Source organism: Podarcis bocagei (genome assembly GCF_964188305.1).
Source record: "Podarcis bocagei genome assembly, chromosome: 7".
In the NCBI taxonomy this organism is placed as follows: domain Eukaryota; kingdom Metazoa; phylum Chordata; class Lepidosauria; order Squamata; family Lacertidae; genus Podarcis; species Podarcis bocagei.
In genome coordinates this window covers 79648415-79792593 of record NC_138132.1, presented here as the reverse complement: position 1 = coordinate 79792593, position 144179 = coordinate 79648415, and the positions used below count along the sequence as shown (strand labels likewise).

General features: G+C 46.5%; 1 protein-coding gene and 1 long non-coding RNA gene across 5 annotated transcripts; both read right to left on the bottom strand.

Moving 5' to 3' along the window:
- Nucleotides 1-45320: 45320 nt before the first annotated feature.
- LOC308592074 lies at nt 45321-49708 on the bottom strand. Its single transcript, XR_014010348.1, has 2 exons — nt 48673-49708; nt 45321-48185 (listed from the first exon to the last, which is right to left on the bottom strand). It is a non-coding gene; the product is annotated as an uncharacterized lncRNA (long non-coding RNA).
- A 358-nt stretch (nt 49709-50066) lies between these two features.
- On the bottom strand, nt 50067-138091 carry DISP3 (dispatched RND transporter family member 3). 4 transcript variants are annotated; one of them, XM_081202925.1, is made up of 21 exons: nt 137828-138091; nt 97894-98836; nt 95943-96162; nt 91609-91745; nt 90310-90444; nt 89379-89539; nt 87857-87996; nt 85544-85689; nt 80824-80985; nt 78022-78183; nt 75972-76097; nt 74355-74494; nt 72320-72501; nt 70919-71049; nt 63593-63768; nt 61889-62015; nt 60086-60231; nt 58164-58323; nt 57353-57466; nt 56996-57162; nt 50067-55501 (listed from the first exon to the last, which is right to left on the bottom strand). In XM_081202925.1, the coding sequence occupies exons 1-21, from the start codon at nt 137870-137872 to the stop codon at nt 55139-55141; spliced, it is 4083 nt and encodes a 1360-aa protein (XP_081059051.1). In that variant the 5' UTR covers nt 137873-138091; the 3' UTR covers nt 50067-55138. The 4 variants fall into 4 exon arrangements, with proteins under 4 accessions (XP_081059051.1, XP_081059052.1, XP_081059049.1 ...); XM_081202926.1 differs by lacking the exon at nt 137828-138091 and adding an exon at nt 136880-137819; XM_081202923.1 differs by lacking the exon at nt 137828-138091 and adding an exon at nt 119184-119414.
- Between the last annotated feature and the right edge of the window lie 6088 nt (nt 138092-144179).

Genomic DNA, 144179 nt, shown 5'->3' with positions numbered 1-144179 from the left:
TCTTATGCCTAGTCAAATCATTGTGTCCACCCAGTTCAATTCTAAGTACAGAATCGTAGAGTTGGAAGGGACCCTGAGGATCATCTAACCCAGCCTTTCTCAACCTGTGGGTTCCCAGTGTTGTAAACAAAAATCTGCCCTTTTCCCCTTATGGGGTATCCAATAGCCCATATAGAGTCCTTACGTAGGTTCCCTATTGGTAGGAGAAAATAACAGAGGCCAACCAGAGAATATTGAGAAGCAAAGCAGTTAGTAAGACTGATCTTTATTGATCTGTTGCAACAGGGTCCTCACCACATGCAGGAGGGAGGAAAAACCCAGAACAAAAGTTTGCCTGCTCTTATATAGACATTTCAAATTCCCTGCCTGGAGTCCAAGACCACCCCCAGAAACATCATACCTACATCACAGAAAGGGCGGTCTACAGCAGAAATTGAGTGCTTTGTTTACCTCCTGTCTGCCACGTTACCTGTTTAATGGTCACTTGATTGGATTGCTTGGGAAGCCTGGCCAGTCTTTTGTAATGATAAATACTTAGTTCCTGAGTCAGGTCACAGGCTCACACCCTATTCATGTGTTAAATGTGCCCTTAAGACAGGATTTGTGAAGGAAAAGACAATGGGGAGGCTTTTCCATTTTCCTTTGACTTTGCAGAGAAAACATTTGGTCAGTTTGGGAATCAAAAATGGTTTCAGGTCGGTCTTCCTGTGCTTATCTATGTACGTGCTTGGTTGGTACACTTATGAACATTTAACATATATCTAAGACCTCAAAATTCCTATCACAACAGATGTTGTTGAACTACAACTCCCATCACCCCTAGCTAGCAAGGCCAGAGCTCAGGGATGATGATGGGAGTTGTCCAACAATATCTGGGGACCCACAGATTGAGAACCGCTGAATTCTAACTCAACCCCCTGCGATGCAGGAATATGCAGCTGTCTCATACGGGAATCGAACCTGTGACCTTGGTGTTATCAGCACCATGCTCTAACCAGCTGAGATATTTAGCAGATGTTGCCATTGACAGACAGTGACTCTCCACGGTTTCAGGCAGGGAATATTTCCCAGCTCTGCCTGGAAATGCTGCTGGGGATTGAACCTGGGACCTTCTGCATGCAAAGCAGACCACTGAGCTACTGCTATTCCCTTAAGATGTAGGAATATGTTTGCTCCTGGAACATCCTGTTCTGGATGCTCTACCGAGAAGCTTGGCTTCTGTGACATCACGGACTGTTCACTCCGAATGTGTGGATGTGAGCAGAATGGCTTTTCTCCTGGAACACTCAGTTTTCATCTATTATTATTTTACTTATATATTGCATTTATATCCCACCTTTGCCTTCAAGGAACTCTGGATGGGGTACATGGCTGTGCATCTCACCATCCCATCCCCACAACAACCCTGTGAGGTAGGTTAGGCTGAGAGGCAGTCAGTGGTCCAATGGCACCCAGTGAATTTCATGGCTGAGTGGCCGTTCAAAAACTGGTTTGCCAGGTCTTAGTCGAACCTTCTTTCTGCTACACCACACCAGCTCCTTTCCCATTGGCTTGGCTTCTGTGATGTCATGGAATGTTCTGTTGGAACATTGGAATGTTCTGTTGGAACATTGGAATGTTCTGTTGGAACATGGAATGGCTCTGCTCCTGGAGACCAATCAGGTTGTGGACCCTGGACTCTGGACTCTGGACCCTGGACCCTGGACCCAGAACCTGTCCAGACAAAGGAGGAAAACTCATTCTCTCTCTTCCTCGGAGCCTCCCTCCTTAACTGGAAGCAGGCTGGCAATAACTCAGCCTAGGAAGCAGGAGTAATTTGATATTGCTGAGCCCAGTCAGGGCCCAACAGAAAATCAATGAGGCACGTTGGATTTGTGTCAGAGAAGCAGGGAGGAAAGAAAGTAAAAACTTAACCCACTAGAGGCTCCCCCCCAACTCCTCTTGGCCTCCTCCCCTCCTCTACTTGGAGGGCTGGAAAGATTCTGGCTGCTTTCCCACCGAGAAATAAGAGCCGAGATTGAATCCTAACGCCTGCCTTTCCCCAGCTCTCTTGCTCTCTCATTCCGGCGCCTGCCTGCCTGCCTGCTCATGGCCTCTGATGGCTTTCTTGTAACAAACTGGCTGTCTCCGCTGCTGTCGGTTCGGTCTCGGTCTGGATGATAAAATAGCAAATTCAAGGCCCTTGGGTGCCAACAGTGCAGAGGGCAGTGGGGAAATTGTGGGGAGGGAGTTGATTGCTGGCACAGCCATGGATTGCAGCAGAAAATTGAATTTCAGCCTCCCTGCTCCAGTCGGGGAAGGGGGTGGGGAAGAAGCTGTGTTCTTAGGGGCAAGGGGGATTGTTCGCATCCAAAGGGAAATCAGAGCCAGGCGACAGATTCAGAGAAACCAGGTGGTGTGAACTCCTGGGACTGCACCACTTCAGGTTGCAGGTGGCAGTAAGTGGGGGAATCGGGAAATTGCACATCTGAATGCTCCCCCAGGTGAAAAAATTAAATACACTCTTAGGCATAGAAAGCTAGCAAAGAACCTGGCTGCTGGAGTGGATCAAGGGCCCATCTAGTCAAGCATCCTGTTCTCAACTTGGCCAACCAAATGGGAAGCCCTCAAGGTGGATAGGAGCTTAATAGTTCTCTGTCCACTTATAATTCCCAATGTTGTCCAATGCTTGGATGTTGCCCTTGATGTGAATGGACATGACTAACTTGGGTTCCTTAATTTCACTGAGTCTACTCCTACTCCGTTGGAGACAACCCAGGATTTCTACGCTGAGTGCCATACCTTCAGGTCAAGGACAAAAGAGGAGCCGGCTGAATCAGGCCAATGGGCCATTGAGTCCACCCTCCTGTTCTCATGGTGACCAACCAGATGTCTCAATGAGGGAACATAAGAAGAGCCTGCTCAATCAAGCCAATGGCCCATTGAGTCCATTCTCCTGTTCTCATGGTGACCAACCAGATACCTCAATGAGGGAACATAAGAAAAGCTTACTCAATCAAGCCAATGGCCCATTGAGTCCATTCTCCTGTTCCCATGGTGACCAACCAGATGCCACAATGGGGGAACATAAGAAGAGTCTGCTCAATCAAGCCAATGGTCCATTGAGTCCATCCTCCTGTTCTCATGGTGGCCAGTCAGAGGCCCTGGTGGGAATCCCATAAGCAGGACCAGAGCACAACTTGTACCCCTCAGGGAGGTTGTCAAGGCAGCCCTCCCAAAGGGGGCACCTCAGGACAGTAATGCACTTTAATTTGTTACTGCTGGATTAGGGGGCCTCTTTGGGTTTGCCTTCCACTGCTGAAGGCAAGGAGATGCTTGGAACTGGGGGCTGCAGAGGCAGCAGCTGCTATTATCTTGATAGCTTTGATCACATAATCCCCTATTAAAGCCTGGATAATGCCAGCCATCTGGAGAGAAAGTGCTCCGGAGTGAAGGAGAATGGGGCGGGGGGGGGGGGAGAGAACAGGTCAGGGAATGAGCACCATGGATATTATTGAAGTTGAGCTTCGGCCTTATGCGTTTGGTAGGAGGCCACCAAGCGAGCAATGGCAGGGTTCAAGTTTACGGAATGATTAACCAGCATGGAGAGCAATGTTGGAGATTAATTAACACATTGGTAGCTTGGTTCTCAAGCGTAATCCGTTCTATAAGTCCGTTCCAAAACCAAAGTGTTCCAAAACCAAGGCGAGCTTTCCCATAAAAAGTAATGCAAAATGGATTAATCCGTTCCAGACTTTTAAAAACAACCCCTAAAACAGCAATTTAACATGAATTTTAGTATCTAACAAGACCATTGATGCATAAAATGAAACAACAATCAATGTACTGTACTGTAAAATACCTAAATAAGACAGTATTGTAGATGATTTTTTTTCTTACCTGCACTGATGATAGTCATTGTTTGGATGGGGGGGCTTTTATCCATTTCCGCAGTCACACAGTCAATCAATCCGTAACTGAACTGGGTTCCACACAGTCACAAAAACAAATGCACCAAAAAAGCCTCAAAAAATAAATAGCAAAAACAGAAGCGCCAAACTTAATCAATTCCGGAAGTCCGCTTGACTTCCGAAATGTTCAAAAACCAAGGCGCAGCTTCTGTTTGGCGCAGGTGCCCCAGAAACAATATCTGAAAGCCACATTGGATGTTTGGCTTCCAAAAAATGTTCGGAAACTGGAACACTTACTTCCGGGTTTTCGGCGTTTGGGAACCAAGGTGTGTGAGTACCAAGGTGTTTGAGAACCAAGGTACAGTCATACCTCATGTTACGTCCACTTCATGTTACGTTCTTTCAGGTTACGTCCCGTGGTGACCCGGAAGTACCGGAAAGGGTTACTTCCAGATTTCGCCACTCGCGCATGCACAGAGGTGCAAAAGGACGTCACGTGCATGTGCAGAAGCGGCGAATCGCAACCTGCACATGCACAGACGCACCACTGCATGTTGTGATCTTTTCATGTTGCAAACGGGCCTCCAGAACGGATCCCATTCACAACCAGAGGTACCACTGTACCACTGTAGATTAATAGAGGAAAGCTTTTCTTCCTCTTTCATAGTACTAGAATTCATGGACTTCCAATGAAGTTGAAGGTTCTCCTTTTCTCTGCTGCCACAGGAGACAGTGATGGCCACCTACTTGGATGGCTTCAACAGAGGATTGGAGAAACTCATGGAGGAGAAAGCTATCAGTAGCTACTAGCCAGGATGGGTATTGCCTGCATCCATGGTCAGAGGCAGTAATGCTTATGAATACCAGCTGCTGGAAACCACAAGATAAGTGAGTGCTCTTGTGCTCAGGTCCTACTTATGGGCTTCCCATAATGGGCATCTGGTTGACTACTACGAGAACAGGATGTTGGACTCGATGGACCACTGTCAGGCACCAGGGAATCCGATCCCTTCCATGGTAGGAAGCCAGGAATAGGTAAGCAAGGAGAGCTCTTACCAAGTCTTTTATTCAATATTCACAGAGAGAGGCTTAGAAAAGCTGCCCCTTTGTGGTCATGGCATTGCTCCGAGTGAAGCCCCACCCCCTCCGTCTCTCCTATTATACGTCATCCCTACGTTGGCTGATCTGTGCTTCCTGCCTCTGAGCTTTCTGCTCTCCTACTTTGAATGCCCACCAGGTTCTGGGAGGGTGGGGTCTGGCATGCTTGCTAAAGACACTGTCAGCTGTCTCTCCCCTTGTCCTTATTATTCCTGCTCCTCTCCCAATATTTCCCAGCTTCTCCCCTCTGCAGCCTCTGAGCTGTGACCTTCCTCAAACCACTGTTTCAAATCTATACTGTCTCCCTCTTCCCTAGAAGGTTCAGGCTGAGGAGGCGGTATCCACCATTCCTCCCCCTGTTCTGCCCAGTCCCTGACGGCCACTGGTCTGATCCAGCAGAGATCTCTTTATGGGTCCTTCATTCCATTTCCCCCTTGACTCATTTTCCATTTCCTCCCATGATCAATCTGCATTCCATGGTGACTGAACCTGCTGAATGTGCTATTGGGGGACAGGGCAGAAAACCATTCCAATTGGGTTACGTTCCCCCCTCCCCATATTTTCTTTTTTGCATTTACACTAACCTTGAGAGCCCTCTGAGCCTAGTAATGCCTAATGCCTCTGTCTTGTAAGTGGCTGCTGCTATTTTGGCTATTTAATGAATGGAGGACACACACTGTGTACATTGGAAATAGAAGGAATTACTCCCACCATTCTGCAATGAATTGGCATGAGAGTCATGACCTGAAGGGCTGCTGTTCAGTTCCTCTGAAGTTCAGCATGATGGTGAAAGATCAAGTTCTGGAAAAGCCTGTTTCGCTCAATGTTGTTGTGTCAAAGAATAGCTCTGTGTGCGCGCGCGCGCAAGTGTGATGTGTGTTATAATTTATAGCCTAAATCCCCAGGCTTACAAAGAGATTGCCCTCAAAATCCAATCCGGCAGCCCCATCCCTCATGAGTTCATTACTGTTTAATTTAATCACCTACTGTCACCCCAGCGCCATTTATCCTGCCTGGTCACCGGAGAGATTTACCTATTTATTTTACATTTCAAATGAACAACTCATTATTCTGTCATTCAGCCGGTTCGTTCAGTAATTCATTTCGCCAATCCTGACAAGTTGAAAATGAAAACTCGTCTCCCCTCCTCCTCTCCCTGCCACCCCCTCCCCCCACTCACCCGTCGCCTTGCATGTTAATATGACTCGTTCTTTGGATGACCACCACCACCTCCCCTTTTTCTCCAAGACAGGCAGTTCATCATCTTAGGAGGGGGGGGGGACCCAGAGATGGCCCTCAACACAATCTCTTGCTTATGCCCCTGTTGGCAGGACCTCATTCCCAGTGGCAAGATGTTAGAAGGGGAACTGATTCCAGGTGATGACCCTAAGCTCTAAGGGAGTGAGCCATGCTGTAAATAATCTGTTGTTACAAATATCCATAGTCCAGTTCATAATGGAGATTGCTTTCCGGAGGACAACAAATATATGTCTTTCCCCATCACAGGAAGGGGGAAAAAGTGTGCAGTGGCAGATTAAGATTAAGTTTTCTATTGTTTCCCTCCCAGCCACAAAAGTTTAGAAGATATAACATCATAGAGCTCCCTGTTTGTGACTATCTAGCAGTCATGCAGTTATGATTTGGCTGCAGATTGTCCCATACTCCTCAAGGAGCCCACGGTGGCAAACAGATATACCATTTAAAAGCAAAACCAGAAATGCTCTAAAACAAATTGTCTAAAAACAATTCTAAATGAAAATATTCTAAAATGTTACAGTTTTAAAAAAGAAATCTAAAAGCAGTTAAAAATCTTCTTCCACCCAATGATCATAGGGTCCTCAAGAATGTGGAACCCTTTTGAGTTCTGAATTCTGAGTTTTGAGGGCCAGGTTCCCTGCTAAGCAACCTTCCATGACTATAACAACAACAGCAACAATTTATTAGTCGTACCCCATCCATTTGACTGGGTTGCCCCAGCCACTCATATAAAAGAATACATGAAGGAATTGATTTATTTTGGTCAATGACCAGAATGAATGTGTTCTTTTTAAAAAGAACACATGATACATCAGACTTAAAAAGTTTCATGGTACATGGCTGCCTTCAGATGTCTATGGAAGGTTGTATAATTGGTCATCTCTTTGACATCTGATGGGAAGGTGTTCCACAGTGCAGGTGCCACTTCTGAGAAGGCCTCTGCCTGGTTCCCTGTAACCTCACTTCTTGCAATGAGGGAACCACCAGAAGGCCCTCTGAACTGGACCTGACCTCAGGGTCCAGGCTGAATGATGGGGATGGAGACGCTCCTTCAGGTATTCAGAGCCAAAGCTGTTTAGGGCTTTAAAGGTCAGCACCAAAACTTTGAAGTGTGCTCAGAAGCATACTGGAAGCCAATGTAGGTCTGATGTAAGACCAGGGTTAGCAGCAGTGTAGCTAGCTGCTCGGGTGCCCGGTGCGGTGCACACATCCTGCAGCCAGGGAAGGGGTGTGCCACCCATGGGGGAGGGGTGAGCCACCCATGGGGGTGGGGCAAGCAGCCCATGGGGGCAGGGCATGCTGCGTGGAGCCTCTCCGCCACCTCCCCTTCAGCTGTAGGGTGACTGAGGGGGAGGCGGTGGACAGACGCAAGTCTCACCCAGGCAGCGTGGAATCTGCAGGTGCCCAAACCACCACGTCACTCCCAGGAGAGATGCGTGGCTCAGGCACGATGCCGGCCCCGTGGTAAGTGCCAATCCCCATGGTGTGGTGCACAGTGGCAGATGCATCTCTTTACATTTGTTGACTGAACTAAAAAGTTTCATGAGCCCATTTTTATTTTTTTAAAAAAACTCATATTTTTGTCATTTTGTCCCCCCCCCCCCTCAGTGATGATACCCGGGGCAGACCGCACCCCCCCCCACACCCCCTTCCTCCACCACTGGGTGTTATATAGTCCCAGCAGCCTCTCTCAGTCACCAGTCTGGCAGCTGCATTCTAGTTTAATTGTAGTTTCCGAGTCACCTTCAAAGGTAGCCCCATGTACAGCAGGTTGCAGTAGTGCAAGCGGGATATAGCTACAGCGTGTCACAGGTGGTTGGGCCCAGAAACAAAAGTTAGTGGAGCAATTAATACAAATGTTTCCTTTGCATCTGAGACTAGCTCCTTCACACAAACCGCTCCAGCCTCTATCCACAACAGCATGGAGTATTATCGGAGTTCAAGGTTTCAGGTGTGGCGATGTTCCCATTCCCAGATTCTTCCAGAGAGCAACATCTGTGAGCTCTGAGGTTTAATTGTTTAAAGAATTCAAGAGCTTTTTTTAAAAAAAACAACAACAACGCAGAATACCGAACTCGACATCTGAATGAACATCTTGTGAGGCAGAGAAAGTTAACTGAAAATGTCACCTGCAATTTGAAATGTCAACAAGAAAGCTCCCTGCTGCTTAAAGCCGTCAGATGGAAATTTTGGGGCAGCCCAGGACAGGAGTCAAAGAACAGCACCTGTCTGGGTTCCACAGATCAGTACTGGTTGGAAATGAGCTGATGTGATGGCTTGGAATGTTGATGGACATTCCAACTCAGTGGTTTTCAAAGTGTGGTTCGTGGACCACCGGTAGTTTGTGAGCGTCATTCAGAAGCTACATGTATAGGAAAAGGCGGTGTTGGACCTGACTCCTTTTCTGAACCTTCTCACCCTGTGAAGAGCAGACTGGGCCCCCGAGCCCATGGGTACAGAAAAGCAGGGTTTGGGTCTCCTGCTTTATCAGTAGCGTCAGTTATGTCTACAACTGGTGGGGCATCATCTCCCACTTGTAGTCTTCTTTCTTAGGTGCCTCTTCCACCCAGTCTGAATCGGAGTCCTCTAAATCATGACAAATCCACTCACTGCTTTCTTTTGTCATTGTCTGCTGCTGCTGTCGTCTGTGCCAAGCTAAGCAGGTGTACACTGATTACACCATCAATTTGTGCCAGGCTTGGGAGATGGTGAGTTGGGTTAGTCTTGTTTGCCCCACAGGCAGGTGGGATCTTGGAAGCTGGTGGAGAAGGTAGGGCAAAAGGCAGGGAGTAGAACCAGAGCCAATGACAGACAGAACTAGCTAATCCTAGCTTTTGTCCCAGTTTTCCTCTCTGCTGCATTTTACAAGGGCAGCACTTTCCCAAGATTCAAAGGGTCCTTGTCAGGAGGGGACACTGAAAAGCACTGGTGCCTGGTATCCACTGGTAGGGTAGAAGGCAGGGAGCCCAACAGTAGAGGGCGCTACAGCCAATGGCAGGCAGAGCAGAGTAACTCTCATTGCGTTCTGCTTTCTCCCTGCTGACTTTTACCCTGGCAAAATTGAGACTAGGGAGGAGGATGTTGACAGGCAGGGGCCACCACCTGGACTTGTTGTATGTAAGAAGGCAGGCAGGTCGGGGCAGACAGACATTGGTGGGGCAGGGCTCCTCCCCCCTGAGGAGTAGCACCCACTGAATATTAGGGGTCTCATGAAGAATGGCAGCTGAAATTGACAGAATGTGTAGAACTGACCAGTTTGATCAGAAAGATCAGAAAGAGATTGATTTGAAAGAAGATTGGGAAATGTTTGCAGAATGCTTAAAAACTCATTGTAAAAATGCAAGAATGCAAACTGGATTTGAGTAAGAACAGCAGCGGGGGGGGGGGGGGCTTTTTGTTTTTATTGTGAGATAAGGTGAAGGTATATAATACGCAGCATAAATTGAAATTTTGGGGGAACCATAGAGTAAGGAAGGGGAAGTCATAGGTGGAATGATTGATGGCTAAATCTGAAATGTTGTTTATTTGTTGAAAAACTATAAATATAATTATATATATATATATGAATATTAGGGCTCTCATCCACAATTCCTCTTGTCCTGCTGCTTCCCTGTTGTTAGGTTTAGTACATCTCTCACATACAACATAGCAAGCTGGCAGTTTAACTCCTTAGCTTTATTTGGGCAATTACAGGCTTACAGCAAACAGAGCCTCCCACAGCTCATTCTTCACTTTCAAAGTCTGTTGACTTGACTGGCCTCCAACCCCTTCCAAGGCCAGATATATGCCGAACCTGCCCCCGCTTCCAGCTGGTCTTCCTTTGCTGTAATCTCTTGCTCCGCCTCCTACTTCTGGGAGACTCTGGTGCAGCCTTCTGTTTTCCTCTCCTTCTTCCGCCCCCTCTGCCGATTCCTCTCTGCAGGCCATGTCTCCGACATCCATAGGGAAAACTGCTCTTTAGCGCACAATAGGAGCAAATGGCAATTTGGGCTTCCTCCAGAATGCATTTGCTCCAATTTAGCACCAAAGAGCGGATTTCCCCCGGGAAAGGAGTGTGGAGTGTGAATGAGTCCCTAGTCTCAGAAAGTCAAAACAGGCCCATCTCGAGGCACTCGGAATAGCTAGTTAAGGCTCTGTGCCCTGAAATTTGGAAACATTGTGTCTCAGGTACCCATGAGGACTAGAAGCTCCGCTTTTTGAATTCAAAAGGTGAAGTTGTTCAGAAACACACACACACACACACACACACACACACACACACAGCACAAGGCAACACATAAGAAGGCAGGCAGGTGAGGGCTGGTTGAGGACAGCCTGAAATTGGTGGAGCAGTGACCCCAGTCACCTTAACAGAGCAGCCTTTGCTAAATCTGGACCTGATTGCATGGCCTTGCAGGTGTAGTAGACACGCCAGCCTCTCAACCCATGAGGTCAGTGACAGCTGTGATTCATGCCCTGCAGGGGGTCAGACCAGATGACCTTTGGTGGATCCCTTCCATCGCTAGAGTTGTATGATTCTATGATTCTAAAAAGCCAAGAAAGGGGAGCAAATGTCAGGCCTCCAGAGGTTTTCATTTATTTGCCAGCATTCTCCTCCTGCTGCTGCTTAGACAGAGAAGCGGGGGTTTATCTCCCTGCTGTCAAAGCAGATCAGACCCATTTCCCATTCAGAATATTGATAGCAATTACTTGAAACCTTTCTGGTGTTTGAGCTTGATAGGCTCCTCTTACAGGTTGTTGTTGTTTTTTATGCTGAAAGTGTTTGGCATTTGTTATTTTGGGGAGGGCGGGGGAGCTGAAAGAGTGCTTTGTCCTGACCTTTGATTAGCACTGTCGAAAACAGCCCTCCAATTTCTTGCAAGTTTTTCGCCCCTCTGACAGAGGCTCCCACTTTCCTGCCCTGTTCACAGGGTGCTCTTGCAATTTCACTGGGTGCGGGGCTGAGCTTCCTTTGGCTGCATTTACACAACAGTTTGTTCCATTTCCCTGATACCCCCCTAACTGTTAATTTCTGCATCATGTCATCAACATACATTGAAAGCACTAGGAGACCACTTTCAACAGTCAAGGTTCCTCCCCCCCACCCCCAAAAAAGAGAAAGCCTGGAACTGTAGTTTGCTAAGGGTGCTGAGAGTTCTTAGGAGACCCCCCCATTCCCCCATCCCAGAGCTACAGTTCCCATAGAGCAGTAGTATCCAAACTTTTTTCAAAGAGGGCCAAATTTGATGAAGTGGACTTTGGACATACCCTTCATAGAGTTTTAACAATCAATCATTTCCCCCAAGGAACTTTTAGTTCTGCAAGAGGCATGGCCTGTGGAGAGTGTCAAGGGCCAAACAAAAGCCTGCCCGCCCCCACAGGCCTTATAGCGAGTTGGGAAACTGTGTACGTGCAGCTACTCACACAGAGTCAATTAAGGTTTGGCAGACAGCCAGAAGGCAATCTGAAGGTGTAAGTCTGCCTGGTGATAACAGAGACACGGAGACCGCTCCCTGATTGGTCAAGCTCTCTCAAGGGAGTGATAATTAATGGCCTACTAACTGGAATGTGTTCATTCAGAGTTCGTAGGTTCAGAGTTCTGTGTCAGTGTAGGAGTTGTGAGTCGTATCAGAGAGAGCTAGCATAAGATCCATGTTCTGTTCCTGTAAATAGTCCACTGTATATAATAAACATCTAACTACAAGTTCCTGGTTCCTGCTTCGTCTATCGTGTCTGCAGCCAAGTTGCCAATTGCTCCCTTGGATTCTGCGTTTACTCTCCTAGGTCTGGCTAAGGTCTTGCAACTAGTCAGAAAGTTGTGAAACACTAAATAGGTTTTACCAACAGCCCCCCCCTTTTTAAAAAAGTACCTTTTCTCACCACACACTTTAACCACCCCCACCCCCGCTCCTGCTCAGCATTCCTGCAAAGCAGCAGAAAACGTAGCAGCTGCTAAATAAACAGTAAATCACTGGGCCACCGGCAACCTTCCCCGCAGTTGATAATGTGGAATAAATTTGTGCCGGCTCAGCACAAGTGGCAGAGGCTCCCATTATTCAAATGCGTGCATGTCAACCCATTTAACTTCCTGAAAGGTGTGGCCGACTCCATCCACGGAGCGGAGATGTGCTCTCTTGGTAGCATCGAGGCATTCTCGAGAGATCCGCTTCTGCTGCCTTGAGATGCTTAGTGCTGGATCGTGGATGATCAGGAAACAGCCCATGGACAAATCCCCCCCCCCCAATCCTATGTAATATGGAGAACTACCGTGGTTGCAGCATGCGGTGTTGAAAAGACTGCGCGCTCATCCAGCCTTAGTTTGTACGTGTTTGTACCATGTTTCTAAGCACAAGTCTGCGATTTGAAGCTCCGTGCCCAGGCGGTTTTTTTGTTTTGTTTAGTGCCTGCGTTTTACCGCCCAATCGGAGCAAAACGGCAATTGGTTTTCCGCAGATTGGTTTTCCGCAGGATCAGCGGTAAAACGCAGGTTTCCCCGGGGAACTGCTGGTACAAACAGCAACAACAATACACGGGGTTTGAAATCGTGGAATTGTGCCTGGGAAAGCCCAGTGCAATACCTAGGGTAAAATTTTACCACTACAGTTGCTGTCCACGCTGCCGTGGTGCTGAAAACACATTGCTGCTTCAATCTCTCTGGCTGCATTCACGCCAGACATTTAAAGCATCTTTATATCACTTTAACAAGCATGGCTTCCCTCAAGGATTTCTGGGAACTGTAGTTCGCCCCTCCCAGAGCTACAGTTCCCAACATCATTCACAAATTACAGTTGCCAGAATTATCTCAGGCAAACCATCTGCTCTCGCTCTCTTTTGCATTAATTTTTATTTATATCCCTATTCTCCCAGGAGCTCAAGGCGGCATATGTGGTTCTCCCCCTCCTTCAATCTCCACAACAACCCTGTGATGTAGGTTAGGCTGAGAGGCAGTGAGCTTCATGGCTGAGTGGGGATTGAACCCTGGCCTCTCCCAGTCTTGGTTTGACACTCTAACCTCTGCACTACTCTGACTTTCTCCATTGCACACACGTAGTTATAGTTATTTATTACATCCCCTCCCAACCCTACTGAGTTAATGCGTACTAAAAAAACCAACTGAATTAAAACACAATAAATCATCTTAAAAGCCACCCACATTAAAATTCAGCAGAGAAGCGAACAACAGTGGGGCTGGAAGGGAGACCCAGGAAGTCCAATTAGAGGCAGAGGTGGGAGCTAATAAACACTATCAAGAAGTCCATCATTATGGTTGGTTTGTCTCTCTCTCTCTCTCTGTATGTTTATGTGCATGAGGGGGAGGGCACAGAGGTGGGCAGCTGACGGAAGTGCAAAGGTACAAGATATTGCTCTGCACATTAGTATGGATGCATGACCCTTTGGGACCTCTGGCCATCTGGACACTAACACACTACAGAATCTGTGCCAAATATCTAAGGGATCTACTACTCCCTGCCCATTGCAGAGCCTTTATGCTTGCAAGATTAAATGCTTTTCCTTCTGCAGCGACCAAGGCAGATTCTCACATACTCCATATCAAGCCCGTTTGTGTGCCTGCAACCAAGGAGTACAGTGGTACCTCGGGTTAAGTACTTAATTCGTTCCAGAGGTCCGTACTTAACCTGAAACTGTTCTTAACCTGAAGCACCACTTTAGCTAATGGGGCCTCCTGCTGCTGCTGCGCTGCCCGAGCTTGATTTCTGTTCTCATCCTGAAGCAAAGTTCTTAACCTGAAGCACTATTTCTGGGTTAGCAGAGTCTGTAACCTGAAGCGTATGTAACCTGAGGTACCACTGTACCTGATTCAATGGACTACATCCTCTTAGATTGCTCTTTACACAGCAAACCTCATCAGCTGATGCTGAGCAAAATGTTGGGCTTCTGGCCTATATCTCTGAGAAGAAGTCGAATGAGGTTTCTCCTGGCAGATCGGGACAAAGATATCACTGCCTTAGTTGCCTCCTTTTTAGCCACAATCTTACCCAAAAAGGTTTTCCAGCGATCCATCCTTTTGGGAAACAGACAGGGCGTAGCAGAATATCTAAGTGCACATGATCACAGTGTGACCTTATGACCGTTGACAGCTTCACCCTTGTCCTTTTAATTATCCCAATGACTTGAAATGCTGTTTTATACTGTGATGTCAATAAAGGTATTTGATTTGACACTAACTTTCATCCTCCTTGACAATTAGTCACTTTAGCTGAGACTGATGGGAGCTGGACTCTAACAATATATAAAGGACATCATGTTCCCTGTCTCTGAATCACTTGGCTTTACTGACCTCTAAAGGTAAAGGGTACCCCTGACCATTAGGTCCAGTCGTGGCCAACTCTGGGGTTGTGGCGCTCATCTCGCTTTATTGGCTGAGGGAGCCGGTGTACAGCTTCCGGGTCATGTGGCCAGCATGACTAAGCCGCTTCTGGTGAACCAGAGCAGCGCACGGAAATGCCGTTTACCTTCCCGCTGGAGCGGTACCTATTTATCTACTTGCACTTTGAAGTGCTTTTGAACTCCTAGGTTGACACGAGCAGGGACCGAGCAACGGGAGCTCACCCCTTTGTGGGGATTTGAACTGCTGACCTTCTGATCGGCAAGTCCTGGGCTCTGTGGTTTAACCCACAGCGCCACCCGCATCCCTTTCTAGTTACCTTTTAATACAAGGATGGGGACCACTGGTCATGTTGGCTGGGGCCAATGAGTCCAGCAACCTCTGAAGATCCACATCAATGCATTCAAAGATGGACAAATAGCCTGGTGAATGACAGCGCCAGCTTCTGAGCTCCCTCCCTTTGGAGGTTAGATTTGAGTAGATGCTACCCAGTGCCGAAGTCTGCCTGCTTCATCACAACCCAATTTGCAAAAGCAGCTGCCTCGGGTCTGGTGCAATCAGATGGGACAGCTTCTCCCTTGCTCTCAGAATCCCTCCTGGGAGACAGCATTGACCTGAGCGATGCAACTCAGATGTTTCAGGCGACCTTGAGCTGCCAGCTGCACCCAACTCCTCACCCTCCATCTCCAGCTGTGCCTATGCTATGCCATCAAAAGAGAACCAGCAGGCCTTATGAGTACTTACAATGACTTCTGTTTATTAGTTTTATTTTTTAAAAAAGGAGAACATCAACTCCATAAAACAACAATTAGCCGCTCTCTCCAATTTACGAGCTTAATTTCCACCGCCATTAAGGCCTGCCGTCTCTCCAGCTTTTGTGCAAGGGTAATTGTTTGTGCCTTTCTAGTGAGCTGGCATGGTGAGCGCCACGGGTTCTTTTGCCATTTCGCAGGGATGAGGGTGTGATGGCTGTCAGTTTTGCCTTGCAGGAAACCATTGGCGGTAGTCATTTGGCCTTGCCTGCAGAGGGCAGACCCTGAAGATCCTAGGATTTGCAATGCTGCAGCAGCAGACACTCTGGGAAACACAAGTGGGGAACCATTTCTCATCCGAGGGCCACATTCCCCTCAGAGCAGCCTTCTGGGGGCCTGAGGCAAAAGTGGGCAGGTCAATGAATATGCGTATGATTACCTGAGGAACATTTGCAGAGTTTGGGACTTTTCAGTTTAGAGGGTAGCCAAGGAAGAGGTTTGCAAAATCATCTCCACTGTGGGAGGCAACAGGCCAATTCCTGCCTTGCCAATACAATCTTTTCGGTCTCCTCCTATTGCTGTTGTCTCTCCAGCCTGCGAAGGGCACCACCCGCATCCGAGAGAGAAAGGGGAGAACAAAGTGGCAAATCTGGTAATGAGTTGCTGTCCCTCTTCTCTGAAGGAGACCAGCTGGCGGGCTGGCATTTTTGGATTAGAAAAACTCTCATTTTCAGGAAGTCATCCATCAGGTTTTATGGCCAGCTCTGAAACTTACTCTGCCCTTGCTCAAGGTTTTATTTTTATTTTGCTATGGAGCAATCGACTTGTGAAGCGTTAGCCATGTGCACTCTGAGCTGGTTCTCTTCTCCCACATATCTCAATCTTTGCAAGTCAGCAGATGTATTTCTCCCTTGCGTTAAAATAAATTTCTCTCTCTCTATAAACAGCTGCAAAACAGCTAGAGCTGCAGCTTAAGCCAGGGTTTCTCAGTCTTTTTGTAACTGCCCCCTCAAAAAACAAAACAAAACAAAAAAAACCCTGCTAAATTGGACCAAAAGTCCATCTAACCCAGGCATAGGCAAACTCAGCCCTCCAGATGTTTTGGGACTACACCTCCCATCATCCCTGACCACTGGTCCTGTTAGCTAGGGATGATGGGAGTTGTAGTCCCAAAACATCTGGAGGGCTGAGTTTGCCTATGCCTAATCCAACCCAGTGTCCTGCTCCCAACAGTGGACGGCTAAATGCTGCTTTTGTTGTGACATGAAGTGACACAGAGCAACATAGAGGAACCCAGAGCACTATGGAGACGCAGCATGATGGAGTGTGTCTCATAGATAAATTTGAAGTCTATGGAGAGGGAGAGAAGAGAGAGAGAGAGAGAGAGAGAGAGAGAGAGAGAGAGAGAGAGAGAGAGAGAGAGAGAGAGAGAGAAGGCACTTAATAAATGGAATAATGTTTGGACAAAACTCATCCTAGAATCCTCTTGAACGTGCTAATGAGATGGACCATAATTATTGGCCGCATGAAGTGCCAACAATGACAGAATTTCTCAAGAGTCCTTCAAGCTCAACTAACATATTGTGAGGAGATCTTTTCTCAGCAGTCAATCTGTACTCAGTCCTTTTCCATACTGTCTATGAGGGATGCGGGCAGATTTGAGAATGGCTCCCCCTATACCCTACCGCCCGCAGTTCTACACTTTCATATTTATTTATTTGGGAATTTATAATTCCACCCTATAACAAGGCAGACGATGACATACAGAATGCAATAAAGACAATAAATATATAATTTTAAACATCAGTAAAACATTAGTAGGTAGTGACTGGATTTTTCTTCTTTTAAATCACATTGTGAAGACCTGTCCCAAAAGCAGTTTTCAGGAGGCATTTGAAAGAAGGCAGAGAGGGTTCCTCCTGAATCTCTACTGGCAGGGAGTTCCACAGGACAGGGCCGGCCACACTAAAGACTCAGTCCCTAAGGTAAAAGGTAAAGGACCCCTGGACGGTTAAGTCCAATCAAAGACGACTATGGGGTTGCAGCGCTCATCTTGCTTTCAGGCCGAGGGAACTGGTGTTTGTCCACAGACAGCTTTCCAGGTCATGTGGCCAGCAGGACTAAACCACTTCTGGCACAACGGAACACCATGATGGAAGCCAGAGAGCACGGAAATGCTGTTTACCTTCCCACTACAGCGGTACCCATTTATCTACTTGCACTGGCATGCTTTCGAACTGCTAGGTTGGCAGGAGCTGGGACAGAGCAATGGGAGCTCAACTGGTCATGGGGATTTGAACCGCCAACCTTCCGATCAGCAAGCCCAAGCAGCTCAGTTGTTTAAACCAGTGTTTCCCAACCTTTTTTGGGCAAAGGCACACTTGTTTGATGAAAAAAATATCGAGGCACACCACCATTACAGCCCCGTGACGTCAGCGCGCAGCATCACGCCGGGAGGGACGCACGAAAGTGTAAGTTTCAATTTTTTCCCCTCCCCCTTGCCGGGGAACCTCCAAGCTTTGGGGGTGGGGGGGGAGGAGGCAGCAAAGCGAGGGACTGAGGGACTCCTCCAACGACAAGGGTTGGGGAAGAAAAGAAAGGGCTATTCCGCTCCAGTCCTTTCTGAAGGAGCTGAGGGTGGGGGTCCTCCGGCGCCTTCGGCGAAACGGCGCCGGCCCAGAGCGCTTCTAGGAGGCTGCCTTTGTGCGCGACGTAAAGCCCTCTTTCCCTCCCTCCAGCCCCGTGTCACCTGTGAAAAAGGGGGCTGGATCCAGTGACGCAACTCGGAAAACTGTTAGGGAAGCCAGAGCAGGAAAGTGAGTGGGGGGCGGCGTCGCCGCTTTAACCCACGTTTCCTTTTTGAAAGAGAAACTTAAGACTAGATGACCCTTGGGACCCCTGCCAACTCTACAGTTCTATGGCCCTTTGTGGAGGGGGGGCAGCACCTGGAAAGACGGGCTAGGGGATAATTGGGGCGGCCGCCTTAGGCACACCAGAAGCGAAGCACGTCCTGAGCTACAAAAACAAACCCAATTCCTGCCTCGTTTTTTGCAGTTTCTGCAAAGCGAGGGAGTCTCCCCCGCCTCCATTCCTCGGTGCCTCCTCCTCCCCCTGCTCCCCACTACGGGTCTCCCCTGCACTTGGCCAGGCCGCCTCGCCCTCCTTCCTTTCCCAGAGCAGTGGCTCAGAGCGCCTCCTTGCACCGCAGGTACACTCCGTGGGGAGGGGAGGGAGCGGAAGCCCAGACCAGCCCCCAACCCGCTTAGTCCGACCCCTCAAACCTTCCCAAAATAAGAACTCTGCGTTCTACAACGTCACCCCCCAGCGGGGCCCCCTTTATTCCCGGTGAGAGGGGGGCGGCGGAGGGAAAAAGCTGCTTCCCACACTTACCCGCCGCCATCTTGACTTCCCGCAATGAGCCGGATGCGGCGCCTAAGCTCCCTGCCGTCGCTTCTCCGCCTCCTCTACTTTGCACAAGGCTTCAGGGTCGCCGGCCGATTCATCCATCGGCCGCTCTTTCAAGCCCACTCAGAGGAGGAATGAGTCGAAAGAGCCAGAGCCGCAGCCGCAGTGGAAGCCCCGCCCCTCCCTTCCAGTCTCGGGGCGGGGCAGAGGCCACCAGGCTGGCAAGCAGAGCGCCGAGAGCGAGGAAGCTGATGCAACGCGGAGGCAGACCCCGGCTGGCGTGTGTTAGAACAGTGTTTCCCAACCTTTTTTGGACTCGCCCGCCTCCCTCCAGGCAACATCTCGCGGCACACCAGGCAACATCTCGCGGCACACTAGTGTGCCGCGGAACACCGGTTGGGAAACACTGGTTTAAACAACAACACCATTCCATAGACACCTTGCTCTTGTTCTATAGCAGCTAGGATTTCAGTACCTGGAACAGCTCCTACTACTAATTCTTCTACTTGTACTAATTCACGAAGCTCTAAACCAGGCATAGGCAAATTCAGCCCTCCAGATATTTTGGGACTGCAACTCCAGTCATCCCTAGCTAACAGGATCAGTAGGAGGCCCTTCTCTCAGTCCCGCTACCCTCACGGGCACATGTGCTGAGGACAAGGGACAGGGCCTTCTCAGTGGTTGGGCTGCTTTGGGTCCAAAGTACCTTAAGGAACATCTTATCTGTTCACTGCTGGTGAAGCACTTTTGGTGGTTCCTCATGCCCTGGTGGTTCAGTTGGGCTCCTCTAGGGACACGGGTGGCGCTGTGGTCTAAACGACTTAGGTTCGGTCATTTTAATGGGATCTACCTTGAGTAAGAACAGCACTGGCGGCTTCTCACATGGGCTAAACACCACCAATGTTATTCAGGAATATATAAGCTAACATCAAACTTCCTTTTTGCTGACATTTTTTTTTTAATATGCTGCACTGAATATTGTTCAAGGACTTCGCTTTTCCTGCTTCGCTTCTGCCTCCCCCACCAACCTACCCACCCAAGCACTTCTTCCCACACTCACTAACATCTCTTGACACTCCAGAGCTGTGAACTGTCAGATCTGGGTGCTTTGCTTTTTGCGAAGGCCAGGGTTGCATTGTCTACACCTCAAGGCGAGCACCTCAGTGCGATGAATAAACTTTTAATGCTGTCATAAATCGCAAGGTTATTTAACAATAGCGAATCAATTTGGCCGCATTAAAGCGCATTTACTAGGAGTTCACGGGGAAAACGGAGAAAAGGAAGCTATTTAAAAAAGAAAAAAAAATGCAGACGCAGCGAGATTTTTCTTTCTCCCACTTTCGTTCCCTCAGAGATGATGGCAAGTCAGCAGGTTTAACTCCCCGCACACATACACTTTTTATGTAGATCAATAATACATCCACCAAGTGTGACCAAACCAGTCCAATTATGAGTTTGGTTCTAGGACAAAACAGCTTTTTAATGGACACCCTTTATGAAAGAATGCACCCTTCTCTGTATTGTCCATTTTGGAAATGACAGCCCAGAGGTGGGGAGAATCATTAATCCACTAATTTGAAATCAATTTAAAGTCAATTTGCTTAATGGCATGAGCCTTGTCAATTATCCAGAAATTGTTTAATTCAAGAGCACCATGCACAAAAACATTAAAAAGAGGGGCTGTTTTGGTTGTATTCACCCCCATATCTCTCTCTCTCTCTCTCTCTCTCTCTCTCTCTCTCTCTCTCTCTCTCTCTCTCTCTCTCTCCGTCTGTTATTAACTGGCTTTTCCCAGATGTGTGTTGTTTATTAGGAAATTTCATTAGCACGCTGCCTCCTAATCTGCAAGAAAATGTTCCCACTTCTTAACAAGGTGTTTCTTCAGCCAAGAAGAGAAATGCAAATCAGCCAGAGACGTTAGTGGCGCAATGGCAAGCTACAAGTTTTAAATAAGGGCTGCAACTGTATTCATAGATTCATGGAATTGTACAGTTGCAAGGTGTCCCCTGCAATTCAGAAATCACATCTAAAGAATTTCTGATAGGTGGCCAGCCAACCTCTGTTTATTCATGTGAAAGGTCCTATAATGAAAGGATTAGACAAATTCAGGGAGGAGGGTAAGGATGTCAAAGGCTACCAGCAATGATGGTGATGTTTGACCACTACTGCTGGAGTCAGTAATGTGACTGAATACCGGGTGCAGGGAATCTCAGATGAGGAGAGTGCTGTTGTACTCAGGTCCTGCTTGAGGGCTTTGCAAAAGAGGCATCTGATTGGCCACCCCGAGAACAAAATGCTGAACTAGATGGACCACTGGCCTGACCCTGCAAGACTCATGTTTTTATGTTCTGCAATGCAATGATGGCCTACCAACTTGGAACATGCAAATTCATGGAGGACTGGGCTATCCGTGGCTGTGTTCTGCCTCCACTGTTAGAGACTGCATGCCTCTTTTGCTGGGAATCAAAAGAGGGGAATAATAGAATCACAGAATTGGTGAGTTGGAAGGGACCACGAGGGTCATTTAGTCCAAACCCCTGCGATGCAGGAATCTTTTGCCCAGCGTGGGGCTCTGTCAGGCTTTGGGGAATCGGATCCCTCCCCTGGTGGCAGTAATTAAGCAGATCAAACGAAAGGAGCATTCTTACCAGATAAGTTATTTAATAATCATGGCAAATGACAAAGGAATTGCATATCTCTCTAAAATATGGCGTTGCTCCCAGTAAAGGTTTACCCCCTCCGTCCCCATTAATCTACGCCACTCCTACTTTGAGTAATTGTTGCCATTGCAATTTCTGTTCCATCACTTTCCAAGCCCGTCTAGTCTTAGGCAAAGGGGAGTCAGGAATGCTGTCCAAGGACACTGAGTCTGCCAGCTGTCTCTTTCCTGGTGTTTCCTCTTCTAGCTGTTCCTCACCCAGTATTTCTCAGCTTTCCCCCTCTAGACTATGCCTTTCTGCAAACCACTGTTCTAAATCAATACTGTCCTCCTGACCTTGGGAAGGTTCAGAAAAGGGAGGGGGGGCTATCACCATTCCTTCTCAGGTCTGTCCCTGACAGGCTCAAACCCATGACCGTGAGATTAAGAGTGTAATGTGCTACTGACTGAGCTATCCTCAGGGCCTGCTTGTTGGACTTCCAGCTAGCAACTGTGAGAACAGAATGCTGGATTAGATGGGCCAGCAGCAGGAGACCTTCCCAGCCATACCTGGAGATGCCATTTGGGAGTTGAAACTGGAACATACTGCATACGCTTCACTGCAGAGCGATGGGCAGTCATTCTCAGTTGTGCGAGTGCATGTCCCACCACGGACATGACATGATAAGGAGAGCATACCTATTTACATGCAGCCGCTGGGAGAGATCATCAGGAGGTTTGGGCTGGGTGTTCATCAGTATGCCGATGATACCCATCTCTACCTCTCTTTTAAATCAGAACCAGTGAAGGCGGTGAAGGTCCTGCATGAGTGTCTGGAGGTGGTTGGAGGATGGATGGCGGCTAACAGATTGAGGTTGAATCCTGACAAGACAGAAGTACTGTTTTTGGGGGACAGGAGGCGGGCAGGTGTGGAGGATTCCCTGGTCCTGAATGGGGTAACTGTGCCCCTGAAGGACCAGGTGCGCAGCCTGGGAGTCATTTTGGACTCACAGCTGTCCATGGAGGCACAGGTCAAATCTGTGTCCAGGGCAGCTGTTTACCAGCTCCATCTGGTACGTAGGCTGAGACCCTATCTGCCTGCAGACTGTCTCGCCAGAGTGGTGCATGCTCTGGTTATCTCCCGCTTGGACTACTGCAATGCACTTTACGTGGGGCTACCTTTGAAGGTGACTCGGAAACTACAACTAATCCAGAATGCGGCAGCTAGACTGGTGACTGGGGGCGGCCACCGAGACCATATAACACTGGTCTTGAAAGACCTACATTAGCTCCCAGTACGTTTCCGAGCACAATTCAAAGTGTTGGTGCTGACCTTTAAACCCTAAACAGCTTCGGTCCAGTATACTTGAAGGAGCGTCTCCACCCCCATCATTCTGCCCGGACGCTGAGGTCCAGCGCCGAGGGCCTTCTGGCGGTTCCCTCATTGCGAGAAGCAAAGCTACAGGGAACCAGGCAGAGGGCCTTCTCGGCAGTGGCATCCACCCTGTGGAACACCCTCCCACCAGATGTCAAAGACAACAGCAACTACAAGACTTTTAGAAGACATCTGAAGGCAGCCCTGTTTAGGGAAGCTTTTAATGTTTGATGCATTACTGTATTTTAACATTTTGTTGGAAGCCGCCCAGAGTGGCTGGGGAAGCCCAGCCAGATGGCGGGGTATAAATAAATTATTATTATTGTTACTATTATTATTATTATTAATAATACTTTCATGTGAATTGAACAATGTCGTTTCTGGTTAAAACTTGAAGCTGTGTATTAGGGCGCCAAGGGAATCATTTTGTGGGGCGCTGTGAAATGTGTTGTTTTAACTGCCAAACATTACAGTGGGACTCGTGTCGATGTTTGCAGACACTCTGGAGTGAATTGGATGGTGTCAGAGTTATATGAAAACTGATCAGAGACAGTTACAGTTGCAAATGGCAACAAAACATCTGTGCAAGGATAATGAGCAGGTTTGCTCAAGTTTGTTGCAAGTAGTTAACTTGCCCCAATAAAAAGACAGTTTGCTGAGTGCGCCAACCCTGACCAAGCATGGTTTTAATGTAAATTTGAATCACAACAAATGTGCAGTTGCCAAAGATGGTGTTTTGTATGCACAAGATTTTGAAAATAATGGATCTGTTGTGGGGCGGGGGCTTGTGTGCTTTGCTCTGGAATCAGGATTATAGCAGACCTGCTAAAAAAGGGTTTGGTGAGAGGAAAGAAATTGAAACCTTGTAAAGTTGACCTGAATAGTGAATTAGCCCAGGTGGGGCTCGATGGCTTGGGAAGTAGGTGTGTGGTGCCTCAGCTGGAGTAGGCTCAGGTGAGGGTCAGATGCCTCATAAAGCTTGTAACTGGAAGACCATCCTGGCCTGCGTCCTGGCCGTGCAAATACCACATTTCCAGAATGAGCCCTCGGCGCCCTGTCCCACGGGGTCACTGCTTTCGCCAAAATCCCGACATCTTCCAATTCACTCAAAAATGGTGCAAAACATGTGTAAAATGCCCCCTGCAACGTTTGGTAGTGTAAACCCCATGTTTATCGGTAGGCCATAAAATGAGCCTTTGCACCTTAACCCAGAAGCATTATTTCCTCCAACTGGAGGGTGGTCAGAGCATATCTCTCAAGGCTATTGGCCCATAAGAAGGGTTCGGATTCTCATGAGACCCTACAGAACAGGCCCTCTCTTGAGAATTCAAATATTCCTACTCTGCCCACACATGACAAGCTGGACCCAGACTGCACTGCAGAGGTGTATATGTTGTTGTTTAGTCGTTTAGTCGTGTCCGACTCTTCATGACCCCATGGACCAGAGAACGCCAGGCACTCCTGTCTTCCACTGCCTCCCGCAGTTTGGTCAAACTCATGCTGGTAGCTTCGAGAACACTATCCAACCATCTCGTCCTCTGTCGTCCCCTTCTCCTTGTGCCCTCCATCTTTCCCAACACCAGGATCTTTTCCAGGGAGTCTTCTCTTCTCATGAGGTGGCCAAAGTATTGGAGCCTCAGCTTCAGGATCTGTCCTTCCAGTGAGCACTCAGGGCTGATTTCCTTCAGAATGGATAGGTTTGATCTTCTTGCAGTCCATGGGACTCTCAAGAGTCTCCTCCAGCACCATAATTCAAAAGAGGTGTATATAAGACAACTCTAAAAAAAGATTGACTTGGGAGGTGGCAGTAGTTTGGGGTTAAACACCCTGTATCTGGCTTAGCTTCCTTGTGGCTCATCCTCCTCTGGGGTTGGACAGAATTAGAAGCAGTCTCAGTTTTTACTTATTGTTATTTGTTTGTTTTGCAGCGAGAGGGCTGCTTTGGCTGATGATGCTCTGGAAAGATGCAGATGGGAGCGTGTACTCCTTGGCAACGCCGAAATGTCAACCACCATACGAGTGAAACGCTGGAGCAGTTGGCAGCCAGACAATTGCAGAATTTGAAAGACCAGGAGCTCCTCTTTCTTCATCATCCAACGTCTGGGATCCTGATCTCCTCATTCCAACTCACTCCCCTGCTTCATGTCCTTCATCTGGCCAATAGATACACCATTCCTAGGCCCCCTATGTGAGCATCACCCCTCTCCACTCATATCGACCTTTCCCCTTCTCAGCGGAAACTGAAGCATTTGTCAACATTCCACTGCTGGCACCTCCCTGCCTCCTTTCTTAACAATAAATCAAAATCCTGTGTAACAAACAAACAAAGGAAATTACATATAGTGCCTCCACTTTCAGTTCATAGAGTTTTTCTTCACAGTTTGTTTGCATTTGGTTTGAGACACTGTTGTCATATACTGTACATTATGTGGTTGGGGGGAAAGAGAGATGGGGTAGAGAGAGATGGGGGGATAATAATCTCTATTTCTATAGTATGGTGATTGTGCAGGGTTTTTCTGTCATTACCACATAGGGAGGTCCTACACACACACACACACACACACACACACACACACACACACAGTGGGCATTGCGAGAGATTGGAGGGGGCACATTGGCAAGATTATTGTAATAACCCACAGTTTCATAAGAGTACAGTGGTACCTTGGATTAAGAACTTAATTCGTCCTGGAGGTCCATTCTTAACCTGAAACTGTTCTTAACCTGAGGTACCACTTTCGCTAATGGGGCCTCCCACTGCTGCCACGCCACCGCCACACGATTTCTTTTCTCATCCTGAAGCAAAGTTCTTAACCCGAGGTACTATTTCTGGGCTAGCGGAGTCTGTAACCTGAAGCATCTGTAACCTGAAGCGTCTGTAACCCGAGAGGTACCACTGTATTCTATTTCTATGCCGCTTTTTATTCAAATGAATCCCAAAGCGGCTTACAAACAAAAGATAAAAATAACATAATGGAATATCACAAATACAGCATAAAAGTCAGGAATGAGCCAGCTCAAAGTGAAGGGTTGCAGCCAAAGAGGTAGCAGGGCAGCAGTTGAAGAAGGAGCAAAAAGGGTTTTCTTGTGTCTGTGTGTTTCTTTGTGGCTGATTAGCTGTTCTCCCTGTGCAAAGGTCAGAGGGGGCAGGGTTTCTGTTGAGGAAGGTGATTAGCTGTGGGAGGAGCTTATCAGAGGTAGCAGGGCAGCAGTTGAAGAAGGAGCAAAAAGGGTTTTCTTGTGTCTGTGTGTTTCTTTGTGGCTGATTAGCTGTTCTCCCTGTGCAAAGGTCAGAGGGGGCAGGGTTTCTGTTGAGGAAGGTGATTGGCTGTGGGAGGAGCTTATCAGAGGTAGCAGGGCAGCAGTTGAAGAAGGAGCAAAAAGGGTTTTCTTGTGTCTGTGTGTTTCTTTGTGGCTGATTAGCTGTTCTCCCTGTGCAAAGGTCAGAGGGGGCAGGGTTTCTGTTGAGGAAGGTGATTAGCTGTGGGAGGAGCTTATCAGAGGTAGCAGGGCAGCAGTTGAAGAAGGAGCAAAAAGGGTTTTCTTGTGTCTGTGTGTTTCTTTGTGGCTGATTAGCTGTTCTCCCTGTGCAAAGGTCAGAGGGGGCAGGGTTTCTGTTGAGGAAGGTGATTAGCTGTGGGAGGAGCTTATCAGAGGTAGCAGGGCAGCGGCGCGTGCCTAGCGGCGCACGCAGTTTGATCCATCTTTTAGATTTAGGGGCGCTAGTCTCAAACGTTTGTTGGGGGAGACCTAGGTTTTTTTTGTGGGGGGAGTTATTTGTCCTGTCTTCACGCTTTTTATGATGGAGGACTGCTGTAGCCACCCCAACGACGTTCTCAAGATGGAGGGGGAGGGAACAGCTGCAGTCGCCTGCGGTTCCTGCACAATGTTTGCCATCTTGCCAAAGGTTGCAGGCAGCTTTACCTGCAGCAATTGCATGTTGATTGCCCTCTTAAAAGACAAAGTCCAGCAACTGGAGGAACGTGTAGCTACGCTCCAAAGAATTAGAGATCTGGAGCTCTTCTTGGAAGCAACAGAGCACACCGTCTCCACCAAGGAGGAGACAGGGGACTCCCCTGAGAAGGAGGCTAGTTCATCAACACAGGAGCCAGATATATGGAGAAACGTGACTCAAAGAAGTAGGAGGCCCAGGGTTCGTTCTGATAGTTTAGAAATACACAATCGCTTTGAGGTCCTCTCCCCTAGCATGGAAGACGAAGAGCAGACTCCATTTGAGGATCTCTCCCTCATTTCAGTCGATCAGGTATATGAAGACGAGCAGCAAAGTCAGTCCTCAGGGAATGTGCAGGCAACCTTGGAACGGACAGCTCATGGAAGAACCCCGACCATACCTAAGAGGAGGCGTGTAGTGGTGATAGGGGATTCCCTACTGAGGGGAACAGAAGCAGTGATCTGTGGGCCTGACAAGATGTCTCGGGAAGTGTGCTGTCTCCCTGGGGCTAAGATCCAAGATGTAACTGAACGACTGCAAGGAATCATAAAACCCACTGACAAATACCCCTTCCTCTTGGTTCATGTGGGAACCAATGACACTGCAAGCAATAGCCTCCAGAAGATCAAAAGAGACTACGAGGCTCTGGGCAGGAAATTGAAGCAATTAAATGCACAAATTGTCATCTCATCTGTCCTCCCAGTTGAACGACGTGGCCCAGGGAGAGAGGGAAAAATAGTGGAAGTGAACAGCTGGCTTCGCAAATGGTGTAAACAGGAACGGTTTGGATTCTTAGATCATGGACTGCAGTTTCTTGAAGATGGACTTCTGGCAAGCGATGGGCTGCACCTCACAACGGTTGGGAGAAATGTTTTTGCCAAAAATCTCAGAAACCTCATCAGGAGGGCTTTAAACTGACTAATGTGGGGGAGGGAGACAGTGCTCCTGAAGGTAGGAGTCTATCAATTGATGAAGATGATCATCCAAATGTCACAGACCAAATGGAGCAAACAGCACGCAGACCTAGTGGTGGGAGGAAAAAATCCTTAAATAAGAAACATGGGGGAATGATTAATGGACTTCAATGTCTGTACACTAATGCGCAAAGCATGGGAAATAAACAAGATGAGCTTGAGCTCTTGGTACAGCAAACTAAATATGACATAATAGTCATCACTGAAACCTGGTGGGATAAGTCCCACGATTGGAATGTAATAATGGGGGGATACAATCTATTTCGGAGAAACAGACCAGACAAGAAAGGAGGAGGAGTGGCGTTATATGTCAGGGATGTGTATACCTGTGAAGAGATCCAAGATTTAGAACCTCAAAGCCAAAGTGAGAGCATTTGGGTCAAAATTAAGGGAGAGAAGAATAACAGAGACCTCATTGTGGGAGTTTACTATAGATCCCCAAGCCAAACGGAGGACATAGATGATGCCTTCCTGGAACAGATGGCCAAGCATGCAAAAGGAAGGGAGATAGTAGTAATGGGGGACTTCAATTACCCGGATATTTGTTGGACGTCAAACTCAGCCAAGAGCATAAGGTCAAACAGATTCCTCACTGGCCTTGCAGACAACTTCATTGTCCAGAAAGTGGGAGAAGCAACAAGAGGAACAGCCATTTTAGATCTGGTCCTAACCAATGTTGATGACCTGGTTAGTGGGGTAGAAGTGGAAGGATCATTAGGCGCGAGTGATCATGCTCTTCTGAAGTTTACTATACAGCGGAAAGGAGCAGCCAAGCATACTAGGACTCAATTTCTTGACTTTAAGAAAGCCGACTTCATAAAACTTAGGGAAGTGCTGGGTGAGATCCCATGGACAGTAATACTAAAAGGAAAGGGAGTTCATGATGGCTGGGAGTTTGTTAAGAGGGAGATAGTAAAAGCACAACGTCAGGCAATACCAATGAGACGGAAACATGGAAGGTCCCTAAAGAAGCCAGGGTGGCTATCTAAAGAACTTTTAACTGAGTTAAGATTAAAAAAGGATGTGTACAAAAAATGGAAAAGGGGGGAAACCACCAAAGAGGAATTCAAACAAATAGCCAGCACGTGTAGACACAAAGTCAGAAAAGCTAAAGCACAGAATGAACTCAGGCTTGCTAGAGAGGTTAAAAGCAACAAAAAAGGCTTTTATGGGTATGTTCGTAGCAAAAGGAAGAACAAAGAAACAGTGGGGTCACTCAGAGGAGAAGATGGTGAAATGCAAACAGGGGACACAGAAAGGGCTGAACTCCTCAATGCCTTCTTTGCCTCAGTCTTCTCCGATAAAGAAAACAATGCCCAACCTGAAGAATTTGGAGCAAATGATTCAGCAAAGGAAACACACCCCAGAATAACTAAGGAGATAGTACAAGAATACTTGGCTAGTTTAGATGTATTCAAGTCTCCAGGGCCAGATGAACTGCATCCAAGAGTATTAAAAGAACTGGCAGATGTGCTCTCAGAACCACTGGCAGTCATCTTTGAGAATTCCTGGAGAACAGGCGAAGTCCCGGCAGACTGGAGGAGGGCAAATGTTGTCCCTATTTTCAAAAAGGGGGAAAGAGAGGACCCAAATAATTACTGCCCAGTCAGTCTGACATCAATACCAGGGAAAATTCTGAAGCAGATCATTAAGCAAACAGTCTGTGAGCACCTAGAAAGGAATGCTGTGATCACCAATAGTCAGCATGGATTTCTGAAAAATAAGTCATGTCAGACTAACCTGATCTCGTTTTTTGACAGAATTACAAGCCTGGTAGATGAAGGGAACTCAGTGGATATAGCCTACCTTGATTTCAGTAAGGCATTTGACAAGGTGCCCCATGATATTATTGTAAAGAATCTGGTAAAATGCGGTCTTGACTATGCTACCACTCAGTAGATTTGTAACTGGCTGACTGACCGAACCCAAAGGGTGCTCATCAATGGTTCCTCTTCATCCTGGAGAAGAGTGACTAGTGGGGTGCCACAGGGTTCTGTCTTGGGCCCAGTCTTATTCAACATCTTTATCAACGACTTGGATGATGGACTCAAGGGCATCCTGATCAAATTTGCAGATGACACCAAACTGGGAGGGGTGGCTAACACCCCAGAGGACAGGATCACACTTCAAAACGACCTTGACAGATTAGAGAACTGGGCCAAAACAAACAAGATGAATTTTAACAGGGAGAAATGTAAAGTATTGCACTTGGGCAAAAAAAATGAGAGGCACAAATACAAGATGGGTGACACCTGGCTTGAGAGCAGTAAATGTGAAAAGGATCTAGGAGTCTTGGTTGACCACAAACTTGACATGAGCCAACAGTGTGACGCGGCAGCTAAAAAAGCCAATGCAATTCTGGGCCTCATCAATAGGAGTATAGCATCTAGATTAAGGGAAGTAATAGTGCCACTGTATTCTGCTCTGGTCAGACCTCACCTGGAGTACTGTGTCCAGTTCTGGGCACCACAATTCAAGAAGGACACTGACAAACTGGAACATGTCCAGAGAAGGGCAACCAAAATGGTCAAAGGCCTGGAAACGATGCCTTATGAGGAACGGCTAAGGGAGCTGGGCATGTTTAGCCTGGAGAAGAGGAGGTTAAGGGGTGATATGATAGCCATGTTCAAATATATAAAAGGATGTCACATAGAGGAGGGAGAAAGGTTGTTTTCTGCTGCTCCAGAGAAGCGGACATGGAGCAATGGATCCAAACTACAAGAAAGAAGATTCCACCTAAACATTAGGAAGAACTTCCTGACAGTAAGAGCTGTTCGACAGTGGAATTTGCTGCCAAGGAGTGTGGTGGAGTCTCCTACTTTGGAGGTCTTTAAGCAGAGGCTTGACAACCATATGTCAGGAGTGCTCTGATGGTGTTTCCTGCTTGGCAGGGGGTTGGACTCGATGGCCCTTGTGGTCTCTTCCAACTCTAGGATTCTATGATTCTATGATTCTATGAAATGCAGAAAGCAGCCAGGAACAGGGAGGCTTTGATGTTAGTCAGACAGGGGAGAGCAGGCAGCTACAGACTTCAGCTCTTCCTGACGGGCAGGCTGATAAGACAGTAGCTGAGAGCAGGCTAGAACTCAGCCAAAGCTTGCTGGAAGCTCAAATGGGCGTGAATGGACAAGGAAGAGGTGGGCACTAATCAAATCTCTCCAAGGAATCATCAAATGGGAGGGCTTCTAGATAGGAATCAAAACAAAAGACGCAAGGGGCGTCATTTCAATATATTCTGTAAATACTGGAAGGAATCTTCAGAAGGGTCATCATGAGTAATGATGCCAGAGGCTGTGTTAGAGCCATCCAGAGCTATCTGTTTGTTTTTGCAATAAATTCTCCTTTTTAATTATCTACACTCCCTGTGTTATCAAGCTGGGAACCTGGACTCCTGACAATAAATCACACAGAACACTTAACAAATCAACAGCAAAACAATCACAAATAAAAACAAAACAATTGCCACCAATGTAACACAATTAACAAAACAACTGAAAAATAAGCTAAACATCACAGGTACACCAAAAATCATATTATAGGATTCACAGAATACTATAACATTCATATCCATAAAACAATATTAACATCATTAACAAGATAGCAACAAAACAAACAAACAAACAAACAAACAAACAAAGCCCTGTTGAATTTGTACACATGCTTGAATGTGGATATGCAGAAGATAGTAAAAAAATTAATGTAAGGAACCGCAGAAAGAGGGGGAAGGAAGTCAAACCTTGAAATGTTAAAATGATTGCAAAATTAATGAAATGTATAACTTTGAAAAGTTTAAATGAAATAAAATAAAATAGGGGCCAGGGCTTAGTTGGTTGTGGTCCGTTGTTTGCAGTGTGGTTTGTTTATATGTCTGAGGTATGTGTGTGTGCTAGTGTTGTTGAGTCAGATTAACCATATCAATTTGGGGATAGCTTATTGTCTTGTTGTGCAGCAGATGTGATAAAGGTGAGCCACACCCTGCAGCGAAGTTGTCCTCCTTTGCTTGTCCCTGAGCTCATTTGAATTGGTTGGTTGAAACATTCCATGATGTCACAGAAAGCCCACAGGCAGCAGCAGACTTATCAATTAATTAATTAATTAATTAATTAATTAAAAAGCTGTGCTGAAGCAGAGATGTACGCAATTTGTAAGGAAGGTCTAGTGACTTCAGAAGACAAGAATTGCCACCTTGGCAGCGATCCTGAGAGGGAAAGGCCGCAAACGGGTTGCTCGGCTTTACGTCTGGCAAAAGTGAAGAAGAATCTTTATTTGCTATGGCAAAAGAAAGAAAGAAAAAAGAAGAAAAAAGAAAAAAAATGTACTGAAGACAGAGGCAAAAATTTAACCATAGAAAATACATTTGGGGGGTTTACATCAATAATCCAATAGTAGATCTTATTCTAATTGCCCCCGCTAAGAACCGATTTGGCAAAAGTGCCGATCAAAGATGGATTGCGACGGAACGTTTGACTATTGCTTCAAATTCAGGAACATATTGCAGCTCTGTTTGGCTTTTGCTATGCAACCATGGGAGGGAAGGGGGTGGGGGGTGGGAAGACCTAACCTCATCCATCAAAGGGCTCCAGCAGATAGTGAAAAGATGTATTATGCCCTCACAGAAAAGCAACGTTCCATTTGGAAACCTCATTTGTTATAATCCAGCTGATTGGGACAGCTGTACACATCTGGTTGGAAAATATTCTATTTGGAGGCAAAATTACAAGCCTTAATTTATGCTGGGAAGGGTGGAGGGGTGCTGCTGTCTGAACCTCAGACTCTGTTTCCAAGGCCAGCTCCCAACCTTGGAATGAGGAAGGACCAATCTATTCATTTTGCATTGCATCCACCACTTCAAAACTTCTTCTTTTTTGGGAAATAATTTTTATTTGATTTTACAAGTGCAAAGTTATAACAATACAGAATAGATATCCATCTTTAGAGATTTCTCAAGTCTTCTCAAGACCCACCCTCCCCTCCATGGGTCCTACTGTCAACCTTTTCAAATGCATATTATTTCATAACCCATATTTTAAATCTCTCCATATTATCCATGTTATTTGTTATTTTACAAGTGCTATTAAAATCCTGCTAATGCTTTCATCTGCTTACAGTGGTCTCCTAAATAAACTGTACATTTTCCCCATTCTTTATTCAAGTTTTTGTCTTCTTGGTTCCTGAGCTTTTGGGCAAGTAACATTATTGCCGCTGTAGTTGCGTACATGAATACATTTTTATACAATTTAGGTAGTTCTGTCCCTATAATTCCCAGAAGAAAAGCTTCTGGTTGTTTTTTTTTTACAAGCGTTATTTTAAACATCCTGTTTATTTCATTATACAGTGGTACCTCGGGTTAAGTACTTAATTCGTTCCGGAGGTCCGTACTTAACCTAAAGCACCACTTTAGCTAATGGGGCCTCCTGCTGCTGCCGCGCCGCCAGAGCATAATTTCTGTTCTCATCCTGAAGCAAAGTTCTTAACCTGAAGCACTATTTCTGGGTTAGCGGAGTCAGTAACCTGAAGCGTATGTAACCCGAGGTACCACTGTATATCATTTCCCAGTAAACCTCAACCTTGCTACAAGACCACCACATATGATAAAAAGAACCAGGACTGCCTCATTGTACCCCTGTCCAATCACAGAGATCTTCAGGGGAGTCTCTGTTAGTGACACCACCCCTGGCGCCTCAGATGCACTGCTTGTATCCACCAGTTCATTCAATATAGGGGGTCTGACTCTCATAGAATCATAGAATGGTAGAGTTGGAAGGGACTCTGAGGGTCCTCTAGTCCAAATGCAGGAATCACAACTGAAATATCCACGACAGATGACCATCCACCCTCTGCTCAAAAACCTCCAAGGAAAGAGAACCCAAAGCCTCCCGAGGGAGATCGTTCTGCTATCGAACAGCTCTTACATCATTATTCCTGATATTTCGTTGGAATCCCCTTTCTTGTAGCTTGAATCCATTGGTCAAGGTCCTACCCTCTGGAGCAGGAGAAAACAAGCTTGCTCCATCCTCTATGTGACAGCCCTTTGAGAGGAGACATGATAAAGGTAAAGGTAAAGGTACCCCTGACCATTTGGTCCAGTCGCGGACAACTCTGGGGTTGTGGTGCTCAGCTTGCTCTATAGGCCAAGGGAGCTGGTATTTGTCCGCAGACAGCTTCTGGGTCATGTGGCCAGCATGACTAAGCCGCTTCTGGCGAACCAGAGCAGCGCACAGAAACGCTATTTGCCTTCCCGCCGGAGCGGTACCTATTTATCTACTTGCACTTTGATGTTCTTTTGAACTGCTAGGTGGGCAGGAGTTGGGACAGAACAACGGAAGCTCACCCCGTTGCGGGGATTCGAACTGCCAACCTCCTGATCGGCAAGCCCTAGGCTCATGATAGCCATCTTCAAATATCTAAAGGGCTGTCACCTCTTTTCCAGGCTAAACATACCTAAGTCCTTCAACTGTTTCCCACAAGGCTTGCTTTCCCTTGATCATCTCTCTTCACAACTGAGATAAGAAAGGCCCCCTCTCCCTATTAAACTTCAGGCACTTCATATGTGTTTGTTTTTAGGACCTATCTCATTTTGGCAAATTCAGCTTGCCTTATACTGTTTTAAATATTGTGTATTTATTGATGCAGCCCATCCTGGGACCTTAGGGTAAAGTGTGGATAATAAATTGTAATAATAATTATCCATTAGGAGAAAACAAAACAAATAAAAAACCCTTAGGAGAAACTCTTAGGAGGGGGAAAACGTCCTTAAAATGCCGTCTTGTCAACAAAAACAGCAATCAATATAGCATTTTAAGGAAGTTTTCTGTTTTTTACAATTCATTTTAATATATTTTGATCCATTTTGATGCTTTTTGAAGGGACGCGGGTGGCACTGTGGGTTAAACCACAGAGCCTAGGACTTGTAGAAGGTTGGCAGTTCAAATCCCTGCCTACTTCTGCCAACCTAGCAGTTCGAAAGCACGTCAAAGTGCAAGTAGATAAATAGGTACCGCTCCAGCAGGAAGGTAAACGGTGTTTCTGTGCGCTGCTCTGGTTCGCCAGAAGCAGCTTAGTCATGCTGGCCACATGACCCGGAAGTTGTACGCCGGCTCCCTTGGCCAATAAAGCAAGATGAGCACCGCAACCCCAGAGTCAACCACAACTGGACCTAATGGTCAGGGGTCCCTTTACCTTTACCTATGCTTTTTGAAATCTTCATGCACACAGCTTAGAAACTCCGGCAATGAAGCAGTATGCCAAGAGGTGAACATAAATAAATGTATAAGGGTTTCTCATTTTCCCATCATAAACTCAGCTTGCCTTGTTTCTGCATATAGGGTGGCATACAATGAAGGAGCGAGACAGAAATTGCAACAGCAAAAGCACATCCGTGCAGATAAACTCGATAGAGAGATTTTCCTGAAAAAAACCCGCCCTTAACCTGATCCATGTTTCTGCATCACAACTGGGGAGGGGCAGCCCCCCCCACACCGGCTTCTTTCGTAGGCTTGAAAATGTGCCAGCAGCAAAAAAGGGAAACAAAAGAAATAACTTGATTTATTGTTGCCAGTTGCACCATCCATTCAATAAAAACAACAGTGGGGTGGTTGTTGTTGAACAATGGGAAGAAAATTACATTGTTTTCTTTCATTTCTACTCCAGCCATTTTTAGCAGTGGAAGTAGGAAAGTCTCTCCCGCCCCCTTGACCCCCATCCACCACCACCACCCCATTCATTTAAAGGAGGGGTGGTTAAATCCTGATATATGGACCTGATCTGCACCCAGGCAAGATTTATGCCCCCCCCCCAAGATTCATGAGGTTAAGGCCCAAGACAAACTGCAGACCCTTCAAGTGTCCCTATTTTCCAGGGACAGTTCCTGATTTACAGAAGCCGTCACAGTTTCTGATTTGATCCAGAAATGTCCCGCTTTTCCTTAGGAGGTCTCTATTGTCACAGGAGAAAAGTTAGAGGGTATGGAGTTATCTGCCCCCACAAGCTGTCTTAAGGCAGCCCAGCATAGGGAAGGTTTTTTTAAAAAAAGTTTCATGTTTTATTGTGTTTTTATATATGTTGGAAGCTGCAACCCAGGTAGATGGGTTGGGTATAAATAGAAAAATTATTATTATGGAATGGGACATCCCTATTTTATTATCTTGGAAGTTGTTTAGTAAGGCCAGTTCTGGGGTGACTTCTAATACTTGCTTAGTTATTTTGCATATTTCTTGTATGATTGATGTCCAGAAGAGTTGGATTTTAGGACATCCCCACCACATGTGGAGGTATGTTCCTGTGGAGGTGTACCCTCTCCAGCAATTTGGTGAGGTTCCTCGGCGTATTAGCGTTAGTTTATGTGGTGTTAAGTACCACCTGTAAGTGTGTTTCATAGTGAGTTCTTTTCTTTTTGCTGATATGGATTTAAAGGGAGGGGGACACCCCTATTTTCATCAGAGAAATGTTGGAGGGTACGTAACAGAAGACGCAGTAGGAAGGAAGTAAATCCAGAAAGAGAGCAATTGTAGGTAGTTACTCAAGAGGGAATCAGCGAAGGGTGGCGTTTCTGTCTATTGCCACCTTCCCCAGGGTCAGGAAACTTATTGCAAGCATTGTTGCTTAGCTCCCAACATTTGCCCCCTTCTGCAAGCACATAATAACAATAACAATTATTATTTATTATTTATACCCTGCCCATCCAGCTGGGTTTCCCAGCCACTTTGGACAGCTTCCAACAAAAGATTAAAAATACATTAAGACATCAGTCATTAAAAACTTCCCTAAACAGGGCTGCCTTCAGATGTCTTCTAAACATCAGATAGTTGTTTATTTCTTTGACATCTGATGGGAGGGCTTTCCACAGGGCGGGCGCCACTACTAAGAAGGCCCTCTGCCTGGTTCCCTGTAACTTCACTTCTCACAGGAAGGGAACCGCCAGAAGGCCCTTGGCACTGGACCTCAGTGTTCGGGCTGAATGATGGGGGTGGAGACACTCCTTCAGCTATATTGGGCTGAGGCCGTTTAGGGCTTTAAAGGTCATCACCAACACTTTGAATTGTGCTCACAAATGTACTGGGAGCCAATGTAGGTCTTTCAAGATCAATCCAAGGTCTGTGGAGGAGCAAATTGGCAATCTTCATCAGGATGCTGACCCAACCATGGTGCTGCGTCTCCCATCATTAACTGTTTGGGAGAAGCCATCCATCATGTGGGGATGGCAAAACTTAGCGTGGGCTTTGCAAGCAACTGAGTAAAACCCAGGGCAACGTGGCTTCTCGCTTTTTGACTGCTGGGCTCATGCGCTGACTGGAGTGGCTCAGCTCTTTTTTTATAAAAAAATTCCTTCCAGTAGCACCTTAAAGACCAACTAAGTTAGTTCTTGGTATGAGCTTTCGTGTGCATGCACACTTCTTCAGATACTCTTTTTTATAGTCATTTCCCACACCCTGGGTGACACACCTCAGACACCCAGTGGCAACACTCCCACATGCCTCCTGGAGAGCTGGCAGGAGGCGAGAGATGGGTGCAGGATGAGGGCCAGGAGAAGAGAGAAGCACAGAGTGGAGAACATAAGGGAGAAATGATTTATAATGCATTTGGGGGGGAATTGTTGTTTGTTAAGTCCCTTTTGTTTCTGATTTGTTTGTTAATGTGTGCTAAGTCCCTACCTGTATTCATTGTATACATACGATTGTGTATCATCTGACCCGTCTACTGAAATTATTAAGTTTGCAGATGACACCACCATAATAGGTTTAATAACAGGTGGAGACGAATCAGCCTATAGAGGGGAGGTCCAAAAAATATCTACATGGTGCCTAGGGAACAACTTGCACCTTAATATCAGCAAGACAAAGGAGATGGTGTTGGACTTTCGGAGGAAGAGAGGAGAACTAGCCCCGCTGTACATCGGGGGGGGGGGGGGGCTGTGTGGAGAGAGTCTCTTCCTTTAAATTTCTAGGAAGACCTTACTTGGAAGACCTCAGTGAAGACCTTACTTGGAAAATAAATACAACCCAGGTGGTTAAGAAAGCCCAACAGAGACTCCATCTCCTCAGAGTATTGTGGAAGAACAATGTCAATCAACATCTGATGATCTCCTTCTACTGGTCAACAATAGAACAATAGAAAGTGTCCTTTCGTACGCTGGTTTGACATGATCTGATAGGAAGTGCCTACAGAGGGTGGTGAATACAGCACAAGATATTATGGGTTGTCCCGTGAATCCGCTGGATGAAATAGCAGAAGAACGTTGCCTCAGGAGAGTGAGGAAAATTCTCAGGGATTATTCACACCCTAGCTGGCACTTTCTTGATCTCCTGCCCTCAGGCAGAAGATATAGAAGCATGATTAGTTGCACCAACAGAACAGCTTCTATCCGTGGGCTGTTAGGCTGCTGAATGGCAGGGCAACTGACTTTCGGGTTTGGTGGGTGTGCGTCAGTAATCGAGGGGAATTAAGACTAAGAGAGCTGAGTGGGGGGTGCTCATGTAATCTCACTGTATACAAGTTGTACAAGTGACAATAAAGTATTTCAATTTCAATTCAATTCAGTTCAAATGTTTAAAACCAGCTAGGTGGGTTCTTCCTAGTAACCTGTGTCATAAGGGAGGAGACTTTAGCTGAGTGGTTAGAGCATCTGTTTTGTGTGCAGAACTCCCAATTTTCAGTCCCTAAGGGCATCCCCAGGGAGGGCTGGGAGAGCGGCTCCCCATTTGAAGAACTGGATGACACCTGCCAATCAGTGTAGACAATCCTGAGCTAAAGGTCACAATAAAGATTTTAAGCTCTAGGGAAAACTATGGAAAAGTGACTTGAAGTTCACAGCGTATTGTTCTTTGAAGGAGAACTATTTGAAAATGATTTACAGATGGTATTTAACTCTGAGTAGGCTTGCTAAGATGTATTAAGACTGATTCAGAGAAGTGCTGGAGATGAAAAGAGGTGGAGGGAACCTTCTTCCATATGTGGTGGACATGTAAAAAAGTAAAAGAGTATTGGGAAATGATTTATAATATTCAATAAACCATTTCCATTCTTTTATATAAAAAAGTTTGTTATCTTGATTTCTTATTCTTCCGGTAAGTTTCTCCATTTCTGCATACTCCATAAGTTTTTGAATCCATTCTTCCTTTGCTGGGACTTCTTCTCCTTTCCATTTTTGGGCAAGTAACATTCTTGCCACTGTAGCAGCATACATGAATACGTTTCTATACAGTTTAGGTAGTTCTACCCCTATAATTCCCAAAAGAAAAGCTTCTGTTTGGGGGTTGTAGTTGTTTTGTTTTTGTTTTTGTTTTTGTTAAAAGGTTATTTTAAACATCCTTTTCATTTCATTATATATCATTTCCCAGTAGGCCTTAACCTTACTACAAGACCACCACATATGATAAAAACACCTTCTTTCTCTCTTCATTGACAACACTTATTTGATTTAGTTTTATACATTTTTTGCCAGTTTACTTGGTGTTAGGTACCATCGATGTATCATTTTCATATAATTTTCTCTTAAACCCCTGACCATTAGGTCCAGTCGTGACCGACTCTGGGGTTGCGGCGCTCATCTCGCTTTATTGGCTGAGGGAGCCGGCGTACAATTTCCGGGTCATGTGGCCAGCATGACTAAGCCGCTTCTGGCGAACCAGAGCAGCGCACGGAAACGCCGTTTACCTTCCCGCTGGAGCAGTACCTATTTATCTACTTGCACTTTGATGTGCTTTCGAACTGCTAGGTTGGCAGGAGCAGGGACCAAGCAACGGGAGCTCACCCTGTTGCAGGGATTCGAACCGCCGAGCTTCAGATTGGCAAGTCCTAGGCTCTGTGGTTTAAATGTTATATCCCTATTCCACAATCGTTCCCATCCCATGCTTCCATGGGATCGATTAGATATACCTGATCAATTAGATATACCTGAGCAGCAGCAGAATATCTAATTATTTTTTCTCTCTCTCTCTCCTCAATAATAACGTTCACTGGAGAACCTAAGGCCCAGCCACCATCTCTCAGCATAGCCCACCTCAGAGGGTTGTTGGGAAGACAAAATAGGGGAACATAGGAACACAGAAAGCTGTGCCCATCTAGCTCTGGATTGCCCACACTGATGGGCAGGTGTCACCCAATTCTTCAGATGTGGAGCCTCTATCCCAGCTCTACCTTAGGGACTGAACATGGGGACTTCTGCACACAAAGGAGATGCTCTAACCACTATGCTAAGGTCCCGTCCCTTATGACACAGGTAACTAGGAAGAGCCCACCTAGCTGGTTCAGCCTCCAAGCTCAATTTGTCCAGCCTCTGGGAAGGCCTGCAGGGTGGTGGACCAGTTGGGTCACTGGCCTGATCCTACAGGACTCTTCTGATGCTCTTAAACAACCGTCTTGTGCACCGGGGCCATAATCAATTCCCAATACAGTCTTCTCCCCCCCCCCCCGCATGAGAGCCCTTTGAGCAGTTCAGAAGCTGTCCTTTTTGCCGGGCTGCTTTCTCTGTTCTCCCCTAGCAGGGCTCGCTGCAGATTTAGGGACCTGCGGAATTTCACAGGTACAGCGAGGGCTTTCTTGAGACAGGATCTCAGGAAACAAGTGCTGCCTCCCTTTGCCACCTGCTTCTGCAGAAGCCAGACGGGGTGAAGAAGACGAAAAAATCTATTAGCAGCTTTGAAATAGGAAAGAACCTTCCCTAGCTGTAAATAAATTATGACCTATTTCTCTCTCTCTCTCTCTCTCTCTCTCTCTCTCTCTCTCTCTCTCTCTCTCTCTCTCTCTCTCTCTCACACACACACACACACACACACACACACACACCCCTGCTTATTTGCAGATCTCCCAACACCCTCTTCTTCTTTGGCAATCACTCGCAGCCAAGTAAGATTGTTTTCCAAAAACACGGTTTTAACAGTGAGTCCTTAAGTGACTGTGGAGCCCAATTCTGGATCCACACGTCTTTCCACAGTCGTGACATAGGTTTCCTGGTGGTAGTTGATCACAATGAGGGTTTGCCAAGTGTGCCTTCCTCTTAGCATGTTTCTCCCTTTCATCCTGAGTTCGAGTGTCTTCAAAACCCACAGCACCTTTGGTAAAGGCTGTTCTCTAGTTGGAGCGCTTGCATGCAAGTGTTTCCCGGTTGTCGGTGTATATCCTACATTTTTTTTTTTTAGATTTGCCTTGAGAGGGTCTTTAAACCTCTTTTGTTGACCACCAGCATTACGCTTTCCTTTTTTAACTTCGGAATAGAGCAGCTGATTTGGAAGACAATAATCAGGCAACATGAACAACATAATCAGGCAACATGAACAACATGACCAGTCCAATGAAGTTGATGTTGAACTCCTGGAAGAATCCTTGAAAAGTGCCCGTTCTGCTTCATCTAACCCTCTATTGCTTCTATGGTGGTAGTTCTCCAGAATTTCAAACAGGGCTTACTGGGAGATGTTATAGATCAGATCCAGGACCTTCTGCATTCAAAGCAAGTGTCCTGCTACTGAGCCACAAACTTTTGCCACAGGGATGATGGAAACCAAGAGTGCTGTTAAATGTCTGTAGCTCTAGGTAGACCATCTGCATCCCATGCAGAAGGTGCCCCCTAAAATGCTGGGAAGCTGAGCTATTCGGAACACTGGTCAGTCTTGGTCTAAGGCAACTTCTTATCTTACAGTGTCTTAAGGGGAACAATGTAGCTCTGTGGTGGAACATCTGCTCTGCATGCATGCCAAAGGTCCCCAGTTCAGTCCCCAGCACCTGGGAAAAGACTTCTTGCTTGACAGCCTGGAGAGCTGCTGCCAGTCAGTGTTGACAATACTGAGCTAGATTAAGCGATGGTCTTGCTATGCTTCCACATTCCCCATCCTTGCAGCAAACTTCCTGCCGCACCTCTGACAAGCGTCAAAACTCTCAGAGGCTTCCTGCATCTGTAGCCCTCATTTCAAGGGGCTATTTTTCCTGCCGGATCTTGCTGCAACTCAGTTTCGGCACCTCTCATGTGGGTGCCATTGCCCTTATAAAAGAGTTATTGCCGACCCAGCAGTTCGAAAGCACACCAGTGCAAGTAGATAAATAGGTAACGCTGCAGTGGGAAGGTAAAAGGCATTTCTGTGAGCTTTGGTTTGTGGCAAAAGCAGTTTAGTCCTGCTGACCACATGACCCGGAAAGCTGTCTGTGGACAAACGCCGGCTCCCTTGGCCTAAAAGCAAGATGAGTGCCACAACCCCATAGTCGCCTTTGACTGGACTTAACATTCAGGGGTCCCTTACCTTTTTTACCTTTACCTTATAAAAGAACGGGAAGCAGGTGGCACTGTGGGTTAAACCACAGAGCCTAGGACTTGCCTATCAGAAGGTCGACGGTTCGAATCCCCGTGACAGGGTGAGCTCCCGTTGCTCGGTCCCTGCTCCTGTCAACCTAGCAGTTTGAAAGCATGTCAAAGTGCAAGTAGATAAATAGGTACCGCTTTGGCAGGAAGGTAAACGGTGTTTTCGTGCGCTGCTCTGGTTCACCAGAAGCGGCTTAGTCATGCTGGCCACATGACCCGGAAGCTGTATGCCGGCTCCCTTGGCCAATAAAGCGAGATGAGCGCCGCAACCCCAGAGTCGGCCACGACTGGACCTAATGGTCAGGGGTCCCTTTACCTTTATAAAAGAACAAGGGAAACATTCATGGTGAGTTCCGGCACTACTTTTTCTAGAAAAATAGCACGGTAGGGTGTGTGGAGGTAACCCAATGTCAGTATAAGCTTTGCTGTGTATGTGTGTGCGTGCGTGCAATTTCACCCATCAGAAATTCATGCACACCGACATCCATTGCTATCATGGCACACACAGAGAGAGAGAGAGAGAGAGGAGAGAAGAGCCTGCTAAATTGCAGACACGTTAAGATTTAAGGACTCTGCATTTCTCTGCATAAATTGCCCATTGAAGGGATAACCAGTGTGAAGGACTTGCAGATGAGTTTTTCAAAGTTAAGTGGAGCGGGTGGGTGTGCATGTTTGAGTGAGAGAAAGACACAGAGAGGCCATATGTGCGATAGAGTCAGCCTGAGAGTGTATAAATTTACTCATCAGTAGGTAAAGGTAACTCCTGCCAACCTAGCAGTTCGAAAGCACGTCAGAGTGCAAGTAGATAAATAGGTACCGCTCCGGCGGGAAGGTAAACGGCGTTTCCGTGCACTGCTCTGATTCGCCAGAAGCAGCTTAGTCATGCTGGCCACATGACCCGGAAGCTGTATGCAGGCTCCCTCGGCCAATAAAGCGAGATGAGCGCCGCAACCCCGGAGTCGGCCACGACTGGACCTAATGGTCAGGGGTCCCTTTACCTTTACCTAGGTAAAGGTAAAGGACCCCTGGACAGTTAAGTCCAGTTAAAGGTGACTATGGGGTTGCGGCGCTCTTCTTGCTTTCAGGCTGAGGAAGCTGACTACACCACTTCTGGCACAACGAAAAACCGTGACAGAAACCAGTGGACGGAAACGCCATTTACCTTCCCGCCATAGTGGTACCTATTTATCTACTTGCACTGGCGTACTTTCGAACTGCTAGGTTGGCAGGAGCTGGGACAGAGCAACGGGAGCTCACCCCATTGAGGGGATGCAAGCTGCTGACCTTCTGATCGGCAAGCCCAAGAGGCTCAGTGGTTTAGACCACAACGCCACCTGCATCCTCCCTGGTAGTAAGGTGTAACACAGGGATATAGGAAAAGCTTAGCTCGTTACAGACAAACACACATATAGTCCAGTGTTCTGTTCTCACTGTGGCCAACTGGATGCTCCAGTGCAGGGGTTCTCAACCTGTGGGTCCCCAGATGTTGTTGGACTACAACTCCCATCATCCCTGAGCTCTGGCCTTGCTAGCTAGGGGTGATGGGAGTTGTAGTTCAACAACATCTGGAGACCCACAGGTTGAGAAAGGCTGCTCCAGTGGGAAACACACAAGCAGGACCTGAGTCCCCTGCCTCCAACAGTGGAGGCAGAGTATGGCCATTGTGGTTAGCAGCAATTGATAGCCTCCCCCCCTCCATGTAATGGCCTACCCCCTTTTACAGCCATGGAAGTGGATGCCTGTCACTGCCTCTTGTGGGAGCAAATTCTGTATTATTTTTATTTTACAAGGTTGTCATTGTACTTCACCCGATCTTAACCCATTGCAGTATTTGTAAGAATGGATTCCAAATATAATGGAATTTGTGCATGGCAAATCTGCGTTTATATGCTAGTTGTTCCAATGTTGCGAGTTTGCTGAAGTCTTCAATCCAATCGTAGAAGGGAGCCGCCTTTTTATTTTTCCAATTCATCAGCATCAGTCTTTTTGCTGTGGTAAGGGCACAGAGAGTCCACTCGTACTGTCATTTTGCAAGGTTCCATGTGCTGGGTATATAATTCAAGAGGATATTTTTGCTCTGCAAATGTAAGGTTGTTCTGTACAGTTCTGTTGACAGTTTCAGTTACCTTCTGCCAGAAATCTTTCAATATAGGACAATGAAAAAACACATGTTTTAGAGAAGCATTATCCCTACTGCATCTCCAACAGTTAGATACCTTAGTTAGACCTTTTTTAAAAAACAACAACAAACATAATGGGGTCCAGTATATTCTAAATCATGGCCACTGGGCCCATCACTTCCTGGCAAATAGAAGGGGAAGAAATGGAGGCAGTGAGAGATTTTACTTTCTTGGGCTCCATGATCACTGCAGATGGTGACAGCAGCCACAAAATTAAAAGACGCCTGCTTCTTGGGAGAAAAACAATGACAAACCTAGACATAATCTTAAAAAGCAGAGACATCACCTGGCCAACAAAAGTCCGTATAGTTAAAGCTATAGTTTTCCCAGTAGTGATGTATGGAAGTGAGAGCTGGACCATAAAGAAGGCTGATCGCCGAAGAATTGATGCTTTTGAATTATGGTGCTAGAGGAGACTGCAAGGACTGCAAGAAGATCAAACCGATCCATTCTGAAGCAAATCAGTGCTGAGTGCTCACTGGAAGAACAGATCGTGAAGCTGAGGCTCCAATACTTTGGCCACCTCATGAGAAGAGAAGACTCCCTGGAAAAGACCCTGATGTTGGGAAAGATGGAGGGCACAAGGAGAAGGGGATGACAGAGGACGAGATGGTTGGACAGTGTTCTCGAAGCTCCCAGCATGAGTCTGACCAAACTGCGGGAGGCAGTGGAAGACAGGAGTGCCTGCTGTGATCTGGTCCATGGGGTCACGAAGAGTCGGACATGACTAAATGACTAAACAACATCAAATATTCTAAATATTATTTTTTAATGTGTGAGCCTCAATTTAAGATCCAGAGACACCCTTGTTATAGCACTTAAAACAGTTTCTCACTGTGTGGTCGAAATTGAGATCTCTAATTCTTGTTTCCAATCCTCCCTCAATACCTGTATATCAAATTGGTTTGCTAATAACAAAAATTCCTTAATTTAACTATGTGATGTGTGAAGATGGATTCCCCCCCCCTCCATGGGCATTTGGGGTTGTAACCAATGCTGCATAAACTCGCTGAAATGAGTGAGCAGGACTAGCACGTGTCCATTAATTTTATCAGCTATATGCTCAAGTGTAACGCTATAACACTTGGACCAGATTTTTCTTAACTCACCAAACCTTCAATGCTCGATCAGCCGTTGAAAGTCCAGCCAAACATGTGGAAACAAATTTGCTCAAAAGGGTTCCAAGACAGGCAAATGTCAAAACCTTTATTTATTTACAACAGTCTCAAAAAAAATCAAAATCAAAAATCAACAACATAGGAATGTTGGGGGAAATCAGAAGTTAAGAGAGAAAGAATGAACACAAAAGTTAAGAACAGGTACATTACATGAGAAAATTGTGCTATGTAACCTTCTTGGGTGGAGAGGGGATAGGAGACCAACACTATAAAATAAATCCACATGCAAGGAGGAGATCCTCATTTAAGCCAGAGATATTCTGCTTTTCAGTACCTTCCTGGTTTCTCACCCAATGCATCCCCCCCTTTTGCTTTTTAAATATTTTTTTGCATAGCTCTATATTTAGAATGCAAGTCAAACCTGGCCCAGAACATTCACATGGAAAAATCTCGACTTACTGCAACATTGAAAACTGGATATTCAGTTATAACCCAAGAAGTAACAATTGGGCCAGCTTGCCTAAAGCTGTGGTCCAGAAGAGAGACAGTGTGACCTAGTGGTTAGAGTGTTGGGACTAGGACCTGAGTGACCAGGGTTCAAATCCCCTCCCCCACTTGGTTATGAAGCTCATGGAGTGCGACTTTGGGCTAGTCACTGCGTCTCAGTCTAACCTGCCTCCCAGGGTTGTTGTGGGGGATAAATGAGTAGTGGGGGAGCCAGGTGTGCCACCTTGAGCTCCTCGGAGGGGGGGAGAGATGGGATATAAATGCAATAAAATAGATAAGCAAATCAATCAATACATTCTCCGAGCACAATTCAAAGTGTTGGTGCTGACCTTTAAAGCCCTAAACAGCCTCAGTCCTGTATACCGGAAGGAGCGTCTCTACCCCCATCGTCCAGCCCAGACACTGAGGTCCAGCGCTGAGGGCCTTCTGGTGGTTCCCTCCCTGTGAGAAGTGAGGTTACAGGGAACCAGGCAGAGGGCCTTCTTGGTAGTGGCGCCCGCCCTGTGGAACGCCCTCCCACCAGATGTCAAGGAAATAAGCAGCTGTCTTATTTTTAAAAGACATCTGAAGGCAGCCCTGTTTAGGGAAGTTTTTAATATTTAATGCTGTGTTGTTTTTAACACTCAATTGGGAGCTGCCCAGAGTGGCTGGGGAAACTCAGCCAGATGGGCAGGGTATAAATAAATAATAATACAGTGGCACCTCAGGTTAAGTACTTAATTTGTTCTGGAGGTCCGTTCTTAACCTGAAACTATTCTTAACCTGAAGCACCACTTTAGCCAATGGGGCCTCCTGCTGCTGCGCTGCCAGAGCACAATTTCTGTTCTCATCCTGAAGCAAAGTTCTTAACCTGAAGCACTATTTCTGGGTTAGCAGAGTCTGTAACCTGAAGTGTATGTAATCTGAGGTACCACTGTAATAATAATAATAATAATAGTAATAATAATAATAATAATAATAAATAAACCACAGGGATGGATAACTTTTCTGCTCCACCCCACCTCCCTGGGAAAAGTTTCCCAATGGGCAAGGATACCAACCTGTCAATTGCCTTACCCATGTTTGCCTGCACAGCTGATTGCCAGGGTTCGAAATGTAAACCCCCTTGCAGCTCAGCCTTGTGGGCCAAACAGGAAAGACTGGTGGGCCAAATTAGGACCGGAGGTTCCCCCCCCTGTCTGAGCCAGTTGTGCTTCTAAAAACACCCTACAAGGGAGCAAACCCCATTGAGCATGGTAGGACTTACACCTGAGCAATAGATTGCACTGCCTAAGTTTCCGGGGGGATGACCGAGACGATATATCCAGGCAATTTTGAGTAAAAATGATCTATGACCAGGTTTCATCAGGGGTGGCTGGGATAGGTGATGAAAAACTGGACCTGATATTCAAAGCTCTGGTTGTTGAATCAGTTGGGGATCTTATCCGTCAGTGAGCAACCATAGAACTTTTTTGTTTTGTTTTAACTGCAGAGTCTAACTAGCTTACTTGACGGCAGGGGACCATTTCTTTACATTTTAATGGTGATTTTTATTGATTTCTCATTGTGTTCCAGTGGAACAGATATAACATCAGGAAACGTTCTTGTTTCTAGAGGGGGAATCGTTGCTTCTGGGACCTATTGTAAAGCAGAAGAACAGCACAGATAAATCACCCTCCCTGCTGCATCCTCTTTGGTTAGAATATGCTGAAATCTGGGGTTTTAATTTTGCTCCCCAAAGCATCGCAACTATGCTCCTGTAGGAAGGTTTTGTTTGAATAATAATAATAATAATGGGGGAAATGGATTGGGGATATATATTTAATCTAAGCGTCAATGTGGATTTAAATACACCACTGGGAATGCAGAACTCCCACCAATTCCAGTCTCCATGAGAATCCAGTAAGAATTCCTGCCACAGTGGATCCGTAGGACCTCCAAGGAGGCAAATTCCATGAGGCTCCCTTGCTTGAAACGCTCTCTTCAGCAACGATGATTTACAAAAGCAACAAGCAGAGGACCCTGCCTGCCTCGAGTTTTCCCAGTTTGTCTGTAAATCAGTCCGTGCCATCTCTGCTGGTGGAGACCATCAGAGGATTTATATCAGTCACCGTGGTAAATAACGGGCACTTTATTACCTTCCCGGGAGAAGCAGCTTCTCTCATAAGGAAAATTCATGGCACACAAATTATGATCAAAAGAATGAGGAAGCTGTGCCTTCCTTCAACCAAGAAAAATGAGAGAGGATTTCAACCAAGGGCTAAATAAAGCTTCAGATAGGTCCAGACCAGTGCTGAAGCAACAGCCCTAGCCTAGCTCCTTACTGCCTAGGACCACTTGTTCTGCAAGGAACTCTCTGTGGTCCTGACCTTCCACCATCTGATCTGTGCTTCATCGTACATTCTTTCAGTACCTCCATGTGTCCAGACCAGTGCTGAAGCAACAGTCTTTGTCTAGCTCAGTGTTTCCCAACCACTGTTCCGCGGCACACTAGTGTGCCGCGAGATGTTGCCTGGTGTGCCGCGAGATGTTGCCTGGAGGGAGGCGGGCGAGTCGGGCGGCGAGAGGCGGGGCGGCGACGGTGAGGAGAGGCCGCCCAGCGCGGGGCTCTCGCCGTCTGCCTGCCTGGCTGCCTGCGAGCTCGGCGGGCAGCGCCTCCGTCCGCAGCGCCCGCCTCGCGGCTCTCATTCCCTGCCAAAGCTCACCCAGCCAAGCCGCGCTCTCCTTCCTGCCTCGCTTTGCTGCCTCCTCCCCCCCCACCCCCAAAGCTTGGAGGTTCCCCGGCAAGGGGGAGGGAAAAAAATGAAACTTACACTTTCGTGCGTCCCTCCCGGCGTGACGCTGCGCGCTGACGTCACGGGGCTGTAATGGTGGTGTGCCTCGAGATTTTTTTCATCAAACAAGTGTGCCTTTGCCCAAAAAAGGTTGGGAAACACTGGTCTAGCTCCCTATTGTCTATTATCTCGCCAGATCCTGAACCTTGTCTCCTGCTGAGAGCTCTCCGTGGTGCTGACCTTCCACGGTCTGATCTGCAGTTTGCCATGCTTTGCTCCAGTAACCTCCAAGGGTTCCAGCCAGGGAAAGGAAACTACCTTCAAGAAGACTGCCAAAGAGCCAGCACTTAAGAGGAGCTCAGGGTTGGACCAGGTAGGCTTCCAGAGAACCCCCATACTTCCTTTCTTAGGGAAGAAGAGCATTTCAAAAATCAGATGAACAGTTCCAGTTGTTACATAGAGCTGTTTCCCAGCAAAGAACACAAGTATCCAAGCATGTAGAACATCACAAAAGATGCCTCATTCTTGGACCAAGAACCACACTGACCTCTGAGATTTTGCCATGCTCACAAGGGCTAGAAACACCAGTTTAGAATTCAGAATTAAAAAGGGTTAAGACAAATGACTGTCACAGGACTAGGGTGGGTCCTGGAAATACATAACTCGCGTGGCAAAAGCCAGAGTAAAGAAATCTGATATGCTCCTGGCCTCCCTACCCCACGTTCATCCTATTAGTGGGTTGGTAAGATCCACATATCTATCTATGAGAATTTTAGGTCCTTCTTACATTTGGCCTTAAGCTGGTTATTCCTGTCTTCATTTGTACTCCTACCACCTCTCGATGTTTTCATATGGGAAATTTAATCAATGAATTAATTGCATTTATATCCCACTCTTTTCTCCAAGGAGTTGGAAGAGTCAACAAGGGTCATGCAATTCAACGCCCTGCAATGCCGGAATCACAGCTACTCGCCATTTCTGTTCCTGCTTTAAGTTGCTTTGAGACACCTCAATGTCTCATTTTGTCAGAAGTCTTTTTTATTTAAGTATTTATTTAAGTATTAATTAGGAAGATTTAAGTTTTTTATGCACGTAAATCTGCTTTTTCTTTTTCTTCTTTTCCCCTGTATTTTCTTCTTTTCTTTTTTCTTAATTGTTTTTTCTTTTATTTTCTACAATGAGATTGTAAATGCTTTGTATATGTGTGTAATTTAAATTAATAACGATTATTTTTTAGAGAGAGAGAGAGAGAGAGAGAGAGAGAGAGAGAGAGAGACCTCGGTGTCAAAAAGCAATATATAAACAAAGCAAGCAATTAAAAAAAACAACCCTAAACTGTGTGGGACAAAGGCAGAAGTGCAAGCTTGACCTCTGTATGTCCGCACAACCATATCTGAACAGGGTCAGTTCTCAGCCTGCCTAAGCAAAGCTAGAATCCATCTATGGGTGCACTCCCCCTCTGTCTGCATCCCTGTTAAGTAAAATGTTTCAAGAAGCACTGCAAGGAGCTGGACTGGACGGTCCTTTGGGTCCTTTCAACTCCTCAGTTCTGTGATTCTAAGCAGCCCTTAATGAGAAATTCCTCACCTCTTTTTTTTTAGTAAAACAACCTGCTATGCATACCAAGTCCGCTGCTTAGTTATGCCATCCGTAAGACTGATGGGAATCAGCGATGCTTCAAATGTACTTGTTAATGGAGTCGGTTTGTGGTTTCATCTGGGGCTTAATGCAAACTGTCTGCTCGGAACAGGCAGCCCGCGGGGGCTGTAGGGCAGGGCAGAGGGGCGGGAGGGCAGAGGGAAAATATTTTTGTTTGGCATTTTTAACGTATCCGACTCTATGTCTCCCAAGATGATATGGGAACTGAAAGCACAGTTGCACTTTGGAAACCCGCACTCCTCTGTCTTCAGCGGGGGTGTGTGTGTGTGTGTGTGTGTCCTCCTCCAACAACATTAATAGGAGGAAGGGGGTGCAACCTCCCCCACAAATTTGCACACTCTGCCATACAAAAAAGCACCCTATTAGGGGAACAAAAATTGCCTGCAAAAATGTCTATGCGGGGAAACACTTGCACACAAAACCAGTGCATTTTATTATCTTAGTTATTTACTGCACCTATATCTCAGCTGCTTTCTCCAATGACCTTAAGTACCTGGTACTCCCCCCCTTTAATTCCCAAAACATCCCTGTGAGGTAGGTTTAGCTGAGAGCACCAGTGACTGGCTCAAGGTCACCAAGCCAGCTTCATGGCCATGTTGGGATTTGAACTCAGGTCTTCCAGGTCTGAGTCACTCTAACCACTGGGCCACACTGGATCTTAGGAGAACTGAGCATAAAAATAATGACTTTTTTTTGGAGAGGGGCTTTAAAAAGAAAGAAAGAAGCAAGTTGCTGTGGCAGGTGTGGAGTAGTGGTTAGAGCATCAAACCTGGGAAACCGTGGTTTAAATCCTCACTCAGTCACTGGGTGTGACTTTGGGGCCAGTCACTGCCTCCCGGGCCAAAACTACCTCACAGGGTTGTTGAGGGGGGAGGGAGAATCAGATACACTGCCTTGAGATCTCTGGAGAAAAAGCTGAGCTATAAATGCATTTAAATTAAAAAGAGTGATGCCTCCATATGTTTGAAGTGAGCATTCCATGACATCACAGAAGGCAAGCTAATGGGAAAGGAGTCCATGTGGTTAAGAGTGTCAGACTAGGACCTGGGAGAGACCAACTCTATGAGCCTATGAACTGGGAAATGTATGGGTGACCAAACTGGTGGGATCATATGCAGGGTACCAGAATACCTCTCCCCACCCTGGCTGGCTCCTGACTGTCTTCCACAGTAAGAGTTTAAAAAGCTTCCCATTCAGGTTGGATAAATATAGCCATCCCAGAGAAAGTATGGCTTTCTCTGACTCTTTGCTTGTTTCTGAGCTTTGTCTCCCACCACCAACCTCCACCCAAACCAATGGATTCTATCCACCCAGAAGTAAAAATGTCAAAATGTAAGGGTGTCTGTTCTGCTTTGCACTCAATGCTCGATTGTGCTCCAAAGATCCTATCACTGCCTCTGGTTTGTAATATTTATATATTACATTTGGGACATGGGTGGCGCTGTGGTCCAACCCACCGAGCCTCTTGGGCTTGCGGATCAGAAAGTTGACGGTTTGAATCCCCGTGATTGGGTGAGCTCCCTTTGCTCTGTCCCAGTTCCTGCCAACCAAGCAGTTCGAAAGCACACCAGTGCAAGTAGATAAATAGGTATTGCTGTGGCGGGAAGGTAAACAGCATTTCTGTGCGCTCTGGCTTCTGTCACGGTGTCTCGTTGCACCAGAAGCAGTTTAGTCCTGCTGGCCACATGATCTGGAAAGCTGTCTGTGGACAAACGCCGGCTCCCTCGGCCTGAAAGCGAGATGAGCGCCACAGCCTCATAGTTGCCTTTGACTGGACTTAAGCGTCCAGGGGTCCTTTATCTTTTTGACCTACATTACATTTATACCACCAACCTAGGAGGTTCCCAGGTTGGTAATGACTACCTATGGCTCAAATATATCATGAGGACTAGAAACTCGGGGGGGGGGGATGCACACAGAGATCCAATGTGAGCTGGAGACAGACAAATGCCAACTGGGGTCCATATTCCTGGCGACAACCTCAGCTTCTGTCTCCATGGCCTGGAAATACAGAGCCTAGCTTTCAGGTTTTCATGTGTGCAGTGGCAACTGGTGCCCATTGAGACTGGCACCAACAGTAGGCAGAGCCAAAGACTGGCTGAGACAGAGCCAATGAGAGGCAGAACCGATTCAATCCAGGTTTGCCCCCATCCTCTGCCCTCTGCTGAGTTCTACAAAGGGCAGCTCTGGGACCGAGGCTGGCAGGGCCGCCCCCTGGACTGGGTGGCAGACAAACCGAGACTGGATAAGGGCACATTGAGATGGGCAGGGCACAGCCCCTTTTGCCCTAATGGGCCAGCCTCTGCTGTGTGCCTGAGGGGAACCAGAGGCAGCAAAAATAAGAAACTATGCACATCTTCCTTCAACCATGGCCACATTCACACTATGACTCCACTTTAGTCAGCCAGGACTGCTTCCTACAGAAAATCCTGGGAACTGTAGTTTGTTCCAGGTGCTGAGAGTCGTTAGGAGACCCCAGTTCTATCATTCTCACAGCGGTTTAGCATAAGGTTACCAGATGTCCCCGTTTCCCAGGGACAGTCCCCGGATTTACAAATCAGTCCCCATACAAAATCCATTGAAGTTGAAAAGTGTCCCTGGATTCATTGAAAAAAATCTGGTAACCTTGGTTTAACAGCCGATCCCTTGTCCCAGCGAGCTTTGGGAACTGTAGGTCTGGGAGGGGAATCGTAGGATCTTCCTAACAACTCTGAGCACCCCTTAAAAAAAACCTACATCTCCCAGGATTCTTTGGGGAAAACCATGGCTATTTATAGAGTACATGCTTGGTGTGGATGTGGCCAAGGGCACCCCCAAACTGGCAATTCTCCCACCACCAGACACCGCGTACGACTCTCCCACGTCCTTCCCGATAAAATTAAAACACAAGCAGGTTCAGAGCAAAGGTAAGAGCAGGTAAAGCGCAGATCAAACTTGGGAGCAGGGGGAGAGCAAGGAGAGGAAAGTGGAATTGATTTTCTTTCGGACATACAAAAAAATATTCTTATAAAACTAGACACAGAAATCCAGCAAGTCGGGCTGGAGTACAAAACTGGTTCAGAGCTGGAAAAGAAGACCCCTGTCCCCTAAACCCCACAGGAAAGGGGATCAGCATAATTCCATCCCCTGCCTCTCCTACCCCCATATCCATGGGGGAAGACCTATCCTGCTGGGGTCTGTCACAGGATAGGACAGGCTTGGTGGTCTTCAGATGTTTCGAACTACAAGAGGTGGCTGCTGGGAGTTGCAATTTCATGGCCCTCCCTCGCCATTTCCTGGGTGTCATTTGTGAACTCAGAGTCCTGCCCTTAGACAGAATCATAGTAGCGTGGTGCTGGAAGGGGGCACAAGGGTCATCTAGCCCAACCCCCTGTAATGCAGGAATCTTTCACCCAAATGTGGGCTCGAACCCACAACCCTGGGGTAAAGAGTCCCATGCTTTACTGACTCTGCTATCAAGGTGATGACAGGCAAGACCCAGAGCAGCCTCCTCCAATCTCGTACCCTGTGGCTGTTCCTGGACTCCGAATTCCATCAGTTCCAGCGATGACTTGGTCTAACAGTCGGGGCTGATAGGAGTTGGGGGTCCCCAAAATCTGGAGGGTGCTAACTTGGGGGAGGCTGAGCCAGGGCTTCAGATCACCTTCCTTTTGTAACTCTGGCAGGTCAGAGGGGAGAGCTGAACCTTACATTCCTGGCCATCCCTCCCCAGCCTCAATATGCCATCAGACTTGAGAGTGGTGAAGTGGTTAGAGTGTCGGACTAAGACCTGGGAGACCTGGGTTCATGTTCCACACAGCCATACAACAGAACCATCCCTTTCAAGGCAACCCTCTTCCCAAGCCTAGCAAACCCAGAATTGGACTTAATAATCAGATAATGCTGATTATCTGAATACAGTGGTACTTCGGGTTAAGAACTTAATTCGTTCTGGAGGTCCGTTCTTAACCTGAGGTACCACTTTAGCTAATGGGGCCTCCTGCTGCTGCAGCGCCACTGCCGTACGATTTCTGTTCTCATCCTGAAGCAAAGTTCTTAACCTGTGGTTCTATTTCTGTGTTAGCAGAGTCTGTAACCTGAAGCGTCTGTAACCCGAGGTACCACTTTATTTGGAGTTGTTATTTTAACCCTTGTACAACTGCACTCATCCTACGTGTCTGTTTCATAGTTTCGCTTTTTGTCCTTTGATTCCCATCTGTTGTTGCAGCTGCTCTCTCTGTTTTACCTCGGGTTGAAGACACTTTGAGTTGAGCGTGTTCGAGCTGCGCTCCGCGGCAACCCAGAAGTAATGGAGCGCATTACTTCAGGGTTTCGCCGCTTGCGCATGCACAGACGCTCAAAATGACATCACGCGTATGCGCAGACGCGGCAAAAAGCGACGCACACGTGCGCAGACGTGCCATCGCTAGTTACGTTTACCTCTAGATGTGAACAGGGCTCCAGAACGGATCCCGTTCGTATCTAGAGGTACCACTGTACATTATAAAATGAAATTTGTGGTCCCCGCCCCCAACTCCTCGGCTACGAAGCTCGCTGGGTGGCCATGGCCAGTTGCTCCCTCTTGGCCTAACCTACCTACCTCGCAGGGTCATTGTGAGGATTAAATGATGATGAGGAGAACTGTGTATGCCGCCCTGAGCTTTTTGGAGAAAAGGTGAGGCACAAATGCCACAAATCGAAGCAAACGCCCACCAGCCCTGGCTGTCAGGGAAGCCACTACTGGTGCTGATGGGAGTCGAAGTCCTGCAGGGTTGGAGAAATCTGACCCGGGTGCTGCCCACCATCCCTGCACCCTTAACCCACAGTAAGAGCAAGACTCTTGGGGACACAAGAGACATCCCAGAAACGGCAAGTGAGGACTGTAATTGAAAGCATCCCTGGACATCTTCCAGGACTCCTGCGGGAAAATCCAGTTTGGGGGGAGAAGAAGAAACAATATACAAAGAGGCCATTGGGGAAACATGGAACTATAGGACTGTCCCATTGGGCAGGGGGATCTTGAATCCGCTTCTGAGCAGGACCAGGCAAAGGCACAGCCCCACCCCGATGGCCACCAGCACCCCTGCCAGGGCCTTCAGGAAGGAAGTCCGGCTGCGGGTGAAAGAGGGGGGCCCCATGATGCTCAGCAGGGCGGTGCTCACAGTCAGCGTGTACACGATGGAGACCCCCGTGTTGAGGGCCACGATCTTGCCGAACTTGGCAAAGGGGGCGATGATGCAGAAGAAGAGGGGGACGGTGGCCATGACGGTGGTGATGGCGCTGGAAACGATAGCTACGCCCACGTGGCTGACCGCCTCGATCGTCCTCCACTGGCGGCTGGAGTTGGGGTCCTGAAAGGAGGAAACACAAGTGGGCGGGGGGGAGAAGTGTGTTACAAAAGAAGATAAAAGTGTCAACATTGAGCTAAAGCTAAAACAACGGCAGACCAAAGCCAGATTTAAACTTGCTGTCAAATTACATCGTCGACAACAACAACAACAATTTATTATTTATACCCCACCCATCTGGCTGGGTTTCCCCAGCCACTCTGGGCAGCTCCCAACAGAATACTAAAAACACGATAAAACATCAAGTATTAAAAACTTCCCTAAACAGGGCTGCCTTCAGATGTCTTCTAAAAGTCAGATAGTTGTTTGTTTCCTTGACATCTGATGGGAGGGTGTTCCACAGGGCGGGTGCCATTACTGAGAAGGCCCTTTGCCTGGTTCTCTGTAATGTTGCTTCTCGCAGGGAGGGAACCGCCAGAAGGCCCTTGGCGCTGGCCCTCAGTGTCCGGGCTGAACGATGGGGGTGGAGACGCTCCTTCAGGTATACTGGGCCGAGGCCGTTTAGGGCTTTAAAGGTAAGCACCAACACTTTGAATTGTGCTCGGAAACATATTGAGAGCCAAGGCAGGTATTTGTGGTCTCGGCAGCTGCTCCCAGTCACCACTCTAGTTGCCTCATTCTGTATCAGTTGTAGTTTCTACGTCCCCTTCAAAGGTAGCCCCACGTAGAGTGCATTGCTGTAGTCCCAGCTAAACATCTGGATAGGTTTGTCCAAACGATAACGCTTTTTGGAGCAGGTACCTACTTGTGTATCAAGGAGCAGGGAGTTCCAAAGTTTAAAACTCCATATTAAACCTAGCAGTTCGAAAGCACGTCAAAGTGCAAGTAGATAAATAGGTACCGCTCCGGTGGGAAGGTAAACGGTGTTCCCGTGCGCTGCTCTGGTTTGCTAGAAGCGGCTTAGTCATGCTGGCCACATGACCTGGAAGCTGTACGCCGGCTCCCTTGGCCAATAAAGCGAGATGAGCGCGCAATCCCAGAGTTCGCCACGACTGGACCTAATGGTCAAGGGGCCCTTTACCTTTACCTTATACTAATAGCCAAACCTTGAATTTGTCCCAGTAGTGAACCAGGGCAAGAGGGTCTCACTCCTTCAGCATTTTGCACCAACTGCAGCTTCTGGACCAAGTGCGAGGGAAGCCCCACACAGAGCACATTGGAGTACAGTGGTACCTCGGGTTAAGTACTTAATTCGTTCCGAAGGTCTGTACTTAACCTGAAACTGTTCTTAACCTGAAGCACTACTTTAGCTAATGGGGCCTCCTGCTGCCGCTGCACCGCCGGAGCCCAATTTCTGTTCTTATCCTGAAGCAAATTTCTCAATCTGAAGCACTATTTCTAGGTTAGCGGAGTGTGTAACCTGAAGCGTATGTAACTTGAAGCGTATGTAACCCGAGGTACCACTGTAATCTATAGTCTTGAGATTTGCACAATTTGTTGTCATCAAATCAAGAAAAAATATTTATTTATTTATTAAAAAAAGGACAGCTGTCCTACCTCCGCCAGGTGAAGCGGCAGGTTCTCTCCTGCCAGAAGGAAGCCTTCTACAAGATGGACGCAATAGTCCACAGAGGAGCCGACAAGGATGGAGAGGGAGATGGCCTCCACTGCGCCCATTTCCCAGCCGGACAAATACATGATGGTCACTACTAAGCATACGACCCCTGCAGGGAGGACACACACACACACAGAGGTAATGAAATGAAAGTTTACAATGAACATTAGGAAGGTCTAGCTGGAGAGCTGCTGCCAGTCAGAGCAGACAATACTGGGTCAAATGGACAGATAGTCTAATCAGGCAGGTTCCCACATTCTCAGGAATCCAAAGTTTCAAAATCACAACTAGGTACCTACCTAAAATGGTGAGCAGCACAGAAAGCAGGAGGAGCACGTGTGTGGTAAAGATTGCAACAGCAGCAACACAAATCACGAGGGAGAGGATGAGACCATACAGGGCACTCTGCACACCTGGAAAGGGGGGGGGGAGAGATTTTATTTATTATGTTTAAAACATGCACACAAACTGTTTATCCAAACAAGTGCAGGGAGGGCTGTAGCTCAAGTGGCAGAGCATCTGCTTAGTAATAGTAGTAGTAGTAGTAATAATAATAATAATAATAATAATATATTATTTATACCCCACCCATCTGGCTGGGTTTCCCCAGCCACTTTGGGCTACTTCCAACAAAGTATTAAAATACAGTGGTCTGTTAAACATTAAAAGCTTCCCTAAACAAGGCTGCCTTCAGATGTCTTCTAAAAGTTTGGTAGTTATTTTTCTCTTTGACATCTGATGGGAGGGCGTTCCACAGGGTGGGCGCCACTACCGAGAAGGCCCTCTGCCTGGTTCCCTGTAACTTGGCTTCTCGCAGCGAGGGAACCGCCAGAAGGCCCTCGGAGCTGGACCTCAGTGTCCGGGCAGAACGATGGGGGTGGAGACACTCCTTCAGGTATACTGGACCAAGGCCATTTAGGGCTTTAAAGGCCAGCACCAACACTTTGAATTGTGCTCGGAAACGTACTGGGACATGCAAATCACTCTCAATTCACAGTGTCTGCAGCAAATGGATGCTCCCAATTTGCTGCCGTTGACCCCATTCACAGCCATCCCTGGTTCTCCAAATGGCTCCTTGAACAGGAGACGGAGGCAAAAAAAGCCACTTACCTATGATCTCCATGAAGATCTGTTTCCAGTGCTCACAGGTCTGGAAGCCCCGGCGTAGAGCTGAGCCTTCGGGGAACTGCTGGAGCTGATCCTGGAGGAAAGTTTCCCACTTGAGATAGTCAGAGTAGGTTTGAAAGGACGACTTCCCTTTGTAGGTAGTCTGAGAGAGACGGAAAGAGGTTCCCACTTCAGTCCTCAGGGTCTGCCTTGTTAGACTCCAAACTGAGATTGATCCAGCAGAAATCAACATTTCAAATGCCGCATTTTTCGCTCTATAGGACGCACCCGACCATAGGACGCACCTTGTTTTAGAGGGGGAGAACAAGAAAAAAAAAATTCTCCCCATCTCTGCTCAGCGCCCCTTCAGCGAAGCGGCAGGAGAAACGGAGCCCCTTCCATTTCTCCTCCCGCTTCACTGAAGGGGCGCTGTGCAGCTCTCCCTCTGCTGAAGCCGGGAGAGTCTTGCTCTCCCGGCTTCAGTGAAAGGAACCCAAAGCCTTTGGAGCGCAGTGCAAGTTCCCGCTGCGCTCCAAAGGCTTCAGGCAGATATCTCTGAAGCCTGGAGAGCGAGAGGGGTCTGTGCGCACCAACCCCTCTTGCTCTCCAGGCTTCAGCGAAAGCAACGCGAAGCCTCCGGAGCGCAGAGGGAGCGCTCCCTCTGCGCTTCGGAGGCTTCGCGTTGCTATTGCTGAAGCCAAGGAGCCTGCATTCGCTCCATAGGAGGCACATACATTTCCCCTTAATTTATGGAGGGGAAAAAGTGCGTCCTATAGAGCGAAAAATACGGTATACTGGACAATATTTTTATAGAAGTCACTGTCCAATGATGCTAAGGACGCCCTGCTGAGGTACATGCTGTGAGCCTGCGATATATTCTTTTTGGTCTGAAGTTGCATCAATTTTGCAACTGTGAACTCCTTCCTAATGGATGCCAGTTTCCTGTGGGGATCTATCTGGACATCTGAATGGCTTAGATGTTTGGCTTAAGATGAATGCACTATTGGTGACTGTATCTGCAATGATGGTGGAGGGGTTTTTCGTTACTCACATATTTTGTGCTATTCATATAGTCTCCCTTCCTTCCTTTTCTTTGTTCAAGGCACCCATGAGGCACAGAGTGGCTCTGTGCCCAGAAATCTGGTGACTATGTCTCCCTTACCCAATGAGGGCTAGAAACTTGTAGAACTCAAAAGATGAAGCAGTTGGGGATAACTTTCTTAGTGCAGAAAGTATTGATCTGATGTGTAGAGATCTTTCCTATTCTACCTAATTCAAGACGGTTCTGAAAGGTTCCTGATGTTTGGGTTATTTAGAGAGACTGATTACAGCTGGCTTAAACTGATTCTCTTATCTCTTCTGTCAAGGTCATGCTGACTATAAAAGTAGGGCCAGAGGGAGCCTGGGTTTCATTTTCTCTTTCTATCTCTCTTCCTTCTTATGTGGTGTTCTGTACATACTTAGTGTTAAGGTTTAGACTTATTATAAGTTATTATAAGTTTAAGTCTGCTGCAACTGGATTTCTTATGGACAGATTCAATCCTGAATGTATTGGGTTTGTGACCATTATGCTCATTTGCCTTCTGTAGCAGTAAAGCTCTGCTGGATGAAATACAATTGCCTCTGGTCTATTTGGGGGGGGGGGATCCTGCAACATGTTTAAGTTTTTATTTGGCTAATTATACATTGGAATTCTGCTCTGATTTGATATTGAGTAGAATTGCAATGACAATAACACACACAAAGGAGTACACAAAAGAACAGAAGGTTGTCATCAGTGCTTGTCCTGCTCAGAGTAGACCCAACTGAAGTTCACAGGCAGGTCCATTTATCTCAAGGAGTCTACTCTGAGTATATAGCTCAGCTGGCTCAAAATCCAAAGCAGCTGCAATGGGGGTGACAGAATTCGGGTGGGGAGTCCTCACCGACTCGAAGGCCATGGAGATCCATAGGACTTTGCCTTCCTTCACCCCCACTGCCCCATGGGAGAGCTGTCCAGGAAGGAGGTTTGGCTCAGGAAGATTCTTGCATTCTGGGTGCAGCATCTGAAGGACAGTGGAGATACTGTATCCTAGAAAGACAGGGGGATAGATAGATGTACGGTTCCTTTTTGTGCAACCCAGAATACATAACCATCATGGTAAGGCTTTTGATGGCTGCTAACCCTGTTTGGCTGTTTTCTAACTTGAACACTGGAGGCAGTAAATACCAGTTCCTGGAAACTGCAGGAGTGGAGAGTTGCTCTTGTGTTCGAATCCTGCTTGTGGGTTTCTCACAGGCATCCGGTTGGCCACTGTGAGAACAGGATGCCGGAACTAGATGGGTCATTGGCCTGATCCTGGCTTGTGGCATGTTAGCAAGGCGTTACTCAGAATTGTGCATGCACTGAGCATTATAAATATCTATCATCTATCTGTCTATCTATCTATCTATCATCTATCTATCTATCTATCTATCTATCTATCTATCATCTATCTAGGAATAAACATTTGGAAATAAAAATGATATGTATGTGTTAGGTTCCCAAGGGGTTGCTCGAGAGCAAGCAGGCAAATGCCTCCCTGCTCAGCTGTGAAGCCTTGCTTTTGATGCCAAAATAAACTTTATCTGTCCAGAGCGCCACTCTCCCGTGGCTGGCTCATTCACTGGCAGAATCCATGAGTGGGCGGTCCTTAAACCTTCCCCAGCAGAGTAGTTTCTTGACACCCAGTCTGCGCCTCCCCTCTCGGCGCAGAAGCTTACTGCGCAAGGAAGGCGTGGGTAACGGATGACCTCTCTCCTCCCCGCTTTGCCCAGGCAAGGTGTCCTGGCACCGCCTCGCCTCCTCCGAGTCCTGAAGCTCCTCTCCACTGGAGGCGTGGTTACTTTCCTCCGCTGAGGAGGAGCTGCTTCCCACGATCTTTGGGGGCTCTCTGTAATCCACCTGGCTTTTCCCCTCTCCCCCCTGAGCCGATGGCAGTTCCCTGCTGACAGTATGCATTATTATTTTCTTTGAAATTCACCGATTTTACAATGGATGTCACAAGCAATTGGGCAAACGATCATAGAATCGCAGAATTGGAAAGAGACCACAAGGGTCTAAGGGTCTAAGGGTGGCGCTGTGGGTTAAACCACAGAGCCTAGGACTTGCTGATCAGAAGGTCGGCAGTTTAAATCCCTGTGACGGGGTGAGCTCCTGTTGCTCAGTCCCTGCTCCTGCCAACCTAGCAGTTCGAAAGGACGTCAAAGTGCAAGTAGATAAATAGGTACCGCTCCGGCAGGAAGGTAAACGGCGTTTCTGTATGCTGCTCTGGTTCGCCAGAAGTGGCTTAGTCATGCTGGCCACATGACCCGGAAGCTGTACACCGGCTCCCTCGGTCTATAGAGCGAGATGAGTGCCGCAACCCCAGAGTCTGCCACGACTGGACCTAACGGTCAGGGGTCCCTTTACCTTTACTTTACAAGGGTCTAAATTTAGTCCAACCCCCTGAAACGCATAAATCCTTTTGTTCAACGTGGGGATCAAACCCACAACCCTGAGTTTAAGAGTTTCCTGCTCTACCAATTGAGCTATCCTCACTTGAGACTACCGAGAAGGACAGAAGCATAGGCAAGGTAGCCGGACCCTGGACCCCAGTAGTTTCCACTGGCTCCCTCCCCTTTTCTGTTGGTCCTACATACCTCCGTGATAACAAAGACCCCCCTACTCCAAATGGTAGGCTACAACACTGGAAGAGGAGTCGACATACCTGAGGGCAGGCACTGGGCTCCTCCCGGCTTGACCAGCTCCACGTTGCCGGCAATAGCTTTGCAGATCCTGCACAGGTTGCCAATCTCTTTGAAGAGGTCGAAGCCATCATCATAGATGACGCTGCCCTTTCACAAGGAGACACAAACAGAAAGAGACAAACACATGAGGCAACGGGATCAAGTCGGGAAAACAGAGATGCTGCTGGGAAGGGCACCCCGGGGTGTGTGTGTCATCCAGACTGACCCTCAGCCCTGTACGGGATCTGCAGTGCAGGAAATCGTACGATGGCAGCATCCCATGCAAAATGGCTGGTGAGCTCAGGGGCAGAGAATCTGGTTTTTTTGACAAAGTAATAACCATAAATAAATAAGAATCAAAATGTGCACCCCACCACCGAGACCATTCCATTGGAACTATCCAACCTCCCAAAATTTCAACACCTCTTGCATTGGTTTGACCCCTTTCTGTTTTAGCAGTACAAATTCTACAAACACCTTCCACATCTCCTGGAAATCATTTCTCCAGCATATTCCTTGTCTTACATTAATGGCACATGTTAATTTATCATTAACAGCTATACCCCACACCTCTTTATACCACCCTTCCATTTTATATTCTGCTTGCCCCTTCCACTTCCTGGCTATAATAATTTGTGCAGCTGTCAATAAATTTGTGAGCAAGTCCTTCATAGCCTGCAAATCTTCCACCCCATCATAAATTGATAATAATGCTACCCTCTGGACTTCTGGTCAGTTTTAACCCAGTGATTTCTGTTAGGTCCTTAAAAACCCTTTGCCCCCCCCCCCAATTTGTACTTATTTACACCCCCACCACATGTGAACGTAATTCCCTGTTTCCCAGCACCCCCTCCAACATAACACCGAATATTCCTTGTTTATTTGACTGGAGCTAACACCACCTCCAATAATTTTCTTTTATTCTTATAAACATTTTCAGCGTATGTTTCTCCCGTATTTCCCCTCAGCTTTGATCTGTTTGCCCTGTTGTCTCCTTTTCCCACATCTCTTTTAACTGATCTTCTTGATCATCCATTTCTAGTATTATTGTTATGTACTGAGTTGAATAGGATCCAAAATGCAGCAGTCTGATTAGTCCTAGAACAATAGGATTCAGAATGCAGCAGTCTGATTGGTCCTAGAACAATGCGGCAGTATGATTGGTCTGCAGTAGCCACCCAATCCAGCTCCAGATGGAAGTGAATCCACAACCTGATTGGCCTACAGGAGAATCCCGGAATAAGCCAATCACGTGCAGTGCATTGTGTAAATAATGTATATAAAGCAGATACTTTGGGGAAACTTTCATTCCTCCTCACCACTATGAGCTGAATAAAGAGCATGAAATCCACTCTAGACTCTGAGTATATTTCAATTATTTTAGAAATTTCACTGGTTTCCCCTTTTATAACTGTATTTTCTTCTTTAAGAGTATCTGCTTTGCATGCAGAAGTTCCCAGTTTGTTTCCATCCCCTGTGGCTCCCGGCAGCCTCAGATGCTCTGCAGGCATATTGGACTGCGATTCCCACCATCCCTCGCTGCCCTGGTTCATTTTCTTCTCCGCATTTGCACCCCACTTGTTCTAGTCTGGTCTCTTGTAGCAGCAGAGAACTAATCTGGGGAGAACAGAGAGGGTCTTGCATCCCTCCAAACCCTCCCGCCCTGAGCAAGAAGGCAGGTGTACCATGTCTCCGATGACGTGGTTGTCCATGCGTCGGGAGCGGTTCACCCCTAGGATCCCGAACACCACAAAGACCATGGCTCCCGTGTCCACTAGGGGGCGCACTGCCGGTTTCCCACAACTAGCGTTCCCGCAAGGGTTGAATCCAGAAGTGACGGACAACTTGACTTTAGGGGAGGCTGGAGGAGAAGATGTACAGGAGAAAGGATATGATTAGGATCTTGTTGAGGATTGTTTGCTTTGTTTAAACTTAAGAATTTATGAAGAGCCAGGTAGCTGGGCCAGACCAAAGGCTCATCTGGTCTATCATCATCATCATCATCATCATCATCATCATCATCATTTATTATTTATGCCCTGCCCATGTGGCTGGGTTTCCCCAGCCACTCTGGGCAGCTCCCAACAGAATATTAAAAACATGATAAAATATCAAACATTAAAAACTTCCCTAAACAGGGCTGCCTTCAGAAGTTTTCTAAAAGTCAGAGAGTTGTTTATTTCCATCTGATGGGACGGTGCCACTACCAAGAAGGCCCTTTGCCTGGTTCCCTGTAACTTCATTTCTCGCAGCGAGGGAACCGCCAGAAGGCCCTCAGAGCTGGACCTCAGTGTCTGGGCTGAATGATGGGGGTGGAGACGCTCCTTCAGGTATACTGGTCTCGGCAGCCACTCCCAGTCACCAGTCTAGTTGCTGCATTCTGGATTAGTTGCAATTTCTGGGTCACCTTCAAAGGTAGCCTCATGTAGCCTGTTCTCAGTGGCCAACCAGATGCCTGTTTGCAGGATCCAAGCACAAGAACCCTCCCCTCTCCTGCAGTTTCCAGCAACTAATACAGTGGTACCTTGGTTTACGAACCTAATCCGTTCTGGAAGTCCGTTCTTAAACCAAAGTGTTCTTAAACCAAGGCATGCTTTCCCATAGTAGCGGGGGAGTCAATTTACAAATGGAACACACTCAACGATTTCCAGTGTCTGTGTCTGCACAGATGCAATTTCTGGCACCATGGAAGCAAGTCCCTGTGCAACGCTGCGCCGGTATAGCACAGCGCGTGGGGACTCACCAAGCAGGCAGCTCGGTTCGGGTGCAGTTTGTGGGCCAGTTAAATGACGCCTGTGGGCTGCTTGTGGCCCATGGGCCTTAGATTGCCTACCCCTGTTATATACCAACTAAGTTTGTTCTGGTATAAGCTTTCGTGTGCATCTGAAGAAGTGTGCATGCACACAAAAGCTTATACCAGAACAAACTTACTTGGTCTATAAGGTGCTAATAAATGAAGCTGTTTTTAAACCAAGGTACCACTGTATTCAGAAACATTTCCTGCCTCCGACAGTGGACAGCCATCAGGATTTGAAGCCAATGACAGCTTCACTGCAAGGGCTATTTGTCCTGAGTCGAATGAAAAGAAACGCTTTATCTGTCTCTCTTTCCAGGATGCAGTTTCTCCACCATCCTTCGAAGGCTGCACAACAGAGATAAGTAGAACTGGTGGTGGTGGAAATCTCAGGCTCCATCCTGGCAGGTGAGTTGCTACTGCCAGGGGTTCTCTCACGGAGGGTAGCCAGCGGAAAGCCCCTCAATATGCAGAAGCAGGGTTTTGCTGGGTGCAACGTTTTGAGGCTCCCCTGAGGGGCCCGATCCTCAGCTCCCTCACTTGCAACAGCATGGATCTGATGCAGCAAAAAAAAGGAAACAAAATATGCCTTCCAACTTCTTCCTGAGGTAGGAGTCTGCAAGACTTTGGATGTGCCAGTGAATCTGAGACTCCACCAATCCCTTGTTAGGTTTGCCCTGGAAGCAAGTGAATCTGTGGGGATTAACATGACAGCTAAAAATGGAAATTTGTTTAAAGACAACTATGAAAATGCTGGACGGAAGTTAAAAAAGATTTAGAAATTTGGTCAAACCTGAAGCTTTCCTTGTTAGGTCGAATTGCTGTTATAAAGATGAATGTATTGCCAATAATGTTATTTCTGTTTCAATCATTGCAAATTTTGGACAAAATGGACTGTTTCAAGAAGTGGCAGAGAGACATTTCTAGATTTGTCTGGCAGGGCAAGAAGCCCAGAATAAAATTTAAAATATTAACTGATGCAAAGGACAGAGGTGGATTTGCCCTGCCAGACCTTAAACTCTATTATGAATCAGCGGCATTTTGCTGGCTGAAAGAATGGCTGCTTCTTGAGAACACTGACATTTTGGATTTAGAAGGTTTTAATAACGTTTTTGGGTGGCATGCATATTTGTGGTATGACAAGGTTAAATCACATAAAGCATTTAAAAATCATATTGTCAGAAGAGCATTGTTTAATGTCTGGACAAGATATAAAGACTTATTTGAAAATAAAACCCCAAGGTGGTTGTCATCGATGGAGGCAAAGGCTCATAAAAAGCTCAATATGGAGGCCAAATGGCTGAAATATTGGGAAATTTTGGAACAAGAAGGAGATAAATTGAAATTGCAGAGTTTCGAGAAACTAAAAAATAAAGTGAGAGATTGGCTTCATTATTATCAGATAATGGAGGCTTATAACCTGGATAAAAAAGTTGGCTTCCAAGTGGAAAAATCTAAACTGGAAACAGAATTGTTAGAACACAAAACTAAGATTTTGTCAAAAATGTACAACTTGCTGTTGAAATGGAACACTCAGGATGAAACGGTTAAATCTGCCATGATTAAATGGGCACAAGATGTTGGACATAATATTATGTTTGCTGACTGGGAACAGTTGTGGACCACTGGGATGAAATTTACGGCATGTAATGCCTTAAGAGAAAATATTATGAAAATGATATATAGGTGGTACATGACCCCAGTCAAACTTGCAAAAATTTATCATTTGCCCGATAATAAATGTTGGAAATGTAAAGAAACTGAAGGTACATTCTTTCACCTTTGGTGGACGTGCCCAAAGATTAAGGCTTTCTGGGAAATGATATATAATGAACTGAAAAAGGTATTTAAATATACCTTTCTGAAAAAACCAGAGGCCTTTCTCTTGGGCATTGTCGGCCAATCGGTGTTAAAGAAGGATAGAACTTTTTTTATGTATGCAACGACAGCAGCAAGAATACTTATTGCAAAGTATTGGAAGATGCAAGATTTGCCCACTTTGGAAGAATGGCAGATGAAGGTGATGGACTGTATGGGACTGGCAGAAATGACTGGCAGAATCCGTGACCAGGGAGAAGAGTCGGCAGAAGAAGATTGGAAAAAATTTAAGGACTATTTACAAAAATATTGTAAAATTAAGGAATGTTGAATGATGTTGGATCGAAATTAAGTGGTTTCTAGCTGTAATGGCAAAAGGAATTTGATAAAATGGTTTTCTTTTATTCAAAGTTATAATAATCTAAGATGTTGTAGAGAAAATAAGGTGTTTTCTTTTTCTTTTCTTTTTAAGCTGTAATGCTTGGAGATAAGGATTTGCTGTAAAATAATTTGAACTGGATATACAAGAAGGGGAGGTATGAGGAGGTCGGGAAAATATGTTATAGAAAATAAGTTGTGAAATTTATGTGTTTTTGTTTTTTATGTTTGCTTTTTTCTTTTTGTTTGTAAAAAATTGGAAACTCTAATAAATATTTTTTTAAAAAAAAAAAATGGAAGCAAGTGAATCTGCAGGGCCCATTTAAAAAACATCCAGAGCAGCAGCGACATGAAGCAGATCCCACGGGAGGGAATTCCACCAGCCTGGGGGCCACCCCCCAAAAGGCCAGTCTGGTATCTATCAGTCTGATGCTTTTGCAAAACATGATGGGAGGAAAAGGGCACAGCTCCTGGGACCAATCTTAAGGTCTACACAGGTTTACAGGAACATAGGTGTTCCTCCGGATAACCAAGTCCCAAACCACTTAGCACTTTCAAAAGGTCAGGAGAAACACTTTGAAATGTGGCCTTTGCAACCATGAGATTGGGCTTCAGAAAAATAACCAGGCTAAAGACCTCTGGTGAGGTCTTTAAAAAAGAGAGAGAGTTCTGTTTCATTTCTGAGTCAATCCAATGTGGCTTGGCACATTTTTTATTTATGATTTTCAGTTGTATACATTTCAATAATTTCCCAATCATTTTAACATTTCAGAACTTGACTTCCTTTCCCATCTTTCTGCGGTTCCTTAAATTTATTTTTAATATTTTCCGCCTATCCAAATTAACTTAATTTACTCATTTAACCCCCTGCTTTAAATATATACTCTTATGAAACTGCAGGTTATTGCGATAATCTAATGTGGCTCGACTCTGGCAACAAATTGAGGCTGTGTCAATTGCACAAAGGTGATTTAAGGCATTTGCTGAATTGCCCTTGATGGATCATGGTCCTGCTACTCCTTGCCTGCTCAGGATGGGAAGCAGGAGTCAGGAAAGAGGGAAGGGGAGGTTTTGTAGCTGGTTGAAAAGCCAGAGCTGTGACCAAGAAACATGCTGATCCTTTGAGGGAACTGATGCTACCAGTGTAGATGGCATTAAAATAGGATTAAGTAAATCTATAGGAGGAGGAGACTATTTACACATCACTTGGGAAGACAGAAGAACTGCTGGAATTGGAAGAAGCAAAGATCCCCAGTGTTGAAGCAATAATTCTTCATCATCAACTTCATTGGACTGGTCATGTTGTGCGGATGCCTGATTATCATCTTCCAAAGCAACTGCTCTATTCCGAATTTTAAAGTGGAAAGCGTAATGCTGGTGGTCAACAAAAGAGGTTTAAAGACTCTCTCAAGGCAAATCTAAAATGTGGTATAAACACAGATAATAATAATAATAATAATAATAATAATAATAATAATAATAATAAGAACAACAACAATAATAATAATAATAATAATAATTATAATTATAATTTATTATTTATACCCCGCCCATCTGGCTGGGTTTCCCCAGCCACTCTGGGCAGCTTCCAACTGAATATTAAAAACAGTACAGCATCAAACATTAAAAACTTCCCTAAAGAGGGCTGCCTTCAGATGACTTTTAAAAGTAAAATAGTTGTTTATTGCTTTGACATCTGCTGGGAGGGCGTTCCACAGGGCAGGTGCCACTACCGAGAAGGCCCTCTGCCTGGTTCCCTGTAACCTTACTTCTCGGCGCTGGATCTCAGTGTCCGGGCTGAACAATGGGGATGGAGACACTCCTTCAGGTATACTGGACTGAGGCCGTTTAGGGCTTTAAAGGTCAGCACCAACACTTTGAATTGTGCTCGGAAACGTACTGGGAGCCAATGCAGATCTCTCAGAACCGGTATTATGTGGTCCCGGCGGCCACTCCCAGTCACCAGTCTAGCTGCCGCATTCTGGATTAATTGCAGTATTCGGGTCACCTTCAAAGGTAGCCCCACGTAGAGCGCGTTGCAGTAGTCCAAGCGGGAGATAACTAGAGCATGCACCACTCTGGCAAGACAGTCCGCGGGCAGGTAGGGTCTTAGCCTGCATACCAGGTGGAGCTGATAGACAGCTGCCCTGGACACAGAATTAACCTGTGCCTCCATGGACAGCTGTGAGTCCAAAATGACTCCCAGGCTGCGCACCTGATCCTTCAGGGGCACAGTTACCCCATTCAGGACCAGGGAATCCCCCACACCCACCCGCCCCCTGTCCCCCCAAAACAGAACTTCTGTCTTGTCAGGATTCAACCTCAATCTGTTAGCCACCATCCATTCTCCAACAGCCTCCAGGCACTCACACAGCTGGTAAAATGCGGTCTTGACTATGCTACCACTCAGTGGATTTGTAACTGGCTGACTGACCGAACCCAAAGGGTGCTCATCAATCGTTCCACTTCATCCTGGAGAAGAGTGACTAGTGGCGTGCCACAGGGTTCTGTCTTGGGCCCGGTCTTATTCAACATCTTTATCAACGACTTGGATGATGGACTCAAGGGCATCCTGATCAAATTTGCAGATGACACCAAACTGGGAGGGGTGGCTAACACCCCAGAGGACAGGATCACACTTCAAAACGACCTTGACAGATTAGAGAACTGGGCCAAAACAAACAAGATGAACTTTAACACGGAGAAATGTAAAGTATTGCACTTGGGCAAAAAAAATGAGAGGCACAAATACAAGATGGGTGACACCTGGCTTGAGTACATGTGAAAAGGATCTAGGAGTCTTGGTTGACCACAAACTTGACATAAGCCAACAGTGTGACGCGGCAGCTAAAAAAGCCAATGCAATTCTGGGCTGCATCAATAGGAGTATAGCATCTAGATCAAGGGAAGTAATAGTGCCACTGTATTCTGCTCTGGTCAGACCTCACCTGGAGTACTGTGTCCAGTTCTGGGCACCACAGTTCAAGAAGGACACTGACAAACTGGAACGTGTCCAGAGGAGGGCAACCAAAATGGTCAAAGGCCTGGAAACGATGCCTTATGAGGAACGGCTAAGGGAGCTGGGCATGTTTAGCCTGGAGAAGAGGAGGTTAAGGGGTGATATGATAGCCATGTTCAAATATATAAAAGGATGTCATATAGAGGAGGGAGAAAGGTTGTTTTCTGCTGCTCCAGAGAAGCGGACACGGAGCAATGGATCCAAACTACGAGAAAGAAGATTCCACCTAAACATTAGGAAGAACTTCCTGACAGTAAGAGCTGTTCGACAGTGGAATTTGCTGCCAAGGAGTGTGGTGGAGTCTCCTTCTTTGGAGGTCTTTAAGCAGAGGCTTGACAACCATATGTCAGGAGTGCTCTGATGGTGTTTCCTGCTTGGCAGGGGGTTGGACTCGATGGCCCTTGTGGTCTATTCCAACTCTATGATTCTATGACCTTCACTGCCTTCACTGGTTCTGATTTAAAGGAGAGGAAGAGCTGGGTGTCATCTGCATACTCAGATGACCCAGCCCAAACCCCCTGATGATCTCTCCCAGCAGGACAACTGGGAAACACTGTGAGCGCTCTAATTGGAGAACAGCCTTTACCCAAAGTGTCATGGACTTTGAAGACACTCAAACTCAGGACGCAAGGGAGAAACGTGCTAAGAGGAAGGCACGCTTGGCAAATCCTCACCGTGATCAACTCCTGCCCAGAAACCTATGTCCCCACTGTAGAAGGACATGTGGCTCCAGAATTGGCCTCCACAGTCACTTACGGACTCACTGTTAAGACCGTGTTTAGGGAAGACAATCTTACTCGGCTCCGAGGGATCGCCAAAGAAGGAAGAAGAAGAAGCTCTGCCTCCAGGGTCAGAGGGGAGAGGGCTCATGTCCTTGTATTCTGCTTGCAGCTTTCCCACAGACATCTGAGAAGATGCTAGACTAGATGACCCGCTGACCTGCTCCAATGGGGCTTTTCCTGATGTTCTTATCGAAGCCACACAAATCCCACTTCATCTCACCTTTCTCGCTCGGCACATATAAGAAGCCTTTGTTTGGTCCATCGGGGCTGGAGCTAAGGAGGCAGCCGGGTGGAGCCATGCAGACTCGGCCGTGGTAAGGGGGCTTGTGGGACTGGGCAAAGTAGAGCTTCCTAGAAGAAGGAAAGAGAGTAATGAAGCTGGACAATCAATACGAGCGCTATAGAACATCACACTCATCCCTTGGGGATTCAGGGACGTGCCAGAACAATTTCAATGTCTGGATCTCCTCCTCCCAGAGAGCTGACCCAGATTTTGCAGCTTTGACAGCAGAGGCCAACAGGTAAATCGTCTGCCAATAGGACAACAAAGGATGGTGAATGTCCTGACTTGTCAATATTTTGCCACTCATATTTTGCCACTTTTCTATGGGATTATACAGTGGTACCCTGGTTCTCAAATGCATTGGAACTCAAACAACTTGGAACCCAAACACTGCAAACCCGGAAGTAAGTGTTCCGGTTTGCGAACATTTCCGGAAGCCGAACGTGCTCCATTTTGAGTGATACGCTTCCGATTTGAGTGGCACACTTCCGTTTTGAGTGTTACACTGAGGTCTGTCTGTTTTTGCAGTATACACTTCCAGGTTGGCCATGTTCGTATCCTGAAGAAATGCAACCGGAGACTGACGTAACAAGAGGTACAACTGTGTTGCAGCTGTTGTATAAGGGATTATTATTTTGATTGGAAAGCAATTTAAATTAATAAGATTTTGGAACGCAGAAATAAAGAAAAGCATCAAACCATCAATTCTAGCACACGGGGTTGGCGGCACCTAAATCATATAATTCGGTATTTGGATGACTGGTATTGGCAGTGCTCTTTTTCTAGAATAATGTTTAGGGGTACTCTCGTTTTGACTCAAGAAAATCACCACGTTATAGTTCAAATAGGGAAAAATAAACACAGTAAATGGACAAAAGTACAAAGATTCACAAAATGTTAAAGGGTATCCATCCCCCTGCGTCTCCCCCCGCCCCCCAGAAAAAAAGCACTGGGTATTAGTAGTTATATCATAATTTGGTATTGTTATAATGAGGTTATTATCGGATTGTAATTGAAAAATTAATAAAAAATAGGGGTCAGCAAACTTTTCCAGCAGAGGGCTGGTCCACTGTCCCTCAGACCTTGTAGGGGGGGGGCAGACTATATTTTGGGGGGAAAATATGAACGAATTCCTATGCCCCACAAATAACCCAGAGATGCATTTTAAATAAAAGGACACATTCTACTCATGTAAAAACACCGATTCCCAGACCGTCCACAGGCTGTATTTAGATTGGGCTGTATCTGGCCCCCGGGCCTTAGTTTGCCTACCCATGAACTAGATGACCCTCCTGGTCTATTCTAACCCATGTCAGAGTTTAGTCACCGGGCTTTTACCTCGTGCGTTGCTGTTCCTTTGCAGCCACGTAGAAACTGAAGTCGAATTTCCACCCTCTCTTGGCGTCGCACGACAAGGTGGTCACCATCCACTTCTTGGGGCCCGTCTGTTGGACATGCCCTACTGTGGACATACAAGCGGTCAGCCTCTTGGTGAAGTTACCGTAAGGAACTCTATACACCTAAGCAATGGATTAATGAAAACAGAAGACTTCACTAACACATGTCTCGGAGCCGAGGAAAATGGGACGTAAAAAAAAGAAGAGAGAGATATTAGCATCGCACACTTTTCCCTGCATGAAGTGGCAACTAGAAGATAATAATAAATTTTATTTATACCCCACCCTCCCCGGCCAGAGCCGGACTCAGGGCGGCTAACACCATTAAAGTTACAGTAAAAACATAGTAATACTACTACTACTACTACTACTACTAATAATAATAATAATAAAACCAATTTAAAATACAGGTTAAAATGCAATTTAAAATGCAGCCTCATTTTAAAAGTAGCCCATAGAACAAAACCATAAGGGGAGGGAAACATAAGGGTCAGACTGAGTCCAAACCAAAGGCCAGGCGGAACAGCTCTGTCTTGCAGGCCCTGTGGAAAGATGTCAAGTCCCGCAGGGCCCTAGTCTCTTGCGACAGAGCGTTCCACCAAGTCAGGGCCAGTACTGAAAAGGCCCTGACCCTAGTTGAGACCTATCTAACCACCTTGCAACCTGGGACCGCCAAGGTGTTGTCATTTGTGGACCTTAAGGTCCTCCGCGGGGCATACCAGGATATAAGGGCTTTTAGGCTTGCTGTGTACACACCCACACACACCAGATTGTGTGCTAAAACTATTGCACAAGCCCAGTTCCCTCTAACCAGTAACCAATGGATGCAAATTGCAAGGACTAGACATTAGGAATGACTTTCGGATGGCAAGACTCCCTTTCCTTTTAAACAGAGGCTGGTTGGGCCATCTGTCGGAGATTCTTTTGCAGAGATTCCTGCCTTGCAGGGGGTTGGGTTAGATGACCCTCTGAGTCCCTTCCAACTCTACGATTCAAATAATAATAATAATAATAATAATAATAATAATAATAATAATAATAATAATAATAATAATATTTATACCCTACCCATCTGGCTGGGTTTCCCCAGCCACTCTGGGCAGCTCCCAACAGAATATTAAATAATAAATAAATAAATAAAAACATTAAAAACTTCCCTAAACAGGGAAAAATTTCCTGCAAATTCCATAAGATAGCAGTGGGTGAGGCCAAATGTAGTTTAGTGACGTCGGGAGGGACAAACGTTCCCCTCTCCTGCCCTAAACAGGAAACCTTATAATAAATAATAAATATTTTACTTTTTTTTATACCCCGCCCTTCCCAATCTCAGGGTGGCTAACAACAAATTTAAAACACTTAATTGATGCAACAAAAAGCAGCATAAAATACAGTATAAAATGTGAATAACAATAAATTCAGAATTCAAAAATCAATTTAGGGGGGAAATCCATCCAATAAACATTAGATGATCACCAGGGCTAGCTGGCTAAATTAGTCCTGTTTGGGCCAGCGAGGAGACCAGGGGAGAATTAGCTGTGGGATCCCAGAGCAGGTAATCATCATAAAAAGGGGAGGGGGAGGGAAGGAAGGGCAATAAAAGATCAGGCTAAGGTCAAATTGAAAGCCAGGCGGAATAGCTCTGTCTTACAGGCCCTGTGGAAGGAAGAGAAGGCTCTGGCCCTGGTGGATAATACTTCCTTAGGGCCCGGGACCTCTAAACCATGATTATTCATGGACCTTAAGGTCCTCTGCAGGGCAGACCAGGAGAGTGCTATCAGACAAGTACTAATAATATACAAATAAAACCAGTCTCACATCTTGCAACAGGACTCCGGAGGGGGGGGGGAGGAAATCCCATGCGTTTACCCCAGAGACGTTCCCCATATCACGGCCTTCCCTGCCCTGCATGGAGATGCATGAATGAAAGCATTGCATCTCAGCCACACGGTTAATTGATAGGTGCTCTGGAAACTCACCAGGAAAGAGGGGATGTCCCCGTCTCCTGCTGACACCGTCTGCCATGGCGCTGGAACGGTGGCATTGAGAGAGAATCTGTAGACCACTGGCCGCCCTTTGCCTTTGGATTTGAAGATGTAGACTGTTCCCTGGGGGTCTGCTGCAGAACATGGTACAGTCAGCCTGAGGGAGCCCTGAAAAATCCACCCACCAGCCGGACTTCACCCTCAACATCACCACAAACAATTGGGCTAGACGAGCCTTCTAGACCTTCCCAGACTTGGGTTCCAGCTGAGGACTAAGAGAAAACCATTGTTTCTGGGGGGTTAAATGTAAAGGTAAAGGGACCCCTGACCATTAGGTCCAGTTGTGACCGACTCTGGGGTTGCAGCACTCATCTCGCTTTATTGGCTGAGGGAGCTGGCATACAGCTTCCCGGTCATGTGGGCAGCATGACTAAGCCGCTTCTGGCAAACCAGAGCAGTGCACAGAAATGCCGTTTACCTTCCCGCTGGAGCAGTACCTATTTATCTACTTGCACTTTGACATGCTTTCAAACTGCTAGGTGGGCAGGAGCAGGGACTGAGCAACGGGAGCTCACCCCGTCGTGGGGATTCGAACCGCCAACCTTCTGATCGGCAAGTCCTAGGCTCTGTGGTTTAACCCACAGCGCCACCCGCATCCCTATGTTGGGGGGTTAAAGGTTCTTTAAAGGCAGCGTATTCACAGAATAGGCTGACTTCTGCCTCTCTGTATGAGTCATTGCTATTGATCACATTCTGCCACTGGGTGGGGTGGATTGTCAAATCCGTTCCTTTTCCATGTGGAATATCTTAGCCACGTCATGAATCCAAAGCACATTTAAGTCACATGGCTTCCCCACCACCCCCCCGAAGAATCCTAGGAACTGTATTTTGTTAAGTGGCAGCTCTGTGAGGGGTCAACTATAGCTCCCATCAGTCTTTGGAGGAAGCATCATGCTTTAAATGTATGTGTGGGTGTGACCGGCGATAGAATGGTTCAAATCATTCCACATGCAGAGGTGTGACACCGGCAAGAGGATGAGGCTGCCTGTCCCATCTCTGTATGAGTATTTGTTCTGAGCTTGCCTTCACGCAAGCCTAAATCAGTGACCCATGCAGAAAAATAGAAGGCTTATACAGCCTTCACAAACCTGGTGTCTTCCACATGTTTTAGACTACAACTCCTTAGCCCCAACCAGAGGTACGAAAAGACTACAGTGGTACCTTGGGTTACAGATGCTTCAGGTTACAGACACTTCAGGTTACAGACTCTGCTAACCCAGAAATAGTACCTCGGGCTAAGAACTTTGCTTCAGGATGAGAACAAAAATTGTGCTCTGGTGGTGCGGCGGCAGTGGGAGGCCCCAGTTTCAGGTTAAGAACAGACCTCCGGAACAAATGAAGTACTTAACTATATTACATTTCTCAATCCAAGATGTACCCAGCGAGAGGACAACCTGAGATAAAGAAATGGTGTCTATGTTTGCATATTTTTCCTCTTCCCTCCTCCCCTCTCTTTCCTTTTGTGTGGTGACTTTTAGATTGCCCTGTTTCTATTAATCTTATGTGAGCTGCTTTGGGCAATTTTGTGGCTGAAGAGCAGGGTTAACTCACCTTGTACCATTCCATCCCCTGCAGTGCTTCCTCGGCTACCCCACACAAGGCCAGATCCCCTCTTCTTCTTCTCCAGAGAGGTGCGGATGTTATTCTGCAAATTGCGGGGTTTTTCCTGAAACAAGCCTGTCACACAACGTTAGTCAGGGACAAAAGGATCTCCAGCATCAAGAGGAGGACAACTAGGCTGGCCAGCCCCCCACCATCTTGAACTCTTATCCCAATCCCACCTGGAAGTCACAGGGATCAAACCTGGGGCCATTTGCATGCGTACCTTGTTCTCTGCCACTGAGTGACAGACAGGGAGCCTTATCCCAATTCTGGAGACACTGGGCTTTAAAGTTCTGCATGCAGAGCAGATGTTCTAACCACTGAGCTATTTATTTATTTATTTATTATTATTTTTAATTTGTATACCACCTTTCTGTTTTACAATACTCAAGGTGGTTTACAAGCCGAAGAAACAAAAAATGTACATCTCATAACAATCTACTGCAATAAAAAAATGTGATAGTAAAACATAACTTTAAAATAGGCAACCTACATCAAAAAAGTAACATTTAACAATCATTAGAATAGTATAAAATAATATCAACATATAAAAGTTAAACAGAAATCCACTCAACAGTTACAATAATATCTAAACTGTAATCAATAAAACGGCAAGCCACAGTACATAAGACAATACAATACACATTGAGAAGCAGAGGGTAGCTATGGCCCTTCGCCTTCTTATGTACCGTATTTTTCGCTCTATAAGACGCACCAGACCACAAAACGCACCTAGTTTTTGGAGGAGGAAAACAAACAAAAAAATATTCTGAATCTCAGAAGCCAGAACAACAAGAGGGATCGCTGCGCAGCGAAAGCAGCGATCCCTCTTGCTGTTCCGGCTTCTGGGATGGCTGCGCAGCCTGCATTCGCTCCATAAGATGCACACACATTTCCCCTTACTTTTTAGGAGGGAAAAAGTGAGTCTTATAGAGCAAAAAATACGGTACTTATTTATTTCTCCAAGGAGCTCAAGGTGGCTCTTCCCAACTCATTTAATCAACCCTGTTAGGCTGAGAGGCGGTGACTGGCCCAAGGTCACCCAGGCAGCTTCACAAGGGAGCATGAATTCGAACCTTGGTCTCCCACTCCTTTGCCTGACACTCGAACCCAGTGGGAGTTGTATTTCAAAAACAGCCAGAGACCCCAGTTTGGGAAACACTGCTCTAACCATTACACCACACTGGGGAGGAGTTTCTTTCATCCTTTGGTCATGATCTTGGGAGAGGCTGATAGGAGCCAAAGTCATAGTGACTTCTCCCACAATTTGATGCGAGTTCTGCAACACAACCAGCTCCAAAACACAATCTTGCCCCATAAAATCCACTTTTGGGTGCAAGGCTGTGCTCTCCAACCCATGCAGGCCCCCTTCCCACCCAAGCCCCCTTAAAAACACTGAATGGAATAAAAAAAATAAACCGAGAACTGAATTTGTATCAAAATGGGAGGCCTTCAGAACATATCTTAAACAAAATTATACCATGTTAAAATCTGTAGCAGCTTTTGAGTGATCCCAGCAGTTTTTATTAATTGCTTATATAAACATTTATAAATTGTGAAAATATTAACATAAAAAATAGTATTTTGATATGGCAGTAAATTTATGTAAAAAGAATTAAGGAATAAATGGGAAGTCGGGTATAAAAGATGACAAGATTTTTTTTTTATTGTAACATGAAATTGTAATCACAATTTTTTGTCATAATTTTTGTCTTAATAACAGATTGTGTAAATTTCATTTTCTTTCCTTTTTCCTCCCCTCTTAAGTTGTACCCCCTTTTCAGTATTGTTCCCCTTTTTTAGTATGTAATAAGCATGGAAATAAAAAAGGGGGGGAAACATAAATAAAATAAAATAAAAACACTGAATGGAAAAGCAGAGTAGTACTATTTTGCTTCAACATGGAAGCAGCCGTCCTGGGATCTCCAGGAAGGATGGCTCTCTGTTGACCAGCAAGTTCCGAACACAGCTGGGTCTCTAGCCAAGAGGCCCAACTCACCTGAGCAGGTGACACAGGAGATGCCCTCAGCGCTCAGGTTGTACTTTAGGTCCAGCAGGACCTGGATGTTGGTGTCAGGCCTGAAGAGAAGGGGAGCCCGGCTTGCTGGGCGGAGGCGGCTGGCGAAGAAGACGGACAGAAGAAGAACGGAGAGGAAGAGCCCTGAAGGAAGAAAGAGAGAGAGGGTCAAAGATGGACCGTGCCAGCATCTTCTCACCTCGCATCACACTTCCGCACAGGAACAATGTCAGCATTATAGTTGCCTTTTGTGACTGTGTACTAATGTTTATATGTAGAACACCTGAGCATGGGCTAAGTTTGTTTTACCTCTGTGGATTACTTTGAAAAACAAATTTTGTATCTGTGGACTGCTATTACTTTAGACCTGATAATAGATTACATTTATGTATGAGTTTACATATATTCAGTGGGACCCGGGTGGCGCTGTGGATTAAACCACAGAGCCTAGGGCTTGCCAATCAGAAGGTCAGTGGTTCGAATCCCTGTGGCGGGGTGAGCTCCCGTTGCTCGGTCCCAGCTCCTGCTAACCTAGCAGTTCGAAAGCACGTCAATGTGCAAGTAGATAAATAGGTACTGCTCCGGCGGGAAGGTAAACGGTGTTTCCGTGTGCTGCTCTGGTTCGCCAGAAGTGGCTTAGTCATGCTGGCCACATGACCCGGAAGCTGTACACCGGCTCCCTCAGCCAATAAAGCAAGATGAGTGCTGCAACCCCAGAGTCGACCACGACTGGACCTAATGGTCAGGGGTCCCTTTACCTTTACCTTACATGTATTACATCTGAGCATGGCTTTACCTCTGTTGTGCCATATGGGTCACTTTAAGAAAGAAATTTTGTATGTGTGGATTGCCAACACCTGTTACTCAAACCAATATTGTGCTTGCCCATATAATCCTGTTTATATCGTTGCTTACTGCAACCACTACTATGCTATAAGATACACTATCCTGTAATATTACATATGGTATGTACAGTTGTTTATGTTTTTTATATTAATTTTGCTGTAAAAATGTGAGAAATTACGATATTGTATTTATTTGCATTACCTAGAGCCTGTTCTACTGATGAAGCCTAGGATGGCAAAACAAAGCTAATATTCCGGAAGTCCTTGTCTTAGACTCTGTGAAAGGATTCTGTGGAACTGTAACAACCCTTCATGTGGATTATTGGACTCTTTGAACAGACAGGTGGAATAGATACTTATACAGTGGTACCTCGGGTTACATACGCTTCAGGTTACAGACTCCGCTAACCCAGAAATAGTGATTCAGGTTAAGAACTTTGCTTCAGGATGAGAACAGAAATCGCGAGCAGCGGTGTGGCGGCAGTGGGAGGCCCCATTAGCTAAAGTAGTGCTTCAGGTTGAGAACAGTTTCAGGTTAAGTACGGACCTCAAGAACGAATTAAGTACTTAACCTGAGGTACCACTGTACATGTATGGACCTTATGGATGAACTGACTAGAGAATGAACTGATCCACTGGGTCTTCTCCTTTTTTCATTGAACTTCATGAGACGTCCGTTGAAATCTATAATTTGATACAATGAAGAGTACATCTGATTTATTCAAAAGTACAGCCGCTTACGTCTTGTGAGTTTATTGAGCACTGTGGACCCAGCAGGGAATAAGGAGATGAGGCACAGCAGGTTGGATCCCGACTTAGAGTCGACCCAACTAACGTGTTAGACATGACTAACTTCGGCCCCATTTATTTTGATGGCTCTGCTCTGCACTGGATCCAACCCCAGGTGCTCAGGATAATCATGACTCGCTTGATGCAAGGAAGGGAAACAGTTTCCACCCTGAGGGCCCCATTCACACCCTGGACAGGCTTCTGGGGGGGGGGGCACACGTCAGTCGGGTGGAGGGAGCCAGATGGAAGAGCTGGCAGGGAAACAGCTAGGGCTCTCAATTTTGTTCCAGCCCTGCAAAACAGAGGAGGTTTCTATGCACACAGGACACACAGAGAGAGCTTTCCATTCTCCTTCCAAGCAAGGAAGAGGCATTATCACAGTTCACAGTCCTGTCAGAGGGGTGTGGCCAGGGTGTGTGTGGCTTAGGGGAGGTGGGTGTGGTCTGGGGTGGATAGGCGTGGCCTAAGGATGGGGGCATGGCCTGCGGAGATTCCTGAAGCCAAGTCAGAGAGACCTGCCAGGTGCCATATGGCCATCTGGTCTGGAGTCTCCCACCTCTGATGTTATCCGAGCTTTGAGTAGTGATTTCTGTTTTGGAAAACCACATAAGCCACTTTTGGCAGGTGGGGGGAGTGCAGCTAAGCATGGCTTATTTGAGTCTCTTGTTCTACAAATTGTAATAACAGAAGTTTACATTCAAACCTTTCTATGGGATTGCTCTTATCTGTAATCCAATAGATTTGTTTTTTATATTGCTTTAATTTTATTAGCGTTTAATTACTTTTTAATAATTATCTTTTACATGCTTTCAGCTCTTTGTGTTTTATCTGTGTAGTTTTAAGCTGCCTCAAGTCCTGGTTTGGGGAAAAGCCAGGATAAGAATACACTGATTATGATGAATAATAATACAGTTTATTTTGTGCATTTTGATTATATTAATAATAATATAGTTTCCTTTGTGCATTTTGATCATATTTCATTTGATCTGAAATACAGAAGTCGTCCTAAATTTCAGTGGTTGTGCAACTGGTTTCTACAGTTTGCAAACTGCTTTGGAACCTAATTGGGCATTGAGCAGAATATAAATTAATAGGTAATCATATAGCAATAAATATTGGATCTCCACAAAACAGATCCAGGAATGCTTACCGACAATCACCCATCTGCTCTTCACGGCTGACCACAAAACCCAGACCTGGAGGAGCTCTTGAAGGTGAGCAATGAGATGTCCCTGGCTGTTATTCTTGGTGGGGAGTTGAAGACTGTCCGGCAGCACTGAGACCAAGGGAACATCTCCCATTTCCAGAGTCACTAGCAGAGGAGCAAAGAACACTTTTAAGGACAAAGGCTCCTTTCCCTTCCTTTCCATCTGTCCCAAATCTTCCAGCATTCACCTTCACTGGGTTAACCTCTGATAATGAGAGGGAGGGAAGTCCTTCTTCACACAGTGAATAAGTTAGACGGTGGAACTCTCTCCCTCAGGAGCCAGTGAGGGCCACCAACCCAGATGGCTTTAAAAGAAGGTTGGGCAAGTTCATTGAGACGGATAGGTTTGCTGTCAGTGACGACGAGGCACCAATATTTATCATTCATTCCTTTTCTTCACATCCCACCTGTTCCTCTAAGAAGCTCTTGGGGGTGCACAGAGTCCTCCTCTTTCCCTTTTTATTCTCACAACAATCCTGTGAGGTAGGTTGTGCTCACTGCCACTGGCCCACGGTCACACCCAGTGAGCTTCATGACTGAGTGGGGAGATTTGAACCCGGGTCTCTAACCACTACACCAAACGGACGCTATGTTTTCCGAAGCAACCAGACCCGTACACAGATTGCCCACTGCAGTTGCACCCTAGGTTTGTGCCAATGAGCAATAGCATATCTGCAGCTTTATTTTCAATCTCTCTCTCCCACCAATCCCAGGGGTGAAATTTGCAAAGCTTTATGATAATTGTCTTCATCCCCCAGAAATTCTGAAATGATAACCCCTCCATTTAAAGGTAAAGTGACCCCTGACCATTAGGTCCAATCGTGGCCGACTCTGGGGTTGCGGCGCTCATCTCTCTTTATTGGCCGAGGGAGCCGGCATACAGCTTCCGGGTCATGTGGCCAGCATGACTAAGCCGCTTCTGGCGAAGCAGAGCAGCGCACAGAAACGCCGTATACCTTGCCGCCGGAGCGGTACCTATTTATCTACTTGCACTCTGATGTGCTTCCGAACTGCTAGGTTCGCAGGAGCAGGGACTGAGCAATGGGAGCTCACCCCGTCGCAGGGATTCGAACGACCGACCTTCTGATCAGCAAGTCCTAGGCTCTGTGGTTTAACCCACAGTGCCACACGTGTCCCTTACCCCTCCATTTAGCACCTCCCTATTGTTAGTCTTGTTACCCCCCAAAAAAAATATATCCTGAAAGCATGGGTGTAGCCAGGGGGTTGGGGGGTCAGCTGCTACCCCAAAATCAAGTAAATAAAGAAAAATACTTAGCTAAAAGTAGAAATTGTCAATATCAATGTCACAACTAAAGGTCCCAAACAAAGAAGAACGGCAACTTAAACTGACAGAATATGTACAACTTGCAGACTTCACATATAGAATAAGAGAACAAGAAGAACATACGTTTAAGAAGATTGGAAAACATTTATTGAATAGATGGGGAATAATTGTGTACAGCTGAAAAACGCTGGCAGCATTAAGATAAATTCAACAGTGTAATGGAATACTGAATGGTATAGTTTTTGTAAAATATGCAGGGATTTTATGATATGTAAACTGAACCATGGAAAGAGAAGAAGGGAAGTCATTGATGTCTTAAGGATGTAAAATGTTTATCTTAAACTGTAAAACAGAAATATATATGCGCACAGAAATCGTAGAAAAATTCTGACAGATTTTTCTGAGCACTTGGGGTCAAAAGAAGGTAATTAAGACAACTGTTGTGGAGACATTTCATTCAGAATCTGCTAGACAGAGCCAGAGAGAGGATGATGAGAGGTGGGTATTCTGGCCCCCCAAAAAACATAAATCCTGGCTATGCCCATGCCTCAAAGTATGGTTCCTCCTCGGTTTAGCATGTTGGAGAGAAACACTCTCTTCCTTCATTATAATGACAGCCTCATGCATGCATACACTGAACCACCTTCCCTGCCCTGTTGACCTGAGGGTGTCCCCGGAGGAAATTGCCCTCCTGTCTCACATTATTCCAGAAATGCTGCAAAGAAGCCATTTCCATAAATTACCATGCAGGGCAGGGATGGCATATCAACGAGGCGAAGCGCCTGGCGAAGCAGGAATTTCGAGCACCCGGGGCTGTTTCCTGAGAGGCACCTGACCCTGGATTGCAAAGGAGCGCTTTGCGGGAGGAAAGGTTTGTGCAGGAAAACAAACTCTCCATCTGAGCAAATGCTCTTGGTGAGGAAGCAGGTATCCCAAGTCAGCTCTGAGGGTTTCAGGGGCTGGTGGGTGGGAAGATCATAGGAATAAAAATTTAAGGAGAGCCCGTCTGGGTCGAGCCAATGGCCTGCCTAGTCCAGCACCCCATTCTCTGGGTTAAAGGTAGAATTGCAGAGTTGGAAGGGACCCCAAGGTCCAGCAAAGCTAGGGAAAATGTACAAAATAGGAAATAAGAATTGCTGGAAGTGTAAAATTAAAGAGGGTAATTTTTTCCACATGTGGTGGACATGCGACGAAATGAAGAAATATTGGGAACATATTTATAATGAGTTAAAAAAAATACTCAAATATACATTTCCCAAAAGACCGGAGGCATTCCTGCTAGGAATAATCGGGGACGAAATCAAAAAAGAGGATAAGGTACTATTTCAGTATTCCACAACCGCCGCCAGATTATTAATTGCCCAAAACTGGAAGAATCAAAATACCCCATCAATTAGAGACTGGCAAACAAAATTATTTGAATTTGTTAATCTTGCAAAAATGACACAAAAAATTAGAAACCAAAAAAATACAAAGTTTATTAACGACTGGAATAAATTTATGATATATATCGAAGGGAACTATAGAAACCTAAAAACTATAGCAGGTTTGATATAAATCTTACGATGTGCAAATTATTAACAACTACGAACTGCAGGAAAAATAAATTATGTACATTAGGAAGCCTGAAAGCGGGAGGGATGGAGGTCGGCAGGGGGCAGAAGAATGACTTAAGTTTTTAAAGTTATAAAGAAATAAGTGTGAAGACAAATAACTGTAATGGAAACGGGTAAGATCATTACGTTATGTTTAGATGCTTGTAAATTATTTTTTCTCTTTTTTTGTAATTGTTGATTTGTTTTCCTTTTTTGGTTATGTATATGAAACTTAATAAAAAAAATTTTTTTTAAAAAAGGAAGGGACCCCAAGGGTCATCTAGTCCAACCCCCTGGAATGCAGGAATCTTTTTGCCCCAGAAGGGTCTCAAACCCACAACCCCGAGATTCAGTCTCACTCTCTACCGACTGAGCTATTGGGATGGAAGAATCTGACACTCCCAATTCTCTGCATCTCCAGCCTTAAATTCGGTTTTCCACTCTTTTCTCCAGCAAAAGAGAATAAATTCTTATGCAAATTCTTCAGCATTTTAGTGCTGGTTTCTCCTCATACTTACATCTTTTTCTACACACTTTTGACTTTTGTTATGCTTGCAGACCCCTCCAAGTGTCCCTATTTTCCAGGGACGGTCCCGGATTTACAGAAGTTTCTGATTTGAACCCGTAATTGTCCCTCTTCACCTTAGGACGTCCCTATTTTCACCAGAGAAATGTCAGAGGGTATGTGTTTGTAGTTATGCAGTTTTTTTATATGTCGCAGGCTCCTTGAGCATGGTTTTGCTTTGGAAAGGCAGAAGACAAATTGAATGATTGGTTGATATAACTTTTTGCAAAGCGTTTCCCCTAATTATAACACATTTCTGCATGTCATTTTCACAAATTTGCAAGGACCTTATGATGGGAGGATGGGTAATAAATAAAATAATTACAGTAGCAACAATGACATGATAAGAGCTTGCTAGGTTAGGACGATGATCTACAGGTGAAACTCGGAAAATTAGAATCTTGTGGAAAAGTTCATTTATTTCAGTAATTCAAGTTAAAAGGTGAAACTAATATATGAGATAGACTCATGACATGCAAAGCGAGATATGTCAAGCCTCTATTTGTTATAATTGTGATGTTTATGACGTACAGCTGATGAAAACCCCAAATTAACAATCTCAGAAAATTAGAATATTAGATGAAATCAGCAAAACAAGGACTGCAAATAGAGCAATATTGGACCTCTGAGAAGTAGAAGCATGCATATGTACTCAGTACTTGGTTTGGGCCCCTTTTGCATCAATTACTGCCTCAATGCAGCATGACATGGATGCTATCAGCCTGTGGCACTGCTGAGGTGTTATGGAAGACCAGGAAGCTTCAATAGCATTCTTGGTAGATGGTTGCGTTGACCCTGGACTTAATGAAGCACAGTGGACCAACACCAGCTGATGACATGGCTCCCCAAATCAACACAGACTGTGGAAACTTCACATTGGACTTCAAGCATCTGGCATTGTGTGCCTCCCCATTCTTCCTCCAGACTCTGGGTCCTTGGTTTCCAAATGAGATGCAAAAGCTGCTCTCATCAGAAAAGAGATTTGGGGAGCCATGTCATCAGCTGGTGTTGGTCCACTGTGCTTCATTAAGTCCAGGGTTAACGATAGCCATCTATTGTTCCTTACGATATGATAATAAAGATTATCATATTGCAAGGAAACCGTTCATTGTTATGGTTATGTTACAGCTCTTTTGTATGATCATGTATTGTACGGATTTTTTATTTATTTTGTAAAAAGGACACTGAGCTCAGCCCTGCCTCTCAGGGACTGCCTACCTGGCTCGTCTTCCACACTGAGCAAGGGGATGTCGTCGTCCAGGTAAGGAAGGCCGCCTGGCCCGGGACCACCTGCAGCCTCCGAGGAGATGAACAGCCAGTCTGAAACATGCAGGGAATTCGGCTTCACACATTTCTGGCTGCAGCTGCAGGAGAGGGAAGGATGGGTGCTGAGTGAGCATCTCAGAGCACTTTGCCCCTTGCAAAGCATCTGTGGGTCGTCATTGTCGACACAGCAAAGGGCAGATCGAGCAGATCGGGAAAGGGCTGTGCTCAGAGCTGGGCATCAGGTGCGCTTGATGTGCAAACAATTTCCCCTGCTGTTGCGCCAGAGGGTTTGAGAAAGAGACGTGCAAAAACTCACACATCCTCACTGGATCCTTGCAGCACCGATGGGGAATCTGTGGTGCTCTCGAGATGTTGCTGGACTCCAGCTTCTTTCAAGTCACCCCCCAGCCCGCAGCCAGTCTGGCCAAGAGCCAAGGGGGATGGGGGAAAGTTGTGGTCTAGCAACACCTGAAGTGGCACAGGGTCCCCGGCTGGGGCTAATTGGAGCTGGAGTCCATCCAGTTGGAAGGCAGGGATGGAGAACCCGCAGCCTTCCTCATGTTGTTGGACTCCAACTAAGAGCATATGAAGTGCTGAATCAGGCCAATCGCCCATCTAGTCCAGCATCCTGTTCTCACAGTGGCCAACCTATGTGAAACCTGCAAGCAGGATTCGAACACAAAATCACCCTCCCCTCCTGAGGGTACAACAACTGGTATTCAGAAGTATCACTGCCTCTGACCGTGGGGGTCTCATCAACCCCAGCTGGCAGTGCCAATATTCAGGGATGAAAGGAGTTGCAGTCCAGCAACGGTTGTCTGGGGTGAGCCAGCAGCAAATCACACTGTGCAAGTTGGAGTTAACTCTTTATTAGCAAGAACATGATCTGCACCGACTTGGTGAGTGTCAGGCCTAATGAGCACAGCCTGGTAGGTCTTGCCCCATGGATCAGTTGCCGAGATTAAAAATCCCTGCCTCCCTGCAGCCCTTTAAGTCCCCTCCACTCCAGGGCTTTCCCCAAGCAATTGAGGACTACACCTGCAGGCAGCCAACCTCTGCTCCACCCTTTTCATGCCTCTCCTGGTTCTGGGAGACAAGGAGGGAAGGGAGCTCATTGCTGCCTGTTGCCCTCCCACCTCCCCTGCTTCAGCTTCCACCTCTGATCCTGGAGTTTTCCTGCTACAGACTCTCCCAGCTCACTAAGCTCTGCCACCTCTTCATCTTCCGACACGTCCTCTCCCTAGTCTTCTCCATCTGACTACTCAGCATCATCCCAGTACCACTCCCCGGCCTCTGAGCTTCTTTCCCTTGGTGGTTCCCCATCTGGTTTCACCAACCATCCCTCTGTGTCCAACCAATCCCTGACAAACATATGGAGTGCCACAAGCTCCCAACCCCTGCCTTACAACGACCTTGCAGGGAAGGCCAATATTATTGCATCCTCTTTTTCAGACAGGTTTTTGAGGTGTGCTTTCCTTTAGGTGTGCTTTCCTTAGGTAATAATAATAATAATAATAATAATAATAATAATAATTATAATTATAATTATAATTATAATTATAATTATAATTTATTTATACCCCGCCCACCTGGCTGGGTTTCCCCAGCCACTTGGCAGCTCCCAACAGAATATTAAAAACAAAATAAAACATCAAACATTAAAACCTCCCTAAACAGGGCTGCCTTCAGATGTCTTCTAAAAGTCAGATTGCTGTTTATTTCCTTGACATCTGAAGGGAGAGCATTCCACAGAGTGGGCGCCACTACCGAGAAGGCACTCTGCCTGGTTCACTGTAATCTCACTTCTCGCAGTGAGGGAACCGCCAGAAGACCCTCAGAGCTGGACCTCAGTGTCCGGGCTGGACGATAGGGGTGGAGGTGCTCCTTTAGGTCTACTGGGCCGAGGCCGTTTAGAGCTTTCAAGGTCAGCACCAACACTTTGAATCGTACTCGGAAACGTACTGGGAGCCAATGTAGGTCTTTCAGGACCGGTGTAATATGGTCGCGGTGAAAACCAACATGGGGTCCCTTTTGTCACCATGCCTCTTCCACAGGGTTAAGCTGAGAGGCGGTGAATGGCTCCCAGTAGCCCACTGAGCTCCCCTCCAGAGTGGGGATCTGAACCCTAGTCTCCCAAGTCCTAGTCCAACACCCTAATCACTATGCCACACTGGCTCTCAGATATCACAATTGTTCAGCCATTAGGCCATGTGACCAGCTGCCCTCTGCAAGCTCCCCTCTGACAGCTCAGTCAATGAACCTCACCTGGCTTGGCAGGCGTTCTCCAAGGGCGACAAGTAGAGGGACCAGACCCCGAGGGCTGCAGGCATGATGAAGAGGACTGCCACCCAGCAGCAGGAAATGATCAGGGACATGAAGAGGCCAAAATCGTGGACAGCGGGGATCTGCAGGAGAAAGGAGAGATGGAGGCGGATTTCAATTCTGTTTGCATTTAGGTGGCGTTGTGGTCTAAACCACTGAGCCTAGGGCTTGCCAATCGAAATGAATGTGCATGGGCCTCCTCCGACCCAGATGTGCACCAGAAATAACACTTGTGCATGCACACAAGCTATTTCCGGTGCTCCTCTGACCTGGAAGTGGGCAGCTGCGCAGCGCTGCACCGGTAAGAGCAGGCGGCGGTTGCCACGGGCCAGATAAACAAGTCCCTCGGGCCTTACCGTATTTTTCACTCTATAAGATGCACCAGACCACAAGATGCACCTAGTTTTTGGAGGAGGAAAACAAGAAAAGAAAAAAATTCTGAATCTCAGAAGCCAGAACAGCAAGAGGGATCGCTGTGCAGTGAAAGCAGCAATCCCTCTTGCTGTTCTGGCTTCTGGGATAGCTGCGCAGCCTGCATTCGCTTCATAAGACGCACACACATTTCCCCTTACTTTTTAGGAGGGAAAAAATGAGTCTTATAGAGCAAAAAATACGGTAGTTTGGGGACCCCTGGACAAAAGTTAAGGAAGAAAGAGATTAAAAGGATCTGGCGAGGGAAAGCAGGTGGGCAGAGGAGAGGAAAAGGAAAGGCAGAACTGGAGGATCTGGAGTTGAAAAGGGGGACGGGGGAGAACGAAGCTCATTTTAAATGTGCCAGAACTGAGGAGGCAGACCAATGCCTCAGTGCATTTGCAGGAGAGCTAGATGAAGAAAAGAAGTGAAAGGAAAGTAGCCGCCTGAACAAAACACAGGCTGTTGACTTCAGACTAAACGTCGATTCCTTAAACCATTATGATACGGTATGATATGATAATCTTTATTGTCATTGTCCCATAAAGAACAACGAAATTGAAAAAATCTACATCAGACATTCAAAAACCAACAAGCCTGCTATCCTAGCTATTCCAGTCTGGTTAACCCCCTAAAAACTCTGATACCCCATAATTAAATACAATATACTCCCACAGAGACTACCTTACACTGCGTTTAAAACCAAAATCGCATTTGGATAAAAACTGTTTCTCAGGCGGCTAGTCCTAGTCTTTATAACCCTGTATCTTCTTCCAGAAGGCAGAAGCTGAAAGAGATCATTTCCGGGGTGCGCACTGTCCTGCACTATCTCTGCAGCTTTCTTGTGACACCTGGAAGCATAGATTTGATCCAAGGTGGGAAGAGTGCACCCAATTATTCTCTCCGCAGTCTTTACAACCCTGGACATCACTTTTTTATCCTTTATGTGAGGGGCGGTGATGCTTGTGTTGTATTATTTCCTCATTGTGGTATTGCCACGGGCAAGCTCCACGTCCTTCAAAGTTATAAGCAAAGCTCTCCTGAAAATGCTTACCTGGGAGAAAATGTTGGCTGCGTACGCCGCAGCTGTGGTCAAGGAGGTAAAGAAAGTGGCTTTGCCAGCTGTCTGGATGGTGTGGACCATGCGGAGGTGGAGATCTTTCAAGTGTGTGGCCTGCCGGTAGGTGTTTATGAAAACAAACACGTCATCCACACCTGAGATCACACAGAGAAGAAGGGATCAATCAGAACCTGCTCGGAATCAACCAGCATGGTCTTCAGCTGATGTCAGGCTCCACAATATTAAGACCTACCCCACTATGAATGTCTATCTCCCAAGTGAGCTGTTGCCCAGGTCTGTTCCAATATAAAGTTTTCTGTGTATTGATGGTTAAAGCTGTGCCTGAGTTGAGTGACCTGATGCCAAGTTAGACCCTTGGGTCCATCTAGTTCAGTACTGTCCACACTGGCTGGAAGCAGCTCTTCTGGCAGGGGCCTTTCCCAACCCTACCTGAGGATGCTGGGGATTGAACATGGGACCTTCTGCATGCAAAGCAGGTGCTCTGCCAGTGACCTACAGCCATCCTCTTAAGACACTGGGACATATGAAGCTGCCTTATCCTGAGTCAGGCCAATTGGTCCATCTAACTCAGTATGGTCTACACCAGGGGCCAGCAAACTTTAAGCACCAGGCAGGCCCCACAAATAACCCAGAGATGCATTTTAAATAAAAGCACACATTCTACTCATGTAAAAACATGCTGATTCCCGGACCGTCTGTGGGCCGGATTTAGAAGGCGATTGGGCCAGATCCGGCCCCCAGGCCTTAGTTTGCCTACCCATGGCAGCAGCTCTCTAGGGTTTCAGGCAAGGGGATTCCTGGAGATCCTGAGGATTGAACCCAGGACCTTCTCCATGCAATGGAAATGCTCTGCCATTGAGCCACAGCCTGGTTTTTGACATCTGGGTAGGTTGAGGCCACTTACCAATCCCCACAATCACAAAAGCAGCCACTCCATTCAGGATTCCTAGGTACTGGATCCCAAAGACGACGTGGTAGAGGAAAAGCGCCACAAGGCAACTGAGCCCGATGCTAGCGATCCCAAAGAATGAGAGGAACACTGGAAGAGGAGGAAGAGAGAGCGAAAGATCAAGCAAACCACTTTGCACAGAGAACGCCCAAAAAGTGGATTAACACATACATGCCCACAAGTGTCACAGTTGGTTCTGTGAACCACCTGGAAAGTCTTGTGTCTGAAGTGATGAGGAACTATATTGTTACAGCTGCTGGCCAAGCGTTTCTCTGTCTCCCCAGTTGCTGGTTTACAGTCCAGAAATTCCCAGCTTCATCCACAGAAGCTAATGTTAGGAGATGGTCTCCTGATTGCTGTCTTGCCAAATGCAAGGTGGTTCCTTTGAAATTAGATTCAGAAGCAATGCAAAACACAGGTGAGTGAGTTTAAATATTTTATTCTAAAGAGCAAGCAATATATACATACCAAGCAAGCACTTGGAGCCCTCAAGAAGTAGCAAAGTGACTCCCCCAGGTAGCCTTTAGTTTGCATGGTCCCGCAGCCGATCAGTCCATGCACAAGCTTCTGAGAAACTGTGCCCAAACCATCCAATAAATAGCTAGATAGCTAGCCTGTGGCTTGCCTGACTGGCTATTTGCAGATCATTCATTACTGGCTACTTGCAGATTATTGCAAGTATTATTCCCAATGCCTCACTTTCTCAAAACAATGTCCAACATCAAAGAAGGTACTCATCACTATCTCTTCCTCCTAACTGATTAGGGCATTGTAGGCTGTTCTCACGCCATCAAAGAACTTAAGAGACAAGGAGAGAGGGAAGGAACAGGGGCAGGAAGGGCAACCAGTGTCAGATCACTAACTCCTCGATATACAATTTATCTTCTGGATAGATTGACCATACAATTGCTTAGGCTCTCTCTGGGTTTTAGAATGTGTCACCCATCAGAACCTGGAGCAGCGGACACACCACCAGCTCAGCAGAGGAGGCAGATGTGTTAAGTCAAAGCTACAAGCCCCATCGTCTCTGACCATTGGCTATGCTGACCATTGTTCCACAGTGTTGTTCTGGGACTGGGCTGATTCATGCAGGAGAAGACTACTAATGGCTACTAGGCATTCTGGCTATGCCACAGGAAGGGAGAAAGTGCTCTGGAGCCCCAGGGTCCTGTTTGTGGATGAGGTGAGTCATTGGCTTACTCCAGCAGAGCTCTCTTTGTGTTCTAGGTTATCCTTGCTCCCGACATAGCTTACCTGAGCAGGAAGCCAGGATGTAGACCAACACTGCAATGCAGCTGCTGCTGATGAAAGCCAGCAACATGTCATTGTTGAACGTCTTCCTCACTTCGTAGTCAAACAAATCCGTCCCACCATACAGCACCTGGACTTTGCTAGGAAGAAACCGGGGAGAGGGAGAGTTGTGATTACCATCTTCACTTTTGAATACTGTTATAAGAATTTAAGGTTCCAAATACAGAATAAATATTCATAGATGCACACATATCTAAATATATGAACCACATGTCTGTAATAGTATGGGAGAGCAATCCTGAAGCCATTTTGACTCTCCCAGTGACCTCAGATATTCCTCTGCAGTAAGGGAGGCAAATGGGGAAAGCCTTCCCATTGCCTTTTTGCTTGCAAATCCTGTCTCAAGGGCACATTTGTGTATGAATAGGGTGAGCCTGTGACCTGGAGTCAGGAACAAAAGTATTAAAGAGGTAAAGAGCCTCCTGACTATTAGGTCCAGTCATGACCGACTCTGAGGTTGCAGCACTCATCTCGCTTTATTGGCCGAGGGATCCGGTGTATAGCTTCCGGGTCATGTGGCCAGCATGACTAAGCCACTTCTGGCAAACCAGAGCAGCACACGGAAATGCCGTTTACCTTCCCGCCGGAGCGGTACCTATTTATCTACTTGCACTTTGACGTGCTTTTGAACTGCTAGGTTGGCAGGAACAAAAGTATTAACCCATCACACAAAAAATAGCCAGACTGCCCAGGTAATGCATCAGTGACCATTATCAGGAATCCTGGAAGGCGGGATTTATGCTGGAGACTGCCTCCTTCTGTGATGTATGTATGATTTGGGGGGGGGGGATCGGGCTACAGGGTGGGCAATTTCAAAAGTGCGCATAAGGACTTGCACATCATTGTTCAGGGTTCTCCTCCCTCCTGCGTGTGGTGAGTGAAGACCCTGTTGCAACAGTTCCTTGAATAAAGATCAGGCTTATTAGTCACTTTGCTTCTCAAATATACTCTGGTTGGCCTCTGTTACTTTCTCCTACCAATAGGGAACCCTCAAGGACTCTATACGGGCTCTGGAATACCCCATAAGGGAAAGGGAGCAGCTTTTTCTTATAATACCAACCCCACGTCTTCATCTCTAGTCAGCCTACAAGTGCTAAATACAGGGGCTTTTGCTCTCATCACCCATTTCTCTACCTCCCGCAGCTAACCCTGACTCGACTCTTGACTGGTGGGTCAGAGGAAGATGTCAGTTAGCAAGAGAAAACCTGTGGGATGTTGCCCCCCCCCCTTGTGGCAAATACAGCACTGACTTTCCCATCTCATGTCTGCCTTCAGCCAACCCACTGAAATAAAAAAATTAAGGTCATATATATATAATAAATGTTCATCAATGTACCAAGCAAACACGTACATAAATATATAAACCACGTGCCTGAAGCAGCACAGGAAAACAGCCCAGGAACCATTTTGACTCCCAACCTGACCAAATGATTTCTCTGCAAGGTCGAAGGAAAATGGAAAAGCCTCCCCATTGTCTTTTCATTCACAAATCCTGTCTTAAGTGTATGAATAGGGTGAGCCTGTGACCTGGCTCAGGAACTAAGTATTTATCATTACAAAAGACTGGCCTGACTCCCCAGGGTATCCAATCAAGTAAGCATTAACAGGTAACCTGCCAGACAAGAGGTAAACAACAGATTTCTGATAAACAACACACTCAGATTTCTGTTGTAGACCACCCCTTTCTGTGATGTAGGTATGATGTGTTTGGGGGTGGTCTTGGACTCCAAGGTAGGCAATTTAAAATGTCTATATAAGAGCAGACACACCTTGGTTTGGGGTCCTCCTCCTTCTCCTGCGTGTGAAGGGGGCACCCTGTTGCAACAGTTCAATAAAGATCAGGCTTACTAGCTGCTTTGCTTCTCAATATTCTCTGGTTGGCCTCTGTTATTTTCTCTGACCAATGGAGAACCTACAAAGGACTCTATAAGGGCTCTTGTGTCCCCCATAAGGGAATAAGGGCAGATTTTCATTTATTACACCACCAAACTAGTCTATTTATTTATTAAAAACTGCCCCACCACCCTCAGTTGGATCTCAGCCGGCCTCCAGCTGCTGGTCTTCCTACTTACACGCAGCCCAGCGTGGTTGCCTTCCTCAGATTCCTCTCCCTCCTCAGTCTCAATGTTGCCCTTGGAGAATCCAGCAAGGAGTCCTGTCGATGGCTTTATCTCCGCTCCCTGCCGGCCCTCTCTGCCTTCCTCCCATTGCAGAGAGCATCCTTTCCCAGCTGAGAGCAGCAGGATTACACTCTCAAGAGAGCGATTGCTGAGAGCACGAGAAGAGTCTTATTGCTTCTTTCCCCCACTTCCCTCTGGAGCTTAGCTTGCTGACTCCCAAAGCCATGGATCCCACCTGGAATCCTAATCGGTATTTTCATTCTATTAAACCACACGGGGGAGGAAAATAAGTGAGAGGATTCAGGAGATGGAGTGGCTGACGTGGAGAGCTGTGATACACACACACCCCGACTGCCCAGCTCGCCTGCAAAAAGAGTCTTCAAGCAAAGCTAATCCCAGATAATTAAAATGAGAGAGCTGATAAAGTCTGAACCGCAGGAGAGCAGGAGAGAAAAAAGAGCCTGTTCCCTTGCCTGTTCCCTTGCCAGATCTGCCTCAAGCACTGTGCCCAGCCTCAATCCTCTTTCTTCCATCCCTCTCAATCCTCCATTTGTGCAAGGAAGAAGCATTAGCAGAGTTCAAGAGTGCATCCCAGCCACCCAAAAACCCTCAAGGAAGGGCCAAAACAGGGCCAGTGAGAGGTATGGCTGGGGAGTGTCCTGTGGGCCAGGCAGAGAACCCTGGAGGGCCACACTGAGCCAGCAGGTTTGAGGTTATCTGCCTCTCAACTGTCGCGTTCGTTCCCACTGCCCTCCCCGGCCATCACGAAGCAGGAGGCTCTCCGTGGCTGCTACCCATGGTGACATTGCTCTTCCTCCCTAGTCAGGGGCAACTGTCAAAGGCACTCCCCAGCCAAAGGAATGCCCACGACAGATAGTTAGCTGTTCAATGTCAAAAGCAGACACTTTGGAGTTCTACGGCTCCGAATAACCATGCACAAAACAGCTATTCCCAAGTCTGAATTCTCTGCAGCAGTTGCAGCAACAAGGCGCTGCTCCCTCTCCCCCTGTTTAAGTGCCTCCCCCCGCAACATGCTGAATGTACCCAGGTGGAGACTGCGCCCCTGTGGAAGCTGCCTCTGCTCTTCTCTCTTCACACCCCTCCTGGTTCTGGGAGACAGTGGTGCAGGAGAGGCTGGGGGAGTCCCTGACCATTCATTTCCTAGCCCTGCCTCTTCCTCCTCTTCTTCCGACCCTTCCTGCGCTCCATCCTGCAGCTCCGTGCTCCACTCCCTGTCTCTAATTCTTGCCTCCTGGCTGGTAAAGGTCCTTCAAAATCACTGCCCCACCTCTCCCAAGTCAGAATCCAGCCCCCACCCCCTTACCCCAATGCACACTCGTCTGTGTCCTGCCAGTCCCTGCCAGTAACAATGCTTCTGAATACCAGCTGCTGGAAATCAAATCTCCTTGCCCACCAAGGGGAGCGGGTCAGTCTAGGGTCATGCTGCCTGCCCTCCAGCAGCTGCCAAAAGGCAGGGCCCATCCTGATGGGGAAGGAGGTGGGCAAGACAAGTGGCCTACCCTGTCCAGACAAAGGAGAAAGGGACGTCAAATGCAGCGGTGGCTGGCACCCTCCCTAATGGAGCGGCTAAGACTGCCTGCTAGTCTCAGAAAGTCAAAACAGCCTCATATCAAGAGCACCCACAAGAGAGGCTCTGTGTCCTTAAATTTGGAGTCTGTATGTCTCCATGAGGACTACACACTTCACTTTTTGGAACTTGGAAGACTTAATGGACCCCCTCTACCAGACAAAGGGCTGCAGCAACATCATCATCATAATTTATTATTTATACCCTGCTCCCAACACGATGAAACACGATGAAACATCAAACATTAAAAACTTCCTTAAACAGGGCTGCCTTCAGATGTCTTCTAAAAGTCAGGTAGTTGTTTATTTCCTTGACATCTGGTGGGAGGGCGTTCCACAGGGCAGGCACCACTACTGAGAAGGCCCTCTGCCTGGTTCCCTGTAACCTCACTTCTTGCAGTGAGGGACCTGCCAGAAGGCCCTCAGGGCTGGACCTCAGTGTCCAGGCTAAATGATGGGGGTGTAGACGCTCTTTCAGGTATTATGGTTCCTTCCAGCAAAAAAGCAGAGTGGGTTGGGGCAAGCTTGGAAGTGCTTTGCACCCACGGGCGAAATACCTTCCTTGCTCACCTGGTGGATTGTTTGGCCAGCAAAGCCACGTAAGTGACCACGAAGCTCTGGAACTTCCTCCGTTGTTCTTCCCACCGGTCCTCCACTGAGTAGTAGCTTGGCAACGGAGCACCAAAGAGGATCTCACTGCGCAAGAGGGAGCTCTTCCGGTTCTCCACCGACAGACCCTCATCCACATACCAGTAGAACTCTGGGTGGGTCATTGCAAGCTCCAGCGAACCTTGGGGCAGGTAGAGAGAGATCAGAGGTTTTCAGAGGGAGACTGTGGCTCAGTATTAGAGCACCAGCTTTGCATGCTGGAGGGTCCTGGGTTCAACCCCTGCCATCTCCAGTTAAAAGGACCAAGTGGCAAGTGATGGAGGAGGCCTCTGTATGAGACCCTGGCTCAGGGGTAGAACAGAAAGTGTCAGCTGCGTCCCATTGCTGACAGAGGGGGAGAGCATGGAGAGGCAGGAGGAGGTAATTAGGCAGGAATGTGGAACGAGGGAGGAGCAGTCTAGTTAATAATAATAATATTATTATAATAATAATTTATTATTTATACCCCGCCCATCTGGCTGGGTTTCCCCAGCCACTCTGGGCGGCTTCCAACAGAATATTAAAATACAATAGTCTATTAAACATTAAAAGCTTCCCTAAACAGGGCTGCCTTCAGATGCCTTCTAAAAGTCTGGTAGTTGTTTTTCTCTTTGAAATCTGGTGGGAGGGCATTCCACAGGGCGGGTGGCACTACCAAGAAGGCCCTCTGCCTGGTTCCCTGTAGCTTTGCTTCTCGCAGCGAGGGAACCGCCAGAAGGCCCTCGGCACTGGACCTCAGTGTCCGGGCAGAACGATGGAGGTGGAGACGCTCCTTCAGGTATACTGGACTGAGGCTGTTTAGGGCTTTAAAGGACAGCACCAACACTTTGAATTGTGCTCAGAAATGTACTAGGAGCCAGTGTAGGTCTTTCAAGACCAGTGTTATGTGGTCTTGGTGGCTGCTCCTAGTCCCCAGTCTAGCTGCCGCTTTCTAGATTAGCTGTAGTTTCTGGGTCACCTTTAAAGGTAGCCCCACATAGAGCGCATTGCAGTAGAAGCCTAAGCTCCGAGAACATGGAGAAGGAAGGGAGGAGTTCAAGGGGGAAGACGCAGACTGACAGTTTAAGCTCGGACTCAGAAGGAGGGCCACTGGAAATAGCCCATCCCATGATGCATATTGAGGTGTGAACAGCAAAGGAAGCGAAAGTGGGGTTTTAAATGTGGGAAGAGGAAGGGGCAGAACTCAGACTCGGCAACAGCTAATTTGGAAGCAGATGCTGAGTGACAGAGCTTCAGAGTGATTTGTGTGTTTTGAGCAATAAACCTGAGTTGATTACTGCCGGAGTTGTTTTGCTTCTGTGGGAGAGAACCAACCATTGCAGAAGGTCTCCGGCAACTCCAGGTAGGGTTGGAAAAGAGACCTGCCCCCAGAGCCACTGCCAGCCAGTGTAGACAATACTGAACCAATGCTCTAGTTTAGTCTAGGATAGCTTCCAGGGGGCTTATGGTGCCAGGCACACATTTCTGAGGGGGCACAACCAGGAGCCCCCACAACAGGCTCCCTCATTGAGGCTGGTGCTGATAGAGTCCAACAACATCCGGAGGGCCACAGATGTTCCCCCACCCCCTGCTGTAGGGCAAAAATCCAACCCTTGTGTCTGCAGGGAAAAAGAGATATGCTAGTTGTGCCAAGTGCATTCTAGCGACACCTAGTGGCAGAACACAGTCACTTTGAGTACCACACTTTCCTCACCAGGAAAGATTTTAATCAGGGCATAAACACAGCAGGAACCGATAGCCTGGAGAGCTTTTATGAACTTATTTGCAAGGCCATATGAGACCCCAAGAGCACCAACAACTGGCTGGATATCTCAAATCAAAGCATTTTGTCTGCCTGATGGTTGGGCCGGTGCCCTGACCCAACAATTCTCACCTTGAATGTCAGCCAGATCCTGCCCTAGGCCATCGTAGTAGATCTTCCCACCCCTCTCCGTGGGGAAGAAGTAAGTCATGAGAGAACTAGGAGGGGAACAGTAGGAGTAGGAACCCAGTGGGAGATCTTTGAGGACCTCATGGGGCTTCCAGCAAAAGTCCCGGAAGTGAGGGTGGTCCATGATTTTGCGTTCAATCTCATGGATGGTGACCAGGCGCTCAGAGGTGAAGATGTTGTTCTCAGCGTCTCCACGGGCCAGGAAAATGAGCTCGATGCGCCAGTGTGCATGGGTTTGTGTGTTGGTGCTCACAACTGCATTGGAGTATTCCCAGTGGGACAGGGCGCTCCGTGGCTGGCGGGAGGTTTGATTGGCTAAACCGGTTTGACTCTGGAGTGAGGGGCTAGTCCTCTCTTGGTTTAGGCTTCTGCGCTTCCGCCTGGCAGTGCCAGCCGGCCGCGAGGCATTGCGGTGAAGGTGCTGCAGCTGCTCGAAGATCAGCTTCTGCAAAGTCTCCGAGTTGAAGTCCGTCAGGTCCCGGCGGTTGCGGCCCCAGGAGCCGAACTGGGACTTGAGGGCAGAGGCCAGGGCGTCAAAGCGCTGCGAGGACTCATGGTTGCGGATCTCGAAGGCATTGTACGAGATGTCGATGTCCAGAGCTGGGTAATGCAGGAACATGACAATGGCTAGGGTGGTTGGGATGGCACAGCCCAAGAAGAGGATGAGGCTAGCCGAGTAGGGGTTGGTGAAGACCCAACCCACGGCATTCCAAAAACTAGAGGTAGGCACAGCTGTGGCTGGAGTCCGTGGCCTGGGATTCCACTGGCACTTCCCACAGAGCTGGAGCCCTTCCATTCTCTTGCGGGGGCCGGTGGTTACCTCCTCTTCCTCATTCACCCAAGCATCTTGCAACAATGGGTCATCCTCAGCGTCCATCCTTGACACCTGGAGGCCAACAGGAAAGAGAAAAGGGTGTGAGCTTAAGAGGTTGGCATTGCTTTTTGGATGGGATTAAAAGGCAAAGGGACCCCTGACCATTAGGTCCAGTCACGGACGACTCTGGGGTTGCGGCGCTCATCCCACTTTACTGGCTGAGGGAGCCGGCATACAGCTTCCGGGTCATGTGGCCAGCAGGACTAAGCCGCTTCTGGCGAACCAGAGCAGCGCACAGAAACGCCGTTTACCTTTCCGCTGGAGCGATACCTATTTGATCAGCAAGCCCTAGGCTCTGTGGTTTAACCCACAGCACCACCCGCGCTAATAGTTTTCCGTCTGCTTCCTTCCCCACAGGTGTGACATTGCTAGAAGCACTAATTGTTTTTCCTGTTCGAAACAAGTCTGGGCACATCCTAGTGTTTTGCATAACCATTTCTCTCAGCCTTGAGCCCACATCCTTGCTCATAGCATGTGTGAATAAAATGTGTGCTCTTCCTTATCACTGTCCTGCTTGTATAGCCCTTACAACAGAAATGATGTTAAGGAGTACAGGCATGGCTATAGAACACTTTAGAATCTATGGATTTGATTCCCTGCAATAAAATAGGACCTTGGACCATAGTGCAACTGTTCTTCCGGTGGCATAACTGAATATTACCATATAAAATTCGAAAAGGTCAACCCTCCCCCTGTTTAGAACACACATAACTGGATAGCTGAGTTGGTTAGAGCGAGGGACTGATAACTCCAAGGTTGCATGGGACAGCTGCATATTCCTGCAATGCAGGGTGTTGAACTAGATAATCTTTTTATAAACACACACACATTTAAATTTTCTGTTTTACAATTTAAAATACTCATTTAAGCAATTTTAAAATATCAATGACTTCCCTTCTTCTCTTTCCATGGTTCATTTTACATATCATAAATCTCTGCATATTTTACATAAACTAAACCATTCAGTATTTCAATATTACAGCCATCAAAACTTGTTTACATTGTTGAATTTATCTTAATGCTGCCAATGTTTTCAAGTGTACACAATTCCCCCCCAAAAAATATTCAATAAATGTTTTCCAATCTTCTTTAAACGTATGTTCTCCCCTTCTCTTATTCTATATGTTAGGTTCACAAGCTGTGCCTATTCCATCAGTTTAAGTTGCTCATTTTCCATTTTGGGGCTAACAAAACACGGGCCACCATAGTGGAATACATAAAAAAACTTTTTTGACACCTGTGAATTTCCAATTATCCCCCACGGAAAGGGCTCAGGGTTTTTTGGAGGAAGTACAGTGGTACCTCAGTTTAAGAACAGCCCTGCTTACTAACTATTCAGTTTATGAACTCCACAAAACCAGAAGTAGTGCCCTGGTTTGCAAACTTTACCTTGGTCTACAAACGGAAACCAAACGATGGAAGGGCACCGGTGATGGGAGGCCTCATTAGGGAAAGCGCACCTCTGTTTAAGAACTGCTTTGGTTTAAGAATGGACTTCCGGAACGTAGTAAATTCATAAACCGAGGTACCACTGTACTTTTAAACATTTTTTTTCAATTCATTATGGATTACTGTGGTACCTCTGGTTAAGAACTTAATTTGTTCCGGAGGTCCGTTCTTAACCTGAAACTGTTCTTAACCTGAGGTACCACTTTAGCTAATGGGGCCTCCCAGTGTCGCCGCGCTGCCACCACACAATTTCTGTTCTCATCCTGAGGTAAAGTTATTAACCTGAGGTACTACTTCCGGGTTAGCAGAGTCTGTAACCTGAAGCATTTGTGACCTGAAGTGTTTGAAACCCGAGGTACCGCTGTATTTCCCAATATTCTTTTACCCATCTTCAGGTCCATGACATATCAAAGAATGTTCCCTTCAGCTCTTCCAATTTCCAGCACTTATCTGATTCAATCTTATACATCTCAGCAAGCCTACTCGGAGTTAAATACCATCTGTAAATCATTTTCAAGTAGTTCTCCTTGACTAGGTGATCCTCAGGGTCCCTTCCAACTCAGCAATTCTATTATTCTAATGCAAGACCATAGCTTATTAAACCGTGCTGCATTCAAATGTAGCTTAGCATTATGTGTGAGCATTGCCCAGCAGCTTAAGCAAGGATTGTTTCCTGCTGACAAACAACAATCTGAAACCATGGTTTGTTTCTGGTTTATGAGCCTTGGGTTACTTTAATCATGACTCATGTGAACCTAATACTCATTCTTAACTGTGGTGTGCCTGACCATCCTGCCTCAGACACCAAACTAGTAAGGAATGAGGCAAGAACAGCTGGAAAACAAAACAAATCTTGGAGAAACAAGCCATGGTTTGTTCCATAGTCTGGTGGAGAAACCATTTTTAAATCAGGGATGCAGAAACAGCAGCCCTCCAGATGTTGTCTGACTACAACTCCCATCAATCCCAGGACTAGAACTCCAAATCTTTGATGTCTCTCAAGTACGGTATCCTCAGTAAAGGTAAAGGGACCCCTGACCATTAGGTCCAGTCGTGTCCGACTCTGGGGTTGCGGTGCTCATCTCACTTTATTGGCCGAGGGAGCCGGCGTACAGCTTCCGGGTCATGTGGCCAGCATGACTAAGCCACTTCTGGCGAACCAGAGCAGCGCACGGAAATGCCGTTTACCTTCCCGCCGGAGTGGTACCTATTTATCTACTTGCACTTTTTGGTGTACTTTCGAACTGCTAGGTTAGCAGGAGCAGGGACCGAGCAATGGGAGCTCGCCCCATCATGGGGATTCGAACCACCGACCTTCTGATCGGCAAGTTCTAGGCTCTGTGGTTTAACCCACAGCGCTACCTGTGTCCCTTCGGTAGAACCCAATAAAAACCCTACTGAGGGCAATGGCAATATATACTAGATTATAGCCTTAATAACCTCATCACCAGTAAAAAATATTACTCAGCTATAGAAATAGCACAAGGAGAGGAGAGGGTGTCGTGTCAAAAGCTGTGCATTATACATAAATAACTCTACAAAAGTGTCCAAAATTGTCATCTTAATTGAGTCTTCAAATTGCAATTGGCGCATCTCCCACGGCCAAATGTGATATGATTCTAAATCTGCAATCATGCTTTTATCCGCTGCTTTTGGGGGTATATTTCTGTATCATTGTCAAACAGTTCTTTTTCCATTTGTGTAAACCACCTTGAAGTTCCAATTTGGTGTGGGTGGTAGACCAATTTAAAACAACAGCAACAAATAACCAAGAACCTAGGAGCCTTTCTGAAAGTTGCTGGACCATAGCGCACATTTTCTTTTACTATTGGCCATGCTGGCTGGGGGTCAAGGCAGCTGGGGGGTCAAACAATATCCAGAGGGGCAGAGGTTTCCCGTCCCTGAAAGAAACGAAATGAATATCAAAGACTGCAACTGCTGTCATCAGTTACGTGATCGAAGAAGAAGAAGAAGACGACGACGACGACTCTTGGTAATGCCGGCTTGTGCTTATGGGAGCTGGGGTTCCATCAACAACTTAGGGCCCCAGATCTCTGAAATAAACAAACTGCTCCTCAAAGGCAATCCTCATATGTCAGAACCTCCAAGTGTCTCTATTTTCCAGGGACAGTCCCGGATTTACAGAGGACGTCCTGGTTTCTGATTTGATCCCAGAATGTCCTGCTTTTCCTTAGGCCATCCCTATTTTTACTGAAGCAATGTTGGCATGTATGGAATTATGTGACCCCCAAGCCAAGGAGATAAGGAACTATACAACTATACAAAGGTTTTTTATGTTTTGTGTTTTATTATGTTTTATATATGTTAGAAGCCACCCATTGTGGCTGGGGCGACCCAGTCAGATGGGCAGGGTAATAATAATAATAATAATAATAATAATAATAATAATAATAATAATAATAATAATAATAATAATATATTCATTGGAGAAATGTTGGGTGGCATTCTATACTGTATTTTTTATAAAAAAAATCCTTCCAGTAGCACCTTAAAGACCAACTAAGTTAGTTCTTGGTATGAGCTTTCGTGTGCATGCACACTTCTTCAGATACACCTGTGTATCTGAAGAAGTGTGCATGCACACGAAAGCTCATACCAAGAACTAACTTAGTTGGTCTTTAAGGTGCTACTGGAAGGAATTTTTTTATTTTGACTATGGCAGACCAACACGGCTACCTATCTACTACTGTATTTTTTATTTTATTTATGATTTTCAGTTTTACACACTTCAATAATTTTACAGTCATTTTAACATTTCAAAATTTGACTTCCTTCCTCCTCTTTCTGCAGTTCTGTAAATTTTTAATATTTTCTGCATATCCAGATTACCAGTAACTTGACTTTCTCATTTATTTAACTACTTTAAATATAAACTCTTATAAAATTGCAGTTGCACAAGTTTTTGTATCCATTCTTCTTTTGCTACGACTTCTGATTCTTCACATTTGGGGGCAAGTAACATTCTTGCCGCTATAGTCGCATACAGTCATACCTCGGATTGTGAACGTGATCGGTGCGGGAGGCACGTTCACAACCTGAAGCGTTGCATGTGAGCATGCACGTGATGCGATTCGGCACTTCTGCACATGCGCATGTCATTTTGTGCTTCTGTGCATGCACGAGTGCCAAAACCCGGAAGTAACCTGTTCCGGTACTTCTGGGTTTGGCACGGTCCGCAACCGAAAACCCTGCAACCTGCAGCGTTCATAACCTGAGGTATGACTGTACAGGAATAATTTCTGTACAGTTTGGGTAGTTCTGTTCCTATAATTCCCAAAAGGAAAGCTTCTGGTTGTTGTTTTTTTTAGAAACATTATTTTAAACATCCTTTTCAATTCATTATACAGTGGTACCTCTGGTTACGTACTTAATTCGTTCCGGAGGTCCGTTCTTAACCTGAAACTGTTCTTAACCTGAAGCACCACTTTAGCTAATGGGGCCTCCTGCTACTGCTGTGCCACTGCCGCAAGATTTCTGTTCTCATCCTGAAGCAAAGTTCTTAACCCAAGGTACTATTTCTGGGTTAGTGGAGTCTGTAACCTGAAGCGTCTGTAACCCGAGGTACCACTGTATATATCATTTCCCAGTAAGCGTCAACCTTACTTCAAGACCAGCAGTTATGATAAAAAGAACCTTCTTTTTCTTTACATTTCCAACACTAACTGTAAACCACTGTGATCCTTGGATGAAGGGTTGTATATACCTAATTATTATAAGGGTTGTATATACCTAAATTAAATAAATAATTTAATTTAATTTAATTTTAAAAAGGTACCCTCGCTATGCTCCTCTACAAACTGTCTCAGTACCACAAAGAGGCAAGCTGCCAGATCGAGACAGCAGCCTTGACTCTTCTGTTCTCTGTCCCTTTTTTTATTTGACTCCTTTTCCAAGCCCTTTGCAGAGGGAGCCCTCAATCATTCTCTCAACCATCCCTACAGGCACCGAAGTGAATCCTTTCTCGCCTCCGCTTCGCGGCTTGGATCACTATCCCATCGAGGCATCTAGTTTAGTGGCCTTGTCCAGACTGTCTGGCACGGAAGAGATTTTTTAAATTTATTTTTTACGCTGCAGGATGAAATATATCAAGGCTCCTTTCTCCCTCTCATTAAGGCTGAGAGAAGATCTTCCTCTCCTCGTCCCCTCCCCACACTACCCTCCGGTATTTATAACCTTGTTATTTATTCTCCATGCTGGAACAAACACACACAGACAAAAACCACAGCTTTCTCCTTCCACCACCAGCTGCCACGCCATGGCTTGTCACAGGGTGGAGAGCAATGCTCTTGACAGGCGGCAAGGGATGGGTCTCGCCTGTTAAAACCAGGAATGGGGGGCAGTTTAACGACACCCCCAAAAAAGTTCCCACCACAGCCTCTAACTGAGGCCAGGACAATGACAGTTGAGACAGGCACCTTACATACACAATTGCAAAGAGGCTCAGAAAAGCAGTCCATAAAATTGTAGCAATAAGCATATACCATTATTATTATTATTATTAGAAGAAAAACTGCTCCCTTCTCCCTTGAGGGGTATTGTTGGAAACAAAAATTCCTATCACAGTATCCAAGAGCCTGTATAGAGTCCTTAAGCAGGTTCCCTATCAGAAGGAGAAAATAACAGAGGCCAACCAGAGAATATTGAGAAGCCAAGCAGCTAGTAAGCCTGATTTTTATTAAAGTGTTTCAACAGGGTCCCCCACTCCCCCCACAAAGAGAGGAACCCAGAACAATGGTGCGCAAGCTCTTATATAGACTTTTGAAACTGTCAACCCTGTAGCCAGAGACCACCCCCCAAAACATCATACATAGATCACAGAAGGGGGAAATCTCCAACAAAAATCCTGTTTGTCAGGATACCTCTTTTGTAAACAAAATCTGCCCTTTTTCCCTTATGGGGTATCAAAGAGCTGGTATAGAGTCCTTAAGTGGGTTCCCTATTGGTAGGAGAAAATAACAGAGGCCAACCAGAGAATATTGAGAAGCAAAGTGGCTAGTAAGCCTGATCTTTATTAAAGCTGTTGCAACAGGGTTGCAACACGCAGGAGAAAGGAGGAGGACCCAGAACAAAGGTGTGCCTGCCCTTATATAGACATTTTAAATTCCCTGCCCTGGAGCTCAAGACCACCCCTCCATACATCATACATACATCACAGAAGGGGTGTAACCCAAGACCACTCCCCACAAACATCATACGTACATCACAGAAAAGGTGGTCTACAACAGAAATTTGAATGTTGTTGTTTTTCCTGTCTGTCAGGTTATCTGATCAGTCCTTATCTCATTGCCTTTTCTGGTAGTCTGCCCATTCCTTTGAGATGGTGATTTCTAAATTCCTGTAACAAGGAAGGTTTTTTTCACCTCCTCCCTCCTTGCAGAGAAACATTTGGTCAGCTTGGGAGTCAAAATGGTTTCAGGACGGTCTTCCTTTGCTGATCTATGTACGTGCTTGGTTGGTACATTTATGAACATTGATTATATATATAAGACCTTAAATTTTATTATTACACCTGATAATGGCCAGTGATTGCTCTACCTGGGCAGCCTGCCCATTCTTTTGTGATAGTAAATGCTTTAATTCCTGAATCCAGGTCACAGGCGCACCCTATTCATACACATATACGCCCTTAAGACAGGATTTGCAAGCAAAATACAACAGAGAGGCTTTCCCATTTCCTTCCTCCTTGCAGAGAAATATTTGAGGTCAATTTGGGAGAGTCAAAATGGTTTCAGGATTGCTCTCCTGTACTATTTCAGACACATGGTTTATATACCTATGCATGTGTTTGCCTTGTAAATTTATGAACATATGATTTATATATATATGAGACCTTAGAATTCCTATAACACCATGTATAGTACTGTTTCCTCTGACTATCCAATATAGAAAACTGTAGAAACTTCAAATAATGACAAAGATTTCCAGTGGCTAATGATTCCACTCTAGAAGAGGGGAATCCAGACCTCCCCCTGCCTCCATAATCAATGGACCAGACAGATATCTGTTGGTGGAGTTTCTTGAAGCCAGGTATTCACAAAGCCCGGAGGGCTAAGATTGTTGGGGAAACGCCCGGGAAGGCCTGCATATCCAAATTCATTTAATTTGCTCATTTCATTATCTACTTGAAATATGTACTGTTATGAAACTGCAGGTTTTTACAATAATCCTGCCAATGTTTTTGTCGGTTTCCAATTTATCTGTAAATATTCAATAAAGCATTTCCATTCTTTTATCAAAAGTTTGTTATCTTGATTTCTTGTTCTTCTGGTAAGTTCCACCATTTCTGCATATTCCGTAAGTTTTTATATCTATTCTTCCTTTGCTGGGACTTCTTCTGCTTCTTTCCACTTTGGGGCAAGTAGCATTCTTGCTGCTGTAGTTATACATAAATAAATTTCTATTCAATTTAGGTAGTTCTGTCCCTATGGTTCCCAAAAGAAAAGCTTCTGGTTTGTTTGTTTTTACAAAAGTTATTTTGAACATCCTTTTCAATTCATTGTATATCATTTCCCAGTAAGAGAGACTCCTGCCCCAAAGCATGTCTGCCAGGCATACGGCAGGTTGGTGTAAGTTTGGGCAAAATAGCCCCATGGGCCAAAAGGACAGGCTTAGTGGTCCTGATTAGACCCACAGGCCAGAGGCTCCCTACCCTTTCTCTAAACAAACAGCTCTGGACTCCCAGCACCTTATTACAGTCATACCTTGGGTTACAGACGCTTCAGGTTGCACCTTTTCGGGTTACGGATGCACCGAAACCAGGAAGTACCAGAATGAGTTACTTCTGGGTTTCGGCACTCGCACATACACAGATGTGCTAAATGGCGCTTTACGCATGCGCAGAAGCACCAAATCGCAACCCCCGTGTGCACATATGCAGCGTTGTGTTTTGCGAACGTGCCTCCCGCACGGATCACGTTCGCAACCCGATTGTCCACTGTATTCTCCTGCATTTGTAGACCAGACCGAGAGACAGCACTCTGACCACTGTGCCACCTTGTGCTCTTCCCCCATGCACCTGCCTTTGCAGAAATCCAGCTCTGCAAGCCTATGACCACATATCCCGAGTCCTGCAGCCTCTGTCCCTCCAAGCTTGAAAATGGAAGAACTTCTTCCACCCTCCGAAAGCCTTCCTTTCCCCCTGAGCAAAATCCTTTATCTGCTCCCACCCCCGACAATTTCCGTGCCGGAGAAGCCTGCTTTGTAGCTTGACCCTGAAAGTCACAAGCAATTTCGAAACACAGCCAAGAAGCAATTTGGAGTTTCACCTCTTTTTTTACCCCCTCGGCAGAGGTGCCTGTGCATGTAGGCGTTGGGGGAGGAGGGAGGGGGGAGCCTCCAGTTTGGATGAGACTCAAAAAAGGAAAAGCTTCCGCCAGATCCTGCTCAAGGGCACCGGACTGAGCGCTTCCAAGAGGCAGGCTTAGCAAAACTAAAACACAATAGAACGCTCCAATTTTCTCCTTGGGGCCCTTCATTGGATTCATCAAATCTTGGAATCAGAACTGTAGTGTTGGAAGGGACCTTGAGGGTCCATTGTCTAGGAAACTCGCAGGCAGAATTCAAGAGCACTCTCTGCTCCTTTCCAGCAACTGGAATGCATGAGCCTAGCTGCCTCTGAACATGGAGGCAGATATGGTGATTGCAGCTAGGAGCCATTGATCGCTTTATCCTCTACAGTGTTTCTCTCTATGATCTAGCGAGAACACAAATAAATTAGAAGAGCTCTGCTGGATCAGCCCAAAGACCCATCTAGTCCAGAATTCTGTTTTCCCAGTGGCCAAATAAATGCCTATGAGAAGCCTGCCAGCAGGATCGAAGCACAAGAGCACGTCCCTATAGCCTTTAGCAAAGGTGTCATGGGCTTTGAAGACGCTCGAACTCAGGATGAAAGGGAGAAATGTGCTGAGAGGAAGGCATGCTTGGCAAGCCCTCACCGTCATCAACTCCCACCCGGAAACCTATGTCCCCACTGTGGAAGGATGTGTGGATCCAGAACTGGCCTTCACAGTCACTTATGGACTCACTGTTTAGACCGTGTTCATGGAAGACAATCTTATTCGGCTATGAGGGATCGTCAAAGAAGCAGCAGCATGAAGAAGTCCTTTCTTTTTGGCTGTGGCCCCGACCTGGTGGAATGCTCTGCCACAAGAGACCAGGGTCCTGCAGGATCTGATATCTTTCCGCAGGGCCTGCAAGACGGAGCTGTTACGCTAGGCCTTTGGTCAGGGCTCAGCCTGACTTCCCCTCTCTCCTTATAAGAACTTGTATGAAAGTGGCCCTCCAACTTTTCTCACAGGCTCATATAAGACCAGTACAAACAGTTAGGCTGGTAAGCATTTAAGGTCCCCAGCCCTAATCTGTGGGCTGCCATCTGATTGGATTTCACTTTGATTCTGATCTGATTTTAGGATGTATTTTACTTGATTGCCTGATTTTATGTTAATATGTTATATATTTGATGTTAGCCGCTCTGAGCCTGGTTTTGGCCAGGGAGGGCGGGGTATAAATAAAATTATTATTATTAGTATTATTATGAGTAGCCTGGGCAAACTCCTCCCCCATCCCCACCCGAAAATCAGCACCGTGACTGTTCACAACCCTGCCTGGCCTTGCAGGCGCCTGAGTCCTTGGAGACTTTAAATAAACCCACCCACTCACCCACCCCTCCTCCTCCTCCACTTCGCTGGCAAAATTGACTAAGCCATCATCCCTGCAGCCTTGTTGCAATTTCCCAGACTGATTGGAATAATTGCTTCATTAGTTGTTTTTAAGGCTCTGCAGAGCCAGGGAAAAGCATCTTACACGTGCGCACACACACTAAGAGAAATTATTTGTGCAGACCTGGAAGGCAACTGGGTCTGAGGAGGGGGTGGCACACCAGCTGTAGAAAATCCAGAAGATTGAGCTTTCACTGCTCCCCCCCCCATCTCTACAACATAACCTCCCAGAGAAAAGAAAGCCACACAGAGAGAAAAATGCCACCCCTTTCCCCCCCTTCTCTGTCCTCTCCACCTCTTTCCCCATTTTCTCAGTTGTCCTTTACCCTATATACCCTATCTACATCCATTATTACTAATAACTATCGTTATTATCCATGCTACCTGAAAGATCGTATATCCCTCTGCAAATCTGTCTGAGTGCTAAGATCCTCAGGTGAGCACCTTGTCTTGGTCCTCTCAGCATGAGAGGCACCGTTGGTGAGGGAGAGAGAGAGAGAGAGAGAGAGAGAGAGAGAGAGGAAAAGGGAAGAGGGAAGAGGGAAGAGGGAAGAGAGCCTCTTCTGTGGCTGCAGCCATATCATGGGATTCCCTCCTGAGAGAGGTTACATTGAATCACTCTTTGCTATCTTTCCATTTACAGTGGTACCTCGGGTTACAGGCGCTTCAGGTTACAGACGCTTCAGGTTACAGACTCTGCTAACCCAGAAATAGTACCTCCGGTTAAGAACTTTGTTTCAGGATGAGAACAGAAATCGTGCTCCGGTGGCACGGTGGCAGCAGGAGGCCCCATTAGCTAAAGTGGTGCTTCAGGTTAAGAACAGTTCAGGTTAAGAACGGACCTCCAGAACAAATGAAGTTCTTAACCCGAGGTACCACTGTACAGGCAGAGACTTTCCCATCCAGAAAGGCCTTTAATTATGCCGGTTCTAAATGTGCTCCAAAATATTTTAATTGATTGATTCTAACCAGTTAATTTTTGTTCTTCTTCTGTATTTTACAATTGTGCATTTGCTAATGTCAACGTGCTTCTGGCCAGTTCTGAGCTCTCCAGCCCTGCTCCAGAGACACTTGCTTCAGATTCAGATGCTGCTGTATTGCAGGGAGCTAGACTAGATGACTCTTGGGTTCCCTTTCCAACTCTACAATGCTACGATTCGAATGCAGTCAGTCAATAGAACTGCGGGTGTCTAACAAAATGTGTCCATGTTCTCTTCATCTATTTAGAACTTCTCATTATATCGGAATCTTTCTGGAACATTTGTGAGTGTGATAGAGCTCCACTGCTCCCTAGAGAAAGTGTATTTTGGATTAATTCTTTCAAAGCCAGCCAAGTTGTTCACGGCTGGATCAGGCCAATCTATTCCAGTGTGGTACGGAAGCTGTACTACCCAGGACAGGATGGGGTTGTGCAGGGTTGTTAAGGCAGCAGAGAGCATTGTTGGCTGCCCACTCTCCACCTTAGAGCAGATTTATGCCACAAGGTGCCATAGGAAGGCACTGGACATAGTAAAAGATCCATCGCATCCTGGTCACTGTCTCTTCGAGCTCTTGCCGTCGGGACAGAGATACAGGACGATGAAGACAAGAACGAGCCGTCTTAAGAACAGCTTCTTCTCCAGAGCGATCTCGGCCCTGAATGGGAAGCCCGGACTTTGAAAGTCATCTAATCTCCCTTGCTGTACTATACTGTATTGTTTAATTAGTGTTTTTATGGAGCAGTCAAGTAATTTCGTTGTCCCCGATGGGGGCAATGACAATAAAGATATTATTCTATTCTATTATTCTATCCTGTTCTCACGGCCGCCAACCAGATGCCCCAATGGGAAACCTGCAAAGAGCACCCAAGCACAAGAACCATCTCCCCTCCTGCGTGTGCTGGGCCCGGGGGTAACCCAGGTAATGCAGTCCAGGTCCAGTCCCAAATCCAAGGGTTCCACGAGGAGACAGTCCAGCAGGGCCAAGGCAGGACACAAGGCAGAAAATCAGGCAAGCTCACGCAGGTTCTGGCAAACAGCAATGTTGCTCCCGCAACCTGGGGCGGGGTCCGACAGCCTTTTATCTTTGTTGGGGTAACAGCCGGTCCTGATCCCCCAGTGACTCACCTCCCTGTCTCGCCCGAAGGCGAGCCCTCCTCCTGCGAGTACTCAGGTCTCTCCTCTTCTCAGACCTGAGTCTCTGCAGCTCGGGAGACGTTGGTGGGTTACTAGACCCAGAGGCCGCCTCAGCCTCTCCTGACCCAACCGGTAGTGGAGCAGCTGTAAGTGATGGCCCAGCTGAAGGCAACGAGGTAATACCCACATCTGGAGCCAGGGCAGGCTCAGGCCCGACTCAGCCCAGGTGGTGCTTGTTGCAGGGGAACCTGTGCAGACTGGGACTCTTCAAAATCAGGCCCCAGACTCGGTTCAGATGCTGCCTGAGGCAGAGGATCCAGTGCAGACTGAGACTCCTCTGGTTCCGAGTCTGAGCCCGAGTCCCAGGCCATCACACTGCGGTTTCCAGCAACTGATATTCAGAAGCATTACTGCTTCCAACCATGGACGCAGAGCATAGCCAGGCTAGTAGCCCTAGATAGGCTTCTGCCTATGAATTTGTCTAATCCCCATTTCATAGAATCATAGTATTGTAGAGTTGGAAGGTACCCTGAGGATCATCTAGTCCACCCCCCCTGAAGTGCAGGAATCTTGCCCAACATGAGGCTCGAACCCCTGACCCTGAGATGAAAAGTCTCATGCTCTATCAACGGAGCTACCCGCCAAGGCGGATTTATTTCTTTTTTATAGAATTTTTTTATTAACAATTTCAACATATCAAAATATCAGAATATCTCATATTCATTATTTCCCATTTTTCACCCCACCTCCCCATCACCTCCCACCCCCGAGATTTCCCTCAGCCCCTCTCTCTGATTTCTCAACTCATATTGTTCTCTGCCTACTGTAAAATTGTATAAATACTTATATTATCTATCTACTATGTTAACAATCAATAAATTTGTGTATGTTTATTCAAAACCTGCCAAGGAGTCCAATTCATTTTGTTGTTGCCAAGGCGGATTTCAAGTCATCCGAAACAGTGGCCATCATTGCCACTGTTCCATAGATTAAAGTTTTGTGGGTGTTTTACATATAAAAGTATTTTTAATTGAGTTTCTTAGCAGAAAAGTTAGGATTGTTTTTCTTATATGTAATTGTTCCTTCTCCCCCCCATGGCTGATGCATTTATTGCAAAATTGCTTTTGAAATACTTTACGAGAAGAGATTTCTAAATGGCTTTAAATAAACAACAACAACTCTTCCATTCCAGATGGTAACGAAGATGGATGGCTCCTTGCCAGACAGGGAGAAGCATCCGCCAGCCTTCTTCGGATGGAGACGCACATCTGATAGGGTTCATGAAATCTTTCTAGAAGCAGCGGCAGCACCATGCCCTACCTAGCTCAAGTGTTTACTACTGAAGAGGATCCTTCTGTTTTGTAAAATCACAAGTGCGGCATCCAAGTTCAGCAGCTGAATGCTGCTGGCCAAGTGAGACTTCTGAAAGAATCATGCTCAAGAAATTTCTTAGACATTTGCTTGAGACTCAGCTGATGCATTGCAAGGGATCATTGCGAGGTCTTTTGATGGACCTCCAGGCAAACAACATCATAAGAACCTAAAAAGAGCCTTGCTCTTGCTAAGATGTACAAGACTGAATCAGATAAGTGCTGGAGATGCAAAGAGCTTGAGGAAACGTTCTTTCATATGTGGTGGACCTGTAAAAGGGTGAAAGAGTATTGGGGATAGCCGCCTGAAGCCTTCAGAGCACAGCTCGAGTTCCCACTGCGCTCCGGAGGCTTCGGGTTCCTTTTGCTGAAGCCAGGAGAGCAAGACTCTCCTGGCTTCAGCAGAGAGGGAGAGCTGCGCAGCACCCCTTCAGCCAAGCAGGAGGAGAAATGGAAGGGGCTCCGTTTCTCCTGCCACTTCACTGAAGGGGCGCTGAGCAGAGAGGGGGATCATTTTTTTTTCTTGTTCTCCCCCTCTAAAACAAGGTGCGTCCGATGGTCGGGTGCGTCCTATAGAGCGAAAAATACGGTAACCTGACAGAATATGTACAACTTGCAGACTTAACATATAGAATAAGAGAGCATGAAGAACATATGTTTAAAGGATGATTGCAAAACATTTACTGAATATATGAGAAATAATTGTGTATGGCTGAAAACGCTGGCAGCATTAAGATAAATAAATTTTGATGGATGCAATAATGGAATACTGATTGGTACAGTTTTTGTAAAATATGCAGGGATTCATATGTAAAATGAACCATGGAAAGAGAAGAAGAGGAGTCACTGATACCTTAAGTATGTAAAGTGTTTATCTGAAATTGTAGAACGGAAAATTGAATAAATATCATACTTAAAAGAGAGAAGAGAAGGAAAGGGAGAAGAAGAAGAAGAAAACCCCAAAGCAAGGAAGCCTGGCATAAGAACATAAGAGCCTGCTGGATCTGGCCAATGGCCCATCTAGTCCAGCATCCTGTTCTCACAGTGGCCAGGCAGATGGCCATTATGGGATATCTGCAAGCGGGACCTGAGTTCAAGAGCATTCTTCCTTCCTGTGGTTTCCAGCAACTGGTATCCAGAAGCATAGAGGATCGCAATCCTGGCTAGTAGCCATCAACAGCCCTTTCCTCCATGAGTTCATCCAATCTTAAGGATGTAAAATGAGTATTTTAAATTGTAAAACAGAAAAAGTAATTTTAAAAAAGTGTGTGTGTGTGAAGAGCCCGGCTAGATCAGACCAATGGCCTCCCTGGTCCAATAACCTTTTCTCACAGTCGATGACCAGACATCTAATAGGAAACTGGCAACATTGGCCAGAGCAGGATAATAGCATGATAACGTCCTGTGCTTTTCAACAACTGGTGGCCTCACTGGGGCAGGCGGAATTATTTCAAAGCTTGAGGTTCCAACCCTACTTAGAGCAGACCCATTGAAATTAACATACACAGCTAGGCATGAGTGAATCTGTCCATTTCAGTTCCTCGTTTCCCAAATCATGAATTCAGCTCCCTGTATTTCCACATCATAGAATCCTAGAATTGTACAGCTGGAAGGGACCCTGTAGATCATCAAATCCAACCCCAGGACTATGCAGTTGTCCCGTACAGGAATTGAACCTGCAACCTTGACATTATCAGCACCACGCTCTAACCAACCGAGCTATCCAGGCTGTTAGCAGTTTGCGAATTTTTTGTTTCAAAATCCTCATGAAAATCCACCAGATACACATTCATATGCAATTTTTGCCTGACACTTTTTTCTTTTCTTTTTCTTTTAGCAAACTAATTGCATTAAAAGAGCACATATTTGCATGTTCATTTCACTAATATATGCATTTAAACAGACACTTTGCCCCCAAAGATATTCAGTTTTGTAGACATTGCTTCGTTGGAGAACTGCGTTGCAAAATTCAGAAATGTGTGGATTTTGAAGGATGGCTATTCTGAATCTCCTATCATTTTGGAAAGTGTGGACTGGATGTCGTTTGCCTTTAAATGGGCACCAAATCAAATTTGCCCCCATCCCTTGACATAACTATGGTCCATGGATTTTAGTGGGTCTACTCTGAGCAAGGCCAACACAGCATACAAGCCTGAAGATGCCAATGTCAAATGGGTTTCTCTCTCTCTCTCTCTCCCTGATGCCCAGCTCATTCCTTGAGCTCAATGAGAAGTGAGTTATGTATTTATTTCAACTCTGAATTGCTTCCTATAGAGAGCATCTCAAAGCAATTTCACAATACAATAAAAACACACAGGTAGGGGTGTGGGTGTATATATAACAATTATATAGATAAAAACAATTTCCACCAGTTCCGCTGAAAATATGACCAATTCTCACACATTATCTGAATCATTGCCTGCACTGGCAGTGCACACAGCCATGTAAAAACACCTATGCATTAATATTTATAAAATTATGCTGCAGAAATATGGTGTTGCATGGAGCTTGACTCTTTTTATAGGCTTTTTTTCCTTTTTGCTTGTAATTTTGTTAGTAGGGCTTTCCAGAAGCAAAAAGGCACAGTAGCTCAGACAGAAGAAAGAATCGGTCCAATGAGGGCAAACATCAATTGCGTCAGAACCACCAAATTCCATGTATACAGTAAATCCTTTTTCAAAAAAATGGATTTCTCTTCCATCATAGGGACCACCCTGCTGGGTCATTTAGTCCAGTGGCCAAACAGAAAAGTTGTTCCCCCTCAGAAGCCCACATGCAGGGTATGAAGACAACAGACCTCCCTCTCTGAAACTCATAAGATTGTAAGAAGAGGGCTGCAGCTGGTCAAAGACCCATCTAGTCTAGTATCCTATTTTAACAGTGACCAGCCACAAGCCCCTCAATTGGAAGCCTGAAAGCAGGACTTCAGTGCAGCAGCAGCAGCAGCTCTCAACTTCTGATTCCTCCCAGGACCAGACCACCCCAGACTGCCGAGGTAGAACATAGAATCAAAGAATTGTAGCATTGGAAGGGACCCATCTAGTAAGGTAAAGGTAAAGGACCCCTGGACGGTTAAGTCCAGTCAATGGGGTTGCGGTGCTTATCTCTCTTTCAGGCCAAGGGAGCCAGAGTTTGTCCACAGACAGCTTTCCGGGGCACGTGGCCAGCATGACTCAACCGCTTCTGGCACAACAGGACACCGTGACGGAAACCAGAGCACATGGAAACACTGTTTACCTTCCTGCCGCAGCGGTGCCTATTTATCTACTTGCACTGGTGTGCTTTTGAACTGCTAGGTTGGCAGGAGCTGGGACAGGGCAAAGGGAGTTCACCCCATCATGGGGATTCAAACAGCTGACCTTCTGATCGGCAAGCCCAAGGCTCGGTGGTTTAGACCACAGCACCACCTGCGTCCCTACCATCTAGTCCAACCCCCTGCAATGCAGGGATATGCAGCTGTCCCATATGGGGATCGAACTTACCTTGGCGTTAAGTAGACTGCTGAAAAATTAAGTCTTTTTTTTTAATGTCTTGGAAGCAAACCAGGGACCTTCTGCATGCAAATCAGCTGTTCTCCAGCTGAGCCACGCCCCTTCCCCAGTCTCAGCCATGGTTTTCCCAGTAGTGATGTATGGAAGTAAAGAAGGCTGATCGCCGAAAAATTGATGCTTTTGAATCATGGTGCTGGAGGAGACTCTTGAGAGTCCCATGGGCTGCAAGAAGATCAAACATATCCATTCTGAAGGAAATCAGCTCTGAGTGCTCACTGGAAGGACAGATCCTGAAACTGAGGCTCCAATACTTTGGCCACCTCAGGAGAAGAGAAGACTCCCTGGAAAAGACCCTGATGTTGGGAAAGATTGAGGGCACAAGGAGAAGGGGAGGACAGAGGACGAGATGGTTGGATAGTGTTCTCGAAGCTGCCAGCATGAGTTTGACCAAACTGCAGGAGGCAGTGGAAGACAGGAGTGCCTGGCGTGCTCTGGTCCATGGGGTCACGAAGAGTCGGACACGATTAAACGACTAAACAACAACAATACCTGAGCTCTGGAAGGGATCAGGGGGAAAACCCAAAGAGAAAGAGGAGGTTTTGAGGCTGCTATGGCTCCTGAGGAAGAATCAGGAAAGCAAATGGATGGATTTCCCCCTTCTCTCTCTCGTATACCAAAAACAGTCAAGGAGTTTAGGCAGGTGTGTGTTTTAGGGGAAGGAGAGAAAAAGAGGTTGGAAATGAGAATGTCGTCTGATCTAAAGTGGAGGATTCTGGCTTCGTGCTTCTTGCTAGGGGCATCAGCCAAGCAAGAACAGGGGAAAAGCATTAAAACATTAGCTCGCCTCGCTGAGCAAAAGCCTGCGCCATGCCAGGGAAGGGGAAAAAAGCAGGCATTAGGCTGGAAAAGGAGTAAAAAAACCCAGAAGCATTTCTGTTAGGGATTCTAGGACAAGACCTGCCAAGGAAAATAAGAACTTATTTATGTATGCTACAACAGCGGCAAGAGTCTTGATAGCACAAGGATGGAAGAATGAGGAAATCCCAACGAAAGAACAGTGGCAAGAAAAATTGATGAGTTATGCAGAACTGGCTAAATTGACATACAAACTGTGGGACAAGGACAACTGTGACTTTAAGGAAGAATGGGAGCTTTTTACAAATGATCTAAAAAGACAACAAAATGAACTAGACTCCTTGGTGAGGTTTGAATAAACATACACAAATTTATTGGTTTGATAACATGATAGATAGAGAACGTAAGGATATGTACAATTTTATAACACGCAGAGAATAATATGTGCTGAGAAATCAGAGAGAGGAGCTTAGGGAAGTCTCGGGGGGGAGGGTTTGAAGGGGGAAGGGAAAAAAATAATGAATGTGATATGTTTTGATAGTTAGTATGTTGAAATTGTTAATAAAAATATTTTTTAAGAAAAGGAAAAGGAGTGGGGAAGAGGAGGAGGATGGCTTCCCTGAGCAAAACACGCCTGATTGGAAAATTCAATTTTGTGGCTGAGGTCTTGGTGACCCCAGGCCTTCCTACTGGCAGTGGCGTAGCGTGGGGGGTGCAGGGGGGGCCGGCCGCACCGGGCGCAACACCTGGGGGGGGGCGCGCTCGCACTCGCAGCTCTCTGCCCCTACTAAAATCCACGGGTTAGGGGGCACAAATTACTTGCCTTGCCCCGGGTGCTGACAACCCACGCTACGCCACTGCCTACTGGGTCAAGGTACCAGTAAGCACCAGAAATCACACCACTGAAAGGGACCTTGGGGGACATTCAAGTCCATCTTCCCCCATTCTTATACCAAGTCAGAAACTGGTCACACAATCATAGAATTGCAGAGTTTGAAGGGAACCCCCCCCCCCAAGGATCATTCAGTCCAACCCTCTGCAATGCAGGAATCTCAGCATCTCATATTGTTTACGTCAGGCATAGGCAAACTCGGCCCTCCAGATGTTTTGGGACTACAATTCCCATCATCCCTGACCACCGGTCCTGTTAGCTAGGATCATGGGAGTTGTAGTCCCAAAACATCTGGAGGGCCGAGTTTGCCTATGCCTGGTTTACATATTGTCTACATTCTCTAGCGGCAGCTTTCCAGGATTCAAGATTGGATATATTCCCAGACTTATCTGAAGATGCCAGGGAAATGATATATAATGAAATGAAAAGGATGTTTAAAATAACCTTTGTTTAAAAGCAAACAAAAAAACCCAGAAGCTTGTCTTTTGGGAATTATAGGGACAGAACTACCTAAACTGTATAGAAACTTATTCATGTATGCAACCACAGCGGCAAGAATGTTACTCACCCAAATAAGGAAAGAAGCAGAAGTCCCAGAAAAGGAAGAATGCATACAAAAACTTACGGAATATGCAGAAATGGCAAAACTTACTGGAAGAATAAGAAATCAAGATAACAATTTTTAAATAAAAGAACAGAAATGGCTTATTGAATATTTACAGATAAGTTGCAAACAGATAAAAACATTGGCAGGATTTTCGTAATAACCTGCAGCTTCGAAAGAAGATAAATAAATATGCGAGTTAATTTGGATATGCCGAAGATATTAAAAAGAAATTTAAGGAACCGCAGAAAGAGGGGGAAGGAAGTAAAGTTTGGAAAAGTTAAAATGATTGTAAAATTAGTGAAATGCATAAACTCAAAAAGAAGAAAGAAAGAAAGAAAGAAAGAAAGAAAGAAAGAAAGAAAGAAGGATGGGGTTAATCTTTTGCAGCTGTCCCTCGATGGCTGAGTTGGTTAGAGCATGGTGCCGATAACACCAAGATTGCTGGTTTGGTCCTCGTATGAGGCAAGTGCATATTCCTGCATAACATGGGGTTGGACTAGGGACCTCAGGGTCCCTTCCAACTTTACAATTCTATGATTCCACTGAATCCTCAAAGGATTCCCCCCCCCCCAAGGGTTTGTGCCCCTTGGGAGAGAAGAGCCTTTATTCCACCACCGCCTTCACACAACCCTCCACCATTGCCCTCTAAAATAAGACCAAAATGCTTGTGACAGACCTACTTCCACAGTACATAGTTGGGAGGAAGTGAGTTAACGAACTCCCAGGCTAACTGGCAGCTGGCTTAACTGAGGAATCGGTTCTGTACATGGAAGGCATCAAATTTCGGAGGAGCGAACATCTTATCTTTGCTCTAAGTGGATCGTCTGGGAATAAAGTGTTCACCTGCTGATGATCTTGCTCCTTAGCTGTCATTGAACGCTGCCAGGTCTGATACAGAGGAAAGTCTGTCTCCCTAAGCATCCCGGGCAGGTTGTTGACAATTGGGGAGGCGGAAGTGGGGGGGAAGAGGGAGGCAGAAAACACAACACATTAAAGATCGTGGCTCCCTTCAAAGAATGACGTGTGGCAGAAGAGGCAGGGAAAGGACAGAGGAGAAGCAGCCTTCAAGCTACCTGTTGTTATGCAGGGTACACAAATGGAGAAAGGCAGGTAACAGATGCAGGTCCCATCTTGGCCCTGGAGGGGTGTGTGTGTGTGTGAGTGAGAGAGAGAGAGAGAGACACCAATACCATAGATCAGAGGAGTCAGTAACCTTTTTCAGCAGGGGGCCGGTCCACCGTTCCTCAAACCATGTGGTAAAGGGTAAAGGTAAAGGGACCCCTGACCGTTAGGTCCAGTCGTGGCCAACTCTGGGGTTGCGGCGCTCATCTCGCTTTATTGGCCGAGGGAGCCGGCGTACAGCTTCCGGGTCATGTGGCCAGCATGACTAAGCCACTTCTGGCGAACCAGAGCAGCGCATGGAAACGCCGTTTACCTTCCCGCCAGAGTGGTACCTATTTATCTACTTCCACTTTGACATGCTTTCGAACTGCTAGGTTGGCAGGAGCTGGGACCGAGCAATGGGAGCTCACCCCATCGTGGGGATTCGAACCGCCAACCTTCTGATCGGCAAGTCTTAGGCTCTGTGGTTTAACCCACATCGCCACCCTCATCCCATATTTTGAAAAAAATAATGAACGAATTCCTATACCCCACAAATAACCCACAGATGCATTTTAAATAAAAGGACACATTCTACTCATGTAAAAACACACTGATTCCCGGACTGTCCGCGAGCCAGATTGAGAAGGCGATTGGGCCGCATCCCGCCCCCGGGCCTTAGGTTGCCTACCCCTGCCATAGACACAGGACATAATACAGATTTGAATCTCTGGGGGAAACTTTGGAAGAGCAATTTGAAGTTCACAGCATGTTATTCCTTGAAGAAGAACTACCTGGAAATGATTTATAGATGATATTCAACTCTGAGTAGACTTGCTAAAATGTATAAGTCTGAATCAGATAATTGCTGGGGATGTAAAGAGGTGGAGGGAACGTTATTTTGTATGTGGCAGACTTGTAAAAGAGTATTGGGAAATGATATATAATGAACTGAAAAAATGTTGAAAAGCACATTCGAAACACACACACACACACACACACACACACCCAGAGTCCTTTCTGTTGGAAAATTCCCAGGTGTCAAAAAAGATTATTTATGTATGCCACTACTGCAGCCTGTGTTTTGCTAGCCCCCAAATGGAAAACAAGCGAGGTCCCAACCAAAGAAGAGTAGCAACTTAAGTTGACAGAATACGCACAACTTGCGGACTTATAGAAAAAGAGAACAAGAAGAACATATGTTTAAAGAAGACTGGAAAATGTTTATTGAATATATAGGTGACAATTTTGTACATTTGAAAACGCTGGTAGCATTAAGATAAATTCAAGAGTGTAAATAAGTTTTGATGGATGTAATAATGGAATACTGAACGGTTTAGTTTATACAAAATATGCAGGGATGTATGGTATGCAAAATGAACCACAGAAAGAGAAGAAGGGATGTCATTAATTTAAGGTTGTTTAAATGAATATTTTGAAATGTAAATTAGAACAATTTAATAATAATTAAGAGAGAGAGAACTTGTAGGGTCAGATGGAGACCTTGATAAATGACCTAAGTCAGGGATGCCCTAACCTCAGCCCCAGGGGATGAATGTGGCCCCCAGACCTCTAGATCTGGCCCTTGGGACTCTCTCCCGACCACACTCTCATCAGCCTCAAGTGCTTTTGCCTGGCTGGATTCATATAATCATAGAACCAAAGAGTTGGAAGGGGCCCATGGGTCATCTAGTCCAACCCTCTGCAATTCAGGAAACTCAGCTACAGCTTCCCTGACAGATGGCCATCCAACCTTTACTTAAAAGCCCCCAAGAAAGGAGAGTGCACCACCTCCCAAGGGAGACCATTCCACTGTTGAACAGCTCTTACTGTCAGAAAGTTTTTCCCATATGTTTTATGTGACAACAGCCACATAAAATGCTACTAGCCCAGAGGTGGAAAGAAGACAACATCTTGACAAGAGAGGAATGGGCAAACCAAGATGTTGGACTATGCCAAAATATCAAAACTAACCAGAAAGCTCAGGAACCAAGAGGATCAAAACTTCACTAAACAATGGGGAAATTTTATAATTTATCTAGGAGACTACTGTAAGCTGATGAAAACATTTGTAGGATTCTAATAACGCTTGTAATGTAGCAACTATTATGGACAATATGGGGAGATATAAGATATGGATTATGAAATAATATCCAGCTGAGAAGGTATACAATAATACTCACGGAGGGGAAGATGGGAAGTCCAGAGATTTGAAGATATCTCTAAATATGGATATGTAATTTGGATTGTCGATTGTCATAATTCTATATTTGTAAAATCAAATTAAAATTACATACACACACACACACACACACACACACACACACACACATATATATCTCAAGGGCTGTCACATGGAGGATGGAGCCAGCTTGTTTTCTCCTGCTCCAGAGGGTAGGATTCGAACCCATGGCTTATGGGAAAGGAGATTCCGACTAATCCTCAGGAAGAACTCTCTGACAGTAAGAGCTGTTCGACAGTGGAGCGGGCTCCTTTGGGAGGCTGTGGGCTCTCCTTTCTTGGAGGTTTTTAAGCAGAGGTCTGGATGAGATTCCTGCATTGCAGGGGGTTGGACTAGATGACCCATGGGGTCCCTTCCAACTCTACTATATTATGATTCTATGCTCTACGGACGGAGCTACTTGAGAGCCTCTGCCAGCCAGTGTAAACAGTACAGTACTGAGCCAAATGGACCAAAGAGCAGCTTCCTATCACAGGATAGCCATTTTAAAAAGGCTTATGGTGAATGTTTTTTTTTCCAAAAGACAAAACAAAACAGGCTTCATTTTAAAGGGGGGTGGGTGGGAAACTCACTTTTTACTGAGTCTTTTCCCATGCTCTCCCGAGTCTGCCCATCTTTCCGTTTCAATTCAGCTGTAAAAATTGGCTGTCAGATTCGACTTGGCGTGCCGAGCCAGGAGCTTAAGAGCAACGGAGAGTTGGAGGAAGTGAGGAGAACATTTCAAGAGCACCGCATTTTAGGCTGCTTTCCATTTCCCAGTATGGGCTTGGAGGGTTTCTTCCCACGCATAGAGACCTTCCAGGTTCACCTTTTTAAAGCTACAGTTCTCTCTTGGTCAGGGAAGCTATGGGACTTGTTTTTAAAAAGCACAGCGCGCACACACACACACAAGAGCACATAGAGATATTCCTTTGATTGCAGGAGGCATCTTTGGCACTCGGAAAGACTGGAAATTGCCAGAGACTTTTCAGAAAAAAGAAGGGGCTTAACTAAAAAGGAGGAGAGAGAATTTCTTTCAGAGGTGGGAAGGAGGCGAGACAATTGAATAACAGCCTCCTGATCTCTATCAGAGTCAATAACGGGCTCCAATTGATGCTGCCTGCCTTTGAACAGAAAGCTCTTAATCCCCCTCCCAGTCTATCCAATTATACTTGAGTGGCATGTGTTTTCCAGAAAGGAAGACCAGATCAACACACACACACACACACACACACACACACACACACACACACACACACCATCAGTGGCTACTGGTCATGATGGTTGTGTTCTGCCTCTACAGTTAGAGGCAGTAAACGGTTCTGAATACCAGTTGCTGGAAACCACAGGAAGGGAGAGAGTTGTTGTGCTTGGAGGCTAACCATTGGGGCATCTAGTTAGCCACTGTGAAAACAGGATGCTAGACAGATCACTGGCCTGATCCAAAAAGACTTTCATGTTTTTAAGTATTCATCATCAGTCACAGTATTTTTCGGTCCATAAGACGCTCCTGACTATAAGACGCACCTAGTTTTTAGAGGAGGGGGAAAGCCCTGTGTTGGAGGGGATCAGCTCACAGTTGTGCAACTTCTTTTGCAAAGGGGGAAAAGCCCCTTTTTTGAGGATCAGCTCAAAGTTGTTGAGCTTACTTTGCAAAGGGGGAAAATCCTGGTTTTATGGGGTTCAACTCACAGTTCTGCAGCTTCTTTAGGAAAGGAAAGGGAGCCGTTTCTACAGTTTCCAGACAGATAATCTAATCAGCCAGTCACATATCACTGGGGAAACAAATGGCCTCCATCTGCAGAACCTTCAACAATGGAGGCCTGGGCAAGGGATGTGGCCAAAAAGGGAGCCAGCAATTGACCACACATTTGCTCCATAAGTGCGTCTTATGGAGCAAAAATACAGCATTATTTATACTGCACCCATCTGGCTGGGTTTACCCAGCCACTCTTTGTGGCTCCCAACAGAATATTAAAAACACAATAAAACATCACACATTAAAAACTTCCCTAAACAGGGCTGCCTTCAGATGTTTTCTAAAAGTCAGGTAGTTGTTTATTTCCTTGACATCTGATGGGAGGGTGCTACTACAGAGAAGGCCCTCTGCCTGGTTCCCTGTAACCTCACTTCTTACAGGGAGGGAACCACCAGAAGGCCCCCGGAGCTGGACCTCAGTGTCCAGGCTGAACAATGGGGGTGAAGACACTCCTTCAGGTATACTTGGCTGCGGGCTTTAATTTAAGAGGAGCCTCCATGGATCAGAAAGAGGATCAGTCAGGATAAAGCTATCAATGGTTACTACTAGTGATTGCTGGTTTTTAACATTGTGATAGATCACCAACAAAACATCATGGGATAGTGATATATCACAATGCCTGAAATAAGGATGGAGCTATGTAATTTTGTTGTATCTATATGCAGGAGTCGGTAAAGGGACAGCTGAAGGATGAGCGATTTGCTAGGAAATGGATGTTAATTAGAGATAAATCTGCAAAATAAGCAGCATGCAAAAGGGAATGAATTTGAATATATCTGAGAATGGGAAGCCAGTTTTTGAAGAAAATTTGGATTACACTAATTTTGATTTGGTTTGGATGTGTTATAAATTTGAAAATGGGGAAAAAATAATTGGCAAGAGAAAAAAGAAAAAAAGGATGGAGCTATGGAGAGGCATTGTCTGGCTTTGTGGTTTTTCCCGCATTGTGATTTTTTTTGCATAGCGTTCACACACATAAACACACACAAAATCATGCATGAGTCACGATATATTGCCAGGTCAAAAATTATGAAACAGATATCACAACTTCAAAATGGTTTTGCATGATATACTGATATATCGCCCAGCCCTCCTAGTCATCCTGGCTATGGTTTGCCTCCACGGACGAAGACAGTAATGTTTCTGGATATCAGTTGCTGGAAGCTGCAGAAGGGGAGAGGGCTCTTGGGTTTGAGGGTTTCCTACAGGTTTCCAGGTGGCCCCTGTGAGGAAGATGCTGGACCAGAGCACCTTACCAGCATCCCGTTCCCGTAAGCGGACAGCGAGTTTGTAATATCTAGTGGAGCATTCAAAGTGCTTCAAGGCTATCAGAGTTGGGAACCAAGGAATTGGACAGTAGGTTGTAAATCTAGTAAGATGAAATAGAAATACTGCTTCTGATACTGTGGGTAGCACACATCTGTCAACACCAGCAGCCATTCACAGCCTTACCCTCTATGAATTTGCCTAGTGTTATTTATTTCTGTGTCAAATCTCTACCCCACCCTTCCTTCCAAAAGAGCCTGGGGCGGCAAGCAACAAGCGATAAAATATTTGAAAAAGAATTCCAGTACAGATGTCGACCAGGAAGATCTCAACGTAAAAAGGTTTTGTGTCCCTGACTCCAAAAGAGGAAGGTCTTTGGTAGGTGTTGAAATGACAACAGACTGTGTAATATTTACCAGGAGGAGGGAAATTCAAAATTTTTATTATTATTATTATTATTATTATTATTATTATTATTATTATTATTATTATTATTTATACCCCGCCCTCCCCAGCCAAGGCCAGGCTCAGGGCAGCTAACAAGCAATAATAAAAACAAGTTGAATGAATACAACTTAAAAACAAGATTAAAATACAGCATTAAAATATTGAAACATTAAAATATTAAAATGCAGCCTCATCACAGGAGGAAAAAGGAAAAAGGAAAAAGAAAGAGGGGGAGGGAATCAAATTGACTCCAAGACAAAGGCTAGGCGGAACAACTCTGTCTTACAGGCCCTGTGGAAAGAGATCAGATCCTGCAGGGCCCTGGTCTCATGAGACAGAGCGTTCCACCAGGCTGGAGCCAGTGTTGAGAAAGCCCTGGCTCTGGTTGAAGCTAATCTAACTTCCTTAGGGCCCGGGGCTAATAGGGTGTTGCTATTTAGGTAGGCGCCACAATGTAAGAAGAGCCTCCTGGATGAGGCTATTGGCCCATCTTGTCTGGCATCCTGTTCTCCCAGTGGGCCCCCAGAGGCTTGTGGGAAACCCCTAGACCAGGGGTCGGCAAGGCTTACCAGCCATGGGCCAGATCACTCCCATGGAGATCGTCCGTGGGCTGGGCTGGTGCAGCGTGACGCCAAAAAATGAGTCTGCGCATGTCTGCGGAGCTGGAAATCGCTTCTGCACATGCCCAGATGCCGAAAATCGCTCCTGAGCAGGTGCAATTTTTGGCATCTGGGCATGCACAGAAGTGATTTCCTGTATCTTTGTGTGTGCAGACACAATTTCTGGCACTGCTCGGCAAGTCCCCGTGCCGCGCTGTGCCAGTTTAGAGCAGCACGCAGTGGGACTTGTCGAGCCGGCAGCTCAGTTCGGAGGTGGCTTGTAGGCTGGTAAAATGGTCTTCATGGGCCACATCCAGCCCATGGGCTGCACGTTGCCGACCCCTGCCCTAGACAGAACCCAAACACAAGAGCACTCCCCACTTCTGTGGTTTCCAGCAACTGGTATTCAGCACCTCGGACAGCAGCCACTGATAGCTTTCTCCTCTGTGAATTTGTCTAATCCTCTTTTAAAGGCATCCAACCTGGTTGCCATCACTGCCTCCCGTGAGAGTTAGTTCCATAGTTTAACCAGGTGAAAGGCAAAAGTAAAGGACCCCTGGATGGTTAAGTCCAGTCAAAGGCGACTATGGAGTTGTGGTGTGCATCTCGCTTTCAAGCCAAGGGAGCCAGCATTTGTCCACAGACAGCTTTCCAGGGCATGTGGCCAGCATGACAAAACCACTTGTGGCACAATGGAACACCGTGATGGAAACCAGAGTGCACGGAAACGCCATTTACCTTCCCGCCACAGAGGTACCTATTTATCTACTTGCACCAATGTTCTTTCGAACTGCTAGGTTGGCAGGAGCTGGGACAGAGCAATGGGAGATCATTCTGTCGTGGGGATTCGAACCGCTGACCTTCTGATCGGCAAGCCCAAGAGGCTCAGTGATTTAGACCACAGCACCAACCCGCATCTGCACTGCATGAAGGACTTCCTTTTAACTATCCTGAATCTTCCAACGTTCAGCTTTATCGGATGTCCCCGCAGACAGCTGAACTAGCCTGAAAGCCTCTCTGGTTTTGCAGCCTAGATCTGCTTGAACTCACATCCTCAGCAGCTCGGCTGGGTATTCCTCTCCCCGCCTCCTCCCCCTCAAGATCAGGTGTGTCAAATGCCAGCCTTGATGCTTCTGGATCATCCAGATGGCCAGAGAACATTGCTCCTTCTTGCCCAGCCTCAGCACGCCTGCAGTCCTCTTCCAACAACGCTTCGGCAGAGAGATCAGCCCACCTTTTTGGCTGCAAGGAATGTTCTCCATTAACAAGGCCTGGCAAAGTTCAAGGCCTTCATTGTGCCAGCTCACAGAGCATGCGGCCCCCGGGCAGATGGCAGGGGAAAGGTGTGGAGCCACTGTGTGCTTAGCAAAGCGGTTTTGCTTTTAAAATGCACAAACACACACCACAACCCACAGATGACCAGGTGTTCAAGGGGGAAGGCATAAGAACCTGAGACGAGCCTGCTGGATCCAGCCTATGGACTAGTCTAGCATCCTGTTCTTACAGTGGCCAACCAGATGCCTCTTCTGGGAAACCTGTAAGCAGGATTTGGGCTCTCTTTTCCCTCCTGAGGTTTCCAGCAACTGGTGTTCAGAAGCATTGCTGCCTCTGACCGTGGAGGAAGAGCATAGCCATTCTGACTAGCAGCCATTATAGCTTTGGCGTCCGTCACTGCCTCCTGTGGAAGCGAATTACACAGGAACTCAGCAACTTGGAGAAAAAAGTGGGATAGAAGTGCAATAGATATAGGACACCATATAGATTTTAACCTCTGGGGGAAACTCTGGAAAAGCAACTTGAAGTTTACTGCGTGCTATTCTTTGAAGGTGAGCTACCTGAAAATGATGTGCAGATGGTATTTAACTCCGAGTGGCTTTGTTAAGAGGCATAAGACTGAATCAGATAAGTGCTGGAGATGCAAAGAGGTGGAGGAAACGTTCCTTTACATGTGGTGGACTTGTAAAAGGGTAAAAGAGTACAGTGGTAACAACAACAACAATTTATACCCCGCCCATCTGGCTGGGCTTCCCCAGCCACTCTGGGCAGCTTCCAACAAAATATTAAAATACAGTAATGCATCAAACATTACAAGCTTCCCTAAACAGGGCTGCCTTCAGATGGTACCTCCGGTTATGAAAACGCTGGCAGCATTAAGATAAATTCAAGAGTGTAAATAAGTTTTGATGGATGCAATAATGGAATACCGATTGGTATAGTTTTTGTAAAATATGCAGGGATTTGTGATATGTAAAATGAACCACGGAAAGAGAAGGGAAGTCATTGATATTTTAAGGATGAGTAAAATGAGTATTTTAAATTGCAAAACAAAAAATTTAATAAAAATTATATGTGTGTGTGTGTAATAAATAAATATTAGAGGCTGTGTGTAATGCTAGTAAACCCACTGATGCTAGCAAACATGACAAGCCTAGGTTCATTAAGTTAAAGGGGTCTACTCTGAGTAGGACTTCGGCCTCCGCCATTGTGACCATGTCCCAGTGTGGGGTAGTCGGTTTTTAATATTTCATTGTAAGTCGCCCAGGGAATGTTTATGGGTGGGCTGGCCGTATCAGTCTGAATAATAATAATGCAGTGAGCAGTGCTTTATATTCCGAGGGCAGGATGAAGACCTTTGCTCTTCACAAGGCTCTTACCGAGTAAAAGCCAGACAAGGGGTGCATCAGGTGAAAAAACCATACGATGAACTATTCATGGGCAGTGGATGCCAGGGCCGCTGTTCAGCATTAATTGGCTTGCCGGACCCCAAACAAACGTCTATCAAAACCCATTATTCAGTGTCCAACAGAGCAGGGGTGAAAAAACAGTGCCCCCCCCAGGGTCTCCCCATCTGGCCCATGGCCTCCCTGGCTCGCCCGCTCCTACTCATTATCCAGCACTGGAATAAGTCTTGGAAGAAAACATGCCATCGAAAACAAAAGAAGCTTCCGCCAGCCTGATTGAAATATGTGAAGATTTGAGGGGTGTTTATGGTCAAGGAGGGAAAGGTTAACACCTCCACTCAAAACCAGACCCATTTTGGCTTCCCCCCACCCAACACACAGACATTCAGACACACCTTCTACTGTTTCAATGGAAGGCTATTTCTAAGCCTTATCTACCCCCCAATGTCAAAAGTGTGGCATTTACTGAAACTGGGGAGTAACAGCACCTTTTTCTTTAAAAAGAAAAGAAAAAAGGAACTGGTTGTATCCAATTAATGGTAGATCCAGTGCTTTTTTTCTGGGGGGCCGCAGGGGTACAGATACCCCTAAACATTTTGTGAATGTTTTGTCCCTTTACTGTATTTATTTCCCCCGATTTGAACTATAAAATGGTGATTTTCTTGAGTCAAAATGAGAGTACAGTGGTACCTCGGGTTACAGAGCCTTCAGGTTACAGTCTCCGCTAACCCAGAAATAAGTACCTCAGTTTAAGAACTTTGCTTCAGGATGAGAACAGAAATCACACGCCGGTGGCGTGGCAGCAGGGGGAGGCCCCATTAGCTAAAGTGGTACCTCAAGTTAAGAACAGTTTCAGGTTAAGAACTGACCTCCGGAACGAATTAAGTTCTTAACCCGAGGTTCCACTGTACCCCTAAATATTTTTATTTTTATCTTAGAAAAAAAGCACTGGGTAGATCAGGCTTCCTCAACCTTGGCCCTCCAGATGTTTTGAGACTACAGTTCCCATCATCCCTGGCCACTGGTCCTGCTAGCTAGGGATCATGGGAGTTGCAGGCCAAAAACATCTGGAGGGCTGAGGTTGAAGAATCCTGGGGTAGATCCATGGAAATTAAACTATGGAACTCACTGCCACAAGAGGCAGCAGCAACCACTGTCAATGGCTTTAAAAGAGCATTAGACAAATTCATGGAGGAGAGGGCTATCAGTGGAAACTAGCTGTGATGACCATTGCTCTGCCTCCACATTTGGAGACAGTGATGCTTCTGAATATCTATTACTGGAAGCCACAGGAGGGAAGAGGGCATTTGTGCTGATGTCCCGCTTGTGGGTTTCCCACAGGAATTTGCATGGCCCCTGTGAGAACAGGATGGGCCTAAGTTAAGGATGCCAATTAACTTCAATGGTCTTGTTATAAGAAAAACTGCTCCCCTTCACTTATGGGGTATTCTGGAGCATGTATTGAGTCCTTAAGTGGGTTCCCTATCGGTAGGAAGAAACAGAGGCCAACCAGAGTATATTGAGAAGCAAAGCGGCTAGTAAGCCTGATTTTTATTCAAAGAACTGTTGCAACAGGGTCCTCACTCACCACACGCAGGAGGGAGGAGAACCCTGAACAATGGCGCGCAAGCCGTTATATAGATTTTTGAAATTGCCCAACCTGTAGCCCGACCACTCCCCCCCCAAAAAAAATCATACATACATCACAGAAGGAGGCAGTCGCCAGCAGAATTCCTGCCTGCCAGGATACCTGACAATGGTCACTGACTGCAATACCTAGGCAGTCTGCAGGGGCAGAGAAAGGGGGTGCGGTAGGGGTGGGTGGCCCCAGGTGTCACCATGGAGGGAGTGACAAAACGGTGGGCGGCACTCACTGTGGGGCCTGCAGCACGCCCAAGCCACAAGTCTCTCCTGGGAGTGACGCAGTAGCTGGGGCACCTGCAGGCTCCGCGATGCCCCAAACAGTCCGCCAGCTGCCTCCCCCCACCCAAGCTGTAGGGTGGCTGACTGGGAGGAGGCAGGCAGACTCCTTGGAGGCCCCACGGAGCGTGCTGCCCCAGCTGGCCCTGCCCCTGGGCGCAGGGCACATGTGTCGCCCCAGGACCCCGGTCGGCTTGCTCTGCTACCGGCAGTCTGGCCATTCTTCTGTGATGGTTAATACTTTAGTTCACAGGCTCACCCTATTCATACACAAATACACCCTTAAGACAGGATTTGCAAGCAAAAAGCCAATGGGAAGGCTTTCCCCATTTGCCTCCCTTACTGCAGAGGAATATTTGAAGTCATTGGGAGAGTCAAAATGGCTTCAGGATTGCTCTCCCATCCTATTTCAGACACGTGGTTCATATATTTAGGTATGTGTACATCTATGAATATTTATTCTATATTTGAGGCCTTAAAATTCTTATAACAGTCTACTGTGAGCATTACAACCTGTAATATATGATACCAGGTGTGTGGGTGGGCTTGTGGGAAATGATTTCATAGGCTAAATCAGGGTCTCTCACTCCTAACTAGACCCATGGCCTTGTGTTCTCCACCACCGGTGTAGGAGTTTGAGAGAACCCACGTTCAGATCTCGCTCTGAGCCACGAAGCTCACTGGATGGCCATTGGCTAATCTGTCTCTGTTTACCTCCTAGAGTTGTTGTGAGGACAAAACAGAGAGGAGGAGAACGACTCAAGCTGCCTTCAGCTCCAAACTGGCATTCCACAGTTCTACAAAAGCCAGGAAAATAAATATGTAGATACCACTTCATTTCTCCCCAAAGAACAGCTCCAATTGTTCCCTAGTATTTTAGGCACATGGATAATTAATCTGAAAGGGACAATTCTCTCTCTGTTTTTTAAGATGCTGGCAGTGAAATCTATTTGATCTCATTTGCTGTCGATACATCCTACATTCGCTGAAACACTTCGGGGAAGCTTCCACAGTAAAAGCCACTTCTATTTTCGGTACTTAATTTAGCCTTGCTTATGCATTTCTAAAAAGGGGGATTTTTTTTTTCTTTCTTGAAAAAGCAACCCCTACCCACAGATCCTTCCTAAGCAGCCAAATAAAAGAAATTACATGCTTCTTGTTTTGACAGAATGAATCTATCATTAATATTTTCTAGCAAAGAATTCCAAGCTACAAGTTTTTAAAATTACTGAACACACTGGCTGGCAGCAAGTCTTCTGGGTTTGAAGCAGGGAATGTTTCCTAGCCCTACCTGGAAATGCGGGCAGCCAGCCATCCAATCTATGTTTAAAAGCCCCCAATGGAGAGTCCCCCACCTTGATCCAGAGTCCTGCTGGATCAAGCCAAAGGCCCATCTAGTCCAGCTTCCTGGTCTCTCCGTGGTCAACCAGCTGCCCCAACGGGAAGCCCACAAGCAAGACCTTAGTGCAACAGTTGGAGCTCATCCAGACCTCAATTTGTGTCACATTTCTAGGCAGAGGTCTGCACTTCAAAGCTTTCTGTCTGAACGTTCAGTTGAAACGTTTTTTGCTCCTGCCAAAATCCACTCTTTGCTGCTGAATCAGAGCAAACAGCAATCCCTGAATTGCTATTTGCTCCAATTTGGCAGCAAAGAGCAGGTTTTCACAGGGAAAGCACTGGGGCCAAAAAAAGTGCTCGGAAAGGGTGCTTTAAAGGGCAGACCTGTACCTAGAAAGCCGGGGGCAAAAGGCAAGTAAACCCCACCTGTGGTTTTCAGCAACCAGCATTCAGAAGTTCACTGCCTCCGATGGTAGAGGGGCAACCCAGCCCTTGTGGCTGGTAGACACTGATAGCCTTATCCTCTTTCATGATTTTTAAAGCCATCCACGTTTGTGCCCCTTGCTGCCTCTTATATTGCTATCTACCTGGATAATATCTCACAGAAGCTCCCTGTGGATTGGGCAGACTCAGCAAGGATGGTTTCATTTAACAGCTCGCAACTAACAGCCTCATAGAACCTCCACCTTGAAGGCAGCCTACCCCCGGAGGCCAGATCCTGCACAGACAAAGGAGAGAAAGCTATCCTCATCGTGCTTTCCTTCAAAGCCTCCTGGAGTCATCCATTGGAAATTAGATGCTGGTCCTACATCGGCAGCAGGGAAACGGAGCGTGTTTGATCTAGGAAGGTTCTTCTTTTATGTTCCTAAATTTGTACTCTGGACATGTCTTCAAAAGCAAAGGAGATTGTTCCAAGCCTTGCTTTGTTCTTCCCCCTCTGCAGCTCAGAGTTATCTGAAGTCAAGCTTCTTCCTAGCTCACCCTCCACCTCCTGGTCAAATGCCAATAGAGAGACACAAACTCTGCTTTCCAAAACTCCATGCATATTTTAAGGGTCATTCTGGATAGCTTAAGGACCACCTGATCCCTTATATCCTTGAACGATCAGTGAGGTCTTTGAATGAGGCCAGATTCACACCACACATTTTTAGTGTGATGATACCACTTCAAACACTCATGCCTCACCCCCAAATAATTCTGGGTGCTCTCATTTGTTCAGGGTGCTGAGAGCTGCTAGGAGGAACCCCTCCCACTCCCTGAGCTAGAATTCCCAGGACGGTTTAACAATTAATCCATCTTCCCAGGGATCTCTGGGAACTGTAGCTCTGGGAGAGGAATAGATGCCTCCTAACAACCCTCAGGACCCTTTACAAGCTACAGTTCCCAGGGTGGTTTGGAGGGGTGGGGAGAAGTCACGACTATTTAAAGTGGTATGATAGTGATTTAAATGTATGGTGCAGACAGGGCCTTATAAACAACATTCTGGATGGGATTGTTCGTTAAATTGGTCTGGGAATTGCAGCTCAGGGGAGGGAACAGGGAGTCTCCTAACAACTCTCAGCACCCCTAAAAAAAAAACAGTTCCCAGAACGCTTTTGGGGGAGACATGCCTGTTTAAAGTGTCATCATGGCACTTTAAATGTATGGTGTAATGTAGCTGGGGTCTCCGTTTCTGCCCCCCTGTGGGTCAACCGCATGACTTGCAACTACCAGAAGCCATGCATTTGGTGCATTGGGCTCAAGCCTGTGGAACTCCCTCCCACTTGAGATTAGACAGGCACGCTCTTCTGCTTAGCTTTCAGCACACAACAAAGGCTTTCTCATTCCAGCAGTCATTTTTAAGTAGCGTCTGGTTTTACCGCGACTTTTTATTTTCTTTATTCTCTGTGGGGTTCATATTTACGGGCGCAGCTGAGACATGCTGATGGTTATGCCATATTTAAATAAATAACAGCACAAACCTAGATGGAAGCCTAGCAACTGAAGTCACTATTGCCTAGAAAAGGCCGGGAGAAACAGAATGAGAGTGAGAAAAGGGAGATTGATTTTCTCCGTTTTTTATCGTACCGGGAAGCTTGTCATCAAATCTGGCTTTCTGTCTCGGAAGCGGAGGAATACAAATGGATGGACTGAAAAACTAGAATTCTTACCGGGGGGGGGGGCAGAGAAGGGTTGACAGAGGCAGTGAGAGAAGACAGCACCGGAGTCCTGATGTGCGCTCCTTTCCACATAGCCAAGAAAAAACAAGTTACACATATTTCGCTTTAAGTAGGGCAACCTCTCAACCAGCAAAATCCGCCCCAGAGTCAGTGATACAGGGAATTTTCTAGGGAATTCCCTCCCCCAGAATTTCCTTCCCACCCCCCGTGGAATTTTATTTCCACTTATGAACTATTTATAGTCCATAGTTTATAGTTATGAACTATAAATAAATACATACATTTCTAAATAAATCCTCCAGGAATTTTGTCTAATCCTCTCTTAAAGCCATCCAAGTTGGCAGCTATCCCTGCTTCTCGTGGGAGCAAGTACCACAGCTTAAATATCCGCTGTGTGAAGGAGGACTTTCTCTTATCCATCCCGAGTCTTCCAACATTAGCAGAGGTGATCACTTTTTAATCACAGGTATTTGCCGTATAATTTATGCAGGCTCGTAACAGGGAGGTGGGCAAGGTGAGTAATTAAGCACAGGCTTCGGGAGGAAAAACCAGACGGGAAAATTTTCCTAATGAAGAAAGGGGATATTGGGAAGAGTTGGGGGCTGGTCCTATGGTCACAGCTTTTAGGAAGCTCTAAACTGGGAGTGCAGGAACATACATGGGTAGGTGTTGTGGGTGAAGGACCTGTGGTTAGATTTGCAATGCTGAGCTCATTAGGATAACTGAGAAGAACACACACACCACCTTTCCTTTCAAGAAGGAATACCAAGTGGGTCGTGGAACCGATAAAAGCCGGCAGCAAGATAACAAGGATAAAAATCAAGTTGCAAAAATAGAACTGCCCGTAATTGAAAGAGATCTTATTAAACATAAACAGCTGCATTGCAACACCCGTAATTAAAATATGTAATAGGCGAGCCTATGAACACAGAATAACAAAACAACAATCAGAGCAGAAGACTCAAACCAGATCAGAGAAAGGTTTGTCAAAGCAGGTATATCCTTGCAGCACGCCGGCACTGATGGGGCCGCTCATATTTCAACAGGGAGGGCATTCCACAACACTGGCACTACCAGGGAAAAAAGCCCGCTTTCAAGTTACTGCAAGCTGATAATCACCAGGCACTGGCAAATGTAACTGGGTTGCATTTCTTGATCTTAATGCCTTTATGGGCCAGATGGTCAATTCTTGTTGCACACAAACACACACTCCTGCAAGCTAGCTGAGTTTGATTCCGATGGCAGGGAAGATAAGGGGAGACCCAACAGTAGCTTTCAAATGGGTGAATGGCTGCCACACAGAGCATGGGAAGCTTATACCGAAATCAAACCACTGTCCCACCTAGCTCAGGACTGTCCACACTGATTGGCAGCAGCACACCAGGGTTCCGACAGGGGCTTCCCCAGCCCTAGTGAAGGATGGAACCTGCAAGCTTTTGCGTGTGAAGCAGGTGATCTTCTGCTGAGATCCCCACCATGAAAATAAGATTCATGGTTCTGACGGGATGAAGCTAGCTGCCTGATACAGAATCAGACCGCTGGTCCAAAGAGCTTGGTATTGTCTACACTGACTGGCAACAGCTCTCCAAGGGTTTCAGGCAGCTTTCTGTGTTCGTACAACTTGCACATCACCTGCCACTCCACTTTCTCTGTGGGAAACCTCAAACATAGCAGACACCCAAGCAGGACGATGCTTAGAGGGAGCTGGGGTGGAAAGGGAAACCACAACTAATCCCACTGTCCCCAAGGGATGCTGCCTTATCTCAAGTCAAGACTATTAGCCCGCCTAGTAAGAGCTGTTCGACAGTGGAAAGGACTCCCTCAGGAGGCGGGGGACTCTCCTTCCTTGGAAGTTTTTAAGCAGAGGTTGGATGGCCACCTGTCATGGATGCTTTAGCTGAGATCCCTGCATTTCAGGGGGGTTGGACTAGATGGCCCTTGGGGTCCCTTCCAACTCTACAGTCCTATGATTCTAGTTCCATGCTGTCAATACCGACCAGCAGAAGCTCTCCAGCCTTTTTTGTAATCTCCCCCAGCCCTGCGCAGAACCTGAACCTGGGGCCTCCCCCCCTACATGCAAAACGCATTTACCTAACACTGAGCTCAGACCCTTTCCCTTCAAAATAACACAAGGTTCTAGTCCTCATCAACTGGATTTAAATCAGAAACAAAGGAGGCTGCCTTATATAGTCTTGGCATATCAGTGGTATAAATAATAATAATAATAATAATAATAATAATAATAATAATAATAATAATAAATGAGTCAGGCCCAATGGTCCATTGAGCTCTGCACTGACCAGTTTCAAACAGTTTTCCCCAGAACTACCTGGAGATGCCAAGGATCAAACCTGGGGACATCCTGCATAAAGAGCGGTTCCTCTCCCACTGAGCCATGGCTGGATCAAGCTAACTTGCCACCTATCTCTTTATATCCTCCCTGCTATCCACAGCTACCAACCAGACGCTTCTGGGAAGACTATAAGCAGAAGGTGAAGGCAACAGCTATCTCCTAGCCAGGCTCCGCATCATCAAACATATGCCACTGAAACGTCCACACTTCATAAAACATATTTGCTCGGTTCAGAGTCTTTAAATAAAGCAAGCAGGTGAGAGCTTTTACCCGGCGTCGGCACATAGGAAGTACAACAGATCAGACCACTGGTCCATTTAGCTCAGGACTGTCTGCCCTGACTGGCCATGGATCTCCAGGTTTTCAGAGAGGGGACAATCTCAGTGCTACCTGGAGATTTCAGGGATTGAACCTGCAACCTTCTGCATGCAAAGCAGATGCTCTACCACTGAGCTATGGTCTTCTTCCGCAGGAGAGCCCTATTGGGAACTGGGGAAGTGACTTTCCCCCCCATTTAGTGAGCTTCTAATTGAGGAGTGCCGTTCTTCATGTTGCTGAAAGATTTGAATTAGTGGTTGTTTGCCTCCCTTGGGACGCCCTCTCCCCACCAGTGCCATTTCACGAATCTTCATTTTTCCTCCACCTCTTGCTTTACTCCAAAAAGTTGTTTTTTAAATATCAAGTTTGATTCCTACCTCTTGGTTGGACACAGGATCACTTTTGTTTAGCTGAAGCCGGCAGAAGATGGCAAGGGGAAAACTTCTCTTCTCAGCAGAAGCTGGGGTAGTGGGGGGTGCCGCAAACAACCTCCCACAAAGCACACATGCCACAACACTGTTTTGAGCCAGGATCAGGGCACCAGTCTCCTCCCTCCCTCTAGAGCAGGGTCAAGGTGCCAGAAAAATTTAATCTCTGGGCAAATATCAAGGGGATCCCAGAAGGCACACCCCACTAATAAACAAACAAAACCCTTAGCAAGCAAAACACCCCTTTATGGGGACACTTAGAATCACAGAAAGCAGGATAACCTTAATGCCTCACAAGCATTAGGCTATAATTCTCCACTCCCAGCATAGCTACAGTGTAGAAAACACATTGACACCCCCCCCCAAAAAAACAACAACCCGTAGACAATGACAAAAAACCCTTGGCGACAGATTTGAGGCAAGACCTCTGATTTTATATTATGCTTTTGATTTTTTGTAAGTCGCTTGAAGGTTCCTTATACAGCATTGGGAGTATGATTTCAAAATAATAATAACCTCCAATGCAGACTCAGGATAAACCACCCGCCCTCCAGCTGCGAAGACTTAGGAACGCCAGTTAGCACTTGAGAATCAATGGATAATACCACTAATGGGAACACACAAACACCCCTTCTCTCTCCTCAGCTAAAATACAGGAAGCTTGCTCACTCTCTAGGAACAGGTATATAGCCTAGCCTGCCGCCCCCGCCCCCCAAAAATACATAGGGCATAAATTCAGCCAGGGAAATCTGCCTCTCAATCCCGACCAGCAAACCGATCTCCACTACAATCGCTGGCTCAGAAGCGGGCAACAAATAAAAAAACACCCACCTCCCACAAAGTAATTATAATAAATCTGAAGGCACTCCGTTGCAGAGCACGACCAGAGACCGCTACCTCTTTAGTGCTGGTGTGAGGGCGCTCAAGGGACCACTCCCTCATGCAAAGGAGAGGTGGGGAGACACCACGGGACAAAGACGCCTTCCCCCAGCACGGCCAGGGCGCGCGTAGGCAAGTCAGGCAGCCACCCACCCGCGCTCCTTTCTCCAGGCTCCACGCCGGGAAGTAGCGCCCAGCTCACAAGCTTCCACCGGCTCCTGCCGCAGCTTTTTATACTCCGCCTCGGCTGCTCGGCTTCCGAGAACCCTGGCCTCTACCAACGCGGCGCCTGCAGGAGGGGAGGCAGAAGGGGCGCCGAACCCCTTCCCGGATTGTGCGCCTCCTGCGCCCGGCTCGCCTCCAGCTTCTCCAAATTGGAGAGCTTCGCGCGTAAGTGGGATGGAGGTGGGGGGGGGGGGTGTTTCATTTACGCACGACCCTCGCCTCCCCCTGCAAGGACGGGCGCGATGGTATGGCCTTTTGAGCGGGAGGGAGGAGGAGGAGCCCTCGGCGTGGAGGGGAAAAGGGGGATTTTAACCAGGGGGGAGACGAAGGGGGGAAGGCGGCGGGGGGAACCGGTCTTTGTATAGTAGAGGTAAAATGCTTTTCGACAGTGGCTGTGGGCATACAGATGTTGCCGAACTACAATTCCCATCATCCCTTACTGGGGCTGATTCATTATTTTATTTATTGCTTTTCTATCCCACCTTGTTTTCCAAGGAGCTCAGGGCAGTTGAACAATCCTTCGCCCCACATTTAATCTCTGCAACAACCCTGTGACGTACTTTAGGCTGAGAGACAGGGACTAGCCCAAAGTCACCTAGTGAGCCTCATGGCCGAGTGGGGATTTGAACTCTGGTCTCCCAGGTCGGGTTCTAGTCTGGCATTCTAACCACTACACCACACGCGCTTTCTATGGAAGTTAGAGTTCAACCTGGAGGGCCACGAATGCCTGTGCGACCCTGTTCTGTGCTCGGTTTCAGTACCTGGGACAGCTCCCAGCACGTCACTTTTCCTGGTCATTTCCGGGTATGGGGATTGAACCTGGGCTCTGCCACTCATGCTAGACCTCCTGTGATCTTCAGAAGAAGATCTTTTTCCTATGCTGGGGAGTCTGTGGCCTTCCAAATGCCGCTGGACTCCAACTCCCATCATCCTTGGCTTTTGGGACAGATGGGAGTTGGAGTCCAATGACACCATTCTGGAGGACCACACAGGTTCTCAACCTCTGCTCTGCATGCTTCTTTAGAATCCTTCTGGATCTCTAAGGCTTGCATCCAAGTAGGCATGCTTAGGGCTCAACCTGCAAGTTTATGCATTGCACAGTTAGATTTTGTATGAGTCAGGGAAAGCTATGCAACGAATATGCTAGACAAGCAGCTTAGTGGCTTCCACAGAGAGAGTCCTTTCCCAGACAACCATACCTAGTCCTTCTGAGGATGGCAGAATAGGAGTCCTCTCTGCTGATATTAACACACGAAAGCAGCCTTTCTCAACCTTATATCTGCAGGTGTTGTTGGACTGCAACACCCATCATCCCTAGCTAGCAGTGGTCAGGGATGATGGGAGTTGTAGTCCAACAAAATCTGGGGATCCATGGCTGAGAAAGGCTGCTCCAGAGGTTCTGTAGGCATAGAGGTAGGAGAAGAATGTTCCAGGTTCAAAACCCTGGAGAGTGACTACTGCTGGTGAGCATTTATGGCGGTGTAAGTATTTCTCCCACCCCTCACTTAATCCCCACAACAACCTTGTGAGGTACGTTAGGTTGAGAGCCACACTGAATCAATGGGCCTTACAAACTTAGGCTCATAAATTTGAATGCGCCTACTCTCTCAATACAACCCTTTGTCAATGGCAGCTGCAATAAGGCTTAAAAACAGCCTCCTATTGGAACAGCGGTGTGTGTGTGTGTGTGTGTGACAGGGGATGTTAAGCCTAAATGCAGCAGATGGGGCTGTTTTTGGCTGGAGCTTTTAACCCTTTCCTCCCCATATGTAAACAACCCTGAAATACACAAAAGACCGAGCATGCTTGTCCTGGTCTGACACTCTAACCACTACACTACACTGTTCCTGTGGAGGTCTGACCAGAGAAGCATCTGCAGCCACGGACCTTGGGAACTTAGAAAACTCTGGGTTGCCACCCACAAAGTTTTGCTTGGCGTCGACCCATTGAAATAAGTAAAACTACGTGAGAGCCATCAATTTCAGCATGCTTACTCCGAGTAGGGCAAGCATTGGAGGCAGACTTCCCTTCTCTCGCCTGCTGGTTTGGGAGGTGGGGGTGCATTCCCTGGGGAAGTCAGTGAAGAGATGCCTGCAGTCTATAATCGCCTGATGTATCAGGGCTGCGCAGTGTCAAATGCTGAGTAATGAGAAATTTAATGAAGAGAGATGAGACGAGGATGAGTTTTAAGCTGCAGCGGAGGAGGGTGAGAGAGCAAGAGCGGCCCCCACCCCCAGCATCCTTGCATCATTTAGTCCTCCTGGTAAACCAGCCGGCATGCAGCCTGTCCTCTGACTCAGACGCCACTTGCTCTGGCTCTGGAAATCATGTGAATCTTGAGTCATATGTTTGATTAAATATACAGAGACAAGTGGCAGGGCAAAAAAGGCTGGAAGGCGATTGTGGGAAACATTCCCCGGGGCCTAGGGACATGAGAGTGTGGGGAGTGAATAAGGGGGAGTGGGCTTGGGCAAGGAGTAAGAGGAAAGAGGGACGCGGGTGGCGCTGTGGGTTAAACCACAGAGCCTAGGACTTGCCAATCTGAAGGTCGGCGGTTCAAATCCCCGCGATGGGGTGACCTTCCGTTGCTCGCTCCCTGCTCCTGCGAACCTAGCAGTTTGAAAGCATGTCAAAGTGCAAGTAGATAAATAGGTACCGCTCTGGCGGGAAGGTAAACGGCATTTCCATGTGCTGCTTTGGTTCGCCAGAAGTGGCTTAGTCATGCTGGCCGCATGACCCGGAAGTTGTACGCCGGCTCCCTCGGCCAATAAAGTGAAATGAGCGCCGCAACCCCAGAGTCGGTCATGACTGGACCTAATGGTCAGGGGTCCCTTTACCTGACCTTAAGGGGAAAGAGAGTCTTCAGGAAGGGGGTTGTTGAGCAAAATGAGGAGGGGCATCAGCCTCACGTATGTCCAAGAGACAGGAAGCATTTGGGACACAATCTCATAGAGGACTAGCAACCTTGGAAACCCTACAGAACCTCCCAGGTGCCAAGATAAGCAGAGAGAACCCTCTTGGCAGTTCCTCTGCCCTCAAAGGCTCGGGGAAGGGGATGACCTTCTCTGGGGTAGCCCCTAATCTGTGGAACCACCTCCCAACAGAGATGTATCTGGCATCTTCATTATACAGCTTCTGGCAAATGCTGAAGACACACCTTTTCATCCTGGCTTTATGACACTTGAGGTTATGTTTTTGAGACCCGCTTAATTTTTATGTTGTTTTAAATTGTTTTTAATATTGTGTTTTAATGGTGTAACCCACCCTGGTATCTTAGTGAGAAAGGTAAAAGGTAAAGGTAAAGGGACCCCTGACCATTAGGTCCAGTCGTGACCGACTCTGGGGTTGCGGCGCTTATCTCGCTTTACTGGCCGAGGGAGCTGGCGTACAGCTTCTGGGTCATGTGGCCAGCATGTCTAAGCCGCTTCTGGCGAACCAGAGCAGCGCATGGAAATGCCGTTTACCTTCCCGCCAGAGTGGTACCTATTTATCTACTTGCACTTTGACGTGCTTTCAAACTGCTAGGATGGCAGGAGGTGTGAAGGGTAGGTGATAAATAAATAAAAATAATGATACAATTGAGCTAAAAGAAGTCTAACCACCACCCCCAACCACCAAAATACAGTCTTTTTTGTTGCTAAACAAAATGCGAAATTGGAGTCAAATGCAAGATTCAAAAACAGGGAAGTGTTGGGGCAGAACCTCACTCAGGACTAGCTACATGAGAGGCATGGCACTGTAATATCCCCTTGAACACTCCTAGGACCTGACTGGTGCAGGGACCATGTAAATATTGAGCTGATAAAATATTGAATGATAAAATATACATAAAACAGGGGCAAATAGGAAAGGAGGGGCAGACAGAATCCCTCACGCATGTGATGCAGCAAGGACCTGGGGCCGCTGTTGCAGAAGGCAAGGGGTTGCTCCCACCTGCAACCCTCACTTTCCCAGGAATTTATCTTTCAGTTGTACAGAGAATTACATGGAATCATAGAATCATAGAGTTGGAAGAGACCACAAGGGCCTCGAGTCCAACCCCCTGCCAAGCAGGAAACACCATCAGAGCACTCCTGACATATGGTTGTCAAGCCTCTGCTTAAAGACCTCCAAAGAAGGAGACTCCACCACACTCCTTGGCAGCAAATTCCACTGTCGAACAGCTCTTACTGTCAGGAAGTTCTTCCTAATGTTTAGGTGGAATCTTCTTTCTTGTAGTTTGGATCCATTGCTCCGTGTCCGCTTCTCTGGAGCAGCAGAAAACAACCTTTCTCCCTCCTCTATGTGACATCCTTTTATATATTTGAACATGGCTATCATATCACCCCTTAACCTCCTCTTCTCCAGGCTAAACATGCCCAGCTCCCTTAGCCGTTCCTCATAAGGCATCGTTTCCAGGCCTTTGACCATTTTGGTTGCCATATGTCATATTCAGGGCAGAGTTTGGGTACACATCCTTGGATACTGAGGTGTTGGTAGTGAGGGAGACTTGCCGTAGCTCAGTGGTATCTACTTTGCATGCAAAAGATCTCTGGTTCAGTCTCCTGCATCTCCAGACCCAGGGCTTTGATGTGAGTACCACCATCTCAATCTCTCTCTCTCTCTCTCTGGCCAAGGTGCTGAATCCTAGTAGCTGGAAACCACAAGAGGGGGAGAATGCTCTTGTGCTCAGGTCCTACATGCAGGGTTCCCATAAGGGACATCTGGCTGACCACTGTGAGAACAGGACGCTGGGTGTGATGGGTCGCTTTGGGCCTGATCCAGCAGGCTCTTCTGATGTTCAACTCCACACAGGAAAATATAGAGAGCATTTAGGGGCCAAATGGAAAATGTGGCAGTGCAGTCAAGCGAGTGGAACCCCTGTGGGTGTGAGGGACAGTGATCAATCAATCAAACTGAGAGGCCAGTAAACAATCTTAAATTAGCATGCGCCACAATGCCCCCATATTCCACTTGCAATGCAGCTGTTGGTAATGACTCCAGCAAAAAGCCTCAGGCAGCCTCACAGATGTCCCAAACTCGCCCCAGGAAGGACATCTCCTCACCTGTGGCCCTGCAATCTTCTACCATGTTCCAGATATGAATACCTCAGTTTTCATCCCTGGACCATTTCCTTGGGATTTGGAGTTCTGGATTAAGCAAGACAATACAAAGCATGTGTGATTTGTTGCATCTTTTTAGTCCATACTTGTAGATTTACATTATTTGAGCCCAATTGTTCACTGATCTGTTGGAACCCTGTGTAATAAAACACACGCGCGCGCGCACACACACACACACACACCATCACATTGCATGAACATAGGAAACTCTGCCTTATATTGAGTCTGATCATTGGTCCATCTAGCTCAGTATTGTCCACACTGACCACCAGCAGCTCTCCAGTATTTCAGGCAGGGAGTCTTTTCCCATCCCTGCCTGGAGATTGAATCTGGTGCATTCTGCATGCAGAGAAAATGCTCTACTCTACTGCAAAGTGACATTCCTTCCACAGCTGTGTCAAAATAGATTTGGGGGCAAAGTCCTGTTCCAGCATCCCAGGAATTGTGGATCCTGATATGCTGAAGAGCAAGGACAGCCAATGGTGGGAACTCCAGCCGCTGCAGGACTACAACTTCCATCACTCTTGACCATTGGCCATGCTGGGTGGAGCTGATGGGAATTGGAGTTCAACAACTTCTGAAGGGCCCAGCCCTGTTCTGTGGGCAATAGTTTAGGTTTCAGCACCTGGAACAGCTCCAAATATGATACATTTCCTAGTCCTATCTGGAGATAACTGGAGATTGAAGTACAATTTCATTCCCTAGTTAGGAACTTTCCTGTGCTGGTCCCAGGGGCTAACCGAGAGTCGAGGTCCAAGTCCAGTCCGAGGTCGATGGTGCAGTATGGAGGCTGTCCATCAAGGCTGTAGCTGGGTCCAAGACAGGGAGTCGGGTGGGGTCAGGAACTCTGGCAAACGAGCAGGACAGGGTGCAGGCAGGAACAGGCTAGCAACAACATTGCTCCCACAACCTGGGACTGGGGCTGACTGGCTTTTATCTGCCCTGAGGCATAGGGCGGCCCCGGTCCATAGGTGACTCGCCTCTCCTGGCCTTAGTTCCCTCCGCCTCTCTGTCCTGAGTCTCTGCAGCTCAGGAGAGGCTGG

What these genes read in the sequence shown, in the direction of transcription:
- DISP3 (XM_081202923.1), bottom strand. Translation starts at nt 119,261, where the DNA reads ATGCTTAGGGAGACAGACTTTCCTCTGTATCAGACCTGGCAGCGTTCA. An exon ending in CATCCTGGCTTCCTGCTCAG is followed by an intron (nt 90,445 to 91,608) that starts GTAAGCTATGTC and finishes CTCCTCTTCCAG; the next exon opens with TGTTCCTCTCATTCTTTGGG. An exon ending in GAGAACGCCTGCCAAGCCAG is followed by an intron (nt 85,690 to 87,856) that starts GTGAGGTTCATT and finishes CCTCTCCTGCAG; the next exon opens with CTGCAGCCAGAAATGTGTGA.